This window comes from Hyalella azteca, unplaced genomic scaffold (genome assembly GCF_000764305.2).
Source record: "Hyalella azteca isolate HAZT.00-mixed unplaced genomic scaffold, Hazt_2.0.2 contig7978, whole genome shotgun sequence".
Classification (NCBI taxonomy): domain Eukaryota; kingdom Metazoa; phylum Arthropoda; class Malacostraca; order Amphipoda; family Hyalellidae; genus Hyalella; species Hyalella azteca.
In genome coordinates, this window is record NW_025938085.1 from 317,651 (window position 1) to 461,829 (window position 144,179).

The 144,179-nt window shown below is 39.4% G+C and overlaps 6 protein-coding genes across 7 annotated transcripts in view; 3 read left to right on the plus strand and 3 right to left on the minus strand.

Moving 5' to 3' along the window:
- Positions 1-40,697: 40,697 nt before the first annotated feature.
- Positions 40,698-59,324, minus strand: LOC108665544. Its single transcript, XM_018152309.2, has 17 exons — positions 59,148-59,324; positions 55,644-56,468; positions 55,127-55,360; positions 54,652-54,762; positions 54,189-54,278; positions 50,321-50,586; positions 47,259-47,562; positions 46,988-47,095; positions 46,341-46,429; positions 45,665-45,836; positions 45,310-45,424; positions 44,886-44,992; positions 44,124-44,339; positions 43,496-43,661; positions 43,012-43,161; positions 42,351-42,457; positions 40,698-42,091 (listed from the first exon to the last, which is right to left on the minus strand). The coding sequence occupies exons 2-17, from the start codon at positions 56,466-56,468 to the stop codon at positions 41,960-41,962; spliced, it is 3,192 nt and encodes a 1,063-aa protein (XP_018007798.2). The 5' UTR covers positions 59,148-59,324; the 3' UTR covers positions 40,698-41,959.
- A 9,000-nt stretch (positions 59,325-68,324) lies between these two features.
- LOC108665531 (neurotrimin-like) lies at positions 68,325-77,389 on the plus strand. Its single transcript, XM_018152295.2, has 10 exons — positions 68,325-68,370; positions 68,903-69,087; positions 70,055-70,259; positions 71,007-71,057; positions 72,134-72,241; positions 72,754-72,882; positions 74,007-74,141; positions 76,234-76,404; positions 76,704-76,772; positions 77,047-77,389. Exons 1-10 carry the CDS (start codon positions 68,325-68,327, stop codon positions 77,319-77,321), a joined length of 1,374 nt encoding a protein of 457 aa, XP_018007784.1. The 3' UTR covers positions 77,322-77,389.
- Positions 77,390-78,443: 1,054 nt separating this feature from the next.
- LOC108665545 (splicing factor YJU2-like) lies at positions 78,444-79,923 on the minus strand. Its single transcript, XM_018152310.2, has one exon. It carries the CDS (start codon positions 79,860-79,862, stop codon positions 78,702-78,704), a length of 1,161 nt encoding a protein of 386 aa, XP_018007799.1. The 5' UTR covers positions 79,863-79,923; the 3' UTR covers positions 78,444-78,701.
- A 14,720-nt stretch (positions 79,924-94,643) lies between these two features.
- LOC108665528 (probable palmitoyltransferase ZDHHC24) lies at positions 94,644-100,507 on the plus strand. The gene is made up of 5 exons (XM_018152292.2): positions 94,644-94,908; positions 95,200-95,349; positions 96,341-96,572; positions 98,023-98,261; positions 98,979-100,507. The coding sequence occupies exons 1-5, from the start codon at positions 94,792-94,794 to the stop codon at positions 99,102-99,104; spliced, it is 864 nt and encodes a 287-aa protein (XP_018007781.1). The 5' UTR covers positions 94,644-94,791; the 3' UTR covers positions 99,105-100,507.
- Positions 100,508-105,826: 5,319 nt separating this feature from the next.
- Positions 105,827-111,903, plus strand: LOC108665536. Of its 2 annotated transcripts, none has more exons than XM_018152300.2 (5): positions 105,827-106,230; positions 110,242-110,404; positions 110,602-110,729; positions 111,299-111,371; positions 111,631-111,903. In XM_018152300.2, the coding sequence occupies exons 1-5, from the start codon at positions 106,124-106,126 to the stop codon at positions 111,808-111,810; spliced, it is 651 nt and encodes a 216-aa protein (XP_018007789.1). In that variant the 5' UTR covers positions 105,827-106,123; the 3' UTR covers positions 111,811-111,903. The 2 variants fall into 2 exon arrangements, with proteins under 2 accessions (XP_018007789.1, XP_018007787.1); XM_018152298.2 differs by having other exon boundaries at positions 105,830-106,230; positions 110,239-110,404.
- Positions 111,363-144,179, minus strand: part of LOC108665534 (transformation/transcription domain-associated protein) — a 33,571-nt gene continuing 754 nt past the window's right edge. Inside the window, exons 2-31 of the mRNA XM_047881443.1 lie at positions 144,015-144,125; positions 142,548-142,736; positions 141,919-142,125; positions 141,150-141,310; positions 140,657-140,892; positions 139,548-139,671; positions 134,463-139,069; positions 133,856-134,076; positions 132,792-133,575; positions 131,199-132,484; positions 130,890-130,991; positions 129,887-130,467; positions 129,144-129,302; positions 127,091-127,274; positions 125,594-125,809; positions 124,993-125,220; positions 124,669-124,765; positions 122,697-122,865; positions 122,202-122,385; positions 118,899-119,013; positions 118,316-118,494; positions 117,783-117,957; positions 116,993-117,257; positions 116,559-116,652; positions 115,606-115,821; positions 115,006-115,221; positions 113,876-114,134; positions 113,198-113,391; positions 112,812-112,988; positions 111,363-112,576 (exon numbers count right to left, since the gene is read on the minus strand). Coding sequence (XP_047737399.1) covers positions 112,499-112,576; positions 112,812-112,988; positions 113,198-113,391; positions 113,876-114,134; positions 115,006-115,221; positions 115,606-115,821; positions 116,559-116,652; positions 116,993-117,257; positions 117,783-117,957; positions 118,316-118,494; positions 118,899-119,013; positions 122,202-122,385; positions 122,697-122,865; positions 124,669-124,765; positions 124,993-125,220; positions 125,594-125,809; positions 127,091-127,274; positions 129,144-129,302; positions 129,887-130,467; positions 130,890-130,991; positions 131,199-132,484; positions 132,792-133,575; positions 133,856-134,076; positions 134,463-139,069; positions 139,548-139,671; positions 140,657-140,892; positions 141,150-141,310; positions 141,919-142,125; positions 142,548-142,736; positions 144,015-144,125 — 11,814 coding nt within the window. The 3' untranslated portion in view covers positions 111,363-112,498. The remainder of the gene's footprint in view (positions 112,577-112,811; positions 112,989-113,197; positions 113,392-113,875; positions 114,135-115,005; positions 115,222-115,605; positions 115,822-116,558; positions 116,653-116,992; positions 117,258-117,782; positions 117,958-118,315; positions 118,495-118,898; positions 119,014-122,201; positions 122,386-122,696; positions 122,866-124,668; positions 124,766-124,992; positions 125,221-125,593; positions 125,810-127,090; positions 127,275-129,143; positions 129,303-129,886; positions 130,468-130,889; positions 130,992-131,198; positions 132,485-132,791; positions 133,576-133,855; positions 134,077-134,462; positions 139,070-139,547; positions 139,672-140,656; positions 140,893-141,149; positions 141,311-141,918; positions 142,126-142,547; positions 142,737-144,014; positions 144,126-144,179) is intronic.

A 144,179-nucleotide genomic window follows, 5' to 3' on the forward strand; every position in this document is an offset into this window, starting at 1 on the left:
CACTTGACCTAACTCCGCTTATTACTACAAATATTAGCAGCTCAGAACCACATTTGTTCGCATAAAAAACAACCAGAAATACAATCGATATCACAAAATTTACATGTGCTCAGATGTCTCACAAACCACTTCGTGTAAAATATCTTAACTGGCACTTGCTCCTAAGTTCTCCGAATTGAATCATTCTCAAGAGAGTAATTACTATTTATCGTCCTAAGAATATCTCTTGACAAGGCTTCTCCCAACCTACAACTGAAGCTTGCCTCCATCTTTCGATAAGTCTCTAGAGCCGAGAGAGCGTCGCTAAGTTCGCTCATTACAAAGGCAAGCCATGCCCCCGAAATGTAATGTTGCTCCTGAGAGTTCGTCGAGCTTGGTCGGTACGAGGCACAATTGTAGAGCCGCAATGGACTAGCATTGTCTTTCCTCTGCTCTCTGCATCTAGGACCTTATGTTTATCATTGATAAATTTCTAGTATAAATGGCAAGATTACGATCGATTTCCATTTTCATTTATTATAGGCCCTGATTATTGCCAGATGAATTAACTACGTGGAAAAAAATTTACAAAACGACGGCTAATATCTGAAATGAAGCGCACGACAGGGATTGGACGAGATAATTTTCTTATTTCTGATACAGGCGTTCACAGGCATTATATCAAAAATATTTTACAGTTTCACATCTTCGTTAGCTGATCTATAAAATTCAACATGTACAAAAAATTCTGCTCGGAAGTATCCTACCAACTACCAAGAATTATTCTACCACCTAACAATACAATGCGAACATTAAATCAATAACAGTGGTCACCAGTGGATATTTCCTCTAGTCCAGCATCGGTGAAGTGACCTTCATTCTTCGCAGACCACTTCAAGGGCTCTGCGAGCTTCGCAAACGGCCCTCTATGAGATTTTCCCGCGCTCGTTCTGGCGGCCTAAATTTACTACCTCATCTTCAAATGGATACAAATGGCCTCTGAGGGATTAGTTTTTGCCTAAATTCCCCCAAAAGAAAGTGGAAGGAAATTATCGTAGAGGCTCTTGAACGCCTCGCTCAGTGGCAGAGACGACGATTTGTCGTTCTTTGGAAAGGTGGCAGTTTCTGATGTAAAGTGTTATTTAATTCCGGTTTGTTTAGTATAGAAAATATGTTTTGACAAGAGGGCCAAATGCTGAATTAGAAAAAAAATTTTTTTGATTACGAATTTAAAGGATATTGAAAATTTATCCATCCAATATCGTGCGTCATATGAAGGCAGTGATTCAGTTTCTCAGAAGAGTGTGTTTTAGGGAATGTTTTCATGTCTAACCGATTTATCTCTATAATGTGCGCCAGTTAAGCAATTTAAGCTCCAAAAATTATCCCTGGTGTGGCTGTATATAGTGTTAAAATTAACTGCATGCAGGCTGAAATGCGGTGGTTCAATATGAAAAAAAATATCAAAGGTGATGTAGTTAGTATTCAAAGAGAATTGTTATTGGCAGAGCGTAAAACGTGTCTAATAAAATGCTCAGAAGCCAGTTTTATAGTTTTACAAATTCCGCGACTATATTTGAAACCTTCATCTTCGGAGCTGTCGAGTGCAACTTCTGTATTATTTCGGTGGGCTGGAACTCTGTGTTATTCTCGAGGGCCTTTCGATGGCAGCGTATAGATCTGAGCTAATCTATTTAGCGGCTCTCTTTTGCGCTACGAACTTAGAAACGTGTGCTGAACACGTGATTATATGAACTAAATAAGAGCAAATCTGACGGCCCCCTCGGCTCTGAATGGTCTTCAAATTGCTTTGTTTACGAGGCGGCTGACAGTGCCAACGCTCTTATGAAGAGAAGCGGTGGCCTCTCCCGGCCAGATTCTTCGATGCGGTCCTCGTGAGAAAGAGGACAAGAGGCCATGGCCTGCCATGACTAATGGCACTCAAGTGCTGGCTCGTGTCGTACTTGTTTAAAAGAATAGCTTGCTTGACGGATGATTATGAGGGATGACTCATGCTTATAAATATGCTTGCCCTGCCATGAGAGCTCCCTCCATTTGAACTCAGTGCCCTCTATACGAACTTATATCAATGCGGCGTAGCTCCTTGATAACGGTTATGTAGGTTTCATTTTAATTTATAGGTTCATGACATTGAATCATATATTAAATTTGAATATTCGGGTAGCATGAATTGATAAGCGAAGATTTTACGATGGGGATTATGATACCGGTTGTTGGGGCACCATCTGGAATTTAGGAATTCACCATTATTTAGGAATTCATTTCATCCTATCATTTACAATTGTGCAGCTTAACTATTAAACATGACATACTAATTAATATGCGAGTCATATACATTGTATCCAAAACAAAAGTGACGAAGTTATAAAGATTAACGACATTCACGGTCAAATTTTTGAAAGTTTCTCGAATGCGTGCTTGAATATGACTACATTTGTCACGAAAATCCCATTCGGCATGGTTTTTATTATTTGATAATTGTTTCTTTTGTTTAAACCACCGCTTTCATGAACTTTTTAAACCATAGCATGGCAGTGTTAGATTCCCCGATGATCGCAAAAACCATGAATAACAGAGTTAATTTAAGATCACATGTAGTTGAAATTCTCTGATTAGTAATCTAAAAAGTCTACATATAATTAGTTGATAGGTTCATTAATATTAACCTTTTTTCATTTCTCTCAAAAGAATACCAGCCAATTGGAAATGAATGGAGAGATTTACCTCACTGGCGACTGTGTTATAAAAGAAGATGATTGTCAAATCGATATTTTCCATATTTTCTTACAATTGGATCTTGGGGCTTATAGCCTTGTTTATAATTGCCGTTCAGAGTCATTTTATTTGTGATCGGGCTGAAAATTGCGAATCGCATGCGTTTGCGGTTTCATCGAACTGATATCGTTACGCCGTTGTAAACCATTCGTGAGCTTCCAAATTGAGCTCCCAGAAATCCATTAGCTATTTCAAACTATCGTCAGTCATGAAAAGATCCGGTCAAATGACACGATTTTAGATCTTCTGTGAACAAGGCACGAAAAAGAATAGAATCGGCGACAGTACCCATCAGGCCTACACTTCAGCGCTGACATCACTATATTATGTTATGTAATGCGCATGAAGAAAATCATTCAGCAATAATTAATGTAAGCTAATGCAGCGGTTGCACGGCTATGGGCGATGCAATGCTTCGATGCAAGGCTTGCCCGCTTATGTCTCGATAGACCGCAAAGTCGGGGTAAGCCTGCTTGAGCTTCCCGTTTTCTTCACTCGATAAAAACCGGCGAAAGTTTAAACCCGTGGAGATTCTGGGTTATCCTGAGTGCTTTTAGAGCCTCGCGCGTCCGGCATAAACAATGGAGTATGGTAGACTCACTTAAATTGCTATCCGCTTGAAGGATTTTCTTTTGTATCTTTGAAATGGCAAATAAAAACTGCTTGTATGCAAATGTTTCATGTTGAGTTCTTATGTATTGGTTGATTTTCAGTTTTTAACTTTTTTACGTATAGGTCGACATTACGAGAACTGTTGGTTAGAAGCTGCATTGGGCTCCATTTAGCAACCAACTGCAAATTTTTTCCAACTAATATCTCAGTAAATTGTGTTCCTATAAAAATGTAAAAACTATACTGTAAAATTTACTATAAAATTGCCATTAAATTATCCCTTTTCAGAGCGTTAACAAGAAAGAACTTTTTATTTGCCCATAGATTTCATCGATGAATATCTTTCCCCTCACCATTGATATAAATTCAGAATATGATTTTGACCAATATTTAAAAATTGAAACCGAATCACGTTGATTTATTTGTTCCTTAGATTTCTTTCGGTAATGAAACACGGAAAGATGCTCCCAGTCACTATAGTGAAAGACGGGTTGTGATTTCTTAAATTGGATGTAACTGCAAGCATAAGCCTCTTTATTGGCCGATCGTCCATCAAAGTCTCGTCCACGCATCATTTGGGCGGTGACTTGGAGAGCTCGTAACGTTTTTCCAATATTATGGTTCATTTAAGTGTCCTTGCTTGAGAACGACTGCTTCTTAAGACTCCAGTACTTGGCCAACGATGGCAAACCTCTTCAGTAAGCGTTTGAGTCTTGAAAAAAAAAAAGAATTTCTTGTGATCCGGGACTGTTTTTATGGCTTTCAAATGGTCGTCTTGAACTTAATGCGGACTTGAAGAGGAGAATTCGACATGTGAATTGGCATGTCTGTCATTCAGAGCTGTTACGAGACCACTTTGGTCGAGGAAATGAAACCTGCTCACTCGATGAAGACAATGCAAGAGGAGGTATAAAATGCTCACGAAAAGTTAGGTTTTACCAGAGAAGCATAAAACTTAGCGTCATATCGTTAAGATCTTAAGAAAGTGATCCTAATTTTAAACTACGGATAGCGTGTATTGATGTAGCATTTGAATTCGTGAAATAATGTCTAAACTATTTCCGGACTATGCAATTTTTGCTTTAACTTTCGTCTTATATTATAGCCATTATTATCTTTACTCTTTCTACTTACTTCTGCTCTTCCGTTTCTTGTTTGTTGTGCTTAGAATAATAACGTAAAAGTGTTCAAATTTTTGCAGATAGTAAATTTAAATTGGAACAAATTGTTCGAAATAAACAAATAATGCACTTTCGCAAATAAAATTCAACTTATTTCTCTCGGTTATTTATTGTGCACAGTCCGAAATTAATCCACGGATTTTTTTAAATACAGAATTTTCCAGTGATGAGATGCACCTTAAAAATTCTCTCTTTAACCTAGCAAAACCTCGGCAGACTCGCATTCTCGTTGTGAACAAAAAGGCCGGAGGAAATTACCGCCCATGTCTTCGGTTTCTTCGGGTGTGCGACGTATTGGCCTGTTCGGGGCCCTGTTGGGCGGAAATGAGGTTTCAAAACAAAAACTTTTGTTTTCGAAAACACTATTTGGGCCATTTCTTTTTTCACGATTTTAGAATAAGATTTTTCGTTTGATTAAAATGTTGACTTGCCATTTGGGCGCATAGTATGAAACAGTAGTTATTGTTGGAATATAGAGTGGAAAATGTAAAGCTGTAAAAAAATTTGTATTATTTTGAGTTATAAAGTTGCTAGATTAGCAACATGATTACGTTAAAGGACAATAAATTACAAAATATTTTAGAACCAAGTATGAATTTCACTTTTGAATTTCATTTGATCAAGAAAGAGAAAAATTACAAAAGGTATTCCCGACAGCGCATGCACTCTAAATAATATCTGAGTAGCTTTGGCAACATCGACAAAAGGAATTTTGTATTATGAGACTAAAGGAAAATGTGTTATTCATTAGTTTGAATAATTATTTGTCAGGCTGCCACTAAGATAACTGAGTAACGTTTGTACTGAGGTCAATGTAGAACGACTCGCGAAACATAAATAAACGTCGATGGAATATTATTATTGGACTTGGATAAATACTGGATCACACGAATAGACAAAATTGGCTGAACGAGCTACTCGCCCAACGGAGGGGTAGCATCTCCTTCAATTTATAGGTTAGGCAACAATTTATTCTCCTTCAATTCTCCTTCAATTTATAGATGCCAACAAGGCATCTCCTTCAATTTATAGGTTTTTTTGTACATAGCGACGAATGCGGAGTCATACTTTGTGCTGGTCCGAGGGTGACCAAGAGTCGAGCCTGGCTGCAGAGTTAGTGGCTGCAAGTCATTGACATGCTTGCAGTGAGCGAGTGGCGGCAGAACGCGCGTTTTGGAGCAGAGTATGCGTTGCTCGGTTGGAGCAGAGTATGCGTTGCTCGGTTGGAGCAGAGTATGCGTTGCTCGGCAGGTTCAGTGGCTGACTTCAGAACCTCTGAATATCCCTTCAAAGTCAAACGCAAAGTATGGTAATATGTAGTGCATCATTTTTCTAAAAATCGTCCTCGCGAACAATTGAAGGAGGTCACTTTGACATGATCTTTTAAAAAATTACCCCCACATTCAAAAACAAACACCATGGCAAGAAAAATGAAGCTAATTTTCTAGCGTATCAGTAAATTAATTCCTGGAAAGAATATATTAATTAATTAATTAATTAATTAATTATATATTGATTCATTCCTGGAAAGATACGTGGCGTATCTTTCCAAGAAAATTTTGGTATTAATTCTTTAATAAGAATTATTATATTTTTTGGGTCTAAAAATTTATTCTTGAAGGGATAACAGTAAGACATCGCAAAACTGGTAGGAAATGATAGCATACAGATGAAATTTGGGAGTTCGATGTTAGAAGTAAAATGAAGGTTCAGACGGACCGTTCTTCAATAAATTTACATTAATAATATTATTTGGGGGGATTCAGTATGACGGGATTCAATTAACGTTGGCTCTTTCAACAACAGTCACATCATTGGGGCTCTAACAAGTAAATCATTAGAAGGATGGTTCCTACCCCTGCGAACCATCATTTAAGTCAGCTATCAGACATCGTTACTTTGTCTGTGTCATGCTTGCATTACGCTCAAAACTTTACATTTGTGGTTCAGTGGAGATAAATTATTCACACTGTCATCATGGTTTACACAAAGGTCTAGTGTCATTCAATTTCCCGAGCAACATACTCACGTGCAATGGAATTATTGTTAACGAAAAACAGTCACTTCTCTAGCAAAAAAAACATAGGTATAAATAAATATATATTACGTTTTGATATGTTGTATCAAGAATGTATAATATGTGATACACACCATACATATGTACATATGTTGAAATGTTTGCGATTGATCTGGTGATTGACAAACACTTTGATGCAAATTACATTTATTACTCACGTGTCGATCACCATTATTACTTTTTAGCTTAATGAAATTTCCTGACAACACTAAATTAATTCACCAATTGTACTTACCAATTAGAAAGATAGTTTTTTATTATGAGCTTAATTCTAGTTCGCATGTTCTGCACGAGTATCTACGATTATCTGCAACCGTATTTTAGGTTCTGACATTTTAATCTTATTTCGTTACAATTTACATTAAAAATGAGATGACAAGATAAAATACCTGCAAACTAAAACTCGCAAGTCATTGTTGTAAGATATGCATAACAATTAAAATACGATGAGAACGCTGACTTTCTTTCTATACAATCCAAAACTATTCTTTTTTATTATATAAAAAACTAAGTAATTTTATTCTCATTAATCGCACTGTGTTCATGGCAATCCTTTGACAAAATGCTAAATCACACTCTTTTCATAAATCACTTCTATAAAAGTGTCCAACAAGAACAATTTAGATTTAATAAACCTCCCATATGTTTATTGATTGAATCAAAAGCTCTATCTCAGGCTTTCCATCTTGCTCGGTTTTCCCTATAAGCGTTCCCAACTTATCGAATTAATGTTTTTCTACAATTTTTTATTCCCCCTTTCCTATCCTTAACTTCACCTTCTCCTCCTTCAAGAAGGATTACAGTGTTTTATACGGAACAATTTCTTTGGCGGGGCTATGCGCTAGGCGTCGTGTGACACGCAAACTCGTTGTGTGCCTTGCAAACACAGCGAGACTACTTCGGCTCCTCTTCTCCGCGGAATTGGAGCCTCCATTCAGTTGCTCCTCTTCGCAGCCCTTGAGCTTCCTTTCAGCTGCTCTTCTCTTCAGCCCTTGGGCCTCCCTTCAGCCGCTCTTCTTCGCAGCCTTTGAGCCTCCCATCAGCCGCTCCTCTCTGCACTCCTGGAGCTTTTCTTCAGTTACTCATCTACGCGGCCCTTGAGCCTCCCTTCAGTCACTCTCCGTAGCCGTAGAGCCTACCTTACGCAGCTCCTCTCCACAGCCCTTGAGCCCCACTTCAGGCGCTCTTCTTCACAGCCTTTGAATCTCCCATCAGCCGCTTCTCTCCGCACTCCTTGAGCTTCCCTTCAGTTACTTATCTTCGCGGCCCTTGAGCCTCCCTTCAGTCACTCCCCGTAGCCATAGAGCCTCCCTTCAGCCACCCCTTTCCACAGCCCTTGAGCCGCTCTTCTTCACAGCCTTTGAGTCTCCCGTCAGCCGCTCCTCTCTGCACTCCTTGAGCTTTTCTTCAGTTACTCATCTTCGCGGCCCTTGAGCCTCCCTTCAGTCACTCTCCGTAGCCATAGAGCCTTCCTTACGCAGCTCCTTTCCACAGCCCTTGAGTCTCCCTTCAGCCGCTTCTCACCGCAGTTCTAATGGCCGCTTGAGAACCTCCACTTACAGTAGTGCCACGCGCGCATTCACTGCGCCAGCGCTCCAGACGACATTCATGCACAGATATTGGAACAAATTTTTTGGCGCATTTCTGATGAGGCGACGATCAATTTTTCAAATTTTCCCGAGATTTATTATTTGTTTGCATGAAAAAGTGACACAGCATGAAGCGCATTTGATGTTTTTTTCCAAATTCTCTACTGGTAGTTCAGACGTAAATTGTACAGAAATTGAACATTAAAAATTTTAATTTTTCATCTCACGACATATTTTTAAGCAAAAATAATTTGATGCGCCATTGACCTTTTGCATTGAATGAGATTCAATTTCATAGCCGAAAATTGTGGTGAGGCCGTCATTCTATACAGGAACTCTTATCGATCTGAAATTTATCCTCTGTATGTAAGAAAAAATGAGTTCCCGCATATAAAAAGTTCGATCTCATGACATCGCGAAACATCGATTCAGGATTCTTGATAAACTATGACGTATTTTTCGAGATGTATACACAATGGTTCATAATAAAGAGTCCTGTCTGGACTAAAACAAGATTATATTGGTCATAAATGACATACTGTGCAAACTTAAGGTTAAAATCGACTTATTATAATGACATGATTAATTTTGACATACAATCACGCCCCAATTAGGCGCATGGATGGCAACGACTGCATCAGGGCAGCAGCTGGGAAACATGACCAACCAAATATTCTTTGATCCGTTTCCCCTTCTCTCACGAATAAGCAAAATGATGCGTCGGAAATTACTGCTTGACTTCCAAGTCTCAACAAACGCTTCGGAGGAAAAAATTCTCCTCTCATCTCCTGTGTTTTGTCCGTATAAGCCAAGTTATTTGAATTTCTCGCCGACGATGCAAGGCTTCGAAAGCGCAAAATTCAGTGCAGCTGCCCTAAATGAGATTCTGCAAATCGTTTCGTGAAAATTTGAAGACAGATTCAACCATGATATAGGATTGTATTCATTCAAATAGTTTCCTGCGAAAGTTTGAGGTCCAAGAATTCCCAAGCAATTTATTACTTGTTACGACAATGATATTCATTTCTGTATTATTATCTTTAAGATTTGCCAATAAGTCTTGATGAACTGCAATATTGTTCATAGTTTTTAGGATTCACAAGAGTTTTGGTTGCAGGTATCTATTTCGAGTTCTGTACAGTATACCAAAATCCCTGGATATTGTCATTCTGTCTTGTAATACAGATTAAAATTTTGCTCAAATATCGAGGCTTATTTTCCCAATTTGCCAACATTTAGCTTGGAATGAAACAATGGATGTAAATTAATTGTAGGCATTACCGTCAAATAGAATTAAGTGACAAGAAATTAAATGGAGTATTGAACACACAACAACAATTAAACATATTGCTGCTATTTTTATTCGAGATAATGTCATAAAGCACATCGCTTCGGGCGCAGTTGTTCACGCATTTCCCCGCACAAGTCAAGCAGCTTGGATTGCGGTGTCGCTCCAGATCTCATTTTTTCGATCATAAACAACTTCAAAGAAGCTCTATTGCGAGTGACGCTTTCTTTGTCGGTCAAACTTACCGAGAGAGTAAAAATGAACTCGAGCAAATATGAAGAACTATCAACGGTAAAAAATGTTATTTATTTCAATACCAAACAAGTCTGCGAAAAATTTGCTTCAGAGTTTGAAAGGGAAGCCCAAGCCAGCCCATGCATCAAAAATAGCGCGGTTGTTACTTAAAACTGAACGTATTTAGTTAGGTAGGCTGTAACTTCGCGAGATGGATGGCTATAGAGTATCACTGAAGCAAAACTAATTTGGAAACCGATATCAGTGGCAACAGAGTAACATTTTATGCAAGAAATAGTTGAACATTACAATATTTTTTAAAAGTTAGTGAATAATCTACTTCAATTTTTATCATAAAAATATTGCTTTCATCATATTAAAATAATATACGTTTAAAAATTGCATTTTAAAGACAACACTTCTAAAGAATCCAGTGTCTCCACTGTTAAAGGCGTACAATGAATTTCTCATTTTATTTACGAAGATCGAAAAAATTCATTTTTAATTTTTTTGATATATAATTTTTTTTCAAAATTATTTATTCTGTCAATTGATTCATGCATTGCCTGCGATTTCACACAAGTGTGTAAAATTTCAGATCAATTGGACAGGTAAAAGTGTGTCAAGTATGTTATAAGATTTGTAGCTGACAAAATTATTTTTTAAAATTTTTAATATCGAAAAAACAAATTATTTTTAAAATCATTTATTTTGTCAATTGATTCTTGCATTGTCTCTAACTTTGCACAAGTGTGTAAAATTTCAGATCGATAGGATAAGTAGAAGTGTGTTAAATTTCGATTATAAGATTTATAGCAGACAGACAGATAGACAGACAGACAAACAAACAAGAAGTGAAGTTAAAGAGAAGTCTTATAAGTGGGTTACTGAGCTTATTACTATAATCTTAAACTGAACACAAACGATTTCTTCTAGTTAACGCGATCAAACGATAGGAAACTTAATTATATTATACCATAGAATAAATAAAAAATTACTGGGCATATTACTATAGTATTGAACTGAATATGAGCAATTACTGCTTGTGAACACGAGCAAACGTGAGGAGACTTAAATGCATTATAGCTTAAAATATAAAATAAGTTACTGAGCTTACTACTATAATCTCATACTGAACACAAGCGATATCTTCTACTTAACGCGATCAAACGATAGGAGACTTAAATAGAATATATCCTGGAATAAAATAAATTCTGGGCATATTGCTAAAGTCTTGAACTGAACACAAGCGGTTTCTGCTTGCGAACACGATCAAACCATAGGAGACTTAAATATATTATGCCTTATAATTTAAAAAAAGCTACTGGGCTTATTACTATAATATTAAACTGAACACAAGCGATATCTTCTACTTAACGCGATCAAACGATAGGAGACTTAAATATATTATACCTTAGAATATAAAATAATTGCGTTTAAAAATTACTTTTCAAAGACAACACTTCTGAATAATCCAGTGTCTTGGATGTTACACATGTACAACGAATTTCTAATTTTATTTTCAAATATTGAAAAAAAAAATTATTTTTCAAAAAATTTTTAAGATATCAAAATTTTGTAACTTTTCAAAATTATTTATTCGGTCAATTGATTCATGCATTGTCTCTGACTTTATGCAATTGTGCAAAATTTCTGATCAATTGGACAGGTCAAATTGTGTCGTATATGGATTATTAGATTTGTAGCAGATAAAATTATTTTTTAATTTTTTTATTAATGAAAAAAATTTTTAATTTATAAAATTATTTATTCTGTAAATTGATTCATGCATTGTCTCCAACTTTACGCGAGTGTGCAAAATTTCAGATCGATTGGACAGGTAGAAGTGTGTTAAATATCGATTATAAGATTTGTAACAGACAGACAGACAAACAGACAAACAAACAAAAAGTGAAGTTAAAGAGAAGTCTTGTAATGAACTCGTTTATGAATGATGATGTAATAGGAATAAATGATCTTGTGCGACCACACTCAATCTCAGCGGGGTTAAGGGAAGAACGGTGTACATAAAACTTTTTAGTAAGAAATAACAGAAGACATTTATAACTACACGAGGAGAGTGAAAATATCGTAAAAACACAACAAAATACATGTTGGCAGTTAACTTGATCCATACAGTCTCTGAGGTCCGCAGTAAGATTTAAATTAACATACTGAATTCGAGAATTTCAAGGATCAGCTGTATGGCTATTGTTAATACAATCTCATAGTTTTTGAAAAGAAATGTCATTGCTACTTTTTTCTTCTTTGCGAATTGACAGCAGAAGGCTTTGAAACGTGAGATTCCGCAGATCTTGCGGATCCTTAATAATTGTCATTATTATATTATTTTATTATATTTTTCCAAAACATCAGTACCACCGAAGATAGTGGTCACTTTTTTGAAGAAAAGAATGAGATCGTTTGCCAACGATGTTACGCGCGTACTGAAAGTCTCATGCTGTTCTAGTTTTCAATTAAGATTCTGAACCGGTTGATTTTTTTATAATAAAGATATTCGTTTTCTTTTGTAGAATCTCCGGCGTTTGGATCTTTGGATAGCCATTTTGTTCAGTTCAGTAGTCATTAGCTTGTTTTGCAGAGCCTAAATCTTGCATAAAGGATAACTTATTCCAATTGTCTTTCGCTTACACCGGGAATGGATGACCTCACTACAGCATCAAAGTTCAGTCGTAGCTTACTAAGGCCATAGTTCGACAATGTTCTTTTTTTATCGACGATGATAATTTTGCCATTTGATCGTAGTTGAATAAAATCTCGTTTGGATATAAGAAGCTATTGCAGGGAATGTAGAAACTCATCAACTTCAGGCCATGATCAAACAAATAACTTGAACAAATTAACACAGCAAATTTATTCATATCATTTAGAAATTTAAGAAATTTTGCACAAATCATAGAGGGGCATACATATATTGAACATATATTGAAGGCAAAAAAACATGTGAGAACAAAATGTGTTATTATGACCAACTTTATATATTACAAGTGGCAAAATTATTACTAACATACTTGCCTGCCAGAGCTATACATTTTGATATAATCGAAATGATTACAGTAGCCAAGAAGTTCACGTACGAAGTTCGGTAAGTTCTCTGAAATATTAAAACTTGTATAAAATTGCATGAGAATTTAAAAAATAAAACATTTTTAATCCATCACGACTCAAGCCCAAAGTAAGTGACTGGGTATATATGATATTTTCCTGGATGGACCAAAAGAAAAATATAATTTACGAGGTCCACAGCTATAAAAAAAATTCTACTATTTAGTTGCAACGAATTATTTTCCTTTACGAATGCATCATAAACCGAACAATTAATCGTCTCATCTTAAGTCTCGATGTAGGGAAAATGGCTATTCGACTGAAGCAATGTTCTCCGACTAAAATTCGGGATGCATTGGATGTCAAGACGCGGTATTTACCTGCGCAGTTCATGTCAGCGCCTTTCGATTGCCTCTCGATCAAGTTAGCTCACAAATTGTTTATTGGCTTTGCCGAAATAACATCTTCTCAGCCGTGGCCCAGGTAAGCTCTTGATTGCACCCAGGCAATCTCGAGATTGCTTTGATTTCATGTACTCAATTCCATCCAACACGAACACCAGACGTGTAGATATTAATGCAAGGCCAATCAATAGGTGTATGCTCATAGCTTATCCGTAGCCACAGACTACGGGGTTTCCTAAAATCCCAAGAGTGTTATTTTACGAACAACCATAGACAATAATGTAGCGCGCAGCAGCTTTATGTTCTTTACATTAGATTAGCAGACCGAACAAGGGATAGCCTGGGATACGCTACAACTATTTGGCATAAATAATGTCATGTGTACGCTTTATTTTGAATAGCGTTGTGGCTTAAGCGACTTTGAAACGGTATCAGAATAGGAATCATATAATATCATTGAACAATCTAAAAAAAGTGCTTCAAAAAAATTGCACAGATCTTTTTTTTTATTTGTATTCACTTTAGAAGGGAAAATTGAAAAAAATTATAGAGTAAATTTACATAATAACTTCAGTATATTATAGCAACAGTAATTCGAAAATTCATTGAGAAGTAATTAATTACATCAGATAGTTTTCTTCTAGTTTACGTTTTTTATTACAAAAACTGGCACAAGTAACGGATCAAAAATAATATTTAGAATATTTAATCCTTCTATACATCAAGTACAAATGAAGACATTAATTTATTCGCTTTCGTGGTGGGAACGCTTCACTAATTAAAATATTTAAAAAAATTATTAAATCTTTTAAAAATTATTTTACCAATTGCACAATTTTCAGATATCGCAGCCTTTGTATTTCATTTTTCCGACAATTGCTCGCCGTTATTCATTAATGAGAAGGACTGATTCAACACTACAATACCTGCTCCCACAATGCACTGGAATCATTGATGTAACACATTAATAATATCCTGTTTCAAGTTAATATTATACCAAAGCTGTAAATGACCAAATGCTCATTTTCAACGTCGAGGCGTCGACACAAGCTTGCGCTTTTTCATCAATGGAGACTTCCGATAACTTTTGCCCTGCCCTCATTTTCATTTGGAATACTTACCAGAAAAAGTTATCTAATTTTAAACTCCTTTCTCATTCACGCTAGAAAAACTTTCCTCAAAGTAAATTTGAGAAACTAATTTGTAAGTTGGACGAAAATGTGAGAGGCTCGTGTCGTGAATCTGTAAACAAATTACCGACTCTTGTGTCGTGGCTTCAGCCGGCAAGCATGCGTGGTCAAGATCCATAAATATTTTTCATGTCGAATGCAATAGTTAAATTTTTTTTTCTACGAGACAAAAATGAGAATAAATCACATTTCTGTGACTTCCCCGACGTTGTTAAAATTATTTGCGCTGCAATATTATCTTACCAGCTTCTGCCAGAATATATTCGCTAACTGAAAAATTATCAATAAAGCTACTACTTGTTGAAGAAATGAACTTTTGTTTCCTACGTCATGAATTATAATTTAAAAACATTCAATTGCTCAAATATAATTTATCCGCGTAACAGGTAATTCGTTTTTTTCATTGCTATTGGTGAGTTATTCCAGTTCAGTAGCTTATTTAATATTTATTTTTTTCTTTTGTAGAATAAAGTGCAGTGCATCGAGTGTTCGAAATTTTGATATCTCGCATGTCCACAAAGCTGTGTCTTTGATATCATCGCACTTTATGGGGACAAAATTATTATTCAATGTTATAGTTATTGTAATCAGAGTAAGTCCATGGTTGCAATAGATAAGGCAAAGTATTAATTGTTCTTGGTGACAGAAGATTCGTTCATATAGCCTGTGAAAGTTCGTTATGGATCCCATCAAGTCAAGTCGTAGGCGCGAAACAACATTGCCATTTCCTCACTAACTGCGTTTCGTCTGCCCATTTACATACACCACAAATCGCCCAAGGTCTTGGCTCACAGCTAAAGCGTTGTTTGATCACATGCGATTGACAAATGAAATTGAAACGTATTCACAAATCTACAATAGAGAAAAATTACTGATATTCTCGGTGTAAGTTTTTCTGAGTTATTAGGTCTAAGAAATTTGCTCTGGTCAGATTTTCGCACCAATATCGATTGAGATGGCAGGTTGCTTGAAGTAAATATTGCTTTTCCTCCAGAAATTAATAATTCAGTAAATAATTGCATATCTCCGTTAATCGAGTTGTATGTTCAGTTTAAATTCACTTCAAAGAGTTAGGGCAATGATGAGGTTACTCGAATTATGCATACGTTTTTGCGGCAACGCTTGAAATTAATGTCGTGAATTATTCATATTAGAACAAACTAGGAAGTGGTCCCATTTAAAAATATTATTGAACAGAAGATATTTACAGGGAATAACTTTCACTCGTTTCATTGTTGGCTGTCATTGAGAAACCCATGCAGACATCCTGCGCCGATGATTTTTACAGCAAAGAACCCGCAGCAGCGCAGTTAATTTTTTACAATTGACATCATCTCTTAATTGAAAGGAAATCCTGGCAGCTTTCAAAGACTCGAGTTTCCTCTGAAGGCATCCGACGCGAAGCTCGCTAAAGAAAGCGGACACCACAAATAAGACAAATTTTTACTAACGGGCGGGAAGCAAATTTTTATTTCGTCCCTTAATTCATTAGACGATAAAATACAAGCACCAGTCGTTGCGTATCCTCTGCGAAGACGCAATTAAGGAATTTTCTTGTGGCTTCTTTCCATTTTCTCAGGCAGCTCTGAGCCCACAATCTCCCCGTTAAGATAAAGTTATTTATTTTTAGGTGAAATCTACCCGAATTGAGCGTTTGATGCTACACGACTGGAGAAACATACGCGAAAAATACATTTGTTTCATCAATTCACGAAGTCATCATGTAACACAAAAATTATCTTTTCGATGATACAAGCATCTCTGTAGCTGCATGAGTCAGAACTTATTCGCGTATCAAGTTTTAATTGGATCTCTCGTAGTTGCTGTTATACCTTTTTGTTGAATCTAAATAACTAAGAAACAAATACAAATCACATTTCTGTATGAGAAACACGGATAAAGAATATAACATAAAAAATAAAAATAAAAAACTTACAATATTGACAACAGAAAAAGTTTTGCTCAACGTCAAAAATGAATGAACAAGTTCTATTTAGACATAATTATACATCAAGTTTTACAGGAAATTTTCCATAATAAGTTGCATTGCAATAATGGTCGTTGCAGAATAAATCATACATTTTAAATAAATACCCGTTAAGAAAGGAACAAGTTTCCTCTCTTCATGATATGCAACTAATTATCATGATATTTACTCTCAATCCAACGCACTTATGTAATTACTCGCTAATTAAGTTTCTTTTTATGAATTCCGGCGCTCACCGCTGCTCTGCTTGATCATGGCGAGCACAATCAGCGAGTGCTTCTATACACTATAAATTATCAAAATCCTCGTGAAAGTGTGGTTCAGAGGTGGCAAGTATGACATCTTTCAACTGATTTAAATCTCTCGTCCACATGATGTTACAGATTCGTGAACAAACTGCAGAATATTAGCCCTTAGTAAAAGTAAAATGTCATGCGCTACAGAGAACGGGGCGGGTATTAATCTAAGTGCGACATTTTAAAGTAGGACCAATACTTTAGGGTTTTCATGATATTAGTTTGAGTTTATTCGTAAGATGTTTAATCTGCTTGAATTTAGATGTCACAAATTATTGTTAATTTTTTGAGCGTCTCAGTCACGAACCATTTGTGCAATCTGTGTCAGTAATAGGTTTCATCTCCTACGCAGCGAGACCTTCGAAGTCTGAACATGAGACTTCAACTCGATATTATTTTTGTTCTTGAATGACGTCATGGACGTTCGATTGTCTCATAATCTCTCGTCCGTGTCGAGTGGCAGAAAGTGTAATCAACCTAGTGGCTTATTGTATATTATATATAAGTTAAGAGTTGCCTTACGCCCAAACTTATTGACGGCAAAACACCTTAATCGCTGCTCTTATGTATTATATTATATACGACAAATCAAATAGTGCTAACGGCCGTCATATTGTCACAACCCTGGGCACTGCTTTGCTTGATTATAGCGAGCACAAGCAGCGGTTGCTTGCGTCCGCGAAATTATCACAGGAATGAATTGTGTGGCAGCGCTTGAGTAATTTGGTGTCAGGTCCACTCATTAGCATCCCGCCGGTCAACACAAGTAAAGCAGGAGGCGGCAGCTTCTCTCATTAGAAATAGAAGTATAATTGGTTAGCATACTAACGGAAGTAGCAGGAATTGAAGTGATTTTGTAAAATATTTACGAGCCTAAATATGTCAGAAAATATCAATTAGTCATATAAATAATTCACGTCGTATGATTATAAACGATGTTAAAAAATCTCTCGTAAATGTAGAAATCAGCATGAATAGTTAGTACGTATGCCTGCTAGTTAACATTGAAGAAGTTTGATACTTTTTCAGGAGTTTCTATTCCGGTTGTTTCTTCAGCTACACATGCACTGATGGAAGGTGTTACAAAAATTTGCCATAATATTTTATAACTACTTCTAACATGATAATTTTCCCAATTCATGAACGTGAAATCCCAAATTTTGCATTCCGCTATATCTGGATGAATTTAAAATATCCCGATTCGATACGCGCTGTGGTTACAGTAACATACGACACGATAGGCAATGTGTAAACGGTCACATCCAGATTTGTTATACTCTCGATACGGTACTGAACTTACGGATAAGGTAACTTTTCTAGGTCAATGCAGGAAAATGACCTTAAATTTTTAAATTGATACTGTGAATCCTGTTCAGATTTTTTAAAATCTAAATTACATTTTTACATTTCCATTTTTGAACAAAGTATATATGAGTATTTGTGACATAATTTTCAAATGCCATATTCTTTAAATAATTCTTTACAGAAGAGGAAGGGAGAAATCGAGCTGTTCATTGCCAAGCAGAAGAATATAAGCATTACAATTTATCGTCTCTATAATTGCCCATTTCAATATTTCCTGGGCTAATTGACGTTATTTTTACAATAATTTTCTTCTGGTGTTTTTAGCTTTATTGTAAAAGTTATAATACGCATTATGATTAATTAATTATGAAAGTTGTAAGTTGTTATACGTTCAGCAGGTTACTGAATCATCATGGAACAAATGGTAGGCAAGAAATTGATTAACATCTTTCACAGCTGTAATTTTTGCAATCATTAAAGAACCAATGCCAGTTATTTACGATCCGTTTTCGCTGCAATTTCTTAAGTCATTAAAGAACAAATGACAATTGATTAAGATCCGTTGTAGCTGAAATTTCTTCAGAGATCGTGGATGAGCTCAAAATATCTCGAGCCCATTTCCGGGGCGAAGTTTTTTCGAGACCTCGTTTCTATTTTTCCCCAATCCTTGACCCGAAGACATTAAACTTAGCGAGCCACTCATTAAAGGATTTAATTTGATAAAAGATTAGGGAGCTTTCTATGTACCCTTATTTATTGAGGAGCTCATTGTTGATTAGTATTTTCATTAAGAACTGCACATCAGGTAATTCTTAAAAGTCGTCTCTTTGCAATAAATCATTAAATAAAATTTTAGAAAGCTTAAAGGCATATATGAAACGAAATTTTAAATTTTGAGCTGTACTAAAGATTCTTATCTTCTTTAATTATGACTATTCAAATCTGCAAATCGAGAGCTCATTGATACGCAAATTATCTCAGTAATGTCATGCTTACAAAGATATTGTGGAGACTCTTTTGAACTTTCCTCATATATTTCCACTAACGTGTTCTGTAAGACATACATCATGTCATTGTAACACACCATTGATTTGCTCAACGTTGCTCCGGATGAATAATCTTTTTGATTTAAGATCGATCTTATCGAATTGTCATCCGGCATAAATTAAAAATTTAAGGAATGTTTATTAAAAAATGGCCTATTCAGACCTATATCTAGCTAGCATTGAACTCTAATTTAATTTGGACTGGAAAATTTGAATTTACGTATATGTTCTACATAAAATTTTTATGCTGTAACTTTAAAATGGACCAAAAAGCTTTTCATCCATCTGCCTCCCCACAGTTAAACGATACTCATGATCAATGCGCGTATTACAGGCTTTCTGCTTAAGGTTATAAGCCGACGTTATGGAGATTTTATACACGCGCTAAAATAACCCCTGTGAATAAATATTGTCTGGCTTCAGACAAATGCGCCAACGACCTTTCGATGTTGTAGACAACATGGGTTCGATGCTGCTGCATTATGATTAAAATCAACCAACTTAGATATTCTGATTTACAGAGTAATTTAGCCTCAGGGTCTGAAGTATAGACACCTCCATATTGATGACGGTAATCAACTCGATTGTAGGATCTAAAGCTGAATGTTAATGATCTCAAAAAGCATTCAAAACAAAAATTTAAAATTCAGAAAAAAATACTAGAAAAAAGTGGTAGACTAGAGTCTATAATGCAGCGAAATAAGGAAAATTGTAGAATTCCATGTTCAGTACTCTATGACATGATGAGAAATGATAAGAGATGTCTAATTCTTGTACACTTGATTAGAAATCTTTGTTTAAATGACAAGTAAATGATCTCAATGCATAAGTGATTGGATGGAATGAAGATAACCGTTAAGATAAATAAGAGACCGAATGTTGTCCGCAACATTCGTTATCGTGGAAATAGCTTCAAATAAATGTAAAAATAAGGGACGAGTCACGATTTCTACGACCACAGAAGCCATTGGACCTCCACAGTCTTCTGACGTAGGTGCAGGTGAGATGGCATCTCTTAGATGCGGCGACTGGAGCGACTTTGATGCACCAGAGGGGAGACGAATTGAAGTGACGCTCAATTTTCTGGCTTTGATTGCCTTTGTAACAAGTGAAGCAAAAACAAAAGTTCCCCTAATGCATATATTTCCTAGAAGTTTGCGAACCTACCGCGCAAAATATGCATGAGATTCTCAGTGGGATGAGACTTAAAAATTCCATGCATGAGTTCGAAAGAAAGTTGAAGGTGTCAGGGCGCTGGAATCTGGTCAGGAAAAAAGTTCACACCGTTCATGGAGTGGAAGAGTATATTTTTCCTGAATAAATATCAGGGTAATTGGTTAAATATGCTGAATAATTTTATAAGCACTTAGAAATATTGATATAAAGACAGATTTCATAATATCTGTTGAGTAATTCATTTAGTTTACAATCGTCGATGGTAATTAAATGATGATTATAAGCTTTTAAACAAATTACAATTCGTAACGTTACAATTACGTTACGCAATCCGTGATTCTACAATACAATTAGTTGAGGGTTTTCCTCGAAGCATCCTTGAAGAATGAAGATTTATCCTCCTTGAACTCATTACATTTTAAAAATTTTAATTGAGCCAATCAATATTGCTAGAGTATCGTCGTGTGTTCAATAGCAACCTGATTTTTATATTAATCATGCGAAATTAACTAAAAATGCAAGATTATTTCAATATTATGTATTGACTTAATTTTTTACCAATAGATATCGTGCTTTGAAAGAATGACGGGAGGTGAACTTCAGTCATGATTCATTTCACTAGATCGACATGCAATGAACTTATAATAAAAACACGGGTTGCACAATACAAGACATATCTTGCCTGGAATGAATCACATAATGAATACTGTCAAGCAATCATGCACAACTAGAGATATTAATGGATCATCAATAACGTATCCCAACTACTGCAAGATATACTTTCTCACCAGTACGCCACTCAAGACAAAAAACACTCGAATATGAAAGGAGACGCCAGGGAGAACAAGATCTAATGCAGTCAAACATCAATAATACACGGGATACGTCAGTGCAGAAATGAGATCTCTTAATGCTAAGTATGTATTGTAGATGGACATTACTCAGCGTATTGCAGAGGCACGCGTCCCGTAGAGGCGTCTTGAAGGATGTAGCGAGTCTGAAGCAGCAGAAGTTAGCGGTGCTGGTGCTGGAGGGTCTACAAGTTATGGCATCAATAGCTCGCAAGTTTAGTTTCGGAAACACAGCATGCATACCTCATCCTCTTCGCTAGGGCTGTTCTCTCGAGAACTTACGCAATCCGTGAAAACTCTTCGTTTGAGTGATATTGAAATGCTACCAAGCAAGCAAAGGTTAATGTCGGAAAACTAATAATATATATTTCCTCGCTGAAAAATGATATTATACACTCCGCTTAATGACGGAAATATAAGCCAATATGCATAAAATTGTTATAAGAAATTTTTACAAATTATTCATGGATAATTAGTTTGAACTGATCATAGGAAATCTAACTGAGAGCAGGTTCTATTTTCCATGCAGGTTCCGAATTTTCGGCACTAACTCTAAATTAACGGACTTCTTACTGGGAGCTGACATTTTTTAAATCATCAGGTTCCTCTGAAATTGATTTTTATACATGGCGTTTCATCATATTCATGATGAGAGCAAGAAGATTTAATCATATTAAAATATAACTTATAAAGAAACTACTTTCGTATCGAGCAAAAAATTATTTCGTGGCAAAAACCTGCTTCATTATCCCGGTCATTTTAAACGCAAACGTGCGCGGAGACAACACAAGTCGTTTTCGGCACACCCGCCCAAAACCTGTAATTATGACGAAGCATTTTGCTGGCGCGGCTAAGCCGATTCCCGCCGGCGAGAGAAAATTTACGCCCACTTCGTCTCTTATGGAACAGAAAACCTTGAGCGCACCACACGGATAACGAGCTCCCGAAACTCCTCTCGCTTTTTTCTCCTGGAGTCTTGCTAGTCGAAATAGTTCCGTGCACCAGCCTCGTGGGAGGTCGAGTAAGAATCGACCGTAAATTTGATAAATTTCGACAAATGACCCGCGTTAAATGAGCTTGCCAGATTGTCTCAGCAACTTGGATGCTCTCTCTGCGCACAAATGGCCTTCTTGCACAAAGTTATCCTCTCTATTTTTTATCTTGTACAGGCTTTAAATTTGCTGTTATAATTTATGATGCGTTAATTGAATCTGTCTTCGTTATTTATAAGCATTGACTTTAAAAATATTTCAAACCTAAAGTTATTTATTTGTTCTTCTTGGCCAATTGAGAGTGGACTATGAGTTCGGACAATGATATGTCGAGTACTCCGTTCTTCGGCGTACTCAACATTGTCATGGATGAAAAAATAGTACTCGTTTCATTGTTGCAAACATTAATACTAGTCTGACTTAATCAACTACGAAACTGTGAATTCCTCAACTAGCTTCAGTTATGCAATACCATTTATCTATGTGATTTACATTTTACACCACAGTAATTGAAGATTATTAATGATTAAATCATTTTTAAAAACCTTCAGGGCTCTAATTCAGCTATTATAGTGTTAACAGCATTTACTATTAGGCCATGGCCAACATGCATCTAATAGAAAGTCTATTGGTTTACAAAGAAAAAAAACACAAGGAGAGTTGCGAAAAAGAAAACTGTCAGACCCAACATTTCAAGGACGAAATATATGTATGCGATAATTTATTCAATAAATTTCTATTTATTTTAAAGATCTTCACAGTTAGCACGTGTTTCTAGATCATTTTATTTATTGGTTTTTGTTTCCCAATACCTGCAAACGTGAAAGAAGTTCGCATCATGTCGATTGGAGCAGAAGTCAATCTGTGGACGGGCAGTGAGAGGAGCGTTTCATCAAGAAAAAAGTGTCGTCTCTCCTCCTGCCTCGGAGTTACAGTAGTTTTAAGAGAGTTCTTTTTTGTTGTTCGCGACCAAAGTTTGCCCCAACGTCAGTAAAGTGTACGGGAGCTTCAAAAATTGGGTGACAGGTGCGCCGCGCTGTCAGGACAGGGGAGAGAAACATAGTCAGATGAAATACTTATACAGCTACCATGAATAACCGGACGCGAGTCTTCCCCTGGTCCAAGGTGGGTATTTTTGGCGCATGTCTCGTAACTTTAACAGATGTTTTGTTTCCGAACTTTGAGCAGCGGCCCCATGACTGCCATCTGCACGGACCAAACTTATGAGATGGGCGACAGGCTGCATTTGCTATCCTGGAGCGCAATTAGGAAACGTTTTAAAGTTTTCAAGAACAAGTTCTTGTTACACAGTTCATCGAAGAACTTCAAACATTTAACCAACAGCTCAAAGTTCTGAGAGGGTGCAGCATGAAGTGATGCCATTAATGTGACTGATTACTCAACGAGTGACTTCAGTTGTTATGTTCAGTGATGAAATTCATCTGAAATTGATGCAGTGTTGAGTAAAAGCTTACGACTCTAAATGTTATCTCAGTTGAGTACAATGTATAACAGATGAATCATCAAAACCAATTGTATAATCGACATTTCAGCTTCTACATACTCAATGTGTTTATTCAGCATATTCAATATGTATATTTAACATATTCAATATATACATATTTTCGGCATAGTGGAATAAAAAAAGTCCATTCAACATTTTAATTCTGGTCCTATAAATTACATCATGCATGGCGTAAATTTAGTGATATAGTGCCTGTAAGCATAATATTTAAATCCCAAGGTAGAAGGGCCCAAATGCTTTCAGAAATCCAAGTATGCCACCGGATAGAATAAACTGCTCAAATGGACATCGAAAACGTCTTTTCTACCAGCCTGGTCTTTAGTCTGTAGGTTTATGTATTGTCCATTGAATTTCTAAGCGTGACCAAAACTTTTTCTCCAGTATCCTTCGCAAGACTTGCGATAATTTTCACAACTATTATTATGAAATTAAAAGTCTAATTGATTATGAGTTGATGAGGATGGTCTCTAGGAATTTGATGAGGATGGTAAAAATATGACCCATCTATTATTTCTATTTGAATGGGTGGTTTAGGACGTTGTCTACTTGACTGAACCGAAACAGAACTGAACGTAAAATGTTATTAGTTCGCAATGATTTCCAAATACCGTTTCCTCTAATCTTTTGCAATTTAAAACGGTGGGAGTGTAGGGAATGGAAATAAAGTTTTAGAAATTGAGAAATTATGGCAGAAAACTGTATCTTTTTTTTAATCAGCATAGGAATCACCTTGTTAAATAGTGAGAAAAATCCAATTCTGTCTGAACTGGATCGTATGAACTCGAGTCGCTGCTATTAACAAATAGCGAGCATCGTTGTAGACTTGACATCGATGCAGTTTACTGGGATTCTGAAACACGATGTTTACGTAAAAAAAAATAAATAAAACAAGATGCTCCGGAAATCTCGTGTCTCGTTGATTGGGAACGATTTTCGAGTAAATGAATTCATTGATTTCTGTCGTGGCTATTTGCTGGAGTTGTTGTTTCATCTAACAAGCTTTCGTCGTTCTCAGATAGAAGTAACATTTCACTTGTCCGCTATTCTCTGTCGTCGAAGTGAAAGGAAAGTCGACCACAAGGTAAGCCAAACAAATAGAAAGATTAAGGGGGATTGCAGTTTCAATTTCGTCCAAGTCTAGTGGCGCTCGCATTAGGAGAAATTTTACAAAATAACAGATGCCATATGAACCGCTATCAAAATTAAAATACAGAAAGAACTTCTTCAGTAAGCATGTTAACTCAGTCGTGTATTTTCAAAGTTATTCATCGTTTTCTAGGTAAACGTAATAAATAAAAAACAAAAATAAATAAACGCAAAAAATAAAAATAAATATAAATAAATAAAGCACGTTAGCTCAGTCATGTATTTTCAAGATTTTTCATCATCTTCGAGGCATACGTCAACTGGTAAAGTTATGTCGATGGTTGCTATTAATTTTGCTGCATAGCTTGTAAGTAGGTACAGTAACAGTCAATTAATAATTCGTTTCTTATGTGTTGAATTTACAAATATGAGAATTTCTTATGATTTCACGCACAAGATTTCTCACGTCCTCACTTAGTCCCGCCCGTCAAGAACGCGCTCAGAGCTCCATTACCTTGGATTATCTACAGCAAAATTTAGATCTGTCTCATCAATCTCTGTCTTTTCTAACAAGGGCACTCAAAACCACACTCGAAAAGGCGTTCTTCTTGGCGCACCATGAAACGAAGGGCTTTCTAGAAACGCTTGCCATCAAAAGCAAATTTGAAGCTCTTACTACGTGATACGGTAAACATGAATCTGACGCGTTAGTCACAATATATTCTTCTAACCTATCACCTATGTTTAAAATTATTGGTCATGGACTGAACCTTCCGTTTAATTTTAGAACAACTCTCAGATTCTTTTATTTATCCATTTTTCAGGATAGATGTGTCAGGGTTTATAAAAAGTTTTATTTTAGAGGTTAGTTTCAGTCTTCACGAAGTTATTCAGCGGCATTTCCAGAACTTTTTATCCATTTAGGCCACAGCTTATATTTAGTTAGCATTTCGTTTTTTAAATTAATTTAGGCTGCGATCCTCAGATTTAGTAAGAATTTCGTGTTAAAAAGGAAAATAATCGTGTCACATTCCTTTTAAATTTTGGCCCATTGTACCACAATTCCCCCTACATAATAAAACGAATCTTTATGCGTACAAAACATTTCCTTCTCATCATAACAAAATTTAGAGGAAGTTGCGATTCTACATTAGGTGCCTTCCAGAAATCGAGGAGCACGTTAATCAGCCGCTCTATATGTCCTCTTTGGCTCAGGGTTGAAATTGCAGCCTCTGCACACCAGCTTGCAAGCTCGGTACGGTCTGGCTCGGCCAACCCTTCTCATACTCTAAGGCGACTATAAAGTCGGAAGGGAGATTCTGACCAGAAACTGATTTCGGTCGGGTGGGCAAGCAGACCCAGAATAACTTTGCGCCGAATTCAGTGAGTATTTGACCGTAGCTATAGGTTGTCCCGAATTTTCTTAGGGTTCACTGTACTGCAGAGCCAGCACCGAACTAAAAGTTAAGATGCATACTTTAAGACCAAAATCGACAATATATATGTAGTCTGCGCATGACATGCGTGCCCCGGGCGAACTGAGTGTATAAAAAGTGTATTTGACAGGAAATAATCAAATAATAGCCTAATTCGAGATAATCATTATTTTTTCATAATCAATTTTTTTTTTATCTCTGTTCTCTAAATCTGGTTGTCGGTGACCGTGGCAATAATTATAACTTGAAATTATGTTAATGGATGAAGATCATAGCACAATAGTTACCATAAAACTTCTATTTAACTTTGAGATTTGTATCAAATTTTAGTTTTGCGTTGCATTTAAAAAAAAAAAAAAACGAAATAAAAATCGTGCTGAAAATTTTTAATATAAATACCCCTCCCTGCACCCACAGTTTCTGTCAAATGCACGATTCCACCAGTAAAATAAAATGTCTGAGTTAGTAACATCGTGGGTAGACAGGTACGGTGGATTTGCCCTCGAGCTGCTCCTATCTCCTAACAGCGTCAGGCTTCAACCAAATAAATTTTAACGAATGTAAAATTTTCGAGCCTTCTGGGACTAATTTGATGACAGCCTTTCGTTATCTCATGGTGCAGCGCGAAGAAAACAAGTTAATTTATGAGGTACAATGGTTCGATTGAGGTACAAAACTTTCAATAAATAAAAAAAATTTAAATACGTTAGTCATTATGTATCATCAAATCAACACATGAATAACTTTCAGCGATGTACTCAGTATATGAGAACCAAAAGACGCCTGGACAGCAATGAGGCAAACTTGAACAGTTCTGAGCGGAAAGAGCCCTCAAAACAACGCCTAGTTTCAACTTACATCGATGGGTTGCTTATCAGCAGCACCGGCTTATGGCGAACATTGCAACGCTTAGTATCCAACAGGCTTGGCTAGAGACCAATAGCATGAGTTTTACTGTAGCCTAATTTGGTCCATTAGGAATGTTTACAGGCGCAACAGCCAGAATATCCGATCCAATTAAATGCTGTTAGCTGGGGCTGCGGGCTAGTATTCATCTACAATATTGCGTCAACTTCTCTGGACAATCAAGGAAGTTTGCCAGATAAGAATGTCCGAAGATAAAGTTAGAGCAGCTTCATTTGAGAAGTGAATAACATTCCTTAAAGACTTCCTTAAAGACATAAGACTTAGTTCGTCCTTTCGAGTGAAACGATCGTAAAAGATTCCAAGGACGAAATAGAAACTATTGGCGTGACATTATTGTACATACCGGGAATGTGCTCTTAATTCATGATGTTTATAGTTGGATACGTCAATATTATATATACTATTAATTGCCAAGGTTAAATATGCCTAAAACCTTACATTAATTGAAAAAAATACATGCAATATTATCATTGACAGTAAAAATTTATGTTAATTATCTGTTTAGACATGTCCGAAAACTTTTCATCCCTCTACGGGAGAATATTGACTGCAGAAGATAGATAGAAAGCTTTTCCCTATAATTCAACATCAAACAGCGTTTCCAATGGTGATTTTGCAACTTCGTAATTACCCGCAATAAACAATTAAAACAATTACAGTGCTCAGAATGCAATTTACTAAATAATAACCCCAATTCCATTTATATACAAGTTTCCTACCGCTCTTCTATCCCCTGTATAAAACGGTTCTATAGTTATTTCTATAACGAGGGGTTTTATATGCACGACCTTCATTCGGTTCTCCGTGCCGCTCCGGGTTTTTCTTGTGAGGCTTGGAGAAGAAATTGAAACTTGACTGCGGAGCGGGCACCACGGCGCTAGTTTTAGGTCTTGTTTAACCAGCGGAGACTGGTGGCGCAGCCTCGTGCGTGACTTGACTGCCAAGAAAGTTTTCCAATGACTTAGGAAGATCACAGCGCTTGCATTCCCCTCAATGAATGGTGAAAAAACGTGCGTTTACTGTATAAACTTGGAACATTAAATAGATGATAATCGAGCCATTGGCTCTGAGCATTGATATAATTTTTCAAGCGTAATCCGTTGAAAAAATTTTCGTGAGCACTGCTTCTTTATTGGAGGCTGTTCTGAATGGGGGCGATCAAGTCGTCGCAATAAAAGTTTAAAATGTGAATAACAAAATAATGGCTGATTTTCTTTCCCTCTCAATTCATTTTGCAATAATAATTCTCAAAAAAATAATGTTTTAAAACCTTGCAAGGACTTGAGATTTAGTTCAAAAGAACTGAACTAAATACATTTTTAATTTTTTTGTGAATGCCGAGAACGGATGGCGAAAATCAAGCCTCATCAATTTTTATCTCCTTTGAACAGAGTTTGATTCAATGATTATGATGAAACTTGAAAAAATGACAATACATATTCGACATCAGAAGCTTGAACCATTCGTTTCAGGTGCATTTACCGTTTTCAATGCCATTTGTACCTAGCGTTTTGGGACCGAGAAGTCCCGTCAGACACGAAAAAGTTGAAAAAAAAATTCCGCAGAAGAAAAGTATTTTTACATTAATGCACTGAAGTACGGTCAAGAAAAAGCTAACGTAATTCAATAAAATAACCGAGTGACCGACAGACGCGTTCCTAAGTTTCTGGCCCGCTAGCAACTCGCTGGTATTATTGAGAAAAGCTTCCCCAGAGAAGTTCAGAGTTTCTGTCTCGCAGCGCTTCTCAATAAATCGCCGAGGTCTCGACACTTGTCGAATGCTTCGACGCCTCGAGAAGTGGCATCCTGACGAGCCGAATGCTCGCAGTTTTCATTTAGTTCTTTCAAAATTTGAGAGATTGCTAACTTATTTATAGAATTGAAGCCACTACGACATCCTACGACATTGAAGCAAGCTCGTACATCATGTCAAGTCTCTTTACACGTGCTCGAAGCGATCTAATCGAAATATTATGCATAGAAAATTATACTGAATGGTTTCTCAAAATTTACCATAAATTTAATTTTATTAATCAAAAGAATGTACCAAATATTTTTAATTTTGAAGTGGTAAATATAAGAATTTAAATTAGCATACACAGTGATTCAAAGTGAGAAAAGAATTCAACAAATGAAGGCACTCCTCCATGAAATAAATCGAAACACTCCTGGCCAGTCTTGTACAGAATTGTCGATGTCGATATCATGCAAATCGATTTCATTAGATGGCCCTCAAAAGACGGGCAAATTTACAGACGGATTAATAGAGAGCCGAAACCTATGCGTGATCATACATAATGGAGCATCATAAGTAGAAGCAATTGCGTCAGAAACCTCGGAGCAATTTGGTGAACTCGCTTTTGTTGAGGCGCGGCCGACATTCGGCGCTGCATTCTGATGACGCGCGCCAGCCCTGCGGACGTAGCTACGGGCCGCTGGGGGGACAAGCTCTAGGAATAATTACGTCCAGATTAGCTCAGTCGGCGCTGAACAGCAGATGCCGGACGACTGCAGTCGAGTGATGGATTGAGTTAGGGAGTCGTTCGCTGTCGAGTTTCTGACGAGTTTTTCACGAGCAGGTCTGCGAATTGTACAGCCATTTCGATCAGCTCACATTGAAATCGGGTACGAATGCTTCACGAACATGTCTTTGGAATTTGAATTACCAAAAGGGAGAAAGGGATTCCAAATTTTTAACGATGGAAAACTTGAACTAACAATCTATGCTGACTGGCAGATATGGCCTTTCATTGCAATGGGTAAAAACAACAGCCGACAGAATGACTTGTTGCCAGTTTGATTGAAAATGCTTCGAATTATTTGAAAAAAAAATCAAGAGAAACTCCCTGTTTAAATGCGTGGATGGAGGTAGGGAAATGCTTAAAACTTGAATGGTGAAATTTACTTTTTTTAAATGAGATCTGGGTCAAAAATCAGAAAATTTGGCTTTTTTTGTTTTTGAGCTCATGATCAAATTACCCATTTTTTCGTTTAATAGATAAGATTTTTCGTTTTAGCTGCGGAAAAAAATGCGTCGAACGAAACTAACTGCATGTATGTGGGTGCTATAGTTTTTTCGTGAGGCAGTCCCAAATCTCTGCAAAATGAACACTTTTAACAATCTGTAAGAAATATTTAAATATGTAGATTGTCAGTCACGTTAGTTAAGTTGGTCTTGAGCTAATTTTTTAGTTACGGAGAAGGCGCGTCAATAATTCGCACTAAATCGTATGTGTAGCGTGCTTTGGTTTTTGCGTGAGGACGTTTCAAATTTATATGAAATGAAAATATTTCTACAAAATTTACAAAGATTTTTCTAAAAAATTGTATGTATGGGTTATTATTCCCGTTATTTGAACTTGTCTCTTTTTGTAGCTGCGGAAAAGGTGCGTCGAACTCAGCGCACCATATGTATGTGCGTGCTTTAGTTTTTGTTTGAGGCAGTAGTAATTAAATGTATACAGAATAATCATGTATACCATTTTTTGGGGAGATTTATGCAAGAAAAATGTTATTGTGGATTATTTTTCGAGTTAACCTGGACAACAAAAAGTCATGCTGCGCATGATGGAACCCTCAATTCGAGAAATGGGCGGTAGGAAAGCTGGGCATACATTATCACGCTACTTTTTTAGCCTTTACTTTTTTGATCCATTACACGTATTCGGCTGTTCTGAACAATTGAAATCGCCATTTTTTGCCTAATTTAAAATCTGTCTTCACCTTTATAATTTCCAAGCTACAACATTAGGAGACACGTCATTCGATTTGTAAAACAAATATCTAGCGGCTCTATAAGCCTTTTTTTATGTTTCCATTGTTTTTAATATATATTGTAAAAGCTAGAGGAGAGGAGCTGGTGGAAGATTGGAACGGGTCATCTAAAAATAAATGGAAGGAATGGTTGCTAGAGACGCTAGATATTCTCACTGAGTATCTAAGTAGGGTAACATGGGGCAGCGAGCCCACTGCGGGTCACGGGCCCATAGCGGGTTTCTCGCTAAGTATGGCAGATATTGGTCCGTGTTCTCTACCGCCGGTCGACAGTTTCACTGGGATGAAGTGTACGGATTTACGTTTTGCTAAGTGTTTGCGTTATTAAGTTCTTTGCGAATAACTGTTTTAGTCCAGATAAAAATTTATGATTTTTGAGTTGGTAATAAATGAATGAATGTCATTTTTTTATTACATTTTTCTTATTTTTAACTGTAAAGTGTTGTTTTATCATTTTTAAACGAAAAATATGCAATTGTGGTAAAGGGACCAAGGGTGGGCGCCTTGCCCCAAGCCCATGGGCCCATTGCCCCAGGGGTGGGGCAATGGGCCCATTTTGACACTTTTTACAAATAGTGTTTCATTAAAAATTGAATAACTCTACAGGCGTCTAATTCACATCATACATTCCTCATTAGTTGCACCTTTAAACAAAACAAAGAACCACCTCGTATCAATTAAAACTTCATCAAAAATTTAGTTTAAAAAAAGTGGGGGGCGCGCTGCCCCACGTTGCCCTATATGTCTCCCGATGTCATAGTTCATAAATTAAAAAAAATATAAATTTATTAAAGTCTATCTTTCCTGTTTCCTTTGCATTTCAGGTATTCTTTCATTTCATTTTTTAAAATTATACGCCCACAATTTTCTTGTATTAGTGCTTTACACACGTGTGCGAAGTTTCAGAAAGATCGGTCAGTTAATTAGTAATGTTTTAGTAGGGTACGCATTCTCTTTATGCTTTCAATTCCTGATTTGTGTCTTTCACATATGATAAGCAAGTGTTTGATTATGATAACACTCGAAAGAAACTTAAATATAAATATTAGCGTGGAAAACAAAGCACGCTAGTGTGATTCTTCTATGAATACTAAAGTAAATTTTTGTGCCGTTTTCTCTCCTTTTAAATTCCTGGCCATCAAAAGTATCATTGAAATAGTGCCTCCGTTATGAAGAGCTGTAGTTGAACCCAATAAAAGATCAAAACTACGTTCAATGATTGAGGCGGACGTTTCGGTAACATCAGGGTCCGTTAAAGTTACTGTGTGGTCAACCTCTCAACCTATAATATTTCGTCTCTATTTGAGCTAATACGAGCAAAATTAATGAAGTTATGACAACAAAATATTAACATTTTCAACTAGGACTTTTAACATCGCGAACATTCATAACTTGCTGCGGTCTCGAACACGTAACTCACTGCTCCAATCCTATATAGTACTCTGAACTGTAACGACTGGACCATCCCTCCTGTGGTCTAGAACCTGGCTCAGCTGGTACTCTGAGCAAGGTTGGAAACTGTGCACATCACCAAGGTAAAGTTGAGCTACAATTTGAGACAGACATCTGCTATACTAAGTTGGGGAATTAATGTACCTAAGATAATGCTCAAATTATCTAGGATTAAATAATATAAAACAGAATAAAATAATGCACTAGACTCAAAATAATGATGAAAATGCCTTCGATTAACGATCAGTTTTCAAGATTTCGAACAAAATTTGTTAAAAAAAAGAAAATCACACAAAATCAGAATTTTAAAATCCCACTCAAAAGGTTAAAAAATTAAAAATTCTCCGATAACCTCCCAAGTTCAGCGACAATTAGGGGATTTAAATCAACAAGTGGTTCAAATAATTTCCACTAGCTCATGCAAACGCACGGAAAACGTCCATAAAAATACCAGGAAGAGATGGCGTTGTTACGCCGCTATGTTCAGTGAGGGAGTGTGGCCGCCGTTAAACGTCCTCACTCTAGATCAGGGGTCTCCAAACTTTTCACAGTGCGGGCCACATTATATATTTCCAATATTTATGCGGGCCAAATGAATAAAAAAAATCAGTTCCAGTAATTTTATTTACCTAAATATTAAGGTATAACCATGGAAAATTTAAAACATATATTTTGTAAAAAATCAGGGTAAACTAAATAGATGCCTGTCTTAAGTTTTATTTAGCTAAATTAGAGTGACGAATGATGCTGGCGTTTTGACTTCAAAATTTAATTAAAATCCGGTTTCAGATTAGATGAGCCAATTGTAAGAATTGATTTCAAGTGATCATCAGACAAATTTGCTTGATAGTTAGATTTCACATACTTCATTTTGCAAAATGTTTGTTCACACAAGTATGATGAACCAAAAATGGACACAAAACTACATGCAAACTCTTTCAAATTTGGAAACTGATCTGGCTGCAGGCATTTATAGAACTCAACCAGATTTCCTTCTCGATACTTATCCTTCTGTCTGTCATCTGCCTGAAGATCAATAATTTCCATTTGAAATTGAGTTGAAAGATTTTCAGCATTGCAGTCAAATAGATTACGAAAGAGCTGTGCTAGACTCCTGCGTCTCGAAATAATTTTCTCGAAATGAACCGGGACAGACTAAACGAGACGAGAAAATTCCGGGAAAAAAATAACGGGACAGAGGGTAAAATTTGTCCCGGAATAAACGCATGAACCGAGACAAGAATTCTGTCCCGGACTTTAAAACTTGTGTCCCGGTAAATTATGAACCGGGACGAGACAGACAGATTTGAAACGAGACATAACGAGACGAGAAGAGATTTGTCTTAATTATTTAAGACAAAACAAGTTTTTCGATTACGATACGAATCATTTCGAAAACATGGGTTGAAGAATGACAAGTTAGCCCTTTATTGCCAATAGGGACATAGACAGTTACAAGTTAAATTGAGTTAATTGCAGATTTAACATAAAATAACATAACATAGTGAGTGATCTCGGTGCTGAAGCGTAGGCCTGATGTGGTCTGTAGCCGATTCTTTTCCTTTTCGTGCCTTGTTCGCAGAAGATCTAAAATCGTGTCATTTGACCGGATCTTTTCATGACTGACGATAGTTTGAAGAAGCTACTAGACTTCCACCGGGTTCGATAAGGAGCAAGGCGTTTGAAATCTGAATATATATTTTCCATTACTTTATCTAGTCTTGTTCTTGAACGCGTTCATACTTGGAGCGCCAACGATGTCATCGGGGAGGCTGTTCCACATGTCGGTGATTCGAAGCGAGAAGAAATTTTGTCGCATGGAGAAGTTGCAGCGCAGTTTTTTTAGCTTATAGCCGTGGCCCCTGGTGTTGGTTCTTGTTTCAAATTCTAGTAATCCTTCGGGAACCTTGTACAGACCATGAGTATACTTGTATACTTCAATGAGGTCCCCACGCAGACGTCGATAACTGAGGCTTGGAAGCTTCATAATCTTCAATCTTTCTTCATAGGACTTGCCTTTCAAGCCTGGAATTATCCTTGTTGCACGTCTTTATCAAAATTTGTCTGACTAACTGACATGGCAGTTAATTAGTGGTCCGACAAACACCGCAAACCTGTTGATGTATGCATGGCTGAGTATTGAGTCAAAAATGTAACTGTTAAGTCTTAACTAAGGCATCGATGGCACTTATGGGAACCGTGCGAATTTGAGTCGAGTTTATTACGCGTTCGGAACGAGTTCAGGCGCCGTGGCGCGCAAAGGGAGTAGGGACTAGGGACGCAGTGTCTAGATTAGTCGGCCAATTTGTAGACAGTGGAGTGGAGTCCTGGTAAGATATTCCTAATAATACTAAAGCTAGTATTAGATTATCTCTGCCTTTAGTAAAATTTTGTGCTACGCCTCCAGGAAATCTTCACAATTGCGCAGTTTCCTGAATTGTTATCAAACACTTGGGTTTGTTTTACGTTATTTAGAAAGGATACACATGGATATTTCGATTTTTTTGAAGATCAAACTATTATATTTTTTCCAACTTAAATTTTGTTGTATTTTTAAATGTTGTTGATATATCTTTCCAAACTTTTTGTTGAAGGAGATTGCTTAAGGCAAGATCGATGAATCTGATTCTGTGATTGAGCTGGAGGCAAATCAAAGTCTGTCCAGTCAGCCGATGTCACCAGCTACAGCTAGTATGGCCTCCTCCAAACCATCATGGAACACAATTTTTGAAAAAAACGTGTTTTTCCATTTTATTTGCCTGTCAAGATTAAGTACCATATTAAACCACAACATGTAATCGTAGCAAAAATCATTTCAATTGCCGAGCTCCAATCAGAATAGTAAAAGGATACGTCTCAAGTTATTATATAAATGCAGAGGTGGGCAGTGGCGCGCTACATGTAGCGGCCGCTACATTTTCTGTAGCGGTAGCGGCGCAACATTTTCAGTAGCGGTAGCGGAAGCGGCGCTACATTTAAGCAATTTAGCGGTAGCGGTAGCGCCCGCTACATATTTAAGTAGCGATACGAGGTTTTGCCGCTACAGCCCTACCGCTACATTTATAGATAAAGCCTTTAGATTTTACTTAATAGTATTAAATATAATTTAAAAATCAGCATGATACATACATAATATAAATTACAGAATAAACTGTACCGTTGCAAAGATTTCGGTGTAATGTTGTCAACCTCAGCCTGTTAATAGTGTTAACATGTTTGTTGTTACCAGAAATGGGCAGTAGCGCGCTACATGTAGCGGCCGCTACAATGTCGGTAGCGGTAGCGGCACTACATTTAAGCCATTGTAGCGGTAGCGATAGCGCCCGCTACATTTAGAGCATGTAGCGGAAGCGGCCGCTACATTTCAAGGTAGCGCTGCCCAGCTCTGTATAAATGTATGACGGTAAGCCATAGTTCACACCACATCAATAATTGATTAGTCTCGTTATGTCTCGTTAAAATGGCTGTAAATTCCGGGAAATTTTAAGGTACCTATTTCAACCGGGATGTCTCGTCTCGTCTCGGTATCGTCCCGGAATTCCTACGGAGGGCTGAAAATTGTCCCGGTATTTATTGCGAACCGGGACAGAGCCTGTTATCTCGTCTCGTCTCGGATTAAAAAAAAATACCAAACGCAGGAGTGTAAGCTGTGCTCCCTGAAACGGAAGCAGTGAAGCCCCACTCGGCCGCCATCCCCACAACATAGCTATACACAACCGATTGGTTGTAATGAACAACACATACCTACCAGGATTAGTATCTGTACGTCACACTATCGAGAGAAAGGAAAACTGACTCGGGCTGAGCGCCACTAGTCAGCAGGCCCCAGCTTTGAATGATTTTGCGATGCCATTCGTACAATATAATTATTCATTCATTTCACGATTTCATCCGGCGGGCCGCGGGCCGGATGAAATTGTGTGGCGGGCCGGATGTGGCCCGCGGGCCATAGTTTGGAGACCCCTGCTCTAGATTATGGGCAATAAATTACTTGCCGTCAAATTTATTGCCAGACTCTGCTGCTTTATTGGATGACAATATTTGCTGGAGGCAATGAACCCGAGGGCTGTGAGGGCTTGCAAGCGCGCCCAGATGCCTTCTCAATGACTGCTGGAGGCGTCCAGAGACCACGACCCATCTCTGCACATCTCCTGCTTAAAATTCAATACAAATAGTAGGAGAAAACTGACATGATTATATAAGGAAATGTTTCCATAATATTTATAAATAATCGTGCGATATTTTATTCATGAGTTATGTCTAGAATTTGAAAAATCTAAAAATTTTAACATGGTGAGGGAAAATATTTGATTTGAAACTAGATTTTATAGAAATTTAGTCCTAATATTTTTTTATGATTCATGGGGTAATGCATGGAGGATATATTGATATATTTTTTAAGAGTACATATAAATTGTGGCACAAAGGTGGAACGTAACCCAAGTTCATATATATTGATATTTGTGAAAGTGTGGCGTTTCACTTACAAAGTGGAGGTCATATCAAAACAGTTTTAATTGATAAACATTCTTATTTATTAGAGATTTTTCTAGCAACAAAAAGCTGGAGGATTTTTGTTCCCGTCTGTTTTGAACTCATCCACTTTAATTGGAAATTTATCTGATTGGCTCTACCGTAAATGATCAAACTTTCAATAATCTGATAAATCCACAAACTGTTTTTGATCTAGGCTAAGCCTGAGCTCAAAATCCAAAATTGCTACTGAAATTCTTTCACAGACTCTGCTCGACCATTACAACTTCAAACCATTTTGAATCAATTTTTGACTACCATGAATATTCAGAATAGTTAAAATCAAAATTGGAAAGTTTCACCACAACTCACTCAGAGGACGTGTAATAATTTCGCAAAATAAATTTCAATGCGAAAAAAGTAAAAGAAAAATATTTCTTCCTACAAATGGCGTTAAGGATGTGAGATTTTTAGGGAGATCTCGTGCCAAACAAGTTTCCAATTTGTGACTATTTCACAAGCTCTTGTCCTGAACGAATGACTGCTTGCTGTATCGAATAATTTAATTGCGCTCTCAAGGCCCGCTGTGGTGTCCCTGAATCCCTCTACTGAATAGATGCGCGATAATCTTGACAAGCACTGAAGTTAGTTTCCAAAAGGCAGGTAATAAAATATTGAGCGTCAGTAAATAAATCATCAATACTGAATAGTTTGTGGAAGAAATAGATGATTTTCAGTTTTTAGCGCATTTTTTCATCTATGGAAAAAAGGCGCTATTGTGCTCGTCATGTCCGTCCGTCTGTCTGTCCGGGATTTCACGGTCGAACGGACGAGAAAATGCGCTATCTGTCACTCACTTCAGTGAGTACTGATTTAATTTTTTCCTAATCTGAACGACGAGACTTTAAATTCATTTTTTAATTAGCGTGCCTTTTGGGTTAGAATTTACACTATTAGCGAGTCCAATTTTCTCAAAGCAAATTTTAATCGATTGCTTCAAATTGCACGTCGATTGCCCGTTCAATTAGAGGAATGCGTGCGCAAAACAGTTCGCTTTTAAAGAGGGTAACTTGGGAACAAAATCAGCCGAGTTATTGCAATTAAGCTCTCAGTGGGAGCTCAGCGCAGTCCTACACGCAAAAGCTTTTAATGGACGATACGTGGCATTAATTTGACGCCGACCAACCGCTCTCTAAAATTTTTTGACAGCTGAAATACGATTGCTATGCAGAGAGATTAGGTTATTACTAAATTAAACAGATTCGCTTATGAAATGAGTACAACTCTTATAAATCGAGTTGATGTCCAACCATAATATTGATAAACATTATGCTTCTTTAAATTATTCATTAATTGTACCCTTTATTTCGAACGTGGTTCCCGTTCGTTATAGACTTAATGACGCCAAAAATCAGAGTTCATTTTAAATGACTTTTGAAATGTTAATAAATACTGTTTTTAGTGCATTTTCTCATTCATGGAAAAAAGACGCTATTGTGATCGCCATGTCCGTCCGTCTGTCTGTCTGTCTGTCCGTCCGTGACTTCACGTTTTCGTCGACGAGAAAATGCGCTTTCTGTCACTCAGTGCAGTGAGTACTGAGTTATATTTTTTCTTTCGAATGAACACGTATAATTTAGAAGGGTCATCCTGAGGTCCTGAAGGAGGAAAACGCACCGCCTGGAACAGGAATAAATTTACGGCATTTGAGGGCCCCACTGAAACATTTCCGACTCAATGGAGACACAAACGAGGCCAGAGAGAAGACGGCGATGCTCGGTGACGGTTCTCTCGGCTCCACATTAAAGATGAGATTCGGAAGCAATTCGTCGGAGGCGAGAGACCCACTGACCCTAAAAATACCATCAACAGAAATGTCCAAGATGTTTTCTTACGAAATGCACTCACGAAATGAGGGACAAGAAAAATTTCATGTTCAGGAATGGTCGTCGAAATCCGACATTAAGATGCCCAAATACCTGTGTAGATGGTTCGCTTTAATAAATTAGGTGATTTATTTAACATTCGTTTTGGAACTATTTCAACGAATAACCCTCGATTCATTAGTTATGAGTTATTAGCACCAATTATTGATATAAATGAAAAAGACTCCTGTCAAATATATTGCTGCTACAGGAAAATAGACTGGCTTTATTCCTAAAGCTCAGAAAGAAATGACGCAGAAGTTGTCGGAACAAGCAACAATTTCCTCTCGCGCCGTAAAGTCTTTCAATTTAGGACGCTCATCCATCGACGATGTGTTGCTCGGCAACTCAGGCAGTTAGGATACCTTGTAGACTGCTGTACTGTTCCTGAAAATGAGTCTGCTGAGACTGATTGGCCTAACTTGCCCCTAATGTTCTCAGGCCTGATTGATGGCCAAAAATTAACAAGTCTCACTAAGAAAACATGAGTCATCTCGGTAAGAATGTTGCGACTGATGTTCCTTCGTTAACTCGAGTCGGCAAGATTAGCGAACCTTACTCCGGAGATTATTTCCGAAATATGAACAATGCGTGATAAATAATCTTTTAACCTTATAAAACGGTCACAATAGCACGCATATAATTGATGGTAACACATTTCTAAAACCAGCAATTAATTCTTTCTAAGTATGGAGAATAGGACATTCAGTTATGGCTACAAGTTGAAGTCGATCAGAAATACGAAGCAGTCGTAGATATAACGTTCTTGATTACATAACTCCATTCTAGCCCAAACGATACAGTATCATAGCACATAACATATTCTTGAGTGCCAAACGTTTCTTGCTACCAAGAAAAGAAAGAATCGAGCGCATCCCGGAAAAATTAGGTTTGATATAACTATTCTTCAGTGGCAAAGTAACGATTGCGATCGAAATTCGAGCATTGTACGTACGATGGCTCCGTCCAAATTTGTCTCGCATTGAAACTCCTTTGTACAATACGCGGCAGAGGGTCTAAAATGGCCAGCGCGTTGAAACTGGCTAGAGAAAAGCAGCGTTAGCATCTCAGATACGAAGCCTGGATAAGTGTCCAGCACGCAGCAGCGTTAGCATCTCAGATACGAAGCCTGGATAAGTGACCAGCACGCAGCAGCGTTAGCATCTCAGATACGAAGCCTGGATAAGTGACCAGCACGCAGCAGCGTTAGCATCTCAGATACGAAGCCTAGATAAGTGACCCACACAGCAGCGTTAGCATCTCAGATACGAAGCCTGGATAAGTGACCAGCATGCAGCAGCGGACGCGTATTCAGGTTCGTCATCCGTCCGCGTGAGAAGACGAGAATCGCAAGGATTGATGCCTTTAATCCTAGTGTTGATAATCCTGATTTATTACTATGTTACAGTATTACTACACAATGTTCACTATTTTACGGAGTCGTATCAATTTAAAACAGGTCCCAATAGAAATTTCTCCATTTTCATTTTAGAGACTCCTGCATTTTATTTTTTCATTATATCCGGGCTGATTCATTCTATTTTAAATGCTATCTGGCGAGGACTTTAAGTGAACACAACGCAATTGTTTGGTTGTTTTGGTGCGTGTTAATACTCGGTGTGTTTAAATGGCCTGAACCCCAGCCTAACGGTGCTCGCGTCACGTGTCAGGAAGTCGCAGTCCACCAGCAACTATGTAGGTGAGAAAGTGTGTCAGTAATTGGACAATATGACCAGTTCATTTATCAGGGTGTGCTTGCAACCTATGCCTACCCCCGAGACCCGCCGTGAGGTGCCACAAGCTACGTGGAGGAGCGCTCGAGGACAATAGCAACACGTGCACCATCTTGGCAGCTGAAAGCTTCATGAAGCAAAAAATGTAAAATAAAAATAATGAACGATTGTTTTCTGCGAGGTCATGAAAACGGAAAATTTCATTTATCTCGTGGTTGTTTGAGAATGAAAAATGAAATAACCTCCAGAAGCGTTTAATTCACTTAAAAACAAACACGTGAAAATATTACACAGAAGCTTCCGAAGGCCGGCATCTAGCGGAATGCTCGTAGCCTACGCATTGCACGACAAAAATTAATCATTACTGTAGATCACAATAGGGACGTGAAGCCATGAGAGGAACCTGTTGAACACTCAAGTCCATGTTGATGAATTTCTAAAAAATAATCAACCTTAGTAAATCCAATGAATTGCATTTACGTCGCACAGGCCACACGCTTTAATGCCCAAATGGTAGCAACGTTTCACGCTGAGCGTACAACACAATTCTTTTTCGTCTCAATAACAAAGTAAAATTCCAATACGCCAATTCCAAAATGGAATTAATAGTTTTGAAATTCCAACATAAACAGAAATCTCTTGAAAAAGAAAAAAAAACGTAAAAAAGAAAATTTGTCCTCGAAAAATTATTATTTCCAAATAAATGTATGAATAGAATGGACCTTCGTGGCTTTGATGAAACGTAAAGATTTCTACTGAGAATGATCAGGAAATACCACAGTCAATTTGTGAACACATATTTTCTATTCATAGGAATGAGAAAATTGATCACAACATTCAAAGCTGCACCAAACATTAGCAATTATTCATCATAACCTGATAACAGGAAGTAATGTCATCGTAATCGGACAGGCAAAGTACCTCGTAATAAATCTGCTCTGAATGCCAAGTTTGCTCAGCTTGCAGTGGAACAATTTTTGATATAAGAAATTCAATCTAACCGATTCAATAACTGTAAATTTTTTAAAAATATTCAACAAACTGCAATTCATCCGGTCAAACGAATATAATTTCCCTTTTCATTTTTAAGTTAGCTCAAAATTCGCTTTCACAACACTACAAACTTACATAGTAAATAAAAAAAATTAGTCAAAGAAGGAAACATTTCAAGGGAGCACCTATTAGTTACGCTAGGTATGGCACAACACACTCGGCTTCATCGGTCGCACCTAGGCGTCATGACAACAAAATTTGTACTGAACAACTTGTCACAAAATCAATCTAGGTACTAGCAACTTTTTTTTGTAACAGTGAGACACTTGTATTAATGAGACACTTGTATTGTAACAAAGAACAGTGAAGCCTTATTTACTTATTGCCGGTCAGAAATAGACCATTAATTATTACGTGCATTTAGTCATTTCATCAGATTTCATCCTCAACACGTTTCACTTCAATTTAACATAATGTATAAAATACTTTCTCTAAAGACAATAACCTAACAAACAGCCATAATTGGTATAATTTATGAGATGAAGGAACTACGAGATGAATTATAATTATGAAGGGCCGAGACTGACGGCAGCAGAAGACGTGCCTTCAAGCACCTGTCTGCCCGCCACGTACACGCGCTGGATGTTGCGGTCATCGCCGTTGAAAACAAACTTGTCAACTTTCATCTCCATCGTGTCCTGTAAACATTAAATTCAATATTTCAATTTTGAATTAGGAATTTATATTCCAAGCTAAACATTATAGGCACTTATTTTCTTCGCCATGGTCCTCTGCAAGCTTAAAGTTTTAAATAAATTTTATTTTAATAATTCTTGCCTTTAAAAAGGTGTGAGACACTGAAATCAATCTCTTATTGTTCAACTTATTTGGGCACAATTTCAATCAATCGAAATGAATTTATTTATTCCTAGACCAAAGTGAAGAAGCAGGACCTACTTGTGCAAAAATATCGATCGCCGACCCTGGAGCTTGAACATCTATGAGCAGCGCGTCGAAATCTTTGTCGATCTCGAAGTTTCCAATCTTGTCATCCATGTTCAGTGCTGTGAACACAAGAAATGTGTAAACGAAAAGAACTTGTTTCTACAGACTGAGTTAGACAATTTGCAGTGAAATTAATCCTTCTACTTCAGAATGTGATTAGCCTTTACTACCTGTGGTCCAGAGAAGACGTACACGGACTTTCCTCGATATTTACAGATCTACACAGCCTCCGTTCACAATGATCTTTAACACAACTGATTTCAAAGCATAACAGCTTCAAGAAAATTGTGTACATACTATTATGCATAGCCATTCGATACTGGAAGCGATAAATTCGTATAATAGGACATATATACCGTACAGTACACGTTTTAGATACATGATCGCAAAATTCACTAGGAATGTGATTCTAGAATTAGGTATATAATTTAGCAACATTTTTAAAACGTTATTACAACTATATTACTGGTTTACGTCAACATCCAAATAATTGTTTCGCATCCATACTGAGATGAAAAAGAAATGGCACCCAATCAAGTGAATTCCGTTTTCTTTACTTCAAATCCGGTATAACTGAAACATTCCATGAATATTTGAACAGGAAAAAAATAACCTCTAGCGCCACCAAGCGTGGCCATCTTGAAGGCCTCCTTGTGAGTGACAGGGCAGTAGTCGCTGCCGCGGTCCAGGGACAGCGCGTTGCTGACGTGCACACAGCGCCTCACAGCGTCCAGTATCATGGGGGAGTATCCTCCACTGCAGTCTGGGAGCGACACCAAGCTCAGTACATTGAATAGAGTACATGTAACATGGGGGAGTATCCTCCGCTGCAGTCTGGGGGCGACACCAAGCTCAGTACATTGAATAGAGTACATGTAACATGGGGGAGTATCCTCCACTGCAGTCTGACGATACAAAGCAGTTCTCAGTACATGAAATAAAATACATATAAAAAGTTCCTACAAACGGATCATTAATGGAAAGGGACACAATTTCAACGGCAATAAAATGTCCAGGGAATATACCAGGCCATGCAGGATTAGAGTTCCAGGTTTATAATTCAATAAAGCATTATTATTCAGTAATACTCCTCTGACCAGTTCCAAGTCCGACTTTGATGCCAGCGTTGAGGAGAGCGCGCACGTCACAGAGGCCCGAGCAGAGGGACAGGTTGCTGTTGGGGCAGTGAGCGACGCCCGTGCCCCGCTCTGCTAAGATGCCCACCTCCTCAGCACTCACCCAGATGCTGTGCGCCACCACGGTCTGCACGTGACACCAAATATTAGCTTGATGTGCACAAATATGTTTAAAAAAGATTTTAAAACAAATATGAGATGAATCAGCAGAAAATGTGGTAGGTACACTTACTGATGATTTGTTTGGATTTTGTGGCCAAAACATTATACCGTGCAATATTTCAATACTGTGCAATATTCAATACAATTAAATCCAAATAAAATTCAATTACAATTCAAATATAATACGCAGCACGATTAACATTTTCTATGAAAATTAGAACAACTGGAAAAAAATATGGGTACAACAGAGTTAAAATCGTAGCGACTTTTTTTCTTTAATAAAAACTTGTTAGCAAGTACAAAGACAATAATAGTCAGCTCGCTTGATAATTTTCATACTAAGTATAATAATGTTTTATTCCTAGCTCATAGTCCATAATAAAATGACTTTGGAATCAATATTGTAACTGAGAGTAATAAGAATGACCTTCTCGCCGAGCAGACGCATGCTGTCATAGACCTGCGTGTAGGACTTGGCCCAAGGGAAGAGCTCCATGACCCAGTTACCCTCAGGCTTGGTCTCGCAGAGGTGGGTCTGGATGTGGCAATCGAACTTGGCAGCGAGCTGCGCCAGCGCCGCCAGCTGCTCCTCGGGACACGTGGGCGCGAACCGCGGCGTCACGGCCGGCATCACCAGCGACGACTGCGTCGTGACGGCAACAGAAAATAACGTGAATATTTACCTCAAATAAACTACTGTGAAGTAAAATTAAGGCCGGCATCACCAGCGGCAATAATAACTTAACCCCACAACTGAGACCTACAGTCAGACACCGCGAGCTCAGCGGTGGGGCGCTCAGGAACAATCCCCCTAGGAACGCGAAATCCCATAGGACTTCTGACGAGCACAGACACACGTCAGAAGTCCCTCCTGAGGGGATAGGTATCGTGAATATTTTCCTCAAATAAACTATTGTAAACTAAAATTCATCTCTTTTTCTTGGCATTGAGGAAACTGTTAAAATATGGGAACGGAATGGACATCTGATTGGCGTAGGAATAAACTTAGATAACATTCAATATTATCCGATTTAATTTTGTATTGAAGATAGTATTGAAATTTGGGAGCGAAATATGTTTCATACTCTGCATGAAAACAACTAGGGGGGCCACAATACATTTGATAGTATTGAAATTTGGGAGCGAAATACCTTTCATACACTGCATGAAAGTGCCTCATGCTCTTTACCTGCAAGTTACGGACGTGTTTGATGAACTCTTCAGTCTCGGCGAGCGAGGACTGAAGCGAGGTCTCCCTGTAGTACTCGGGGCAGTTGCGCAGCATGTTTACTTTACCTTGAACAAAATCAGCAATAATGATCATTCAATTCATCAACTAGAACTTGACTGGATTACATCAATTCATGTAAATGATAAATTGAATACAATCATCATATTATGACTTGGATCAGTTGACTCATAACGTGGTCTAGTTTTGAACTTTGATGCAATAAGAAACTTAAACAAGAGAGCATTTAATAATCCTTACACAGATCTTGAAACAGTGCATCTTTTCATTCATAAAATTGAACAATGGATCAGAAATTAAAATCAAGGCTGGGATAATTTCCAAGATAATTTCAAACACCAAATAAACGAATCAAATATCTCACCAACAAGAGCACGTTGCCCTCGACTGTGAACGATATCGGCTAAAATCTTGGTGGCTTCGAGGTGTATTGAGGCGTAGTAAGCGACCGTGGTGGTGCCGTTCCGCAGCAGACGATCCTGCGGGCACGAGGAGAGTTGTGATGTTAGGTGTGGTTAGATATGCATGAGCATCTAGCACACATGGTGTACATGAGCATCAACAATGTAAACCAATCGGCATATGGGTAAATTTCAAAACGGAAGTATATCAAAGATCATTGTGTCACTCAAGCGAACGGAAAGAGAACAATATTATAGGAAACCACGACTGTGGCCGAAGGTTAAGTTCATATCACAAGCGGAATCATAAGGACTAACCACGACTCTGCTGTAGACGTTCCTGGCAAATGCGGTGTCTGAAAAGTTCGCCTCAGTAGGGAAAGTGTAGGTCTGGAGCCACTCTAGGAGCGGCAGGTCTAGAGCTAGACCGTTGTTAGGAAACTGCGGCGCGTGCATGTGAGTGTCTACGAACCCCGGCATCAAGAATTGACTGAAATGCAGGAGAACTCTTAAGATATTAGTCGCGTGGTTTATTAGATACCTACCTGTATAATTTATAGGACTGGTACTAATACATTTATTTCCGCAACTACAAAACGTAACTGTATTGACCACAATTATTTTTTGAAGCTTGGTTTAACAATTCAGAGGCGTAACAGTACACTTGAGCGTTTGAAATTGAATTGGGGTCTACGTGAGTATGATACAAGACATCTTCAGATACTTCAATTAACAGAGAATAATAAGAGATGATTGCTACAAATATTAATGAATTTAATAATAAAGTTGCCTCAACGTGTATAGACATGGAAATATTCAAACGAATAAAATTTAATCTTAGCGACACTAAATAAACGAGTTCTTGACTGAACTTTATACAGAGGCGCTGGTCTGCTCAAGTTTCCACAGCAGTTAACTCCCTAAGCGAATCACATTAGTGGAATAATCAGGAGTGAGGCACATACTTGTATAATTGACTGATGTGTGGACGTACTTGCTGTTGAGGAAGAGAATGTTGCCCTCCGTGAAGCCATACTCGGCCTTCAACTGCTCCAGCTCTTCCACGTTCTCCATGAATTCGATCTGGAAACAAGAAACGGAATATAAACAAAACCAAGATTTTACCATCAATAAAAATATTTAATTTTATTGTTGAGTTTAGAAAACTACCAAATAAGATTCCTCAAAAGTAACATACAAAATAAAACTGGACATTCAAAATGCTCGGCGGAACTGCGAACACATACCAGACGTTTTTGTCATAAATGTTCTTGCGAAGCACCGAGTTGCGCGCTGTAATTTATTGTAAGAATATATGCTTGCAGTTTGAAAGAAAACATAAGAATTGCAGCCATTATGAAGAGTGAGTTGCATCACATAATACTTCATTACAACTTACACGTGGTTTGACGTAACAAAACATTCACGGAGTCTAACAGCAACGGTTTTATTAACAAAATACGGTTACTAGATTTCTGCTGGCCTCCCGCTCAATTACCAAGGTACTCTCCTATAGTAACAATATTTCAGAGACCTTAATAAATAAACAATAAATAAACAACAGAGACCTTTTATTGAAAATTTTAGCTGTTATTCACAAATGAAGGGAAAGGTTGAACACTGAGGGCTAGCAGTTACAACCTTGCCGTTGATGACGCCGAGCACGGAGTTGTGCAGCACCAGCAGCGGGTCGGCGTCCGTAGAGTGCACCAGCGTGCCTACGAACACCTCCATGTCGGGACGGGCTTTCTGTCGTGAAGATTAAAGACTAGTGTCAATAGAAAATTATAAACGAAAGGATGAAGAAAACATGCGATAACTCCGTATAATAAGATAAGATATAAGGAACAGATCCAAATTGATACATACTATATTTCGTATCTATTATTCAACACATGAAGATTACACCAACCATTTTATTTTGGCAGTTCTCCATGATGCGATAGATGGTACTTTTGCTGATATTCGGCACTTCAGGATTAAGAAGCAAGAATTTACTACGAGTTTCTTCAATGGTCATATCCTCCTTCTCGGAGAGAATGTCCATTATCCGCTGCTCGTGGACATCGGAAAGTTTTTTCTTCCTGCCCGTGGATGTCTTTCTTTGGATGCGATGTTCCTTACGAAAAACTTGCACTACCGACGATACTGTCGACTTGGCCAAGTGCATAAAATCTGCGACTTCTCTTATGGTGCGTTGCTCGTTGAAGAACAAACTGAAATGCGGAGAAAAATATGACTAGCTAAATACTCAGAAGCTTAAGCCTTCAAAGGAAAAAATATATAACTCAGTACTCACTGCAGTGAGTGACAGAGAGCGCATTTTTTCGTCGACGAAAACGTGAAGTCACGGACGGACGGACGGACAGACAGACGGACGGTCATGACGAGCACAATAGTGCATTTTTTCCATAAATGAAAAAATGCGCTAAAAATATCTCTTAAATAGTTTAAGGTTTAACCATTTAAAGCACCCAAACTTATAAGCACGTTCTTGCGTCCAAGTATTCGCAAATCGTTTAAAAAAATATAAAAAATGAGAAGACGTTGATGATGAGTTCATGATCAGACCAAATTCAAGTCATATTCTGCATGCCTAAATACAAATTTTTTCGATGTTCAAACTAAAATCTAATTCGTCTATTCACCATTTTCAAGTAATAAGGATATTGTGCCGTAATACTAGCGTTTTGGTGAATCAAGCATCCTTGCTTTACCAACCGCCGGCAAGTTCACAAATATTCTTAGCAAATAAGTGCCTCCATTAGTATGTATAAGTCAGCAGCTGCTCATGCTCATAATAATAATGCTAATAATGCTCAACTAATTACCTAACCCAATAATAGAGCAACTATGGCACCACTGAACTGGTTAAGGGCAGAAGATACTAAACTTAAATGCATACCAGAGTGAACACAAACATCAGCCACAGCCACGCCATAAACGCATAACATGAGCATTATATAGAGATATCACCATTAGAGGTGACACGAGTAGTGGTAGCATGAGCAGTGGTAGAAGTTGTGGTAGCACGCGAGAGCACAATTAGTGGTGGCACAAGTATATATGCATAAATGGAGCTGGAACAATTAGTGGTAGTGAAAGTAGTGGTACCAGTGAAAGTAGTGGTACCAGTGCAAGATAGTGATATAACGAGTAGTGGTATATATCACTAGCTAGTATCACAAGTAGTGTTATCACTAGCAAGTAGTGTTAGCAAATCAAAGTAATTACTAAAACATGAATATTTTATTGAAAAATTAAGTGGCCAATGCAGTAAGTACAGGATAAAACTAGGGCATTTTTAAGCCTACTGTCACCGGACGATCACCGCTACACTACAGCCCGTCAGAAGGCGCGAGCTCAATGGCCGAACGTCGGCAGCTATATTTTGATCAAAAGATACTTCTATAAAAAGAGTTTATAATTACCACATAAGCTTCTATTGCGTTTGGTTACTCTTCATTAAAATTTGAATTCACATGGACGAAACGTAGTTTTTATTTCACAAAAATCACCAGATGAAGAAAACGTTAATAAGATAAATGTTACGATTTATTATAGTATCAATGAAAGTTTCAAGGTGCAGCTACTTAATCCACCACTGGGGGCGGAAGATCACTGCGAACTAGTGAGGGGAGTCAGCTTAGGTAGAGCCTCACTGTAGGACTGACTAGGACATGACTGACTCTCTGACGCCTAATGAATTCAATTAATGAATACTGGTAATAAAATAACTGATAATAGTGAAAGATCTGTCGTTCACAATTTGATCACAGATCAATCGTCCATATGATACGTTGAACGCAAAATACACCTTCAAATATATTACAAACACTGATACATAGATATGAAGATGTTTGCAACGCAGGTCAAATATCTAGCTCTCAACTCCCCACGATTGTGACTGTGCTACACTGAATTTTACTGTCTCGGTTTAAACGACAAAACTGCGGAACTTGGCCTCAATTATCAACTCGCTTGATCATAGTCTTTCTTTTCAACATATAAAACGAAACTACAGAAAAGTATAATCCTTTACAAATCCCAACCAAATTTTCAACTGAAAATAAACTAAAAAACTGCAGTTCAATATGAGAAATAGAGTTAATCTGAAGAGCGAGGAGCCCACAAAATTGATCACCAGCCCAAGTAAGCTCTGCTCGGACAGTGCAGGAACGCAGCTGTCGCAACATCCCGCCTCCTGCTCAGGGCCGACGGGTTTTTTCTCACGCGCGACCTTGTGCTTGTCTGGCGTGCGCTTATCGAATGCTACTCCTTGTGGTGGAGTTCACACGCACTTCAGTGTATATCATTGTGACGTACATACAAACGAGGCCTTCAATGTTGCAGGTGTACATGTGAGGTTTAACTTGCGTAATAAATTTGCAGAATACTTACGATGATTAGGCGAGAAAATTGAAATTTCGATATATAAAAAATAATCGTACACGAGAATGATGTAGAAGCGTGACGTTATAGCACTAAAGCTTGAAACTGCGATATTTTCAGCACGACCACGTGCGTGCATAAAAACTCCAATGCGGCGCAAATGGCAACTTCCTTGCACTTCCATTTGCAATGTCGTATGAATGCAGGCCAGACTTGTATTATTGAAAGAGAATTAGCTCGGTTCTCACAAAACTATTTTACGTAAGAATAGATAATAGAGAAGGAACATGCAATAAGCATACGCAGCATACAATAAAGGAGCGCATGCTGGGAGACAAACTTTACACCAGGACATGACTTTTATCATTATTATTGGCGAATAAAAGTAATTAATCATTAATTAACATTAATATATTCGTTTCCGTTAAATATTCGTGGAAAGAAGCTAGTAATAATGCCCAAGAATATGTCCGACAATGCCACGGCGAATTTAATTAATAAATTAAAATGGCAAATCACAAAAGTAGACATAATTACGCCAAATAAAAAACAAACTGCCAACAATTATTCAGAAGTACTAACCTGATGATCATTTCACGCTCTGCAATGGACAGCGAACGCCTCTGTCTGGTGGCCTCCTTGCCTGCCAGCGGCATGGGGTCTTCCAAAATCCCCACAGTTGCCTCTATCAGCTCCTGAGCCTCGACGCCGTTAGAGGCTGTGCTGCTCAGGATGACTTCGCTGCCGCCGTTCGCGGTGCTGGCGCCGTTACAGAGGCCGCCCGGCAGCGTAAGAGTTGCTGTATTCAGCGCCGCGCCCGCGCTGTCGTCGCTAGTACCGTCATTGGCCTGGTGGAGGAATCGGGACGAAACTTAAACGCCATGGATCGCAATCCCATCAACTCGTAGGATTTGCTTAGTTCTTTTCTGAAAGCTTGTTATGTAGACCTCAACACATAGGTTTCCGAAATTTGCTAGCGTTAATTATCAATTGATTAAAGAAATACTCCATGTAAGCTTTTAGCCATTCAAGCTGTAGCTGGATTGGACGAGAGAAGGAAATGTGGTAGAGCAGCAAGACGACACATGGCGTATAGATTGACAAGAAAATCAACACATTCCGCCTCTCAAAAATCATTGAAGCAAACAGAGAGAAAGACGGGAATAAGTAGACACTTTAATGAATGAGCGGTTCAATCGAAAGAAATGAATTTTCTGCACAGGAAAGTCTCAGATCAAAATCATATCAGTACTTCATATATCAATGACACAGCATTTTTCAGTAAACCCAATTTTTCGAAACGACCATGAACGCATAGAATCACTATGAATAATTTTTTTTACCACTGTTGATCTTGAATTTCTACGCTTATTCTGAGTATCGACGAATCATGCGTACAAATATGCGTGAATGACAATCCAGAAACCTGTTGATGCAAACGTCTTCCACTACACAATTAATGAGCTTTGCTTCAACACGAAAAGTAATCAGGCGGGACGTTTTCATATCGCAACAACTGATTATATAACTAACCTTGAACATTCACTTCTCTTGTTGACTCTGAGTCCATTTGAAGAAATTTATTATTCCGATTGAAACACCTGTGGCCTGCCAGATTGAACACTTGTAACGTCCAGACGCAATCGATGTTTGTCAGCACAAAGCGCCTTTGTTCGGGAGAACATAAAGACGGGAAACTTAAGTACTAGTCGAAATCTCTATCAACCTAGAGGTAGTAACGATGTCTTTTTTATTATTTATACCAGGGATTCGTTTGTTGGAATTGAATAATGTTTAAGTAGCCTTCGGCATAAATTTGATATTTGCAACTATAATAAAAAATGAATAAATTGGGTATAACCTTTAATTGGGTATGATGTCTAAGTAGCCTTGATTTAAATGCTGATCATAAATACAGTTATAGAGATTAATTTCTGCAACAAAAAGCAAAGAAGCCAAGGGCGTTAGTTACAACAACGGAGTTGGGATAGCTACCGCAGAATTTTTATGACTTCTTCTTTTCAATTACAATTTTTCTTATGATAACTTCCTGTCCGTATAGCGAGATCAAATCAACGACACTTCCATTAACTTTTTCTTTATTTATAAATTCTTCTGATGAATGAAATTTCCAAAGAATTAACTTCAAATTACACACGATAATAATTATTTGCTAGGTTTTAAACGCAGCACACGATATTCCATCTAATTGCTGAATTCAATGACAAGTATTTCGAGTACAATCAGTCACTGTAGCCACACATCTCACTTATAAGAGCCTGAGGCTCTAATGGACCACACATCTCACTTATAAGAGCCTGAGGCTCTAATGGACCACACATCTCACTCATAAGAGCCTGAGGCACTAATGGACCACACATCTCACTCATAAGAGCCAGGAGCCATACTTTCAAAACTCGCTAACTTAACGTAGGTAAGTACTTACGCTCTATTCTCTTATCTATGATTGGTGGATTTTGCTGGAAAGGCCGTCAATAATTGGCTTATGAACTTCCGATCTCTTAATTTTTTTTAAAGTATAGGCCCCGGGTCGTCTGTGATCCTCGTCAGGACTCTTGTCCGCGAATGACGATATTGCCAAAAAATAACATAGCCAAAATCACCACCGCTTGTTTTGCAGTTCTGCGACAAATACGTAGCGTCAGCCGCTGTCTCTCGAGGCCCTCGTGGACACTCTATGGGCTTCCGACCACGGCACTTACTGAATCGCAATCCGTGATGAGCGCTGCTGCGTGACTCGTGCGCAATAAGCGAAAATTCGACCATGTGACACCAATATTGCGCAATCTTCAATAGCTGTGTGTGCAGCAACGTACGCACTTCAAGGTCGCTGTTCCGACGTTCTGATGACTCCACGGTCTCTCGCCTCCTTATCTCACGGAATGCCTGCAGCGCGTGTCGGATCTGCCTTCTAAAAGACGAATGCGTTCGTCATCTACCGTCGGCTACAGAGCATCCTCGTTCACCGCTGCCATAACCAAAAACAGTCTGATGGCTTCCGTAACATCGGCTCCTTCAATCAATAATGATTATATTGATGAGTGGGTAAGTTCCAAGTCGATGTCGGCGATGTGGATGAAGAAGAGGATCTGACCAAACACCGAACAGTGCGGCACTCCGTTTTTCTCGATTTCGAGTTTCCAATTGTAATAGCCTGTACTCCTTCCGTAAGGAAGTATGCATGCTAACAGGCTTCTTCCTACCTCCAGTCGCCTTAGATTTTTGATGAGCACACCATGATCAACTTTGTCAAAAGCTTTCGTAAAGACCACGGATGCACGTCAATGCCAGCTCCCTCCTCCAGAACTACAAGACGGTGGTGGTGCTCCAATAACTGTGACAAATAGGAGCGATTTCGTCGAAAACCGTACTGTACAGTTCCGCATCTTCTATACCTATATTGAACTATATTGAACAAGCTTTCTGGCCGCTACTTTCTCAAACATCTCGATAACCTGTGAGGCCAAGGTTAGGTTAGGTCTGTTGCCTTTGGTGAATTGTCGTTATCAGTCCCACTTAAAGGCCCACAGGAATAATTCCCTCCATCAACGTGGCCTTCCAGAGCACTGTGAGGAGAGCTATAAGTGTTCCAACGCACTTCTTCAGCAGCATTGCCGGAACTCCTCGGCAGCTTGTTCCACCGTCTTCTGCGAATCCAGTAACCTGCGTTGTTTTCTTGAAGAGCCCTACGAGTCTCTGTCTCCTCAGATCACCAGTGGATTGCGCGCGTTTTCTCATGTGGATTCGTCGGTCTCACGGCACGCTGTGAACTTCAGGGCCCGTACTTCTCGGGGTTAAGACGTATACAAACCTGCACTAGTTTCTAGCAAAGTTTTGTGTAAATTTCAGCAGCATTTCATTCACAAAACTTCGACCTCAAATTGACTTCGGCGATTTCGTTTTTAACTTCCTTCCACTCCGTTCTTCGATGGTGGAAGTTGAGTCCAGCCAGTTCCTCTTAGGGTATAGTCCTGGGCTGACTCTTGGACACAATACCCCAAGAGTCCATGGGCTGACTTTTGGGGTATAGTCCTGGGCTGACTCTTGGGGTAAAGTCCTGGGCTGACTCTTGGGGTATAGTCCTGGGCTGACTCTTGGGGTATAGTCCTGGGCTATGGGCTGACTCTTGGGGTATACGTAGTCCTGGGCTGACTCTTGGAGTATAGTCCTGGGCTGACTCTTGGGGTATAGTCCATGGGCTGACTCTTGGGGTATAGTCCTGGGCTGATTTCAATTCCAACTGTCAGATCCACCATCACAACGGCCAACAACACATCTCACCCATTCGAGCTTGAGGAACTAACGGACCACATACGTACCTCACGCATTCGAGCCTGAGGCACTATTGGACCACACATTTCACACTAATGGGCCACACATCTCACACTAATGAACCACACATCTCACACTAATGGACCACAAATCTTACCTTGGTCTTGATCTTCTTCTTGGGCGCGAGGTATCGGTCGATGGGCTCAAGGAAGCGATTGGTTGGAGCCTTCATGCCAATAAGCCCCTTCTGTTAGTGGTAAAATACAACATCAACTTTCAAGAATTTTGCCACTGCAGCAAATTTTTTTCAAGTCAAAAAACTTGGACTGTGTAGGTACATCACATTTGACTTTGAGGAAGGTCTCTTCACACCACCATCAACAATGGCAAAAATTGTACCTTTAGTAATCATGCCTGAAACTTTTGCCCAAGAATGCCAGATTCACATACATGACGTCATTGAAGAAGATTCTTGCTAATTGTAAATCAAGTAATGGCAGCAAAATCAACAGATTATTGCAACAGAATTAAAATTCTTTGAACTGTACGTCATAAAAGTAAAAACTAAATGAAATTTTGACTTCGAAGTTAGAACGAAGGAGAAGTTGAAAATCTCTTACCTTTCCTCTCTCCAGTGTCCTGTAGATCGTGGTTTTGGAAATGTGTTCAAAATGAGGATGCATTTGAAGGAAACGGCTGCGAATTTCGTCCACCGACACATTATCGCGTTCCTGAGATACAAAATTCGATTCAAAAGGTATCATGGGGCATATTATGATTAACTTTTTAATGAGGGATCGAATAAACGATCCCTATTTAACAATACATCGTGAGTCACCGAACCCATAGTAGTCTTCTCACAGATATTACGCACCCTTCAGAGAAATAGGTGCTTGTAAACAACTTCAAGATTACAATTTTCAATGTGTTATTAATTAATTTGCATCAAAAATCAAATAGCTTCCATTATATGAATTTCTCGTCTCAAGTCACTTAATAATATGAAAAATACAATTCCTTATTTCGCCAGCACATCTATCATTTCATAACTATGAACTTTAGAAGAGAAGAACCACACGGCAATATGATGATCACCTGGGACATTTCAAAGAGCTGGTATTCCTGCTGTGTGGTTAGCCTTCGCTTGCGTCCTGTGGCGGTTTTCTTGTGTATCCTTCGTTCCTTTTTGAAGACTTGCACCACAGACATGACCGTGGACTGAGGCAGTCCCATGTAACGCGCCACCTCGCGGGACGTTTTCTTCTCATTAAAAACTAAATCTATGATCATCTCGCGGTGTGATGCTGACAGACGTCGGCGTTGAGCGACCTGTATAAACAACACATGCACATGTAATTAATGAAACTCATGTAAAAAATTCGTCACAATTGAAAAAAATGGCCTGAAGATGGTTTTCTCATAAGCTAACAACTTTGCATTCCATCCATCAATATCTGGCGTTATAATTACCCCAGGGAAAAATTCGGTAGCATGTAAGAAGTTTTATTGTTCAAGTTTTATCGTTCAAGTTTTTTATCGTTCAAGTTTTATCATTCAATGGGTATCACATTCAGGTCTCCAACCAGAGCAGGATGTTTTGACCATATCCCACCTTTACATTTTTGCTGTCGTTTTTAGTTTTCTTCTTAACAGCAGGAGCAGGAGTAGCAGAAGGTGAAGCAATGCTTGAAGGCACAACAGTGGCAGTGAAGAGAATTGACTGCTCTCCTAAGATCTCAGTCTTATTTACAATGGGGAAAAATTTGTGATCGACTGCTTGTGTTTCCGGACCGCTTGGCTGCTGCTGTTGAGGCTGAATGTGTCTCTGTTGATCATGCTGTTGGGCTTGCTGTTGCTGTTGTTGTTGTTGGGTAGTGTGATGAAGTTGAATATGCGTTTGCTGTTGCTGTTGTTGTTGCTGGTGCTGCTGTTGTTGTTGTTGAGGTTGTTGAAGATGTTGTTGCTGCTGATGATGTAGATGTTGATGGTGGTGATGTTGGGCAGGCTGGTGGCGTAGATGAAGGTGTTCATCGGGTAATCTTACATGTATTTGTTGTGTATGATGCCCTACTGAGAGCAGGGAATCTTTGGAGTCCACTACAGTGACCAGGGTCTGGCCAGAGATGGCACCTGCATGGCCATCAGAGATATCTGCCTCTGTCACGAGTGTAGTTGCAGAGGCTAGTGAAGACCCTGTGAGCCCTGATGCAGCACCAAATTCATCGTGAGGTACAGCATTGGCCATGGTAGTGAGGTCGCTCTGTTGGATACTGGTTGAAGCAGAAACCAAACCAGCGCTGAGAGCCACAAGATCGGAGCCTGTCACCGGGTTGGCCACGGGGTTGCCCACAATGGGTGTGGCTGGTGAGCCTGGCCCAGCCATCCAGAATGCAGTGAATGACTGCGAGGTAGACACTGATTCATCTCCTCCAGACATCTGTAATATAATAGATTGATTAGAAAAAACTGTTTTGAAGGTGAAAAAATCTTCTAGAGGATTCAAAAATTATAATTCTCATAACAATTATCATTTAATCTATGATTGTTTAAAACATTTGTTGAATTAAACAAATTGTACATACCAATATCAAATAAAATGCTTGATGGTTACGGTATGAGGCCTTTGATTGAACTAAGAGGTTTAAAATAACAGAAATTCAAGCATAATTATAGATTGAGGTTTTAATGTCCCCTCCAGTAAACATGGTCATTATTTAAATTAATAACGAGGCATGTGATAGCCTCATTATTAATCAAGATAGCTGTATATTTGTAGCTGTATATTTGCCTGTATAGAATTTGGAAATCCTTAGCGGACTTCAAATACCAATGACCTGGCAGTGAGTGTGAGTGCAGTCTGCACAGTGGTAAAGGAGAGAAATGTTTATTTACCATCCCAATGAATGGGTAGGCCCCCAGTTTTAATGTCCATAGGATGTTAAATGAAATTTGAGCTAGATATAGCAATTAGCTATAAATGAACTGAGTCTAAAAAATTCCTCATTTGCCAGTTGCCACTATGTGACCATAATAATTAGAGTTTAAAATGGCCAAATCATTCATATAAATACAGAGCATTGCACAAAATGATTGCACAATGAACAATTTTTTGTGCATATCATGGCTCAGGTCACAATGTGTGAGGCTAGAATTAATATTACCAGTCTAGTGCCAATGTGCCATGGCACTAGACAGACTACCTAGTACTAGTACGGTAGTACCTACTAAGCACAGGGCATGGCTTTCAATGTTCAGATATCATCATATTTTCAGGTGACTTACTGATAGTGACTGGCATCTTTGCAAAATTTATTATGCATCACAATCTTGAATTGCAATTGGAAACCACTATTGGTTCCAACTTCCATGTTGATGGTAAATAACTGCCATGCAATTCAATCCTAATATGCTGGCTTTGCATTGAGTTCCTAATCATATGATGTGGCTGGCAGTCTGGCACTAAATTTTGTGTCATCTACATTATATAGGTACCACATCTTTTGCAGTCATAAATTTTGAAGTAAACTTATAGTTCATGCATAGTGGCAGAGCAGAGAGTTTTTTAGACTCTTCCTCAAGTTCATTTTTGAGTCATATAAGTAGACCAGTAAAGTATCTTGGATACCAGAATTATCATACATAAGAAATCTGTTGAAATCTTGAGTAAATGAGGAAGTTAAAAATGAACTGATTCTAAAAACTCACTGGTTTGCCACTATGAGTTCATGACGGAGATATTAACTGCTAATAAATTAATGCACTTCCTCAATTGTGACATCAACATTGCACTTTTTGCCACACTTCACAGACTCACAGTAAGTAAGGAAGTGTATGTAAGTGGGGTCTTGAGGAATGGAGGGTTGAGAAAGAGGACTCAGACTCAGAGGAGGGTGGGAAGACGTGTGAACGTGCCGAATTGTTTTAGTACGTGGTTTTAATTTTTTGCGATTGTCAAATTTTTATATTTTTTCTTAGGACAGCTGTGAATATGGTATATTTGAACTTTTTTGTTAACATAAGAGTGTGAACTTTTAATTTTTTGATGCTAGTAAAAGTTTTTTAGGCAGCGTGTATGACCGATTTAAAGGTCGTGACCGTAGGTCACCAGGCACCCCAATTCCAATTCCATGTAAATAAGCTTTAATGTTTAAAGTTCAATTAGGCTCATCATAGGCCTACATGCTTGTAAGTTGTAAGACAATGATTTTCAGCCTAACATAACAATTGAAATAGCCTCAATTCTCATGTAAATGAAATGTTTGAAAAACAAACTATTGAAATGCAAAAATAAAGTTTGCCTCAAAGCTTGATTGCTTGAACATTATTATACATAAAACATTCAAAGTTTCAAACAGCTAATAGGTACAAACAATTCTAGATTTGATATTTTTCTGTATTTTTATTTATAAAGAGTTGTACTATTACTACTTTTCAACTAGAAAAATGAAAAATTTTACATTCTAGGTAATCTGTAAAATCATTCTAATACCTAACAAAATAAACAAATAAGAAGCCTAGAAGGTCAGAACAAATTTGTCTGTAACTGTGTAAAGTGTAAAGATTTTAGATACAGTTCATATTTAGTTTCTGCTGAAGCTTAGTCCCCATCGGCATCGTATAATTTTTTTCGCTGCAAAAGCAAAAGTGCCTGAGCAAGTTAGCAACCAATTTCATAGCATGCTGAGATTGTAGCCTAAGCAGCCGATGTTCCCATTTATCAAAGAATTTCCATCATCACTCATCCGTTCATCGTAAAGACTTAAACATGATTTTATACAAGATTATGTGAAAAAAACCTTAAGCAGTTTCAAAATCGTATCTGTAGTGATTTACTCTATGGACCCCATTCAATTTCCCGTGATTAACTTGTCAAAAAATCTACCAACATTAAAACAAAACAATATTCCAACGGCAACAGACAAGCCATGCTCTATTGTGATCGAAGAACTAACAAACGTTTGTTGAAGAACAAAATAGAGAGAGAATGGAACGATATTTACTGAAACGTTCAGCTAACGTTTCATATTGAACTCGACAACATAACTATCTAAGGAGAAAATGTTCAAGTCAACAGTGATCATTTCGGAAAGATCGAAACAAAGAGAAATTATCTTACCTTTTTCTTATATATATCGATAAATTGTACTCCAATTGAGTCACCAATTATATTCAGTCAATCTTTAAGCATTTAAATAAATAAAACTGGTGTTTTGAACCTTTCTAGTGAACTACAAATCACATTTATTTGCTGAACGATGCAATGCACTTCACTCGGTAGCCATATTGGATCGACCAGACGCTGCTGTGTGAAACGCGGCACGAAAACAGATGAAATTCGGACAATTCAATTTTTTGTGCCGTTTTTGAATCTTGATATCATGGATGTTGAAAAAAATTATGTCCTCACAAATTGTTTTCCTAAAATAAATTGCATGTATTCCGTAGATGTTCTCTAATTTTTGTTTAGAAAATAGTTCAACGAGGCACTACGGTATTTCAATTCATTATCCCATGTTGCCCATGCACAAGATTGTACATTGCATATTCCTTTATACTTCAGTATTCGTTGACGTGTTGAACATCAGAAGCAAAACAAATTCACTGCAATTACCGATATTCAAAGCTCGATATGGTGTGAAATAAAACTCCCATTCCCATGCAATTAAAAAGTAATTTATATAACTTCAATAATTCAATGGTTTCAGATACAAAAGAATAGTTGCTACTGGGCGGATGTAAAAAGATTTGTTTAAAAAATGACGTTTTTCAGTTTTTGGTTAATTAATTGTTTGGTTACGGTTAATTATACTAATTTGGCATGATATCTATCTAATTGTGAGTGACAGAAAAATTTATTCTCTGGGATGCCAATTTGAGGCTTACGTGTAGAGAATGTTTAACTTATGAAACGTTTAAAAATTCCATAATATTGACGTTGCCGCAATGTACAGGGGTGCGCCACAGAAACTTACTTATTTGAAAAGTCAATAAAAACAAAAGTACTTCAGTTATTGTTTTAAATTTTTTTTTATTCGAGAAAACAGTATCACAAATTTTTTTTCATACAGTTTTGAAAATTAAATCTCATGAATGACGGCCTCCATTGTGCATAGCAACAAAATCGCGTTCAGTTAATTCTTGCACTACAGCAAATTTATTTGAGAAACTTTGAGAAACAAACTTGGGAACTTTCCCCTTCAGATGCACCCCCTCTCGCCCCTCTACCCGACCAACTAACCGCACAGGAATTTTTTCAAATAAGTAAGTTTCTGTGGCGCACCCTGTATTATTAACAAAAATCAATTGACGTGCGCACACGCTATCCACAATAATCATGCCATGCTCATGAGTTATTACAGATATAAATTTATACTATCACTATTTTTATCTAATTTTTTGCGAGATTATATGTAATCTCGCAGAAATTAAATGCCATTACAAAAAAAAAAATTATCGTGAAAGAGCGTATACAGACAGCTGCGTATAGAAAGCGCTAAAAAAGTTAGTGGAGTAACGGGAATAAAAAATAAGATACTATTGAACACATTTTTCGGTGATTAAAGACAACCCCAAATAACTTGATCCTAACAGGAACTCGAAAACACATTTTGATAGGCAAATAAAACTTTGAAATGCATTTTATTGTGTAGGAAGAACTCTAAAATTTAGCCAGCACTTGGCTAGCGTAACGACTCAGCCGTTATGGATAGTCTCCATGTAGTTGACTGCTGCCGTCATGAGGCGACCGCTCGTTTAGCTAATACCCGTCACTTTGACACCGGCTTTAGTTTATGAAGTACTTCTCTTTTCCGTAAAGTATGCATAATTGATTTATGGAATAGTATTTTGATAGAAGACTTGTATACGTTTTTGGCATATTATTCAATCACTAAAGGTCAAATTTCATCCGGGATAACACTCATTCTTATCTTAGTAATTTAAGAGCATCGACTCTTTTAATGAAAATCTAGAAAATTTATTCAGAAGACCTTGTATAAAATCATTTTTATATGATTTCCCAAGAATCTGATCTGCTATCGAACTTTCAGGGAGGTGCGGCCGCTAGGCGTTCGCTCCGGCCGCACCTTGAGAAATAGAGTTTAGTCCCTCAGGCCGCGCGGCCCGGAATACAAACAAAATCAAAAGAGCTTCCTTTGAGGTCTACGAGCCAAGTTTAGCTGCGTTACGGTCCACATGACGAATCAGTCCGAGGGCTGCCGTAAATTTGAATCGTCTCTTCCATTCCTGGCTAGGCAGGGCCTTGCCAAGAAAGAAAAGCCACTTGCCAAGAAGTTCTTCGTACGTCTACGAAGTAATTAAAATTCTAGTGGAAATAGGGCAAATTGAACAAATCATAACATGAAATTTACCTGCAGAACCCAAATTTAATACAAGATTCGAGGCGAACTATTCACTTTCAAATGGTTGTTCATTAGATTGACCAAAATTTAGGAACGAGAGAGACAAAGAAAAAGAGAGACATACAAATTTCATAATCACCTCTGGATATGTTTTACAACATGAAATTATTTTCCTAATCATCCCGCATATTATTCACTAATATTTCTCTATATTATATTATATATTCTGTATATTATATATTTTTAAGAAAAGACGAGTGTGCTGACCTAACTTAGGTGGCCCATAATTCTCGCTTTCGAGTAAGCTTCCATATCACCGTGGATGGAGCGGAGACTGCGACAGAACGACAGCCGTCCTCACCTGCATCACAACGAGACAAGATGCCGGGCCGCACACGCGCTTGTTCACGGGTAGAACATGTACTGCCGTGCAACTGTGGCCGACAATATCCTTGTCTGTTCCCGTGTTGAACATGTTCCACGAGAGAACCGTGGCCGACAATACACCTGTTTTTTTAACGCGTTGAACATGTTCCACGAGAGAACCGTGGCCAACAATACACCTGTTTTTTTTTAACGCGTTGAACATGTTCCACGAGAGAAAAGTGGCCGACAATACACCTGTTTTTTAACGCGTTGAACATGTTCCACGAGAGAACCGTGGACGACAATACACCTGTTTTTTAACGCGTTGAACATGTTCCACGAGAGAACCGTGGACGACAATAAACCTGTCGGTTCCCGTGTTGAACATGTCCTACGAGAGAACAGTGGCTGACAATAAGAGTGAGTGTTCCCGTGTTGAACATGTTCTGCGAGAGAACCAAGCCGACAATACACCTGTTTTTTTACGTTCTGAACATGCTTCGAGGGAAAATCATGGCCGAAAACTTGCTTTTGATCACGAGTTACCTATAGGCGCGAAGATGAATGTATGTTTGAAACAATTTGCGTTCGTTTATAGGTCTAATAACTATAGCAGATACTGTTGGTTAAGAGAGCATTAATGTCTGATTAACACGTGATGTTAACATTGTTTAACGTTATTTATACAACATTCTCCTGCTTTTGTATTTAACACACGTGGCATGGCCTGCACACGCAAATATGCGTGTACTAGATATACACTCGAAGATCAACTTGAGAACGCAAACGGTTTTTGTTTTGCACTTTTCTTATAATACAATATGATCGCTCGTATGTGACCATCATACATTTTAAAGAGAAATTTCTTCAAATGACATTTATAGAACTCTTTAATTTCACGAATATACCACCAGTTTGTCAAACAACGTTTTTATTTTTGTTCCGTTTAACATATTGTTCGGTACTGATACTCTGCATGCTGTAAATATTTCTGTTTCCCCTGCCTGGCCTGGCCGGTGGCTGAGGGTCGAAGCTGCCTGCCGTCCTCGGGGACATCAGTTGACCTGCAGCGGCTGGAGGGTTAGCACGTCTTGCCGTCACCAACGACCGCTCTGGAGCTCCGAGTAGATACAGGCACTGTTATCATTACTTTTCTAGAAGAAGATAAGTTTTATTATTGCTGAATAACTAAGAAATTACTTCTATAAATAATATGTTAGGAAAATGGCGCTGTATTCACGGTTAATTAGCTGTATGAACGCTTCATTATTATTTAGCAAGAATATCGTTGATATTTTAGGGATCACTAGGCTAGTAAATTAGTACTTTTTCTTACTAATATCCGTTTAGAAGATTAATTTTGTAACAAATATTCGTCCATTGGAGCACATTTATGGCCAATAATTGACTAATGGAGTACTTTTGTCTTTAAAATCACGCGTGAGAAGCTCTTGTATCGCGAATTTCAACATAGGTTATTTCTCACTGATATTTGACTTCATGAGTACTACTATCACTTATAGCCGTCTAAAAATATATTTTATCATTATTATTCTACACATGTGGCCCTTCATCACGAATATAAGGCTAATGAAGCCTAGTCATCATTCAATATTCGGCTATATCAACGTCGAGGGCGCTGTACCTATGAGGAACTTCAGTACAAATTCCTCTGCCATTTTTTCAATTTTATGACCGAATAATTGATTTTCCAATGGTATGGAAAAAATGCATCCTACATTATTTTCTTACAGCGTTTGCGTATAAAATTTATGGGATATAATTAATTCAGGCCGGTAGACATTAGTTTTGATTGAACAGATCGATGTGCATCTTTCACTGCTGTTGGTGCTTCGTTGCTGTTGGTGGTGTGCTGGTGTTGGTGATGCGCTGCTGTTGGTGATGCGCTGCTGTTGGTGATGCGCTGCTGTTGGTGATGAGCTGCTGTTGGTGATGCGCTGCTGTTGGTGCTCCGTTGCTGTTGGTGATGCGCTGCTGTTGGTGGTGCGCTGTTGTTGGTGATGCGCTGCTGTTGGTGATGTTCTGCTGTTGGTGACGCATCGTTGTTAATGATGTCGGCGACAACAACACCCGAGTTCGTTTCATCTTCGCTCTCGTCTCTCGCTCTTCACATCGAGTCGGTGTCGAAATTTCCGCCTTACGAGCATGGCCTAAATCAATAGGCTCAAAATAATTAATTTTCCAGCAAACTTTTAAATTTTGTCCATAGTTGATACTCATTTTTTTTATCTTTGGTTCATTGGGATACTCATTAGATTAATAAATGTTTAAATGATTCACTTTTTGAACATTGCTAGCGATGAAAATAAACGAAGATTTTTGAATACTAAAAAGCTTTTTGTTCGACACAAGAGTTGGATTGAAAGTTAACAATGCGGGGGGAGTTTTCCAAAAAATTGTATTTATTATCATATCGTATTAGAAAAATACATAGAGTGTTTTGATAATATGCCTTTATTTGTTGTGGTGCTAATGTGCTTAGGTTTAGGCTAGTGATGGAGATGAAATAGCGAGTTCTCTTAATAAATATTTTCCCCATCTCTTGCTTTTTAAAAGATACTGCTGTTTATCTAGAAGCCATTTTTAACGTCTTTTACTGAATTTTCAGTTCTTTTACTTTTCTAGAAGCAATTCTTGACGTATTGACTTCATTGATTAAAAACTTTACAACCGAGGATCTTAACACATGTTTCAGCCAGCATGAACGACCTACAAATGGCCGCTCTCTTCTCCATGCTGACTCTGCTTGCAAGCGCAAGTTTTTCAGGTAGGCCTCATGTTTTTTATTTTATGAGTGTGTCCCAATAATATAAACATGAAAAAAATATGAGCTTAGTGTATGCAGAGTGCATGACTGCAGTAAACCTTTACTGCTCATTTGGATGAATTCCTATTGACATCAACAAAAGCATTTGTCTCCACTTTATTCAATGCAAATTATTGACCCATTTTTAATTAATTAGGATATATTTTTATTGATACGCGTTATTTGATTATTCCATGTAATTTCTAATACTGTGAGCAGTTTCCATGCTTGCGTTGATACGAATCGTTGATACGAATGTAAAAATCCTTGCACTATGCGAGTATGAACTACAAATTCCTTCTGAGATCGACGCTTTTATATAAATCCTTCCGTGTACAACACATATATAGATGTACACTGCTGTTTGTGCACGACAAATTATATGCAGTATTGTAATACGGTTCGCTGAGTCCCTGATATTGCTCCTCCGAATCACTTTGTTCCCGGATATTGGTATCGAACTTGAAGGCTTTGACATACATGGATGTCGGCTTAGAGGACATTAATGAAACCAAGTTCTACTGAATAGATCGTTACTCGTGTTAAATATTCATTTAAATGTAAATGCATATAGCGCATATCGATGACATTTTCATTGCTTAATACATTTGTAAACTAAATTGGCTACTAGTAGAAAATTTGCGCACACGCTGATATTAAATGAGAAGTAGAAATTTAATCGACGATGATTGGTTCGCTCAGGCATTTAATTTGTGTTGTAAGGTGGTTCAAATGCCACGGATACAAGAATATTGCCACGCAATTAATTAATATCCTGTAAATTTATTCATAAATCAATGATCATCCATAGGTTAAATAAACGCTGAAAAATATTCCAAGGCATATGCAATATCAGGAAGTGCACAATCGATTGATTTTGATATCTGCCATTTTCACTTACGAAAATCTTGTTGAAACCGTTGCCAAATATTAAAATAATATGTGTTTAAAAATTACTTTTTAAAGACAACACTTCTGAACAATCCAGTCTCTTGGATGTTACACATGTACGATGAATTTCTAATTTTATTTTCAAATATTGAAAAGAAAAATTATTTCTAAATTTTTTTTAAGATAGCAAAATTTTGTAAATTTTCAAAATTATTTATTCTGTCAATTGATTCATGCATTGTCTCTGACTTTGCAATTGTGCAAAATTTCAGATCAATTGGACAGGTCAAATTGTGTCATATATGGATTATGATTTGTAGCAGACGAAATTATTTTTTAATTTTTTTTATTAATGAAATTTTTTTTAATTTATAAAATTATTTATTCTGTCAATTGAATCATGCATTGTTTCCAACTTTACGCAAGTGTGCCAAAATTAAGATCGATTGGACAGGTAGAAGTGTGTTAAATATCGATTATAAGATTTGTAGCAGACAGACAGACAAACAAACAAGAAGTGAAGTTGAAGAGAAGTCTTGTAAGAAAGTTACTGAGCTTATTACTATAATCTTAAACTGAACACAAACCATTTCCTCTAGTTAATGCGATCAAACGATAGGAGACTTAAATGTATTATACCCTGGAATAAATAAAAAAATTGCATGGCATTTTACTACAGTCTTTGTCTGAACACAAGCAATTTCTACTTGTGAACACTATCAAACTTTAGGAGACTTATATATATTATACCTTTGAATATAAAAAAGTTACTGAGCTTATTACTATAATCTTAAACTGAACACAAGCGATATCTTCTAGCTAACGCGATCAAACGATAGGAGACTTAAATATATTATTCTCTAGAATAAATTAAAATCTACCGGGCATATTACTATAGTCTTGAACTGAACACAAGCAATTTCTACTTGTGAACACGATCAAACGATAGGAGATTTAGATATATTATACCTTAGAATATAAAAAAGTTACTGAGCTTATTACTATAATCTTGAACTGAACACAAACGAATCCTTCTTATTAACGCGATCAAACGATAGGAGACTTAAATATATTATACCCTAAAATAACTAAAAATTTACTGGGCATATTACTATAGTCTTTGACTGAACACAAGCAATTTCTGCTTTTGAACACGATCAAATGTTAGGAGACTTAAATAAATTATGCATTACAATATAAAAAAGTTACTGAGCTTATTACTATAATCTTAAACTGAACACAAGCGATATCTTCTAGTTAACGCGATCCATTGATAGCAGACTTAAATATTTATACCCTAGAATAAATAAAAAATTACTGGGCATATCTCTATAGTCTTGAACTGAACACAAGCAATTTCTGCTTGTGAACACGATCAAACGATAGCAGACTTGAATATATTATACCTTAGAATACAAAATAATATGCGTTAAATATTTACTTTTTAACGACAACACTTCTAAACAATCCAGTGTCTTGTATGTTAGTGTTACACATGTCCAATGAATTTCTAATTTTATTTTCGAATATTGAAAAAAAATTATTTTCAAATTTTTTTAAGGCATCAAAAGTTTGTAAATTTCAAAATTATTTATTCTGTCAATTGATTCATGCATTGTCTCTGACTTTATGCAATTATGCAAAATTTCAGATCAATTGGACAGGTCAAATGGTGTCATATATGGATTATAAGATTTGTAGCAGACGAAATTATTTTTTAATTTATACAATTATCAATTTACAGAATAAATTGATTCATGTATTGTCTCCAACTTTACGCAAGTGTGCAAAATTTCAGATCGATGGGACAGGTAGAAGTGTGTTAAATATCGATTATAAGATTTGTAGCATACAGACAGACAGACAAACAAACAAGAAGTGAAGTTAAAGAGAAGTCTTGTAAAAATAGATAGAATTCCCAATGACTTAAAGGAAATTTTGAGCATATTTTCACATATTCACAGACGTAACATTCCATGCGTTTGTTGTGCGCAGAAATAATTTCGTATTCGTCGCAGTGGCGGCACGAATGGCGTCCAAAACTTTTTTGTCGACTCAGCGGCACAATTTCTGTTTTCGACGGAAGGAACTTGGCTACGGGAAGTTCGGTTCTATCTTTGGTCATAAGAAAGCGATGCGGTTTCAATCCACAATCTAACGGCCAACGGTGACTGGATTCATCATGTGCCGGCACTTTGCCTTTGCTTTGTCCATGCCTATAGCATCCCACGATGCGCTTAACATTATTATTTTGGTACACATTACCAAATCTAACACTATTTTTTCGTGATATAATCATCAAGAAGAAACTGCAAAGTCGGGCGGAAAATTTCGTTGTCTATGGCACTTTGTCACCCACAATACAAAGTGCGAGTTACGAAACAATGCCTACCTCGACTCTACTAACATAACATATTGATCTCGGCGCTGAAGTGTAGGCCTGATGTGGCCTGTCGCCGATTGCTAATATCATATACGACGTCCTTGAGACTATGAATTATTCAGATGCTAGTCAGAACGTATTCGTGAAAAATACGACTGGTTAATTATGGGAGTACGTTATCAGTACTTGTGATAGGTTGCGAATTTAGAAGAGACGGACCTCGTTGAACGTCGAAAATGCACACAATTGTTTGAAGCTCACGTTCAAAGTTTCCGAGGTCCACGCCCATTATAAGTTATCCACCCACTTCATCATCGTGTCAAACTACGAAACACGACAATGACGGCCAATATTGGAATGGGTTGCGTAAACATCCTTGTATAATAACGGCAACACGGTTAAATAACCAAGTTGTATTCACAAAATACACTATGCTCCAATGACCGCGTCTCCTTGGCTGCTGTAATGGCGTCTCTTGACCAGCAGAATCTATCAATCTTTACACCCCAAGGTTATATCTCCGTGACCTGGTGAACCCTTCAAATAATCCATAGTTCCATTCCATAACTTGTATCTAATTGAAGACAACCGTACATTCTAACGCTGAATTTGGCTTGATTCTGTTGAAGCAGTGAATTTTATTGAAGCCGGCATTGCAAATGATGTTAAGCGGGCAAAACAAACTAAACTGTCACGTTATCCATTTGACACTTTTCGAATACATTTTAGTTATCAAACTGAGTATAGCTTTCAAGAGTTTGACTTACGTATACTAAAGCTTAATCTATATTTTCCTACAAAAATCAACGCCATAGCCGACTTTTTAGCGCATTTTCTCATTTATGGAAAAAATGCACTATTGTGCTCGCCATGTCCGTCTGTCTGTCCGTCCGTCCGTCCGTCCGTCCGTCTGTCTGTCCATCCGTCCATCCGTCCGTCTGTCTCTCCGTCCGTGACTTCAAGTTTTCGTCGACGAGAAAATGCGCTCTCTGTCACTCACTGCAGTGAGTACTGAGTTATATTTTTTTTACTTCTCTTGCTAGAAACTCGCCCTGATGAAATCCCGGACCGACCCCACGCCCCCTCCGCGCCCGTGAGCCCCGACGTAACCACGGGACGCCCGCTCCCCCCGACGCCGAGCTTCTCCCACCCGCCCCACAACCTGACGGTGGGGGAGGGGGACGAGGCCACCCTCCTCTGTGGGGTGTCGGCGCTGCAGGGCCACAAGGTGCACCAGCGCAGCTTGTGTTCCCCAAATCCGCATTTTATTTATTATATACAAATCCGCGTTTTATTTTATATATAAGATATTACGCCAAGTTGCATTTCCATTCAAGAAATATAATATCGTTAATATCGTTAAAGCGCTTAGGACTGTTTCAAATAAAATAAAAATTAGGACAACAAATCAGATACCAACACAGAAAAGTTTAATAATTAAGTTTGCTGCTTTTGGTTAATACGGTAAATGAGGAAAGAACCATAATATTAAAATCAACAAAATTTTTTTTTATAATTTTGGTTCAATTTGAACTAGGCCTGTTATTGAACTGGATTCGATCAGACTTGAAATATTACCCCTTCAAAATTTGTCAAGCGAATGACGAAAGCCTCGAGAAAGTAATATTCATCTTAATTTACATATAACTTAGCACGACGATATCTGCTTAAACTATAATCATAGATATGGTAATATCATATCGTATGATGATGAATTCAACTTTAAATTAACACGACTCTTCTTGCTTCTGTCATAATCATAAATATGGTAATATCATATCGTATGACGATAAAATTATCCTCTAAATTAACATGACTATACTTGCTTCCTTCATAATTATAAATATGGTAACATCATATCGTACTACGATAAAATTATCCTCTGAATTAACATGACTTTACCTGTTTCCAACATAATCAGAAATATCGTAATATCAAATAGTTTGTTAATAAAATTATCCCCTAAATTAACCTGACCACACCTCTTTCCGTCATTATCACATATATGGTACTATGTTATCGACTTATCGTATCACGATAAAATTCCCCTCTAAATAAACACGATTATCCATGCTTCCATCATAATGATAAATATGGTAATATCTCATCGTATGACGATAAAACTCCCCGTTAAATTATGAATATATATGCATCCGTCATAATCATAAACATGTTGAATATTCGCCTGGATGAAGATGGCGTGGGTACATGAAGACTCGCAAAGTATCCTGACGGTGGGGAGCCTCGTGTACACGCAGAGCCCGCGCCTCTCGCTGGTCACGGACCTGGAGCGGTCCGCCCTCACCCTGGACCCCGTGACGGCTGCTGACCGCGGCTGGTACATGTGTCAGGTCAACACCGACCCTATGATCTCTGCCAGGGCCTTCCTGCAGGTCCTCGGTCAGTAATGTTGTTATAATTAGCAATGTTGCTGTATATTATGTGGTTACTTGGTACTGTTACTGTACGCAAGTGTATATGGCAACTTGGGACGGTTACTGACTTACTGTACGCAAGTGTATATGGCAACTTGGTACGGTTACTGACTTACTGTACAGAAGTGTACATGGTGACTTGGTACTGTTACTGTACACAAGTGTGTATGGTGACGGTACTGTTACTGTACACAAGTGTGTTTGGTGACGGTACTGTTACTGTACACAAGTGCGTATGGTAACTTGGTACTGTTAATGTACACAAGTGTGTATGGTGACGGTACTGTTACTGTACACAAGTGCGTATGGTAACTTGGTACTGTTACTGTACAGAAGTGTGTATGGTAACTTGGTACTGTTAATGTACACAAGTGTGTATGGTGACGGTATTGTTACTGTACACAAGTGCGTATGGTAACTTGGTACTGTTACTGTACAGAAGTGTGTATGGTAACTTGGTACGTTACTGTACAGAAGGGTACATGGTAATTTGGTATTATTAGTATACATAGTGACAATTTGTTGTGACTCTATACAGTGGCCTGGCTGGTATTATCTGATGAAACATTTTAGTTATTATCGGAGCATGGATACGGGAAATTAGTTCATGTACCGCCGAAAGTCACCAGGAAAGTTTAATTTTTTTTGGATATACACTCTCATCGTAGCCTTCACATGTTTTATGAATAATGCGCTCTGTGTTGCTGTGCAGTGCAGCCAACGATCGTGAACTGGTCGGGGCCTGCGGTCGACGCACGGGAAGGTGAGGGAAAAATAATTGATTCTTCAGCTATCCGGTTTAATGTAACCAAACTCGGCCAGAATACATGAAAAACAGTTAAGTAGTCGTTCTCCAATTAGTTCTTAAAAACATTTTGTGTCTTTGTACGAATACAATAAGTTTAAGTGAATCCATATCAATGCAGAGGTTATCATTAGAACATTTAAAATAGTTTAAGGTTGACCTTCTCCATAACCCAGATCGAAACTGGCATTAATTTTCCAATTGTCCGATAACCACAATGATTGCGCATTGTCAATTCCCTCAGTCCGCGTATTAAGATAATCACTTTTATGTAAAAAATCGTCGATTCCTTCAATTATACCTGGCATGCATCAGACGCGGAGTAATTTACTAGAAAATGAATGGGAAAATTTTCCAAATGGCGACCCACTTTTTTATCCACTGCAGGACAAGAGCGCGGATGTTGAACTGATGCAGGCCAGACTGGGTCAGTGTGACCCACATTAGAAACATGAGGAATGATCCACATAATGTGGAGTTTGAATTCTTGAACATTACCTGCCGTCTGCTAGCGTGTATGCAATTAGACACTTAAATTCATAAAATTTTTAATTTTCGTAGAAAATTTCGGAACTGCCCGAGATTGGCTGAGGTTGCAATGAATGCTGCACAGAGTAGCGGTGGATTACTGTAAGTCATTCACTAGTACTGGGCCCTTTATTCTGGGAAAGTATAAGTTTCTTCCAGATATGCCTCAGCTTAGATACAATTAGAAATGTAACACACCAAAAATTAATTTGTTTAAAAATTGCACCAAAACTTCACGCTTTAGTAGCAGCTATATTTAAATCGCAGTATCACATCAGGTTTTTTTATCGCACCAAACGTGCCTTGGAACAGCCATGACTATGATTGCATTTTGTCTCATATCATAATTAATTAAAGTACATAACAATTACCTGCAGTTTTGATAATCCATAATTGTAGATTCAAATACTCTGCATTCTCTTTCACCCCTTAACTCTTTGAACGCAATACGAATTTGATTTTTACAATTTTTAAATTATCCTTTCTCTTGCTTCATGCTGCCGCAGGGACGGCCGTGAACTTGACGTGCGAGGTGAGGTCCCATCCTCCGGCCACCGTCACGTGGACGCGTCCCGACCTCCTGCCCATCGTCCCCGCGTCCCTGGGTGGACCAGGTGCACTAACTTCCCTTTTGTTTTGAGTTTTACTGTGCAGTATATGGCACCTCCCGTCCTTATTGGGAATAGGTGCACTAACTTCCCTTTTGTTTTGAGTTTTAATATAATGGCATCTACAGCCCAACGTCCTCCTGTCCCTATTGGGACCCGGGGTACTAACCTCCCTTTTGGTTCTCTGTATTCAAGCATATTGAATATTTACTGAATGTGTTTTGATGCAAAGGGCATTCTTCCCATGATTAGGATTTACTAAGTTTGAAATACATTTGACGCTATTTCCTCTGTATTTTAATAAATCTGAGTTGCATATTATTTGACTTTTTTAATAACTTTTTGATCATGATTACAATTTATTGTAAAGCTCCAACTGACGAAATTAGTCTGTGATAAAAAGAATAAAGAACATGCGATGTAACGGATTTGAATTTCAACTCAGTTTCAACCAAAAATATTATTCACAAATACATTGCCTTTCTCGTATAATTTTTTATAAAATATATCTTGCGCAGTTTGGTCAGTGGAAGGCGCCCAGTTGGAGCTGCCCTCCGTAGGGCGCGAGCAGGCAGGGCCTTACCGCTGCTCCATCGACAACGGCATCACACAGCCTGTCGAACGCACCACCAATCTTAGCGTTAATTGTGAGATTTATATTAACTTTCTTCTATATAGTCACTGTCGATCTTGATTTTGAGTTTGATTCCAAAGACGTTTGATTTCAAAGACGTGCAACAAGGATAATTCTAGGCTTGAAGGGCAAGTCCTATGAAGAAAGATTGATGATTATGAAGCTTCCAAGCCTCAGTTATCGACGTCTGTGTGGGGACCTCATTGAAGTATACAAGTATACTCATGGTCTATACAAGGTCCCTGAAGGGTTACTAGAATTTGAAACAAGAACCAACACCAGGGGCCACGGCTATAAGCTAAAAAAATTGCGCTGCAACTTCTCCACGCGACAAAATTTCTTCTCGCTTCGAATCACCGACATGTGGAACAGCCTCCCCGATGACATCGTTGGCGCTCCAAGTATGAACGCGTTCAAGAACAGACTAGATAAAGCTATGGAAAAATATATGTTCAGATTTGAAATGCCTAGCTCCTTATCGAACCCGGTGGAAGTCTAGTAGCTACTTCAAACTATCGCCAGTCATGAAAAGATCCGGTCAAATGACACGAGTTTAGATCTATGAACAAGGCACGAAAAGGAAAAGAATCGGCGACAGGCCACATCAGGCCTACACTTCAGCGCCGACATCACTATGTTATGTTATGTTATAAAAATTTTCAGGATTCCTGTTCATAGAATTATTGTCCCTTTTGTGCAATTATTTATACAGAACTTAATTCACAGAATGCAGCGAAATTGAAGTAAAACGGCTTTGTGAGCTTGTTACTTACGCATGAATCATTATTAGTTATCCACGAATCATTAATCACTAAGATTTTAGATGATAATCACATTAATTTCTGAAATAAATCATTAAGTGTTGCGATTATAATTACGGGTATATTTAATATAAATCAGTACAAGTTGAGACGATAATCACAATAACCCCTGAAATGAATCATTAAGTGTTGAGATTATAATTATAGTTATTTTTAATATAAATCAGTACAAGTTGAGACGATAATCACATTAATCTCTGGAATGAATCACCAAGTGTTGAGATGATATCACATGTATCTCTAACATTAATCACCAAAGAGTGGAGATGCTAATCACATTTATATTGTGGCCAATTTTTAACCCCGACTGCCCAAGACTCGCCGATGCTGTGGCTGGAGCGCGAGATGGTGGGCGGCGCAGCGGGCGACGACGCGACGCTCGAGTGCACAGTCGAGGCGCACCCGCTCCCTGACGTGGTCTGGAAGAGCGGCAGTCACTCCCTCCCCCATGGTGACTACTATAATCAGGATAATTCTATCCAATGTGATAATCAGGATAATTCTGTCCAATGATAATCAGGATAGTCAGGATAATTCTGCCCAATGATAACCAGGGTAATTCTCTTCAATGATAATCAGGATAGCCTGGATAATTCTCTCCAATGATAATCAGGATAGCCAGGATAATTCTCTCCAATGATAATCAGGATAGTCAGGATAACTTTCTCCAACTTACTACAATGGCAAGCAGGATAGTCAGGATCATCCTCTTCCACGGTAATCAGGATTGTAAGGATAACTCTTTTCAATGATTACCGCTATAGTCAGGATAACAGTCCCCCAACGTAACCCGAATAGTCAGAAAACAGTTTACAGTGGATTCCGGGATAGTCACAATTATTGTAAGTACTGGTAACCAGGATCCCTCCACCCCACCCCTACAGACTTGAAGAGCACTTAACTGCCGAGCGCGTGTCAATCATTTGCCAATCACCGTCCGCTGCCAATCACGGTCCGCTGCCAATCACGGTCCGTTGCCAATCACGGTCCGCAGCCAATCACGGTCCGCTGCCAATCACGGTCCGCTGCCAATCACGGCCCGTTGCCAATCACGGTCCGCTGCCAATCACGGTCCGCTGCCAATCACGGTCCGTTGCCAATCACGGTCCGCTGCCAATCACGGTCCGCTGCCAATCACGGCCCGTTGTCGATCACGGCCCATTGCCAATCACGGCATGTTCATTCTCATCTTCATTCCGTTCACGGAACATCTTCACTCCAGTTCATTTTGTATCACTAGCCATGCCAGACACACTATCACGTCTCGGTCAAAATATCTTTTGCCTCGAGTGTGGCTGGACATTGCCTAGCATGTCAGTTGCATTGCACGTATGGTGTGAATGATTCCATATAAATAAATTGAAGAATATTATGAAGAAAGATTAAAGATTATAAAGCTTCCAAACCTCTGTTATCGACGTCTGCGTGGGGACCTCATTGAAGTATGCAAGTACAGTATACTCATGGCTTATACAAGGTCCCCGAAGGATTACTAGAATTTGAAACAAGAACCAACGCCATGGGACCACGTCTATAAACTAAAAATATAACTCAGTACTCACTGCAGTGAGTGACAAAGAGCTCATTTTCTCGTCGACGAAAACTCGAGGTCACGGACGGACGGACAGACAGACAGACGGACATGGCGAGCACAATAGTGCATTTTTTCCATAAATGAGAAAATGCGCTAAAAATGCGTTGTAACACTTCCAAGCGACAACATTTCTTCTCGCTTCGATTCACCGACGTGTGGAACAGCCTCCTTGTCATTGACGCTTCGAGTATGAACGCATTCAAGAGCAGAGTAGAGGAAGCGATGCAGGAGCATATGTTCAGTCTTAAAATGCCTAGCACCTTACGAGCCTTGCAATAAGTCTAGCAGCTATCTCAATCAATCGTCAGTTATGGAAAGATCGGGTTCAATAGGCCAGATCCCTTGTAGAATCAAGTCACGAAAAGTACAAGAATCGGTAACAGGCCATGGGCCTATTTCTTCAGTGCCGACACTTCTATTCTATACACTCTACTGTTGCGTTCTAGCAAAGATCAACGCCACAGAAAACATGCGAGCTGCACCTTTTTCCCACTTCAAAGAATGAGTAGTTCATGTTTTCAAGGGCGCACAGTCAAATTCCTGCCCAAAGTGCCGCAAAAGAATACGAGAACGTTTCTCAGCCTCATTAGTATTATCGGTAAGGTTTACGGAAATGTTAAGAAACGATTTTCTTTTGTTACTGGTGATTCGGGTGCATAGAAACGCAGTTCAATCTTCCTCCTAAAAAACATCGCAAACGTCTATGCGGTGCCCATTTAAGTAATCATTGTGATATTTTAAGTGCCTTGGATCGATTCGGTGCTAAGGTTCCAATGATAAATTCCATGTTAGCCACCACCATCTTTTTTCGACACACATTCGTTCTCGTTGACGCAGGACTGAAACAAAATTAATATACATTGCAAACAAGACCACCTAATCACTTCTGTGATCGTACGTGACAATTCAATAAGAACGTCAATCGTTAAAAGATCATTTCCCATTCCAGATGGAGCCAAGTATTTAATCAGGAACGTGACAGTGACGACGGGGAAGCAATACAGCCATCGGCAGCGTCTGACACTTACAATATTGAGGCTGGCCCCGCTAGATTTCGGCCTCTACAGCTGCATAGCGGAGAACAGCCTCGGTAGAGCCGAAGCCACCATTGCACTCTACGGTCAGTTGTGGATTCTTTGAACTGATTTCTATTGCAAGGAAATTACAAATTGTAATCAGTCATTTTCGTTATTCCTCGAGGTCACTCTGTGTAAATGTCAAGTGTTGAACTGGGCACAAACTTCTTCGACAACATATATTTTCATGGCATCGAAATACACAGTGAAGAGGCCAAAATAATATAAAGCTTACTTATTCTTTCACAGGAACATATGAAATAAGTACCGGCAATCATTAAAACGGTTATTGATTTCGATTACGCTGTTGATGAAATTACCGTGTTCTGTTGATACTTTTCAGAGATGCGGGAACAAATTATCAAAGGAGCTCCTCATCTACAAGACAGGAAAAGTAGCAACCCTGATTTAGGTAACTACCTTCTCTTAAAGATGAATTGTAGTATTCAAAGATGAATGTAGTATAAAGATGAATTGTAGTATTCAAATTTGAAAAAAAAGACATGATAGAATTATCTAGCAAGACTCGCGTTTCTCGGAGCGCTTCTTGCTTGTCAATAAAAAGACGCAATTAAAATGAATTCAGATCTATTGTAAATGAAGTCACGAAAATCACAGGAATCGGTGACAGGCCGATTCTTCAGCGTCGACGCTAATATACTACACGACAAAACCTCCTCCCACAGCAAGGCCAAGAACGACTCCAGCACCCTCTGTAAGCGGCACAACGCGCAGCCTTAACAAGCACAGTTGGTTCGACTCAACCGACATCATTCAAAGGCCTCCAAAGGGAAGCTCTGTCGATGGCTCAGCTGACATTGCCACGGCTTTGTTCGACGTCTGGCTCGAGCAGGATCTGTCGGGCTCGAAGCATCAGCAGACCGGCTGGTGTCTTACTATCATCTTGTCACTAGCACTGCAGATCGTATTAGCCGGACGTTTCGAATACTACCTCACATAGATAACGTGTCTTGTACTTTATTTTATACCTCTTATTGATTTTTTATTTGCGATCCCTGACAATCCACGGTTTCGTATTTACCTCGATTCCGTTCTGCTTCACCATCTTAAAAGTGCTCGTTACGCTGTAACTCTTATCACTTGACCGACAGTGTTCTCCTCCATCTTTCAACGTGTTATGCTGTAACTATTATCACTTGATTTATCGTGTTCTTCATCTTAAACGTCTATAACGCTGAACTCTTTAGAACTTGATCCATTGTGCCCAACGTTATTCGCTAAAAATTGCCCCTTTCATATGTGTTAAAATAATCCAAAAATATAAAATAGTGATACTATTTATTGAATATTACAGCAAGTTTGGATTCATTACATTGCATTACAATCCGATCATTAAGATTGCGAAGTAAAATACTAAGGTCATTCAGAGCTCTATCTTTCCATTTGTTTCATATTCAGAACGCACGATCCATTTACTAGTATCCTGATTGTAACATTAGAACTTTATGTCGCGACTTTCTAAAACAGTTTAATCGTAACCCGAGTAGCATAGGTAGAGTGAGATATTATTATTATGTAGTTGAGGATTAATAATCAATATTATGAAACTTAAACTATACAAAACGTCCTAAACGAGACACAAAATGGAATTGCCATTTTTCTACATGATAAATCAAAATAATCACAAGTGAATTAAATTAAAGGATATTGTAATATAATGAACAGATATTAAATTACTAATTAACGTCATGGAAAATTTGATTATTGAAAACCACAGGAATTTCACAAAATATTCTGATATGACGTATCTAAGGTGACTTGAAAATCTGGATACAAAGAATATTCAAAATATGACAAACACGCTTACAATTTTCACGGTATAAAAATATTCAGAAAATTCTTGCCTGGACGCTGATGAGTATTTTCAGAAGGCGTTTATTCGCATACGCCTGCACATCCTAGTCCCTGAAGATCAATTCACATCTCCTATTGCTCAATAATTTTCTATTTAATCACTATGTAATTAATGAGCAATACAAATTCAAGAACCCGATTTTGTACTATAAATCCCAAAAGTTGTCAAGTAAAACGCAGTCAAATGTGAGCCTAGATTCATTGGACGTCTCACATCGTCACCGACAAATATTTCATTCTTAAACATGTCAGACTCGTGCCATTTAATAGCGTTTGATTCATGACCGCACTAGTTAGCGCAAAGAAAATTAACGATTATTTCAATAAAAATTCTCCTCATAGCCATGAGGATTTAAAATCATTTATCCCCATTCACCAATAGATTTGAAGAGGGAATCATCAAATTCATTAATTAAATATCAAATTAGATCAACTACGCCAGGATAAGCATCATAACTGAATGTCATCAGTCATCGTCTGAGCCTGAGCTGGAGTCAGAATATTGACCTAACAATGTGAGGCTGCTGCACTTGTTCTTATTAGAACTATCAGTAGCTAAACCAACGCCAGTATCTTGTTCTATTGAAACACCAGAGCTTGATGTCGGAAAATTATTAGAGTCTATTACAATGCCGCTGTCGTCAGGTCCATCAATATGTGCTGAATTGTCTGAAGATGAACTCGATTCCGCGGTAACGTTACTTTGCACAATGCGACGAAAGTGAGATGGGGGAGGCATTTTTAGTCTGTCGTTATCAGGAATATCGACTGATTTATTCCTTGACAAAAAGCCTCGGTTTTGTCCAATGTTTTGACTAGGCGGTTTTGTTGATGGAGTTTTCTTCTTGACCAAACCGCTCAATTTAGTTTTGAGTGAATTTTGTGACTTTTTCACATCCGAAGGGTTCCCGTTAGTAAGATAATCTGATCCTAAAGATCCTTCGGCCTTCATTTTCTTCGATGGTAATTCGTCTTTTAAGTCTTCCTCTTTGAGTCTCTTCACTAGTTTTCCTTCAATCATTTCGTATCCAAGTGCACTGAAGGCTTCCATTCGTTCCTGCTCGTCGATCTGTTCAGCCGTAAGTTCTCTTTCTTTCTGATACTTTCCAGCAACTGCACCCAAGTCAATACTGGCGTGCCTGTCGTTCTGATCTCTCAGGTCTTCCAATGTCTCCAAGAGATCCATTTCATACTGCGACTGTTGCGTTCTGTTCTCGAGAAGCAACATTGGGTTAGACTCTATTTCCTCCTGAGCCTCTTGTGCTTCTCTAGCGGCCTGCTCTTCTGCTAATTTCAGAGCCTGGAAATTTCTATGAGCTCCAGCCTCCAGCACATAATCCGTCGACTCGGGATCTGTCCTGAAGGAAATTTCTGATATGCATCCAGGACACCTGATATAGAACCTGTAAATTCTGATGCCTAAAAAATTCATGTTGTCAACGTCTTCTTTCCGAGCATTGAACTTTTTTCCTTTTGCAATATATTCGCCACACGTATAACATTTCATGTTGCAAGGGGCCATGAGACGGACAGTGAACTGGCGATTCTTCGATCCCTTTACTCTAGGGATCTTTGAAGGATCGAAGTCGGGTGGGTAATACTTATTCAGAACTTTTCTTTCAGACATTTTTCAAAGCTTCAAGATGAACTAATCTGTAACAAAAATACAACAATGTTAATTTTACATGAACAATAAGAACTAGCAATGATTTTCGCCAATAATAAATAATTGAATCACATCATCATCAGAATATGTTTGCTTCTTGAGAGGTCTCTTAAATTTATAGAACTATTGTTAGTTTATTCGAAGAGTATAATAATTAATGCATTCCTAACAAACTGTAGAAAACTTAACGAACTGCCAGGCAATTGGAGGCATTCAAATTGAAAACTTAACAGTGTGTTTGTTAATAAGAAGTTTTTCCAAGCTCAGCCACTGGATGCATGACAATCTGTCGGCTATACAGATTGTTCTTCTATTACTATTCTTTCATCAAAATCTGTCTGGAATATCTGGTACCTGACTAGAAAGTGATCAACATGCAAAGAAATTTTCTAGTTCAAACATTGTCAGAAATAGTAATCATGATCTGTTCAACTGACTTTCATGAGACATAAGAATTAATTTGAAATACATCTGCCAGTAAAATTCAGTAAGTTTGCACCAAGAGCAAGATGACTAAAGATATGATTTCATTGAAAGTTACACTAACTTATTTTCTGAAGAATTAAAAAAAATAATTTGCATGAAATTATAATTTTTCAACAAATTTCTTTGATGAATTAGGTAAACCAATTAGGTAAATTTTTGCATGATGGAAGTAGGTATAGATAACATCAAACAGGGTAATAAGGGACCGTTTTGTGAGATTTTGTTTATAACTTCTCACTATGAAACATTTCATAAACGAGTTTGGGCTCATTTCAAAGATCTTTGCAAGGGCTATAATCTATTCAGAGTAAATTCATAGATGAAATATTAACTCATCATATCTATGCTGGTGTAAGAAGTGTCATACAATTTTTCATATTCTGCAAAATGAAACATAAATGCAAAGTGAAATATAAATAAATAAAATGAAATAAAGTAAAGCTAATTTTATTAGCTAATTTGTTTCACAATTTGAAAGATTGAACAAACAATTATTGTCAGGAAAGACAATAATAATCTTAATTATTTTTCCCAGGAAAGAAGTAAAGGCCGTCAGCTAACAAAGCAACTATTGATTTAATTATTACAAGTTATTTACCGTAAACTGGGGTAGCTTTGACCACTTTTGGTTTTTTTAACAAAAACCCCCAAAACTCAAAAACCATTTGACATAGAAAAATTTTGTCAATGGGCATTAAAGACCTAATACTGAGGCTATGTAACACAATAGAAAGATTTAAAAAGTTTGCATATCTAATAGGTTAAAAAAATTAAAATGTGACCCACAAAAAAAAGCTATTTTTTAAAGCCTGTCAGAGTACCCCCTCCGATTTTTTTATTTTTTGGTAAAATAACTCCAGGTTTTGATGCATTGTAGTAGAACTCTTCTAGTTACATATGCAAAAGACAAATTTTAGTAAAGTGTCATAGTTTGCAAATGGGGGGTGCCACCCCCCAATGGGGTAACCTTGACCACCTAATGGCAGCTGTGATGGGGTAACATTGACCGGCTTGGAAATTATGTTAAAATTACCATAGGTACCTATATAACATATTTTATGTTTGATACACCTATTAATGTTTTTTTAAGCAATTTATGGTGAGTAAAGCTAGAGTATAGACCTGTATTTTGCACGTTTCAATTTAAGTTTAACTTATCTAGTAAAAAAATGGCATCATTTTGGAAAAAAATAAGTGGTCAAAGTTACCCCATTTTACGGTACATAATAGAAATATTGACACTTTTTTTCAAATAAATTTCACTAGGAAGCAGAGGCGTTGACCAATGAGTGAAATTATTATTATAAGGCCCTGATTGAGAACCGAGAGGCTTCAAACAGGCTCAGCTCTTCCCTATGCATTTCTTCCCAAATTAAAATAGACTACCTACTCCATTCATAAATGAGATGGCGATATGGATTTTCCCATGCTTACCCAGCTATTTATTTATAAACGCTGGACAGGAACAAAAAATATGTAAACTTTGTATGAAAAGAGTTTTAATGAGAGGAAATTTCAAGAAACTTTGAATATTATTGTTCATCAAGTCTGCAAATTTACCGTCAACCGGGGTAACTCGGGACTGGCGGGGTAATTCGGGACAGTCCTCCTATACGGCATAAAACTGTTATAGTAGCAAAACTAATTGGAATATTGCAAAACTAAAATCGACGGGGCAATTCGGGACACTCTTTTTTTGCTTCTGGCACCTTAGGAATAGCATATGGAATTTTTTTGACAATGCCATTCGATAGCCCTCGCAAAGAGCTATAAAATGAGCCTAAACTTGTTTATGAAATGTTTCATCGTAAGAAGTTATTAACAAAAAACGCTCAAAATTGTCCCGAATTACCCCGGTTGACGGTATACTTTTTTTCGAGATGTAAACAGGTTGTAATTTTTATTCCCCATTAAATGGTATACTCAGCATTCCTTGATCAGTCTCCTTGTTGTAAATATTATTTCTAAAAAAATAGTTATGATCAAGCCTACTGATACATGGAGGGAAAATCCTGCATACTAGCTGCTCAAATGGAGGCGTGGAAGGTATGAGGAAAAAGAGGCGTTCTAAATTACTCGACTGTCAGTTCACGACGGGCGGCATGGTGATGGCGAAATTGATGAGGGGCAAAGAATAATACGTGGCCAGTGGTCGGCCTAGTCCAATTAGTTATAGCCAACCCTTGGCCATTCCTCGGCCACCTGAAAGCGACCAGTTGCCGCGAGAAAGGGGCCGGCTAGGACATCACATTACAAAGAGTACAAGCTCGAGCGTAGCGACTGGCCGAGCTTTGGGCAGATCAAGGATTTTACATGATGGTCACGAAAATCTCGCTCTCAGACTTTGCTGCACTGTGCACTCTGACTACAAGTAAATTAGTAAGATTTGGTAAATTTAGTTCATGCTACCATTATCATGAAGTTGTACTTCCAAGTCAACACATAGCAATACACTCCAACTACAGAGCCAACTGAGTTGTATTATGGCACCAATAATGATGGTAATAACTAACTTGATGAGAAACATTCAGGAACAGAAAAAATTTACTTTCCTTTGCATTTCTTTATAATAAGGCAACCAAAATTTAAAATATTTTGCTGTAAGCCAAACTCTCTAGTATTAATGAGCAAAATTATACTTTGTGCCAAATCATTGCTTATATTTTGCCAAGAAGAAACAAATAAATGGAAGTTTCTCTGACAGCAAACTAATGTATCATCTATTCCATCAGAGAGCCACACCTATGTGACTATCACTGTCCTTATTTAATAAAAAATTGCAATTTAAAGTAGTAAAACTAGTTAAAAATACACCTCATTGGCATAGCTTGATCAAATTTCTGGAGGAAATATTAGGGTTTCTCATTAAAATCTAAGATGCATCAGCAAAATCACATTGCCAAAGAGATGCAAATCATGAATTATGTTTGGGTATGTTTATACTTTGTACCCAGGCATAGCAAGTGTTGAAAAGGAAAATTGCCAGAAAAAGCATGTCAGAGCAAACGTGATCAATTTATTTAGTAGAATAAAACTTAACTTATTAGCAACTTTAAAAACTTAAGAGTGTTGCTTCAAACATTGTGAAAATAACAGTTATCATCAAATGGGGGTAATAAGGGAAGGGCAGGGTAATAAGGGACAGTCCTTTGACATTTCATAGTAATGTTGTAGCAGCTAAACTAATAAAAATATTGCAAAACAAAAAATAGTGGCATAAAGTTCAAAAACTTTCCTATCTAAGTAGCATAAAGCAAGTTAAGAAATCATAAATTTACTACCTCTAAAAAAAGTGTGAAAAGTGAGATTTTGGAAAAGTACCTCTGCTAAGGTCTGTAGCAAAAAAATATATTCACCATATTAAAAATTTTTACGAACATAAAAGTTGCACACAGTCGTTGGCTTAAAAATGTGATCAACAGAATTAGCATATCTCATTCCAGAAAAATGGCGGCCATTTCCGCACGACAGGGTTATAAGGGACACCCCCTGGGGTAATAAGAGACACCCTTAAAAATGCATTCACAGTAGAGCCTTGGTTAGCAAAGGCTCCAGTTAACAAAAAAAATCAATTAACAACAAAGAATTTTGATTAAATTTACCTTGTTCAGCAAAAAAATTTCACGTGACAAAAAATTTGTGCATCATCGGTCATCGCCAAACTGTGCAGAGAATGTCATAGATAGAATTGTTCACCAGGCAACATATAATGAAGAGTAATTATCCTAAACTATGATTTTTTTTGAAAAATATGATGGTTGTCATTAAAATATTCCTTTGTGTTTCAGGCATGTTTTTTTTACAATTTTTTTTCTTTTTGTTATAGTGACTTGATTAAAATGGTGCAAAATTACAAGCCATCCTGTAAGCGTACCTACAGAAGAAATGCTACATGGCTGCTGATATGAAGCTTGCAGTGGACAAGGTTGTTGTCAATGCTCAATGACATGTCCATGGATTAGGTAATATCACAATAATACAGTAATGTATGGATAAGGTAGTATCATATCAATAAAAGAACAACAAGTAAAAATCACAGAAAATGTCAATTACTCTACATTTACATCATCTAAAAAGGAAATGGAGGACTTCAGAGCACTGCTAGTAATGGCCAAGCACACTCTGCATGCTTCAAACATTTTAAAATTTAGTTTTATTTCAAGTGTCCCTTATTACCCCATTCACAGAATTGGTTCAGGAGGCTTTTATTTTGCATCTGGCCTCTTACAAATAGCATATGGAATTTGTTCAGAGATGCCATATGATTTTTTTAGATGCCCTTGCAAATACATATAAAATGAGCTCAAACTTGTTTATGAAATGTTTAATGGTAAGAAGTTATTGAGGAAAAATGCTCAAAACTGTCCCTTATTACCCCATTTGACGGTAGAGCATGCACTACATGCAGCCACACAAACAGTCATAAAGAAAGGCAACCACACACTAGTCACCTGATAGATTTAAGTTTGTGTGTGATAAAGCTGCCATGTCATATTTTTACCATGAAAAGCACAGCTGCTTATCAACGCATTGGTTGCATCAATTTAAGATTTGTTTCTCAAATACTACAATAAACATGAACATCATGCTAGGTCTAGTGGCTGCTGCACCAGCTGTGGTTTGTAAATCTGGTATTCAGCTGATGCTTGTCACTCATTCAGTCATTGCTTCCTGCTCAAAACTTTCTGTGGATTTCATTTCCCAGATCACGCAATGGAGTTCAGTTAGAATTATATTATTGTTTTAAGCTTCCTGCAGAATTAGTGGCAATTTTTAGCAGCCTAAACATCCTGTGGGTTTGTTAACAGGCCTACTAGTTTGTCTGATATCTCATTTTTTTCCAATCGGGCCTATGAGAAGACTTGTAAGCATCTTGGATACTAGCAATCTCATTCAGGAGAAATTCAGTAAGGACTAAGAGGTGCATCTGGTGATAAATTGCAAATTTTCCTGTTTTTATGCCCATCTTAAAGCTGCAATTCTGACTTATCCAATGGTACCAAAACCATCTCTATACGTTGATTTATGTGTTCATGACAGATTGCAAAAGAGTTATGGTATGGCCAGCTTTTAACGAATGGCTACAGGCTAAAATTAGTGGCCAGCACATACAAGTGTGCTCTGTGGATGTTGCATTTCAGTCACCCACAAGCAATCATGTGGGAATGAGCTCACGCAGTCATTCTCTGTGTCTCTGACTGATTAATCTTGTAAGAGAAATCAGTCAGAGATGCAGAGAACGATCTTGGTGCCGAGACTACCAAGATCTGACTGATTTCCAAGTGAAATAATGCATAACTTTGGTACGTATCATAGCTGTGGGAAATGCCTCTATATAGCGCGCAGCAATCGGTCCTGAGTTTAAAGGAAATTGGGTTTATAATTACTCCTTGGTCCTTGCTTCTGCCCACTGTGCAGAGAGTGGATGAATATTGCAAGATCTTTGGCGACACTTCAGTAGCAAAATTCATGCCTTCAGAAGATCTTGCCGACACATTTAGATAGAAATTCTTTCATTTAATATATTTGTCAGTCTTCGGCCAACTATTAAAAAAAAGTAAGGTTTCCGGTATGTTGGATTGATCAGGATGCAGTGAAGCTTGTCTGGAAATCAGTTACGATGAGTTCCCACCAAAAATATGTAAACATCAAGTTTACGATTACGTAGTTGCGGTCACATTAGAGTGGTCAGACTGCATTATCACATGTTCAGTTGACACTTGCTGTACAATTGGACTGTTTTTAGGGTAAAATTAGTTATTTGGGGTAACACGTGCATGCAACCTTGTAAATAAGTTTGTGGCTTGTAAATAGTTTTTCATTACTCAGCGTCAATCCTTGGTCAGGAAGATGTGCCAGGTGCGCGGGAATTTATATTGTTATTTTAACGACCTGCGCGGTGCGCCGTACTATGCCGGTAAAAAAATGTGCCGTGCGCCATACTTTTAGAAAGCTAAAATAGTTTAAATATGGACGCTCGGCAACGCAAATTATGTAGCTAATCACACTGACCGTACACACAAACGTGTATCCGCATTGTGTTGTGGTTGGATATGAGTTGCCTAGATTGCTAACGCGTCAACTCAGGACTCAGGCTCTAAGAGTCAGCACAGTAATGAATATTCATTCATAGATCACAATTCAATTGGACATGAATTACAGAACTAAAGAAGGCAACATGGCTTTATATGTGCCATCGGTGCCTTCTAATGAATGACTGGACTGGTTGTGGCTTGCCAGGGTATGAACCTGTACGTCAACAGTACGAACCTGCATGACAATGGGGGGACTACATTACCGACATCCTCCCGGCCGGCAAAATCGACACGATCAATACCTAATAACAATGCGCGTAAATGGACTATACAAATTAGGTCAATATGGCATAATTACAGAGCGTAATTATGCTATGTGATACAAAATATGAATATATATATTTGCAAGATAAGTCAATGGTCTGTTGTTTATTTTTTCTTCATTTGAGCAATTACGGTTTCCAAATCTGGGTGCGTTATGTTATGTCAGGCCACACCAGGCCTGAAAGGCCACACCAGGCCTACACTGCAGCGCCGAGATCACTATGATATGATATGTCATGCGTACTTTGAATGTGCAAAAATTATAACTATCGTATGAAAATTGTTCCGTAGGTTATCATAGCACGAATCGCAATAGAGTATCAAGATTGCAGTTCTGCCACCACCCTTCATTGCATTATCCCGCCTTTTTTCTAAAATTCAATAATCTCTCTTCCTGCAAAGTTTGCGAAATTCATTAGCTGCATAAAATACTCTCTGCTGTGGTGTTCGAGATCAGGTTGACATGACATCCGTTTGCTTGTTTGACACTAATTTTGTAAAGGTTGCTTCAGATAAATTAATCATTGCCATTCCCATGTTCCACCCTCAATTTAATGTAGCTAACAATATTAAATGGCATTATTCATACAAATCTGTATCTATTAAACTTCTACATTTTAAGATCTGATGGAAGCGGCGAGCGTCCCTAACAATATGAGGATGTATATAAAAGCATTAATGATCTAGGAGCATGGAGATAATTTCTTCCACAATAAAGTTCTAGATTTCTCATTAACCAAATTTCCGTATCAAGAAAAATCATATATTATTGAAGGATAATTAAAGGCATACTGTACTGAGTATTGCGTCTGTTCCTCCACAAACTGCTCTTGTGCGGCGTAGAATTGATGGCCGGGATTGCGCAAACTGCAGAAGTCAAGATTTCTTAACTATAAATTTTCATTTTTATTGCAACGATCATAATGATGAAGGTTAATTATAGAGGCAAACAACAAACATTAATAAAAATGAGAATAGCTTCAGAGGGACACATCACACTCGAAGTCGAAGATCGTTCAGCGTTACTTGAAAAGTTGAAATCTACAGACGATGTTGCCATTCCATTTAGATGAAAACTGTGTCTAAATCAGAACTGTGTCGGTCCTGTCGGACGACTCCGCGGCCCGCGCTGAGTGCTGCGCCATGTGGAATCAATTACCGTGATTTGCACAAACGCGTGCGCGAAGAAAATATAAAAAACTATATATGTGCGGGAAATTTCAACATTTATATACATCTTCCTGAGTGTGGGCGTAAATGGCTTTTCATTAAAAATTACCCGGCGAAGCATCTTAAAATTACCCGGCAACGCTTAGGGCGTAAAAACCCATATATTGGCGACGCTGCATCCACCCTCTGCACCATGGGCTTCTGCTTCTGATGGATTTTATTTCTGTGATAGTGATGACACAACAGAGTTAGATTATATTTAAATTATTCAGAGCATGCTGCAGAATTAGTCACATTTAGTGGCATTTTTTACTCAAAAAGGATAAAACAGAGTTTTTACGCTGTACAATGGTACAAGCATACTAATATATGATTATAGACCTATCTAGTACCACATTTTAATGATTTCTTCTGGTTAGGCCAGCCTGGCCAGGCATGGAATATAACTAGTTAGCAAGCCGCGACTGAATTTTTCGAGCCGTGGTTTTATGGATTTGCCAGCCGTGATTCCATTTCTTCGAGCCGTGATTCCATTTCACCGAGCCGTGAATTTGATATCTTGGCCATGAAAAGCCACTTACAAGGTGCAAATTTATTTATAAAGTCCATGCACCTCTCATCCCAAATCTCTCATTTTACCCTAAAACAGTCAAACGGCAACAATAAAATTTGTCTTTACTCTAAGTTGAACACGTGTTAATGCAGTCTGACCGCTTTGACATGACTGCAACTATGCGCGATCCTCAACAAAACGTTAGTTGTTTTGTTTACATTACGATGTTTACGTTTTTTTCTGCCGGATATTTTGGTGGGAACGGTAAAGCAATGCAGATTGCAGAAGTTGAAAATTTTATGAAGTGACATGTTTGCAAAGTGCAAACCACAATTTTTCAAGCAAACAAAAATTTATAACATTTGAGCTGCGAGATTTCATACCTACTGAAATTATATGATATTAGAGCCACAATATTTCAGACAAAAATAGGACTTTTCCACCCCTGAGCCTGGCCAGCCACATAGCTAAGTAGGGTAAACGCGGTATATTCCGACACATTAAGGACGCATCGAGAAATGAAAAACTATAAAAAAAAACCGTATGCGTTACGTAAGTTCTGTTGCCTTCACATGACTCTCAAAACACTTCACTACGCATCAGCAACAATGAAACGTCACAAAATGTTGCCATATTTATTAAAAAGCCTTCAGAATGGAAACCTACCAAATCCCTATATTCCGTCACTTTGTGTGGCAACATCCGAATCTCAATATTTTCCCACTAGATGGCCAAGACCTAGTGTTTTTGCAGTATTTCGATACGCAAATGTATGACGTCATCATTTCAACCATCAATGAACGCATGGAACTAAAACAAAGCTTAATATAAAGGAAAAGCTGAAGAGGTGACGGAATTACCTACGATGTTGGAATATACCGCGTTTACCCTAGTTGGCCAAAGACTGAGAAATATATTAAATGCAAGAATTTCAATCTAAATGTGTCGGCAAGATCTTCTGAAGGCAAAAATTTGGCTACTGAAGCGTCGCCAAAGATCTTGAAATATTCATCCACTCTCTGCACAGTGGCAACTTTCAAGCTCCAAGTCCAATAGGCTAAAGCCTAAAGGGGCAATAGTGAATAGGCAAATTTTGAAATTCCCAACTGGCCTGCTCAATTGCTGTCTGCTGATAGATCTTCAGAAGTTCAGAGCCAGGGCACAGAGGGTGGATGCAGCATCGCCAATATATAGGTTTTTAAGGCCTAAGCGTCGCCGGGTAATTTTAAGATGCGTCGCCAGGTAATTTTTAATGAAAAGCCATTTACGCTGAGTAATTAAAAACTATTTACAAGCCACGAACTTATTTACAAGGTTGCATCCACATGTTACCCCAAATAATTAATTTTACCCTAAAAACAGTCCGATTGTACAGCAAGTGTCAACTGAACATGTGATAATGAAGTCTGACTGCTCTAATGTGACCGCAACTACCGTCAACCGGGGTAACTCGGGACTGGCGGGGTAATTCGGGACAGTCCTCCGACACGGCGTAAAACTGTTATAGTAGCAAAACTAATTGGAATATTGCAAAACTAAAAATAGTGGCGTAAATGTCAACATTTTTCCTATCTATGTAGTATAAAGGGAGTCGAAAAATACGACATTTACTAGCTTTCAAAAATTCCTGAAAAAAATGGTGAAAAGCGCTATTTTGAAAGGTTACTTCTGCTAAGGTCTGGAGCAAAAAAAATATTCGCTGTATTAAAAAATTTTACTTACATAAAAGTTGCACCCATGTGTCGTCTTGAAAACGTAATTGACAGATTTTGCCTATCTCATTCAAAAAAAAAATGGCAGCCATTTCCGCGCGGTGGGGCTATTCGGGCCACCCCCCCGGGGCTATTCGGGACACCCCCAAAAACGCATTTACAGTAAAACCTCAGTTAGCATAGGCTCCAGTTAAGAAAAAAATGGATTAAAAACAAAGAATATTGATTACATTTACCTCGTTTGGCAAAAAAATTTCACTTATCGAAAAATTAGTGCATCATCGGTCATCACAAAATTGTGCATAGCATGTCATGTATAGAATTGTGCACCAGGCATCATAGAATGAAAAGTAATTGACCTAAACTATGATTTATCTCTCCAAAAGATAGGCTGGTTGTCACTAAAACATTCCTTTCAGGAAGTTAATGATCACGCGAAGTTAATGATCACGCGAAGTTAAATACCATGTGAAGTTAATGATCACGCAAAGTTAATGATCACGTGAAGTTAATGATCATGCGAAGTTAATGATCACGGGAAGTTAATGATCACACGACGTTAATGATCACGCGAAGTTAATGATCACGTGAAGGTAATGATCATGCTAAGTTAATGGTCACGTGAAGTTAATGATCACGGGAAGTTAATGATCACGCGAAGTTAATGATCACGGGAAGTTAATGATCACGCGACGTTAATGATCACGCGAAGTTAATGATCACGAGACGTTAATGATCACGGGAAGTTAATGATCACGTGAAGTTAATGATCACGCAAAGTTAATGACCACGCGAAGTTAATGATCACGTGAAGTTAATGATCACGTGAAGTTAATGACCACGGGAAGTTAATGATCACGTGAAGTTAATGACCATGCGAAGTTAATGATTACGGGAAGTCCCAATTAAAATGATGTGAAATTATGAGCCTTCCTGTAAGCTTACAGATACGAAAAAAATGTTATAAGGCTGCTGATATGAAGCTTGCAATGGACAAGGTTGTTGTAAATGCTCAATGGCATGTTCATGGATACGGTAATATCACATCAATAATAAGATAATGTCACATCACTAATACGGTAATTAATGTATATGGCAATATCATATCAATAAAGGAAAAACAAGTAAAAATCACAGAAAATGTCATTTATTCTACCTCTACATCATCTACAATGAAAGAGGAGGACTTCAGAGTACTGTTAGTAATAGATGAGTACGCTCTGCATGCTTCAAGTGTTTTAAAATGAAGTTTTATTGCCAGTGTCCCGAATTGCCCCGTTCGACGGGGCAATTCGGGACACTATTTTTTTGCTTCTGGCACCTTAGGAATAGCATATGGAATTTTTTTGACAATGCCATTCGATAGCCCTCGCAAAGAGCTATAAAATGAGCCTAAACTTGTTTATGAAATGTTTCATCGTAAGAAGTTATTAACAAAAAACGCTCAAAATCGTCCCAAATTACCCCGGTTGACGGTATGTAATTGTAAGCTTGATGTTTACATTTTTTTTTTTGCGGGAACTCATTGCAACTGATTTCCGGACAAGCTTCACTGCATCCTGATCCATCCTACATATCGGAAACCTTACTTTTTTTAAATAGTTGGCCGAAGACTGACAAATATATTAAATGCAAGAATTTCAATCAAGGCGTAAATTTTGCTACTGAAGCGTCGCCAAAGATCTTGCAATATTCATCCATTCTCTGCACAGTGAGTTCAGAGCCTGTACCTATTTCACTTTTAGGTCAAAATCATAATGTCACAGCAGACTAAACAGAGAGTTTTTTAAACTTGTCCTCAAGTTAATTTTTACAACACTTCTTTTTAACTTCACTTCTTGTTTGTTTGTCTGTCTGCTACAAAAGTAACAAAACAAAATTACAAATCTTATCAATATCTAACACACTTCTACCTGTAGTTCTACCTGTCCAATTGATCTGAAATTTTGCACACTTGCATTAAGTTGGAGACAATGCATGAAGCAATTGACACTCTGACAGAATAAATAATTTTGGATAAGTAAAAAAATTTTGTTAAATTTATTTTCAAGATTAAAAAAATTAAAAATAATTTTTGTCTGCTAAAAATCATATACAGCAATCCCTTGAGTAGCACAGTTTTGAATACCGCGGTTTTGATTAAGGCGGAAAAAAAATTTGTGACCTACCCATAATCTATGCGGTGCGGCCGGTGCCAGTTTTGATTAGTGTGACTTTTTTTTCACAACGCATCATTTTCCCGCCTCTAGCCAGAGGTGTTACGTTCGTAACAAAAGTGTTACTTTTTGCTTATTAGATCTTATGTTGTTACTTTTGTTACAACTTTTGGAAAAATTTGCCAAATGTTGTTACTTTATGAATTTCAGCCAATAATTCTTTAAATAAGGTCATGTTCCGTAGGCACTCGTGCTGACTACAGAGTCGGTTTAACTGCGCCTTGTCTCGTTCATAACTCAAATGGTCGAGTTCGGCAACGTTCGCCTGTAAGTGCGCCATTCCGGTGCTCTAGTTGCTTGTTAGCCTTCAACTGGTCAAGATCGCTGCCATATCTACTGCTCATTTTTATCAAACTACATAATTTTCCTTGATAAATTACCATCATAATTATGGACAAAAAGGGAACTCTTAAACGTAAAAATATCATTTTGGAGACTAAGCTTGAAATTTAGAAAAAAAAATTATTATTTAGAAAAAAATATGATGTATTTTAGTGAAAAAAAAATTATTATGTAACTTTGGTATTTTTGAGGATTCATTATAATTATTCCCATATATTCTTAAGTTTGATTAGCGCGGTTTTGCTTATCACGTTAAAACTCGGGGATTTATTAACTGCGTCAATCAAGGGATTGCTGTAATCCATATTTGACACACTTCTACCATCTACCTGTCCAATCGATCTGAAATTTTGCACACTTGCATAAAGTCAGAGACTCAGAGGCAATGTTTGCAGCTTGAATCAGTTGACAGAATAAATAATTTTGAAAATTTACAAAATTTTTAGATATTAAAAAAATGAAAATTAAATTTTTTTTAATATTTGAAAATAAAATTAGAAATTCATTGTACATGTGTAACATCATATACACTGGATTCTTTAGATGTCTTGTGTTTAAAAAGTATTTTTTTAACTTATATTATTGAGTCCTATAAGAAGAGTTAGTAGACCAGTAAAGTATCATGGATACCAGCATTATCTGATTATCATACCTAGATAATTTGTTTAAATCTTGAGTAATGAATAAAAGAAAAATTAACTGAATCTAAAAAATCTCTGGTTTGTCTCTATGTTTTACAGTTTTAGGTCATTCTGCAACCAACTCTAATCATACCAAGTCTGAGGGATTTGAGAGCTCATGCCCCAATCAGCCCTAGGCAGGCATGAAATATATCAACTTGGCAAGCCACAACTGGATTTTTCAAGCTGTGGTTTTATGGGTTTGCCAGCTGTGATTCCATTTCTTCCAGCCATGACTTCCATATTTCAGCCATGAAAAGCCATTTACAAGCCGCAAACCTATTTTCAAAGTCCCGTGCATGTGGTACCCTAAATCTATACTTTTACCCTAAAAACAGTCATCAAACGGCATCAATAACATTTGTCTTCTCTTAAGTGGTAACTGAACGCATGATATTGCAATCTGACCACTCTCATGTAACCGCAACTACATTATCTTCAAGGAAACATTTTGATGTTGAAACGACATGTTTGCAAATTGCAAACCGCTATTTTTTTCAATCAAACAAAAATACATGATGTTAGAGCCACGAAATTTCACACCTACTGAAATTATACGATATTAGAGTGTGATATTTCAGAAAAAATAGGACTTTTCCAGCTTTGGCACTAGGCTATGGTGACTATTCTGACTTGGACTCTTTACAGTCTGTTAATGTGTTATTACCACATGTCAATCAGTCAATGAAATAGTGCTGATAATGATGATATTGATGAATACCCTAATAAAACCTATGTCAATGAAGAATCTTATAAATCGCATCAAACCAGTTCTACAACAATTTACCTTCTTACCAATTACCTTTGAACCTAGAGCTTTCTTTCATTATCCTTCTTTCATTATCAGAGCCCCAATATTCCTGCTGGATGACTTACGGTACCTCTTCTCTAATTGTTTCTAAAAGTAAAAGATCAGGCCGCAAGATTCCAAATGTACTGGAAATTTGTCACTTTGAAGGTGAGGAATTTCATTTTTATAAGGAAAATTCCAATCCTGGTTTGACACAATTACCAAACTCTGCATGGTGGCAGTTTATATGATTTTCTCCATGCTGTACCTATGTAATGAAGTAACAGAACAATGGACTTATCATGAGATTCATGCTCTCTAAAACATCAATAACTTTATATATTCTACTTATTTCTGCATATTAGTTTCTGATCTTCCTGAATAGCCATTCATCACCTGAACCTGCTTACATTTGATGTGTAGTGAATAATAACTGAATATATGTATGTATAAAAATTTGAATCTGTATTTCAATTATTTCTCTATTTTGCAGTGGTGTGAGTATTCCAATTCTGTTCTCAATACTAGTAGGTATACAATTAAATCCTTCATTCAAGTCAATAAGCACAACATCAACTCCTAATGCCGTTGTTAGGTTTACGTTGGCGCAGCCTGCGCCTCATTGTCCCTCGTACATTCACAGATGCTGCTGCCTGCACTTTACTCTCTGTTGCCATCCCAATTGTTTATTGGTTTGAGGTGAGTTCTCAAGTATTGGTAAAAAAATTATAGGGAAATATTAATGACTTTCCTGCAATGATCAATGTCTAATAATGTTGTCCTCTCTATTGTTAAAAAATTTGCTTTTAAAATTTTTCTGATATTTTTTCTGTTCATGGAAGAACAGAACTGTCCTCTGAATAACTGTCCTCAATTAAAGCTTTGTTAGTGAATATCTTGTCAAACAAAATGGAAGATTAATGATCCTTAATTCCTTATTCTTTGACACTAGCCCTGTTAACCAAAAATTAACCTTCTTGTAATTGACAGGTATTTGTTGTGATGCCACGAGTGTTCAACAGCTTTTTCCACAAGTTCCATATCTGCTTGGGCACATTTGTGCTGCTCAATATCATCACTAATTTTGTGGTGATCATGTTGATTGACACCTCAACCAAAGGACACATCATGCCAGCCACAGTATGTGATGAAATTAGTTATCTATTTCATGTCATTATTCCAATGTGTAGTGAATTTATTGATATTTTTCTTAAAATTTTAAAGTACTTGTTGTCTAACAATTCATTGTTTCCTTAATAATAATAAATATTTTATGAATTTTATGTTTGGAATAAGGAATTGCAGGACAGTACGGTATGCAGACCAAAAATGTAATGTTGATAAAAGCTGGTCACTTCAGGCTCATTTCATTAGATGATTAGAGCAATACTCATAGCAAGAATCAGGCAATCTTGATGCCAGTTCTCATGACCAGGTTTTGGTGTGATGCAAGAAAAACTAGCATCCAAATGTTTACTCTAATACAGGATTGTATGACATTAAACTCATTAAGATTGCAAAATGGCAACCTTTATGAGTGTGAATCTCTTGATTGTATCTAACAAGCATAATAAAGCATTTTTATTCATTTCAATGGGAAATTGTTTCTTCAATTAGTAATTTTAACTCTGGAGGAACTTGAAATTGAGAAGGCAACCACCATGCTGCTCACTGTTCTAACTCATTAAATATCTTACCATGGCCAACTGCCTTACAGCTCTCTGTTCTCTCTCACTTATGAATATAAGCATTAGGTACGTTTTAATTGCACATCTTTATAACTTAAACTTCAGTTGAGATCTTAATTCTCCTGCTTTAACCCCTTACTAAATGAATCAGTTTTGCAGTGAAGTGATAGGCAATAATATTTAGATTTTATACAAAAAATATTAGTTTCTTCCTAATGTTATTTTTGTTATAAACAATTATTTTATCATATACCTATATACCGGTACACTGTAATTAAAAATTTTCTATGTTCAGATATTTTGCTTGTCTATTTATTTGTAAACTTTGAATAATTTATTTTTCTAAATGATCAAGATACAATTATTTGTAGATTAAATTTCTATAATTAACTTAGCATAGTAGAGTGCAATCAAATAATTATGTATAATTGTTGGTGTGGCAGGTGCCTAAAGGCTGGCATGTGTGCGCTCCTTGTGAGAACGTGGCGCCTCCAAGAGCCCGTCACTGTGGGTCCTGTGGCTGCTGTATCCTCAAGCGCGAGCATCACTGCATCTTCACTGGCTGCTGCATCGGCCTCTACAACCACCGATACTTCTTCTGCTTCCTCGTCTACATGTGGCTCTCCACGCTATATTGCTCTGTAGTCAATGCCTTCTTCATATCGCCCTACATAGGTCAGTAAGATGGAAGGAGCTGGTCAATATAGCTTCAAATTGGAATAATTCCATTTTTATTCATTTTTATTTGTCTCTTCATTAGGAATTCCTTGCTCGTCATCAAATTAATTATTGAATTACGTAGTGTTTGCTTGGCCGAGATGCTCGAGTGAAGCGCGTTATACAAAAGGTTCTTTAAAAAGTTACGTACTAGTTCTGTAACTAGAATAAAAGAGGTTTAGAGTGAAACTCTTTTACATTTGAAATTGCACTGGCGGGAAAAATCACGGCACATCCAAAACCGAACATAATTACTGATTCAAAACACAAGGACTCGCAAATTAATTTCCAATTTTACATTCTTGGTAAAGTTGTCTGATCCCTGTGCAAACTTTCCTTCTTTACTGTATGACGTTATTTCATAGATCAGTACGGGGGCCGTAGCTATCACGGCTGTAGCTGTCACGAAAGCCCTCTGCCGTATTGTTCCAAGTGGCCTTATAGCGACCATAGCATCGTGTCATCGCAGCCGGCGCCCGAAATAGATCGGTCATCTTCTCCACGGTTGTAGTTCTATCTCGCCGCTTCTAATTTTGCTTCTCAGTTGTCTTGGCTCTTGATTTAATAACGGCCATCCTTTGCAATAGCGGTTTTAGGTATTGACCTGCACTTGTATATTTTTCTCGGCCCTGTGCCGTACCCCTGTTGCTGATAACACAGATTTTGCTGTTTTAGTCATTAGTCATAGTTTTATATACGACCTAAAATTTCTTCCGGCCATTGCACCTCCTTTGCTAATTCCATTATTTACGGAATAGCAATTCACGCCTACAAAATTCCACATTGTGATAGCGTGATATTGACTTCAGGTGGACAACACCCGGTGCAAATTTCGGATACTTACATACGCAGCCGCCGCGCGCTGCTTACCCTGCGCCCTACGCAGCCGCCGCGCGCTGCTTACCCTGTGTCATACGCAGCCGCCGCGCGCTGCTTACCCATACCCTGCGCCCTACGCAGCCGCCGCGCGCTGCTTACCCTGCGCCCTACGCAGCCGCCGCTGACCTCTCAATAAGTTTGCCGCTGTTGGATGTAAACAAATTCGTCATGTTCGCTAACCAATTTCTCCTGTACACAGCTCGCTTTATCCGCGCTCCGAACTTTAATTGCAATTCACAATGTAAATGCTGTCAATACAACCTAAAATTACGCTTCACACAGTATTATAAATATTCGAGTCTTGTGCGCTAGTTCCTTACTTTTTATACAAAATACATGGGAAATTTGAAGATTTTTGTCTGTTCATCTTTATAGTTTTGTCGGCCTCGACATGGAAAGAAATATTACTTTGAACAAAATCGCGCATGATTTCGAACTAGACTTTGTTTCAAAGCTTTGCCGCAACATGTTATGTTTATTCGTCAAAATTTGTGGCCTTGTAGAGCTGTAAAAATTTCTTGTCTGGTAGAGGAGGACAGCATCGCGTGGACGAGCGTGCGCGTGGTGCTGCCTGGCCTGTGGCTCATAGTGAACCCTTCAGTGGAGACGCTCTACGGCTTCCTCTTCTCCCTGAACGTCATAGGCTGCTTGTTCTTGTCCGTGCTGCTCTACTACTACACACGTCAGCTCCTCACCAACACCACCACACGCGAGCGCTCAGAGAACAGTGCCATCTCGTACGACAAGGGCACGCTCCACAACATCCAGGTGCATGTCTGCTCTCATCTTTTAGTTACGTCTTCTATCTTCTTTATTCCATTTCTGGGTCATGAAATTAATAATTTCCGAAGTCTAGTTGTCGTGGCCATTTTTGAATAAATTACGGTTTAGATGGTTTAAGTTAGGAAATAATGATCCAAAAGATTGACAGCTATCCGACTTTCTTTCTTACTACTGTATGTTCGGGATTTCATCCCGCTAGAAGGATTTTTGTGATTTTAAGTTACGTTAATCACTTTTGAAGTTTTGATTGAGTGTACATTTTTAGTATTAATCTCTGCTGTCAATGATGAGATGAAGGATGTGCATTAAGCAAGCCAATGATCCGTTACGTCATTCAGAACGCTTTCCAATTACGTACTATTTCTTAAATACCTCACAGATTCTGATACTGCGGTTGGTCCAATGAAGAAATGTATATAATATATTCAGACCGTTTGCCTGTCATCACATTCTGTGATAAATTTTTATTTGCCACGAATCTGCGTACCCTTGATGCAGCGTCAAAAAACGAGTCCTTATTCTCACATATTTTTCAAGCGTGCTTGTAATTAATATCCTTCGATACTTTTGAAGTCTATCCACCAATGCCATGTGCCTATGTGCACCGACTGTTGCTTTTGTACTTTTTTTCAATACATTGTAGGAATATTCAGGCAATTTCTCCGGCCTTATTTGTAGTCAAGACTTCGCTCTCTATTTCAGGTGGTACTTGGGAGGCGCTGGTACCTGACGTGGTTGTTCCCTCTGGTTCCCTCAACCATACCCTACGATGGTCTGGACTGGTCCAAGCAGCTCTTCAAGCCAACGTTTGAAGATAAATCCAAGTGAAGAAGAGGCAGTTTTTCTCGATTCTGTCTTTTATTCTTCTTTATGAATAAAGTTTTTAAACTAAGTATTACACAGGAGAGTGAAGCGTTGAGCAAACATGTAGTGCAGCTTCTGATTGATCGCTCATATCTTTAATAAATGGTTAGTAATACGTTCCTGACTTGATGTGACCTCGTTTATATGTTTACCTCAGTCTTTGCATTTGAAGCTGCTTTTCAAGACAATATTCGTAACATTCGTGTCTCGGCTTGTAAAATACCACCGTCGTATTCGTGTTTCTGTTACCTGTAGCTCGAAATACTTCGTAATTCTATTCCAGATTAGAAATAATGTAAGTTTGTAGCTACTTAATACTCATTTTGAACCTACCAAAGGATCTTTTATGTATAGCTTTAAGGCCACTGCCAAACTCGTGTAAGAATATTTTGAATTTATTGGTAAGTTTACACTAAAGACATAAGATCTCATTGTTTAGTCATTACTCATGTCTAGTCTTGGTTCATGTGATTTTTACCAGATTGTCCTCTCTATTTTAATTATGTTCAAAGTAATTTAAGATTTGATTGTGATTAAGGTAAGTCATCTTAAGCGTTCTCGTTTAGTGGCGAAAGTTTATCCTGGACTCGGGACTGGACTCTTCGTGGGAACATCTGCTACCACCTTTGGGTGCATTTGTAATGCGTATTTGGATGCCCGCTGTGTGTCATGATGTTGATCGTTGCTCTTTCTTGTATAATTCAATCAAATGTGTCAAATCACTTGAATATTTCCATTTAATATATCATAGTCATTTAATAGCAAAGGATGAATATTTGAAATTTTTCGTAATTTCTGAAATATTGATCGGGTTCTCTCTACCATGTCCACTGACAACATTCTATTCCGAAACAAATGATAATAATTGTCTGGTAATATATATATTTTTATTACTTATGCATGGATTAGGTTAAAATGATTGAATATCTGGAAGAATTTTTGTACCGCTGTGTGTGATTATAGGTTGCTTATTTTCGAATAGCGATTAACGGACAAAGGATGCCAACGCAGAAAGTAGGCTGATGAAGAATAACCTGTTTTATTAAGAGTTTTTTACTTCACTTAAGTGCTGATTAATTGAGTTATCCAATTGCCTGCTTTTGGAGAATTGTTGTGAATGCTTAGCTTTAGTGTTTTGATTGTCTTTTCTGGTTCTAATGTTCTCGGTCAGTAAAAATTTCTTTGTTTCCCGGTTAATAACCATTTCATTTTGCCGCCATTAATTGTAATTCAATTGATTTCCTTGCTGGGAAATGCGAAAGCGTTGCAGAATTTTCCACTTTGACTGATGCTTCCAATTGCGTTTATAGCTTTTTGTATTTCCATTGTGGACTACGAAAGTTCTAAATACATTGCTCGTAAACAGTGTTCTGTATTTTTTTTATGCTATCGGCTGTCACCTGTCAGAAAAGCAAGTTTCGAAGTTTTAATTTGTCTAACAGAACTTATTAACCTATTTATAATTGAGTCAAATTTATTGGAATTATGTTTATGTTAGTATAATAAGTTTGGGAGCGGTGAACTGTGATTCATAAATTGTATAATTGGCAGCAGGTGTATATTGAATAAAAAAGTAAATCTAGGAGGGGGTGTAGTTAATATTCTCAGTAAAAAGGACTCTACTGCTTACATAACGGCCTATTAGGTTATATTATAAACGCTAACAGCGTTTATTAGGCCCACGGCCTAATAAACGCTGAAACCGCTATTATTATATTATTATTATTATAACACCTTACGGCTTACGGTAAGCAAAGAAATTGTTGAAATGCAGAAAATCTTACCAGTACCACCTTTTGTGTAGTGGTTTTGCAGTAAACCCGACACCCGTTTGACTTGTGTAATCCGCTAGCACGGATCGAGTAGGTGAGCCGGTTTGTGCCCATGACGGGTGCCTATGGGTCGTGATGCACATGTGACATGCCCCTGGAGTCTGGGGCCTGGCGCCACGCTACTACTTCCAGACGTTCCAGTTTTGGGGCTGCATGGACCGATGCATGCATCTTCACTATTCTTCAGAGCTCCCATTAAACTCCAATTTGAAGTAAAAGAAAGGCTATGTGTAAACAGTGTTAGCCTGTGTAGGTAATGGAAACGCAATATCCGCTTTTATTATCTGGTTGTTGAAACGGAGGGACAACTGAAATAGCCCAGCATTGCCCAATACCAGCATAATTTTCATACTTCACTCCGTGCGCAAGCATGCTGCAGAGCAAATTAACCAACATGATTACTTGCTGAAAGCTGCAGGGACTAAATCCCTTCATGGATAAAAATCAGCAAGCCAATGAGCTGCAAGCCGCCAAAACAATGGTCGTAACCCACACGCTAAACCCCAAAATATTTCTATTCCATGCACCCTAGCCCATAGTGACAAACCAGAGATTTTTTAGAATCAGTTCAATTTTAATTTCCTCATTTACCCAAGATTTAAACCTATTTCTTATGTATGATGATGCTGGTATCCAGGATACTTTACTGGTCAACTTATAGGACTCAAAAATGGGTATTATTGCAGATTAACTACATCCAAAAAAAAGGGTGTTTTTTTTAATTATATGTTTTTTGGGGGGTAAATTACGAATCTGAAATCCATTTTTGGCGGTCGGCATCGGAAAACCGATTTTTTATAAGTTACGTAACCCCCATGTTAGTAAATAAAGGTGAGTGGGTAACGTAAGTTACGTAACCCCCATGTTAGTAAGTCGCGAAAAAAATTGGTTTTCCGATGCCGACCGCCAAAAATGGATTTCAGATTCGTAATCTACATCCCAAAAAACATATAATTAAAAAAAAAAACACCCTTTTTTTTGGATGTAGTTAATCTGCAATAATACCCAAAAATGAACTTGAGGGAGAGTCTAAAAAACTCTCTGCTTTGCCACTATGCCCTAGCCCCTTGGCCCCCTTCCCCACTTTCGATAAAGAGCGCCCTGCGCCACAGTGCTATCAGTACACTGCTACAGTGCTACCGTTCCAGCCTGTCCGTTCTTCTGGAGGCTAAACCTCCACGCTTACCCCATGCTCCCCCCTCCTTTCGGTACCAGCTTGCGGAAGAATTCTAACCTAACCTAACCAAACCTAACCCTTTCGTGGAAAGGTGGAGACTGGAGAGAAGGGGGTAAGTGTGGAGGAAGAAGATGCTGGTGACTGGTGAGCGTCAGGGCTGGGCTTACGCCTGCGAAGTGGGTAAGGTGATGTGACAGTCAGGTGCGGGGCCGTTGCCATTTACGGCAGTCTGGTGCGGTCTGCGGATCTTGTGGCTTACGGCCTTTGTAAGAAGTGATGGTATGGGCTTAAATCATTGGTGTAGGAGCTATTGGCATTGGGCGTAATCTGTTTGGAGTATCAGCTTGTGGGCTGAGGCATTGCTTGTTGCAAGCTAGTGTGGTGAGATGAGGCAAGTAAGAACAGCTGCATATGTGTGAGGCTGACTATTTCTATTGCATGTAGAGGGTTGCCATTGGCTCTTCACCATGGTCAGGAAGATGTGCCAGGTGCGCGGGAATTTATTTTGTCATTTTAACGACCTGCGCGGTGCGCCGTACTACGTTGGTAAAAAATGCGCCGTGCGCCATACTTTAGAAAGCTAAAATAGTTCTACTATTTTAGTCGACAATATATGCGAGTATATTGACTACGCAAGTCGAACTGACAATAATAAAATGTAAGACATGTCCGGGTTACTTCTGACTCTTCCGGTTGTCTGCCTTGTCTGATACGGAACGTACGGTAATCGTAAACTGCGGCTGTTATACATACGAAATGTAAACAGACAGTGTTCAGTGTTGCCATATGACTTTGGAGAAAATTTCTTCTAAAATAAAGATGGCCAAGATTGCGCGAACACGTGCGCGAAGATGATCAATTTTCATTACATTGCGCCAACTGTGCACAGCAATAGCTTAAAAAAAAGTGGAAATGCGCGGGAAAATTCACCGAAAACATACATCATCCTGAGTGTGGGCTCTTCACTCTTGGGCTGATTTAAGAGTCAAATTTTTGGGCTACGGCAGCGCTCCCAAAACGGAATGAAACCTGTTATGTGTTGGATACTTCACACTTGCCTGACTTGGTCTGCTGTCAACTTGTCCTGTAGCAAGTTTATGACTACAAGTCTCCAGACTTGTAGGTGAATTGACCTATACATCCCTGAAGAGCTTTGATAATGTTTTTGCTTACTACTTGTATTATAGTCAGATGGGGTAAGACAGGACCAAAATCACTAACAAGCATTTCGTATCTATACCGTGAATAACTAAAAAACCCTTAACCTATCACAAGGTGTATTTATGCAATGGGCTTCTAAGCTACAACTTGTATGTTTTGCATCTAACATATTTTTCTGTACAGTACAGATTAAAAAAAGTGAGTTGGTCCCATCTTAGGGTAAACGCGGTATATTCCGTCATCGTGGGTAATTCCGTCACCTCTCTAGCTTTTCCTTTATATTAAGCTTTGTTTTAGTTCCATGCGTTTGTTGATGGTTGAAATGATGACCTCATACATTTGTGCGTCAAACTACTGCCAAAACACTAGGTCTTGGCCATCTAGTGGGAAAATATTGAGATCCAAAGAGAGACAATGCACGCTACCGGCTACCCAGTGACATCATCGAAAAATGTGTCAAATTTGACAGTTGACTTTGCTGTACCAAATAGTGAATAACTGTTTTTATAGGAAGAATATTATGGTTTGAGACTTTTAAATACGTCTGTGAATATATTAGGAATCCTTTAAGTATACTTGTATTCGCTGATTTCAAGTGGTAAATAAATTAATAGATGATTAAGTTGAGAAATGGATTTAGACACATGAAAACTAATTCCGTCACAATATGAATTGGACACACACAGATCGTTCCAAGCTTTGTACAAAAATTAAAATTTGCTTAATTAAAAGCTTAATAGTTGTTAATTAAAAGCATAATTAAGTAGTGTTCAATATTCATTAGTGTTCTAATTCAAAGCCGTGTTGTATTCCGATACAGCTCACACAGCAAACGGAATTCGAACACGTGGATGACGGCATTACGTATCAGTAGAATTTGAAGCGCGGACGGAATACGCCTCACCACGTGCCTAATATTGCCACACACAGTGACAGAATATAGGGATTTGGTAGGTTTGCATTTTAAAGGCTTTTACATAAATATGGCAACATTTTGTGACGTTTCATCATTGCCGACGCGTAGTACGGTGTTTTGAGAGTCACCTAAAGCAAACAGAACTTGAGTAATGCATACGGTTATTTTTTTATAGTTTTTCATTTCTTGATGCGTCCTTAATGTGAGGGAATATACCGCATTTACCCTACTCCATTGGGGTAAGACAGGACCAACTGGTAATTCTTATGTTACAAGGTTTTTAGTAAAATTACAAACCCGATATTCAATATTAATATATTATGATGATCCATTTAGAAACACATTATTTGATTAAACAACGACTTGTTACTGTTTTGTGTTGCAGGAAGGCAACTCTAATATGTCACATTAGTTTTTGCCACGAGAAAACTTTGTTAACTTTTTAACAATCACATTTTTTTAAGCTCTTACAACAAATTTTTCTTATAATTTCTTGTGATTATGGTCACTAAGTAGTATATAGATGAGTATGTAACATTGAAAATTATATATTGAAAAAATGTAAGGCAACATTTCAGTCCACATGGTCATACAAGATCCTAACATTAAACGTGACTGTATGATCCATTTAATCTTTTGAGTGTAAAATATGGATCATATTATATAGCTGGCATTGTTAATCATTTTATAAATTACTTTTGCTAGAAACAACAAGAAGTTGGAGAAACTTGCAAGAAACTCTAGTATTTTACCAAAAATGCCTTATTTGAGAATTGAGATTGAATTTTTCAAAGGAATTTTTGTGTTTTTCCAACATCCTTGATGTTGGGAAAACAATCACTCTTGCACGTAGTTCTGCAGCTCACTAATGGCAAAAGACATCCCTATTTTGTCCATCCCCTTAATGCAATTTACAATACCTAGTATGCTAAATTTTTCTAATTAAAAAAGCTAACAAGTTAGCAGGTTATTTGAGCCAAGATAAAAATTTTGATCAAAATACTCCATGTATACTTATGCACAATAATATATTCATTTAAAAGCTATTTTTGATAAACTATGGGGTAAGATAGGAGACCATTTGTGGGGTAAGACAGGACCATTTGTAGGGTAAGATAGGACCACTTGTGTCTAAAGATAGGACCACTTGTGAGTAAAACAGGATCATTTAGTGGACCCATCTTACCCCATGTCCAGCCCTTTTTTACCCCATTTTAGAATAGGTGTCAGGCAGTGATGGTAACAGGTAGGAATGTCTAGTATGTCTCAAAAGTTGCATGTTACTTGAGGTTACATGCCTACATCCACAAATATGGCCAACACATTTTTTGTAATCAGACAGAGCTTTTTTCCCAAATAGGGTTAACTATTTTGTGACCCTTCTTTACATAGGTTTTCTTCAAAAAGTAACCAAAAATGCATCATTGGCAGAACAGGGTTGAAACAAACACTGAAATGACATGCAATGATTGCTCTAACATATTCTTCCATCAAATTAAATTCAGTGCAATTCGAATGCATGCCATGGGCCGGTCCTTTGGTTTACCCATGAAGGCTGTGATCCTGTCTTACCCATTAATGAGTTTTGTATTTCTGGTGATTTTTTAACTGAATCAAGAAGAGGGAGGAATATTTACCAATGAAAATATTCTTTGGCTACATTATTAGTGCTTGTGCAAAGTGGTGAGAGCAGCACAATTTATTGGTAAAATTTTCAATATTGATTTCCCCGTGGATATAAATATAAGTACTACACTACTAGTGATAGGAGTGTCTCTTAATTGTGTTGAGTATAAAAGTTACTGGACTGATGTGTGCAGGTCTGCAGGAAAATATCAAATAAAGCATCACAGGATTTTTTGTGTGACCATCTAGTTCCTGCATCAATCAACTCACAATGGCTACTCGTACAGTTCTCTATTATTGCAATTCTAAACTAGTAAGAGCAACTTCATTATTCCATAATTGTACAGATGTCAAGTTTTTTGGCTGCCTATCATCAAGGTAAGAATTAATACATAGGATGGAATTTAATCCATCTATTTACATTGAAGATGAATCATATCATTAATATGTTCCCATTTTTGTTAGTGAATTGATCAGTGGAGAAATTTAATTTTTATTTTATCAAAAATTTATACTTGGATAAAATCTTTTTTTGCTACAAAATGCTGTAACACCATATGGAGGAAAACAAATTATTATACAGGGTGATGCAAAAAAGTTGGTAAAAGTAAAGGCTTATAACTCAAAAAGTGTTAAATGTAGAAAGATGAAATAAAAAACACATGAAAGAGTATAACTTTGAGTTTTATTCAGATTACAATAAATGTTCAAAATGACCTCTGTGCTGTTGAATACACAGCTCAATACGTTTTTCAAAATTTGCGGTTACTGCAGACAAGGTATCCTGGTCAATAAGTGCAAGACCAATAAGGTAATCGTGGTTAATAATGCTTGCACCGTCACCACTGAAACTTATCTTGGAGTGCTAGAAACTGTAATGGATGTTGATATCACTCCAGATATCTGGTTCCAGCAAGACGGCGCCACTGCACATACTTTGGTAATTGCTAGAGATTGGTTAAAATCCTGATTTGGAAATGAGGTTATATCGCATCTTACAGACTTTCCATGGCCGTCTAGGTCCCCTGACAGTTTGCCTTTGGATTTCTTCCTATGAAGTTACGTGAAAGAAAAAGTATTCAGTACAAAACCAAGCAGCATTGACAATCTGAAGATGGCAATTCATGAAGCTTTCACACTTATTGACCAGGATACCTTGTCTGCAGTAACCACAAATTTTGAAAAGCATATTGAGCTGTGTGTTCAACAGCAAGGAGGTCATTTTGAACATGTATTGTAATCTGAATAAAACTTGAAGTTATACTTTTTCATGTGGTTTTTATTTCATCTTTCTACATTTAATACTTTTCGAGTTATAAGCCTTTACTTTTACCAACTTTTTTTTGGGTCACCCTCTCACCCTGTATTATGCCTAAAAAGTGAATAGGTAGTAGTAATCAATTAACTATAATAATTAACTTAGAGGGCTGTTAGTTTGCTTGGATTGCTCCATATCTTCTCAGTTCGGTTGACTATTGGCAATTCATTACAACTTGCAATTTCTGTGATTAGCAAACTTCTTGTTTCCCTGTTTTTTTATAAGAAACCTGGAACCACAATTGTTATTAGTTTTTGACATTTTTGTTTCTTTAACAATGTTTCAAGTGCATCAATAATTAATTTTCCAATTACAGGACGCATTGAGCGATGAAATTTGGATCGACATAAGTGCAAAATCATGTAAGTTGGATACTACTGACAAATCAATTTGGTTAGAAATAATTGCCAAGAATCGAAAATATTCAGATAATAGAGAAGCACCAAAAAATTACTCCAAAACAGTCTGGAGGCTCTGACAAATCCAGTAGTTTGTAGGTTGATAGCTGGAGTCCCATCCTTAATGATGAGGACCTCAGCTATAGCGAGCAGTTGGGGTTGGGGCATCGCAAGACGACGCTGGTGCAATCCTTCAGCACCGTACGGTTGATGGTCTCTTTGTGGGCCTCCATCATGTGGTTCCTTGGTCCTCGAGACTGGAGGTGGCACGTGAGACGTCTGTTTTATGTCGTAGTTGTGAGCCCAATGTACAAGTCCATATTAGTGAGAAGTCTACATTCTACAACCTTCTCTATTGCATTATAATTTATATACTACATTGGTATCTTGGAACACCCCAATTTTTTGCAGGGGTTACAAGATTCTGTATTTTCTTCTTTTGATAATTGATAAGTAGTTTAATTTTATTATTATTTACGCTTACGATGTTGTGAATGATGGATTGAAGCATCCGTTCATATGCTTTATATATATAACCGCTGGTCATTTGATTCTCGTAGAAGATGGTTGTGACGTTTGTGTTAGTCTCTGGTTCGTTGTTGATTCTCTTTTGGTTCAATTGAAGTTTTGAGATTTCTGTGTCGATCATTCTATTGGCAAACCCATTATTGACAAAGATTCTTTTGCAATTTTTCAGCTCCGTATCTAAGTCATTTTCAGATGAGCAGGTTTTGAGAACTCGCTGCATAAGAACACGTATTGTGCTTCTTTTGAAGGGCTCTATAGTCGCTCGCGGCGTTCAGGACTAGCCGGACATCTGTTAGTTTCCGCAATAGTTTGGTGACGGACGAATTATTTTTCACTTGCACGAATATGTCTAAAAAGGCTAAGTACAATTTTATCCGAGTTCGTGTGTAAACTTCAATTCAGAAATAATTTCAAAGGGCATTTGTAGATTTATCTGTTCTTCATTTGGAATGATAACGACGATATCATCTCATCGACATACCTGCAGTACAATTCAGATTCGATTTGTTCGTCGGAGAGTAGGTACTCGATTTTCAATTTCGCACATATAGTACTCAGCGAAAGTAGGACCAAGGGGACTGCCCATGGCTACGCTTTTGGTTTGTCTGTAAATTTTGTTGTCGGGAGTCCGATAAGGTGATTCGTAAGTGCAAATTCGATGGATATCGAGAAGAATTTTCTTAGGTATTTGTGAGAACGGCTAAGTTGGATGAGAATATAGTGCTTCGCAATGATTTCTAATGTTTCTTCTGCTGGGACGTTGGTGAATAGGCTGGTGACATCAAGTGACGCAAGAAGGCCAGATAGGCGTGTAGCATGGAAGATCTTCAAAAAGTCATCTCTAGATTTCACAGAGAATTGCTTTGAAATATATGATTTTATTATGTTATCCAGTTCTTTGGCTGTTTAGTGGCTAGGAGACGCGCCTTGAGAAATAATGGGTCTGAGCGGATTGCCTTCCTTGTAGCTTTTAACGTTTCCGTAGAGGTAACCCGGAGAGTAACTCCCGACGATAGGCGTAAGCTTTATAGACCCAGTACTATATTGCGGTAAGCAGATATAACCTCTGTAGAGGCGATGTTTTCCGAGTAATTTTTGGTGCTTTTATTCTTGATCATCTTCATATTTTCGTGATTTGGCAATCATTTTTAACCAAATTGATTGAGTATTATCCTATTTACATTTTGTGCTTATGTCGATCCAAATTTCATCACTCTGTGCGTCTTATAACTTAATAATGAATGATTTATACAGTGTTAGAAAAATTACCGTTAACGGTATTACCGGCGTTTCAGTTGCCGGTCGGCACGTGAAAAGAAACACCGTGTCGCCGTTTTTATTATAATTTGACACTAGAAATCCGTAAAACGTCTGATAAAAACGGCGAAACAGTTTATTTTCACTGGGCGACCGGCCACTAGAACGCCAGTGGGACCGTTTTTTCTAACAGTGTACATTCACAAAGTTAAAAAAATAAAAATGTCCACAAAGCTAAAAAAATAAAAATGTACCTGATTTTCAATTCATCATTGAAAATGAAAATAAGTGTTCGATATATTAAAAAAAACTAACAATAAAATTATCAATAAAACGAATTCTCTGGTCTTCAATGAAATTGGTGTATAAATAATATTCCTTAGAATATTTTTGACACAGTTAATATCCATTATATCAAAGTGTTGATCATCATGTCTTGGCGCCCGACGACAGACAGATCACACATCAACCTGCACCCAAGTCAGCAGGGCTTACATTCCTCACGATGACAGACAGATAACATCACCCTACTTCAGTCTGTAGGGTTCACATTCTTCACGATGACAGACAGATCACATCACCCTACTGCAGTCTGTAGGGCTCACATTCCTCACGATGACAGACAGATCACATCACCCTACTGCAGTCTGTAGGGCTCACATTCCTCACGATGACAGACAGATCACTTCACTCTGCACTACAGTCTGTAGAGCTTACATAAACGGCTGCTCAATTTTATTTCAGTCATAAATATACACCTGATATAAAATAAGGCTAACTAGTATATCAGCTTCTGAATAAGATAAAGTTGTATAGAATACATTTTGCAATTTCTATAGCGCTGAACTTAGTCGTGGAGCACTACTATTATGATCTGTACTATAGCAGGTGCAGCTCATCAAAACGTCAAACGACGCCTTTCATAAGCGAATGGGCAACTCAACCATCAGTCTCTTCCTTGATGCTCACTCTGAACAGAGCTCCTGGGATTTGCTGGGCAGCGCTGCGGCACAAATCGTCAAAGCGCACCACTACAGACGACCTAGATATTGTGAGCTCAAATATGTTAAGCTGAAGATGTACCAATTGAGTGGTGTTATGTTTTTGCTCTCATTTACTACGACAATATTGCATCAATGTCAATTTTCTGCCCTTTTAATTTGACCATCGTTCCATAAACTTTTTGCAAAATCTACTTTGAAGACCATATAACGAGTTTGAATGTTTGCACGTATGCTTTTTGAACAGGATTCCGATGACAACGAAGAAGATGGAATTGTCTTAGAGAAGGGCCTAGATTTTGCAGACCGCCGCTACAGAGTGCCATCATTGAGAATTGATGCTTGCATCAAAGCAGCTTTCAAGATATCGCGCAGGTACGAGTGTGCACTACAGCATACAAGCTTGTAAATTTCACCCCCATTGTCGTCAGAGACATAGCAGAGCACCTGGACATGTGTGGTCTGATTGTTTTTCAGAATTATATCGCATGTTGTTGGCGGCTATCGACGTCGGATATGTCGTTTGCTTTAGACGCCTATCTTACATTGGGCGAGTTAACTATCAGTCTATAATTGATCATGTCACGCAAGTTCGTCTCATGCTAGGCTGTGCCCACTTCATGAGGGGTGAGAGTTTCTGAGCGCATTGCAGCCTTCACATGATCTCTCATTTTGTACAACCATATTTGAGGCCACATTAAGTTGAAGCAACATCAAAATAAGCGTTCTCTATATGTGATGCCAATTTGCGCCGCGTTGTACCCGCAACGTGGTGTATACGTCTCTTAAAATTTTCCCCTAACATTATTATCGCTTTCGTCGCGAGTTCTTTCCATATTTTGATTTTAGGACCATGATTCAGTCTGTGAAGTGGTCTCAGTTTTCTCGAGTACACTCACCGAGAGAAGTGACCATCTGGTAAATATGTTACTTGTATGTTTCAGTCAGTCGGAGAAGGAGATATATGCCAACAAAATCCGCCTCAATGGGGAAAAATTAGAAAAGCGAAGTCATATGGTGAGTTTTCGGAGCAAAACATAATAGTATTACGAATTTCTTCGATGTTATGCATCAATAATTGAGAGAAACTTAGAAGTTGACTCAAATGCAGCAAGTATAGCACGAATAATTAATTACGTTACTATGTGTGCAAGCAGCAAGAGCCCAATAGTGTTCCAGTGAAACGTACAGCACTTGTAATAAGATTATTTGTAGGCACTCTAATAATGAATTGTTCCTAGAATCAAACGAGTTTTAACGCAATTTCTTGTTACAGTTGAGGATAGACGACGTGCTGGAATACGTGAAGCAGAACCCAAGCAAAACCAATCCTTCTCTTATTGAAATATCACGCGCTGAGGTGCGGCACATCGGAGGCTTCGAAGAAGCCGGCACGCACTACAACGTCGTCATGAGAGTTTACCCTAGACTCATCGTCCCCAAATGGGAACCCTGAAGCCACTCAATTGCGGTCAGAAAGACCTGAAAACTCTATGATTGTTTCTTCTTATTGATCGCCAAGTTCACTTGAATAAACTTGAAATTAATACTTTGATAGTTTTAACATTCATAAATTGAGTCTCTTAGACCAAACATACACCTCCGCTATGTTCCAGTACATTATTACTTAGCAATCACTATCGCAACATGCAAGTATTAAAGGCACATCTAAATCAAAATTCGACCATGATTCGCATAAGTAAGGTTGTTCAAAAGCCTACGAGAAAAGTCTTTCTCCATCAACGCCACGTGTTGCTGCGAAGTAAATAGAAACGCATATTTTGGGATTCCTTAGTTTCATTTTTGGAAATCACACGAGATACAATTAGCAATACGAATTATAGCAGCCACCCAACTGTACAAAGAGCCAATATATACATCGTACTTTTCTAAGATGAAAATAGAAGGTATTCGTAGTTTCATTTAGCCCCTCTTACTTCATAAATGATTTACATCATCGGGCTGATTAAAAAAAATAACTTCAATGTCAATATAGAGATCACAAGTGAGAATACCATGAAGTACCTACTATCTATAAATAATGCACTCTGGCAAAAATATTAAAATAACTTGGTATCCGGCTTGCGTTGGTACGTATAAAAGTTATGCACAAAGGAGCCGTTGGCTGGAGATGATCGATCCACTTAGAGCCATGGATGCCAGGCTGGGTCCATACGGCACAGGTTGTCCACGCACAGAACAGCGCGCACCATCTGCGTGGCCTGAAAGAAATACACGCATTAGGGGACAGAAGATATTGTACGTTGTCAATTCCTGTCAGTTAAACACGAAATAAGTTTAAAGTACAAAGCTTTTTTTTCTATGTATAATGTAAGAAATAGACGTGTCAATCAGTAAAACAAAAATAAGTTATAAAAACATTTCTGGAAATGAAGACTTGTGTTAATTCCTGAATGTCAATTATTAAAAGAAAATGGTGATGTGAAAGTAAGTTACCTTGCTCTCGGATTGGTCAAGCATGGCGAGCGCCTGCACGCGGGCCAGGATGCTGGTCACGGCTTTGTTTACGCGCGAAACGAGCGCTTCCGAGTCGATGGGCCCTCCGCGCGCTGCGCCGCCCGCAACAACGCTGCCGCTCGGGTTATTCATCGCCTCCACGCTCGCCTCTTGTCGCTGTAATGAAAAGGTAATTGGTTGAAAATTTCCCTAAAAAAAAAAATTCCCGAACTTCAGTGGCTTAATCTTCTGGAATCATTCAGGATATAAGCTTCGAAGCTAATTTTGTACAACATAATTCCGTCAAAAATAAAATGATACGGAGGCCCTCCCGACATCAATGCTGGCAGGGAGAACAAAATCAGTACAAAATGAGAGCATCAAACCTTGTGCCACGTGATGATCTCATCCCTGAGGATGGCCCTAAGCAGCGCCTGCAGTTTGAAGGAGGGCGTGGAGAGGCAGCGCGCCGCCACCACCATGGACGCCGACAGCGGCCCCGTGACGCCCACACTCGTGCATAGCGTCGCCAGGTTGGGGGTCAGGCGGAAGGGCACAGCTCTGCTGCCGTCCAGCTCGCCTTTTGCATACAAACGCAGTTAACATACAACACCTTCATCTTATGATATTAAATTAACATCCTTATTCTGTTAATAATGTGATGAAAATGGATTGAGTTATTAATCTTAATATAATGTTATATCATAGAGCACTGAAAGTAATTCATCTTCTATTTCAAAAGAATCGAAACACGTAGTAAAACTAGTATTTCATAAAAACGATTTCTTGGAAACTTTTGTAGCATGAGGTTAACATGGCACTCGTGAGGAATGATTTTTCATTAGAAAAGATGGGAACTTAAAACATAAATGATCGCATTGGAGAAAACATTGAATTCTCTTTGGGTGGCATATTATCTGATTCCTCTACCATGCAATGGGATCATGATTGTGAATAAAATAATTACACCGGGCACTTAGAGCAACGACATGATGGCTGTCAGTATCTGTAACCAAAGAAAAATACCAGAACAATTAAAGTGTTAGAGTGACAGAAATGATTACCTTTGGAATCATCCACGTTGAACTTGAAGTAAGCAACATTGATAAGGCCTGAGTCCCTGTGGAGGTAAAGCATGTCCGGGTAGAGGCGTGTCAAGTGCAGCACGTATTCCATGAGACCCAGCACCCCAAGCTGCACCGTCACCATCTTCCGGAAGGTCCAGTAGTCGGTGGCGTTAGGGAACGCCGCGATGGCCCACTCAGTGAGCATCGTACGCGGCACCATCCCGCTCTGTACCTCCTTTACGATGTCGCGTAGTACCTGCGATGCGGCAGTAAGCGTGAAGCTAAGTATACCCCGCGCAATAAAGACTTACAGAGTTTATATCAAGTTAAGTGTCTCATCGCGGTAGAGCGTGCGTCCAGGTAGCGTGACTGTGGCATATCTCGTGCAATGCGCTAGCTTTCAAGTTCATTTAGGTTTATTCTAGGGCAGCAGTTATGACAATGTTTCAGTTAGTGCGCTTAATGCACTTTAGAAAAATCATAATTTAATAATTAATCGGAACTAAACATGGAACATACTGTCATTTATAGAAGACGAAAGACGAATATACACAAACACTCTAGAGGAATTAATGCATAAACATTCACTCGCACCTAATTAATCTTTACAGCTTGTAAGATAAGAATCACAAAATTACACATGCAATTCATTTACTAAACTTAAAATTTGAACATTAGAAAATTGACCCAGACGTAATCGTTCTGTTTTTCTTCGTCAACATTTATTAATTTTGCCGCACAAATAAGAATAGCGTTAGAATTAAAACTCCTCAAAATTCATCTAGAGTAAATTTCTGAAAAAAAATCCTTCAATCGTGTTTTCGGGATTTAGAAATTATGCAATCATAGCACTTTACCAGTTACTCTAAAGTATGAAACTCGAGTCTCACTTACATTCAATGCACAAATTCCACATTAAAAAAATAATATTCTCGGCAATTGCCAATGATGCTCTGGTTTAACAAAAAAATTATAAACTCGCGCGTTTGCCGAATAGTCTTGACCAGGGGAGGTTCTATACATGGAAATTTTTTTGATGCTTTATGGGTAGTTTATTCTATTGGCAAAGAATATTGAGAAATGACATTGTAAAAAAAAAAGTTCTTCACTAAAAAAGTGTGGTATACCTGGTGTGAAGCTTGCACGCCTTTGGCTTGCACGCCCTCGAGTCGCTGGTAATAGCGCGTGATGGGAGTGTCAGGCTCGAGGTGTTTGGCTTGACATCGCTCCCTGTAGATGTCCATGAGACTCAGGGAGCTGGGGTTGTCTTCCACCAGGCGATTCTGGGGCGAGAAAGCCACCACCCGGCTCACGTACAGGTGAATGAAGCGGCGACTTGGCTCCTGCAATCAGAGGGAGAATGACGAAATGCAAACTTTAGAATTTATGATTCAAACTAAATTTATGCGAGAGTAATTAATTTTGGAAAATATTTCATGCTTGTTGAAACAAGATGATTATATGTAGCGCAAAGAAGTAGAAGACTATGCACAAAGATGAAACTAAGAAACAGGCGCTACAATACATGAAAATATTGAGTAAATTTGTAGAAGAATTTATCTCTTACAAAATATAAAATAATTATTGAGCTTTGAATTTTTAATGATTTTGTCAATATAATGCAAGGAGAATGAATTTTGTTGCAGCGATTTGTAACTTCTAACGAATTTCTCTAAATTTTATGAAAACTTATTCTAGAGTTAAAATTTGAAGTGTTGTAAGGTAACCTTTTGTTTAGTGTAGAAGACATTGAGCATCCTGAGGAGCTGCTGGATGCGTTCCTCTCGGCGGGACTCGCTGAGGCTGGAGTCGCTGACGACGAGGTAGGGATAGACGCGCCCATTGTGGCCTCTGATGTGCAGGCGACGGGGCGCTGACTGGTGCTTGTGCACGATGTCAACCCTCGGCAGGAAGCGCGCGATGCGGATGTAGTAGCGCGAGTTCTGAGCAGAAACAACAGCAACGCAAGGTCAAAGAACTGGTTTAGAGGTCACGCAGATGTACACGTGACTCTAAGATCTTACTGCGAAAATTGAAGCAACCAGAGTTTCCGGGACGACTCTTAAACTGAACGGTAAACTTCTGGACTTCCCCGAAATGTCACGAATTAATTAATGTCAAGAATATTCATACACAGCAATTAAGCTACAAGAAAAATGCAAGGTTATATTTCATGTCTAATGATCTCATTCATTTCCCTCGCTGAAGAACAAGAATGATGTTAATTCTTTTTTGATGGGATTAATAGTTTTCAAGCAGCTTCAGAAATATTTATGAACCTATTAATTAATAAAGTATAAACAAGAATGACAAAACATTTGCTGGATCCCAAATTTTCGAAATAAAACACATTTATATACTTTTTATACACAATACCATAGGCGATAATAGCAATGAAGGTTTGTAAATCACTTCAAAAATTTCCCCATAAACTTTATTTAAAATAGGTGAAAACTAAATATGCTTGAAAACGCTAATGTATTGAGTTACTTTTGTTATTAAATACATGAGCAGCCAGGGGCCGAGTCCAAAAACTTGCTATACAATGTTACAGATAAATCAGTTCCATCAAAGTCAGCCATACATTATCCCAGGTCTTGAATTGAAAATTCCATAATTTCTATCAGCATCTCATTACCAGAAGCACGTAGAAGGAATTATAGAGCCTAACCGAACGAACCTTGGGCAAAAGGCACTCGCCAGGCAGCTCCACCTCTGCAGTCTGCACGCTGAAGTTGCTCAAGAACCTACACTTGTCTTCGATCAAGAACCATCTGTAAGGGACATAACTTTCTTAGAACTGAAGGAGTGAATGCTGTTGCTCCTTCAGATATTTCTTCGCAAAAAGTATAGTTACAACTTCGTGACTACGGTAAAATACGGTGGGAATAGTTACAAGGATTTTTCAAGATGATAAATTATGCAAAGTTTTATAAGATAAAAATATAAACGTAATCAGAAAGTACACACTTCTTAAAAATCAGGCACATATTTATAACTAATTACTAACGTAAAAATTGGATAATCTCATAAAATTAATAAAGTTAAAACAAAGCAAAACAAGGGCAAATATGAACCATTGTATCTAAAGCAATGTAGATACAGGAGCCTTACTTAGGTAGAAGCTTCACACGAGCCTCGAGGATCTTAATCCACTTTTTGAGCTTGTGGATGAGAGGATGAAGCTTCACAGAGCCAGGCTGGGCGAAGTCGAAATCAGCAGTAAACTGCCCTTTGAGTTTATGGAAGACAGGGTCTTGTACGGTTGCCTGGGCTCGCCTAGCCAGAGACTCTGAGCCTGTGCTGGTGTGGTGGGTAGCGGCGCTGCTGTTGTTGCTCGCACCGCTGGCCACACCCACGCCTGAGCTGTTCAGATTCTCTGCACCATAGACGATACCATGAATTTTATATTCGTCAAGCTTGCTTACATTTACATGAAAACATTCTGTTACAGGCTTAAATGACAAGAATTGTGTCATTGTTGCGAATGAGTTAATATAAATATTAAAATATAATATTAGTTAATAAATATATTAAAATATTATACTAAATAATATTAGTTAATAATGTTGATCGCATTAAAGAATTCCTGACACAACTTCCAGCACATCAGTTTCTACTCTTCAGTTCACTCTCATCATTATCAATCAATTCATTATTCACAATGGGATAATGGTAGGTTTTATCGGAAGGAAACGCACAAAAAACACATTTTGCATTTAATTTTTATTTTGAGCATCTAACCTTGAGAAAGATTGTCTGAGAGGATTACTAACCGGCCACATACATGCATAAAGAATCACATCAGTGTGTTTCACTTGCTTGGCCAAAATCACAGGGCCCTATTGTTACACCAAGGACATGCAAGCATAAGACTTTACATTAAAGACGAATAAAAACTGACCAATGCCCAAGCCGAAGGTGGCCACGAGTTTCTTGACGAAAGATTGTGTGTGAGGAGTGATGACAGCTTCTGACACGGCTGCCGAGTTCTCAAAAGCCACTGAGTAGCACTTGGCAAGAGCCTGACGCAACTGGCGCAGCACTTCTTCATACCAGTTTTCTCGGAACCAAGTCATCTGCAACACATACAAAATTACGGTTGGAACGATAGGTCTGAAATCAAGAGCCAATAGGCTGAACAACTGAAAGATGCGCAAAAAAGATTTTTAGTGTAGAGGATGATAATTAGAATGCGAAGGGCTAAGGTTGAACACATCCTATTAGCATGGAAAGATGCCGGTCGGAGAGGAAGATAGGCCCCCAATTTGCGTTGTTCTCGAAACACGAGGATTGAACAATTTAGATTTCACGAGTTTCAATTGACAATTCCCCTGCTAGAATAACAATCCAATCAGAGCACGTTTAAACATACATAGATATGTATACAGTATAATCACCTACCAAGCAAATGACGACTGCCATGCTCCATCTTACCTGATCAACGATGCCCTCAAGAGACACCAGTACCGTAGGGTGATAGTCTCGCTGTATCTGCAGGATGCGAGAACAATGACGCATGGGCTCAGTAGCACGAATGGTTTCGCCAGACTGCTGCAGTTGATTGCCCTGCTGCTGCCCTGGCGGCTGTTGTGGTGGGGCCACACCGAGCGGATCTAATTTCAGACAGGAACAAAAAGTCAGAAACAGACGTGGAAGCCATTTTAGGCATAAATTTCTGTCTATAGTGAGTTTGAATATTGCTTTTAGTTCACCAGAGTTTCGCTTTAAAATGTTAATTTAAACTAACAATTCATTCACGATTTTAGACAATAAACAAATGATATGATCATACAGTGAAGCTTAAACAGATTTTTCAGTCATGCTATTGCAATGAGTAAGTAAAAGAAGCAATTGAGTGAATCATTATTGTTTGTGCTTACACTCTCTATCATCAATTTATTGGAGAAAATTTAGAATTAATACAGATATGATTGAAAAAGAGACCAGCTCTCGCAATAAGTAATTCAGACATAAAAGGGTTCTATAAGGACCAAGTATCAGATATGGTTTCTATTACCTCTCTTGTAACGGCCCCGCTGCTCAATGCGCAGAGTGAGGTAGAGTGTGCGTACGGGCAGGTATACGGCCTGGGGGTACAGCTTGCCCACGTTGTTCAGTAGGTTCAAGATAACCTGTCGTCAGAGAGAGCAGTGATTACTCTTGCGCCGGCTGTGGCTGCAGGCGGACGTGTGCTGATGCGGCCCGTTTACAACTTACGCTCGTGTACAAATTTGATAACCTCGTTTTTGATAACTACGTCGCAAATGTTCATAAGCAAGTTCTTTTGACTAAGAGGACTACGCTTTGAGGATCTACCGACGTTGAATGAACGACGTTGAACAAACTGTGCCAAATATTACTGCAGGTATGCGTGCGTCACACGCCGGAAAAGGCGACCCCCAAACGCCACATAATTCCGAGGGACAGACGGATCCCTGTCTCTTATACACATCTAGATGTGTATAAGAGACAGTTATATCCCTGGCAGAAATGCGCCAAGTCTGGATCCGGACTATTAGAACTCGTTCCGTTTATACCCCGTAGCATATACCCTTCTCCTCCCCATATTGGCCACCCTTACTCCCCTTATCCTGGCAGTGCAAGGACCTGTACTCCCCTTGTCCTGGCAGTGCAAGGACCTGTACTCCCCTTATCCTGGCAGTGCAAGGACCTGTACTCCCCTTGTCCTGGCAGTGCAAGGACCTGTACTCCCCTTATCCTGGCAGTGCAAGGACCTGTACTCCCCTTATCCTGGCAGTGCAAGGACCTGTACTACTGCATCAAGGAGGCCATGGAGCGGGCCGCCCGTCGGGGAGTGGGGGCGCTGCCGGGGCTGGAGCTCGGGGGAGAGTTCCCCGTACAGGACATGCGCACTGGGGAGGGGCTGTCTCTTATACACATCTAGATGTGTATAAGAGACAGCAACAGCATCGTGCATCAGGTGGCCCAAATGAGGGCGGATGAACGATAATCAGAGGCGGCGATCCATCGTGGCCTGGGACTGCTGTGTCCCAAACAAATACTAAGGATAAGGAATGCCATGGCTGGAGCGGGCGTGTCGCCACACCGGGTTTTTATTGCTACTCACGAGCTTGCTTGACGTAAACTACGTCGACGCAAGTGTGTTTTTGACTAGGAGGACTATATAGCGAGTATTCGTTTTCTCGCTACATTCAGCTTTGAGCTGACAGTAGACGTGCATCACTGTTATTAGACCCAAGCTGAATCTGGTTGCTACTGACGGCGCCGTTAGCTTACTCGGCGAAGCGACTGCTCGGCCTGTGGTCATTCGTTGCAGCCCTTGATCCATCCGTCTATGAGAGAGTAGATTTACTCATCGTGACGTCCCCCACGCCTCGCATGTCTTGTCTTGGATGCCGTGCTGGCCGAAATAAGCGTCCTGCTGCCGCCTATCAAGCAGTGCTCGACAACGGTGAGTTCGTCATCACTGGCAATAGGCCGTTGCTACGGCGGCAATCATTTGCGCTGAACTCTACGTACCGTTACCTGTCGTCCGTTATGTCTTACGCGATAAGCCGCAGTCGTCCCGACTATGTCGACCTGACTATGTCGGCCTGACTCATGGTTGGCACTATCAGTCAACAATCTCGTGCAACTCTACAATAACAAGCTGACCCGTGCTCTCGATGACCTCATTCCTAAGGTCATCAGCTCAATGCATCAAAAACCGACTTTATTTGATTTGCGACTGCTCGGCGCCAGCATCAGCTTCTAGGAAACCCTGTTCGCGTAGGCAACGAGTTCGTCTTGCCTGCGTCTTCGGTTTGCAACCTCGGCATTCTGCTGGACTTGGAACTTTCTATGAACACAATCACACTGCCAAAGTCACCACCGCTTGTTTCGGCACTCAGCAACTAATACGTAGCGTCAGCCGCTGTGTCTCGAGGCCCTCGTTGTGGCACTCGTTCTGACCAGATTGGACTATGGTAAAGCAACACTGTATGGACTTCCGACCACGGCACTAAATAAACTGCAATCCGTAATGAACGCTGCTGCGCGACTCGTGTGCAATAAGCGAAAATTCGACCACGCGACGCCGATATTTCAGGATCTTCACTGGCTGAGCATGCAGCAGCGCACGCAGTTCAAGGTCGCTGTTCTGACGTTCTGATTCCTTCCCGGTCAGGCGCCTCCTTTTCTCACGGAATGTCTGCAGCGCGTGTCGGATCAGTCTTCTAGAAGACGACCACGTTCGTCATCAGCAGTGAACCTCGTCGTTCCATCTACACGTCTAACTACCGTCGGCGACAGAGCGTTTCTGGTGGCCGCCGCCAGAACCCTAAAAACAACCATGGAACAGTCTGCATCGTTCCATAACATCGGCTCCTTCGTTGCAGGTGTTTCGTCGACGCCTAAAGTCGGAACTATTTCGTAGAGCCTATGAATCAAGTGCTTAGTCATTTTTATCCATTCTCATCTTTAACTTCCATTCCATTCCATTTTTTATCGATTCTCAGTCAATTTATTTCTCGCTTGCTATTAAACTTATGTGTAACGTCCCCACGAAGTACGTTTGAGCCTGACGCCACGATAAGTGTTTCGTAGAATAATAATAATAAACTGGGCAACTCCGTCAATCTTAGAGAAAGTCCGATAAATGTATCATAATGTCCCGATTAAGCCATCATGTGGCCCTCCTCCTATGAAAGTATACGCCGGTTTGTACGGACGGGCGAAGAGGACTCTCAGCATAGAGATTTTGGCCCGAGCCTCCATGACCACCAAGATGAGCAGGGTCCTGCCTAGTTCCTCACATCCGATCGGCTACAGGGAAATCCCTACACGCTTACGGCGAGGCGCTCAGCAATCGCCAACTGCTGTCATGCCGGAGACCCTTTACAATTAACTTTTCGCCTGCCCTGCCCTACCCTCCCCTCCACCCTCAGGCGGTGAGGGCGCCCCTTAATGTCATTGCTCTTCTCTCAACTCCTCCTCTTCTCTCAACTCCCACCTGATCCACTACCTGAGCCATACCCTACGTGCGCATGGGACAACAGCCTGACACAAAATTACAATATAAAAAATTTTCTTGTTTACCTTCACTTTGCATAGAATGCAGTGGAAGTTCAACTAAAACCATGAGCATTTTAAGTTTAAGGTAGTATTCTTGATTTCTCTAGGCCACTGGAAGAGCCATGTATTATTAAGGTAATCAACCCAAACCCACTTGCCTTCCTTCCTGACCCACTTTGTTCTGCTTCCTGACTCACCTTATCATCCTCTCATGAACTACCTTACCATCTATCCTGATCATTTCTTACTGCTCCCTGGCCCCACTTTGTCCTGCCCTGCAACCCACCTTGCCCTCCCTCCTGACGAGGCAGGTCAGCAGCTGCGGTATCCAGGCGAGCCACTGCAGCGCAGGCACGGCGTTGCCGTACTTGTCGATCGCGTCGGTGAGTTGCGTGCCGCTCACGGGCTCGAAACTCAGCAGCCAGAACACCTTCGCTATGTACTTGCGAGCCTTCAATTCATTGTCGCATCTGCGGGACACGTCACACGGTCAGTAACCCTATTAACCTCAAATATTGATTGCGTTGAATCTGCAAGTTTAGCTGTTAGAAAATATTAGTGAAATATCCCCAGCAGAATATCAGTTTAAAAATGCAATGATAATAACCCTATGATCATGAGAAAAAAATTATCAAAACCCTAATTTACATAAAAATGCATGCAAGCTTCATAATTCTAGCCGCACATAGGCGTGCGCACCAGACAGCGTGTAGCAACAGCTTGGGCCCAGGTTCGATTACCGCGTGGAAAATTATTAAAAGACAGCGCATCAGCGACTCACCGAGCAGCATGCAGGAAGCAGATGATTGCCTGAGCGGCGGCGTTCAGGTTGCTGGTGTCCCTCGAGAAGCCGACTTCTATGAAGTCGCCCCAAAGCGACCAACCTTTGAGTAACAAGTCGTGGAACTGTACGCTCGAACTGAAGGCTTTGTTGGCCTCATCCGCACGACCTGCAAACCAATTAACACATTTAACAATAGCTGCAGGTATTGCTCGCTCGAATGAGATACCTTCCTAGTTAATTACTCGCCAGAATGACACACGATGTAATTGGACGATGAAACTTCTAAATCATCAGACTAAGGAGCTATAATATTTAAGGATTAGAGTTACTCTATTATATTACACCATCAAGTGAAGTGGTAATTAGGATGGTGAGCAAGAGAATTGCTTCGTAATTTCGTTTGCAAAATCAACGCCATTTTTCCACCCTAAATCAGAACGGCTGCATTAGTAGGAGAGGTTTCCTATAGCTTTTGTCGCAAGTCAATCCTGCTGTGACATGGCATTAGTTCAGCGTCCCTGCTTACTAATGCTTAGCCAACGCACTTCAATTGTTTCATGATGGCCATACAAGGGAATATGGCAAAATGACCACAGCGCATTTGGATGAAGATACTCATAGCTACTAAATTCATCACAGAGGAACTAGTTTTAGTACTAGTTTACCACAGATTTATCAACATAATAACACCACAAATATTTCTCATGCTCATGAAAAACTGGCACATTTGCATTGAACTATAAAATATAATTGTATAGATCACCCCATTTCTCATGCAACAATAGAGGCATTTTACATCCAAAAATAAAATACGGATGGAGCAAAGCAAGTAAGGAAACCATAGAGGCTCGTTGCAACCTGATTTAATCATGGGTAATTCTGACTTTAGTTTATATTTTAATAATAAACATTGCTTACGTAAAGTTTCGATGAAGGGCTGAGGGGTGTCAAGCAATTGTAAGCAGGATGAGAACATGACCTCAAAGTTGGGGTAGAAAACCGTGAGGGCCAGTTTGTTTATGGTTTGGAATGCTGAGGGTATGGAAAGGACTGACTCTTGTGGAACTTGAAACTGTCGCGGCGTCCCTTGGTATAGGCTTATGTGTGCGTGACATCTGCCTATATCAAGACCCTAAAATTTGCGCCTAAGAGTTGTCCTATACTGCGGTGACCGTCACTCCAGTACGGTCTGGATCCGGCCGTCGGACGGCCGCAACGGCTCCGGCCGCTGGACGGCGGTTCGCAAAATAACGGCTGCGCGAAACGTCGAGTCATTCATACCACTACGACTCCGATATAACGTCAAAAATCTACGTGTAACGGCCATAATTTCGCCATATTTGTACGGTCATCAAGACAATACGATCACAGTCATCATCAGTAGCAGTACGGTCACGATCACCAACAGCAGAAGTGCGGCAATGAGCTTGGTGTAACACCAAGGCCTATGAAGACTACACCAATAGTCGGAAGTACGGTTGTTATTTAAATTCTACGGTTGTGACCGGTCGTGAGACATCAATCTAAGCGCGGAGATTATGGCTAAGAAGACAACGTGACTGTGAAAGGCAACAGCGAGGAGGCGAGGCTACAGCTGCGGTACGGCCGCACACTCGTGCAAGAAGTACGGTCGTTTACGACAGTCGTATACTCAACGGAACTGCAACGAGTCAACGCTTCTGGTAAAAGTAGATTTCACTGATGATTGTGTTCGGATCACCCTTTTTCTGTGCTAGAGATTTTTGTTAGCGTAGGATGTGACTTAAATTTTCCAATTTAATATTAAATGCGCCAGCGTTTCATTGCAATCTTCTCTCTGTAGGATTTTTGCCGTAATTTTTTTAGATGAGAACTTATAAATGCGAATACTCCAAGTAAAGCCCAAGACGCTAGGGCCGTAGCCTGCCTAAATTAAAGCAATTGCAATTAATGACTAATTAAAGCAATTCCAATGACCAATTAAACTTACCGAGGTGCGACAGGAAGAGGCCCTTCAGCGCGTAGAACTCTGACGTCATTTCCTTGGTGAAGAATTTCAAGTTTGTGGACTCGATGACCTCCAGACCCTGCAACTCCAACACGAGCAAACAGTTCATCAGCAACCACCAGTGACGTAACAATAACTTCAAAATCACCAAACAAAATAAAGTATAGCACTGAATTAGGAACGATTTTTTTTGCGTTCAATCCTACTCTTCATGCAAGTCGGACGTTATCAAGTAATTTTGTGATGAGTATCTATTGTTATATATCAATATGCAGCGCACAAGCTTAATCAAGTTAAAAAAAGTACCTCTTGCAGTTCGGTTTTGCCCATGTTGTTGGCAACAGCCATGTGCAGATAACACTTGACTTGCTGCCGGATCTTCTGGAAGCAGTCGACGATGGGGACGGAAGGTATGGAATGGATACGTGAGAGGGATTCAAGGCAGACGTTCGTCGAGTTGTGCTTGCGGGCGATTTTGCCGAAGTGAATGATCGCCTGAGCGGAGGCGTGCACCCCTAGCATGCTGTTGTTCTGCTGCAAACCAACACTCGGTTAGACCTACACGACAATAAAGAGTCAATTCGTAATCTTTATTACAAAATTGAAACAATTTTTCCAAGAGAAGTTCAAGAGGAACCATTTAAAATTGTATCCTAACAATTCAACATTGCTATAGCATCTGCATGAAATTACTTTCAAAACTTGCCGTTTTGACGAGGTTGCTATTATATATCTATGTGTTCTATATTACAATGATCAAAACATGCTACTTACCCGTAATAACTACTCTTAATTAACCTGTTTTATAAATTTCCCAGTGGCACAGGATAAACGCCAACAACGCTAAAGGATTAATTATAGCTGAGGAATATGATTGCGTTGCGCAAGTACGATAAAATTGATGCACCTGTCCAGTCTCGCCGGCGTCGGTATAGTGGGTGACGATGAACTGGTAGTGCTGCTGTCGCCACGTGAAAATGTCCGACCAGTGACTGAGGTCGTCGGCAATGACAGGCAGGCGATTGCGCCACGTCTTTACAATTGCCTTCATGTCTTGTAAACTGCTTGACCGTCCTTGTAGTAGACCCTGATGAATCTGCCATGCTTCCTGTAGCTCCATTACCTACAACAAACATCAACAGAGCTTCTCACCACGAAAGATAATTTCCGACAAGAATCCGAGCGGTCTCGGTCCAGATGTTGAAACCGTCCAATACGCACTCGAAATTATGATTTCCAAAATATACACCACTATATTTTTGTACATTACGCTTGTCCTTACCATTGAATTCATTACTATTTCCGTAACTGAACAGCTATAAATAGCAGTTGCCAACTCCTCAGGAGCTACAGCGATGCATATACATGACAATCAAGTAACGTACGAGTAAAGAAGAGATCAGTGGAAAAGTTTTATATGACGTCGCGCAGTTCGAACGTCGACATTACTCAAGGAGCGCACTGCATTGCATTTCTTTGCTTAGAAATTGTAAAGCTCACTCCTAAACAAGTCGTAAATCCTCAGGTGAAATGATGGATGAACAAATTTGAATAAGCATGGAAGAGCATGATTATTGATAGCTCCGATAATCGAGCATTGATAGCTCCGATTATTGAGAATTATTGTTGATGCTTCAGATTGAATAGTAATAATAGAGCAATATTGTGAATAGCTTTGGAAATTATAAACACTTCTTCAAAGACCAGCTCACCATAGCAGGCCGTACACACGCCCTGCTACATCCAGTCAATGCACTCAATATCTCACAGAAGATAAATGTATTTATGCAGAGGTAGTCAGGCAATGACTTAATGCAAGATGTTCGCAATGTATTCCTGTATATGCACTATAATAATGAAGAATATCCAACTATATTTGCAGTCGTTTCTAGAGAATCTTTTCTAGAAAAAGTTATGTCTAACGTTACCTGCTTCGCATTTCTTGAAAAATTAAAAAGAAATCTTTATTGCGCACGATATTTAAGACTTGAATGTTCAGACTTGAAACGCCTAGCATCATATCGAACCCGGTGCAAGTCTAGTAGCTATTTCAAACTATCGTCAGTTGATAAAAGATCCGGTCGAAGGACCTGTTTTTAGATCTCCTGTGGACAAGTCACGAAAAGTAGTACAAGAATCGGTGACAGGCCACATCATGCCTACTCTTCAGCGCCAACATCACTTTTTAGCGCATTTTCTCATTTATTGAAAAAATGCACTATTGTGCTCGCCATATCCGTCCGTCCCTCCGTCTGTCTGTCCGACTGTCCGTCCGTCTGTCCGTGACCTCAAGTTTTCGTCGACGAGAAAATGCGCTCTCTGTCAGCACTGCAGTGAGTACTGAGTTATATTTTTTATGTTATGTTAAGTGTACAAAAGTAACATTCGGCATTAGAGTTGCCACCTGTTGCGCCGCCTGCAGGAAGGGTAAGTGGATGTGGGACACGATGGGCGGCAGGCGCTTCCACTCTCGTATGCAGAGCGCCGAGGTCACGTCCACGATCTTGTCTACGGTCGCAGGAGTCTGCTCCTCGCCGTAGCATATTGCCAGATATCCTTTGTACAGGTTCACTTTCCATTGGTATTCTCTGCAATAAAAATAGTACAAAGCATTTTAGTATTTGTACAGGTTCACTTTCCATTGGTATACTCTGCAATAAAAATAGTAAAAAGCGTTTTAGTATTATGACAGGTTCACTTTCCATTGGTATTCTCTGCAATAAAAATAGTACAAAGCATTATAGTATTTGTACAGGTTCACTTTCCATTGGTATTCTCTGCAATAAAAATAGTAAAAAGCGTTTTAGTATAAGTACAAGTTCATCTTCCATTGATATACTCTGTCATCGAAATAGTTCAGCGCATTATGTCGTGTGTAGAGGAGGTTCACCCTCCATTGTTTTTCTCTAAATTGGAATAGTGTAATCATTAGGGTATATGCTTTGAACATACGGTTCAGCTTCCATTGATATTCTGTGAAATTAACATAGCGTGAGGATATTTTAATTACTGGGTATCATTTATATAAACATAGAAGCGTCACGTTATACGACGAAAACGAATTAAAACGTTCAAATGTCTAATGGAAAATGCGTTGTCTATGCAGAATAATCAATACCTTCAAATGTCTTTAGGAAATATCTAATTTGAGCCAAACTTTTCGGAAGCCTTAACTTCAGAAGCAAGTGTGATGCATGCCAGTGAGTCAAACCTCGCTGTAATACAGGGCGATTCATTGAAACTTTCTGATTTGAAAGCTCAATAAAAAAATGAACTAGTGAAGATATCATTTAAATATTAATAATTAATTTTATTGAAAAAGGCATTACCAGAATTTTTATATTACTAACTTTTAAAGATTACATCGGACAACTGACGGCCTCCATTGCCAATGCATTCAGTTAGTCGACTTTTGAAGTTGCATTCAACTCGCTGAAGCATATTGACGGGTCTGGACAGCCATTGTAAACAATTGATAATTGTTAATGATTGATAGTAAACGGCATAATTGGCCCTTATTGCTTTGAGGAAAACGAACGCGCAGTAACGGTGACTGCTGTTCTGTACACGCAAACGATTAACGCCGTTTTTTGCCGTTTGATTCCAATAGGATGGAGCCATCGCCCACATAGCGCGATGTTCAACGTATTTTAGGAGAAAACTCTTCAGAGTGCCTTATCTTCATGAGAGGTGACCTTCTTTGGTCTGCACGATCCCCCGGTTTGGCACCACGTGATTTTATTTATGGGTTATCTACAATTACTTGAATTGTTTACAATGACTGTTCACGAACCCTACCTCATTTGAAGAACAACATACGCCAAGCCATCGCCAACATACCCGTCAATTTGCTTCTGCGAGTTGAACGGAACTTCAAAAATCTGCTAACTGAATGCATTGACAATGGGGCCGTCATTTGTCCGATGTCATCTTTAAAACTGAGTGATAGAAAAATGATATTTTATGTAATATTATGATATGTAATGATATTTTTACTACTTATTTTTTAATGAGCTTTCAGATCATGCAGTTTGCGAATTATCCCACGGAGGGAGATTTCTCATCACATAAAAATTCAATGAAACTTGAGGGACGAGGTGCAGGTAACGCGCCACGCAGCACAGGACGTACCTCTGGAAGAGGCGAGGGCCCTTCTTCAGAGCAGCACAGGACGTACCTCGGGCAGGAGGGGAGAGCCCTTCTTCAAGGCATCACAGGACGTACCTCGGGCAGGAGGGGAAGGCCTTCTTCAGAGCAGCACAGGACGTACCTCGGGCAGGAGGGGAAGGCCTTCTTCAGAGCAGCACAGGACGTACCTCGGGCAGGAGGGGAAAGCCCTTCTTCAGAGCAGCACAAGACGTACCTCGGGCAGGAGGGGAGAGCCCTTCTTCAGAGCAGCACAGGACGTACCTCGGGCAGGAGGCGAGGGCCCTTCTTCAAGGCATCACAGGACGTACCTCGGGTAGGAGGCGCGCTCCATGGAAGCGAGGGCGTCCTTCATGGCAGGCCAGTCGGGCACTCGCCATGCGGTGTCCAGCACCAACTGCGGCAAGCCGTTGGCAGGGTCGGAGCCGAACTCCCGCACGATGTCCCACTGGTTGAGCTCCTTCGTGCACCTGCAGACCCAGAGGGGTGATCACGGCGGGCCAGCATTTGCGACGAGTATTCGACGTAATGTCATATTAATAATAAACGTAATAATAAAAAAACTAACATCACTATAAACTAACTGACTTCACAATAAACGGATTACCGTTGCAATAAATGAACCAACGTCATAGTGAACGAACTAACGCAACTATAAAGGACATAAATCGTTAGCTACCCGTCCGGGCAATATTGTCAGTTAAGCAATGACCGTCATTTCGAGGAGAAGACTTCTTAGTTTCACCTAGTGTATAATATAATTGAAGTTAGCACTGCTGCAAAAAAGTCAAAACTCTGCTTAATAATGGTGATTAATTTGCTAAACAACATTGAAAAGAGTGAATAGAAATAAATTTTTAGAGGCCTAAGGACCTGAAATGAAATTTTTTTATTTAGACTTGCAGATGAGAGACGAATAGTTGAAATTCAAATTGTCAGCCCAGCACTTGGCTATGGAAAGCTTACGCCACGAGACAGGAATAAGCTCGTAAGTCAGCAACACACTCCTAGCGTGGTGCAGCCGCTTTAAGCCGAGCCAGCTCGAAGCTCTGACCTGAGCCAGCACGAAGCTCTGACCTGAGCCAGCATGAAGCTCTGACCTGAGCCAACATGAAGCTCTGACCTGAGCCAGCACGAAGCTCTGACCTGAGCCAGCACGAAGCTCTGACCTGAGCCAGCACGAAGCTCTGACCTGAGCCAGCACGAAGCTCTGACCTGAGCCAGCACGAAGCTCTGACCTGAGCCAGCACGAAGCTCTGACCTGAGCCAGCACGAAGCTCTGACCTGAGCCAGCACGAAGCTCTGACCTGAGCCAGCACGAAGCTCTGACCTGAGCCAGCACGAAGCTCTGACCTGAGCCAGCACGAAGCTCTGACCTGAGCCAGCACGAAGCTCTGACCTGAGCCAGCACGAAGCTCTGACCTGAGCCAGCACGAAGCTCTGACCTGAGCCAGCACGAAGCTCTGACCTGAGCCAGCACGAAGCTCTGACCTGAGCCAGCACGAAGCTCTGACCTGAGCCAGCACGAAGCTCTGACCTGAGCCAGCACGAAGCTCTGACCTGAGCCAGCACGAAGCTCTGACCTGAGCCAGCACGAAGCTCTGACCTGAGCCAGCNCGTAAACATCTTAAGGGCCTGCAACACATAAACATTTTAAGGGCCTGCAACACGTAAACATTCTAAGGGCCTGCAACACGTAAACATCTTAAGGGCCTGCAACACGTAAAAGCTTCAACATCAGCTTTACGCACGCTCTAACCCATTCACTTTACATCCAATGGCCATCCACAGCAGAAATTTTCCAGTCATACCGACTTCTAGATACAAAAACCGACTGAAACATAGAAACATTAACAAGGAAAAACAGGAAAAGTGCGAAAATAAATAATTATAAATAATCGAAGAAAACCAACTGAATCTTGTGCAACAACTTCTAAGTATTTTCCCTAAAAAATTTCAATGTTAAACTCCTTTCCATGCCTGTTAATGCCTGGACGAGATCTGAAAAGAGAATTTTCTGACCCCTGATCCCAGCATAAAGCTGATGTCGAACTCACCAGTTTGGTCTCTGGGTAATGGGCGTGCGTCTGCCACAGCCCCGCCCAGAGGTCCTCCTCCTTCATCAGCGAGTACAGGTCGTGCAGTCCAAACAGGGCTTCCTGCTCGCGTTTAGGGCAGCGCATTATTCCACATGCAGAAATGGCTTGCATGTGAGCTAATTTAACATGGATATTATCGGGACAGGTTGACACCGACGCACATTTCAAAAGGATTCTGATAAAAAATATTGATTTATTTAAATGCCTGGATTAATATTAATAGGCTTGTAAAATGCGCTTAGAACGGATCATAATTCTATTACAAACCTGCTGCAGGGAGAGGATGGGGTCCAAATACTCGGAGTCGCGCTTGATGGCAGAGAAGGGCACCTGTCCTGCCTGCATCAGGGCCTCGAGCTGCAGGCACATGCGGTGCCACAGGTTGTGGCCCTTACCGAGGTACTGCAGGAGGAAGGGACGCATTGGCACGCTCGGCTGGCACAGACAAAGAGCTTCTACGAACGTTTGAATGGCAGACGGATGGCATTCTTTCTGAACGATGTGGGTACCGGACGAAACGAACGGAGGAATTTCCTTGCTTAACGACTGCTGCTGTTTCTCACTAAGAATCTTCCAAATACGCGGGAATAATTGCTTCCAAACCCACTCAGCCAGACTTGTGTCCATATGACAGAGCTGAGCGGTTCCTGCTAAGAAGTGGCTTGTGTAAACTTCATTGGCACTTTGATAGAACTTCCATTGTGTGGAGATGAGGTTTTGCAGTTTAGCTCGCGAGTTTGGAGAAGAATTTCGTCCACCCGAGAGTGAACCCTCACCGGGAACCGTGGAAGATAATTCCATGTCAATATCTTCTTGATTATTTTCCGTCGACGTGCTCACAGATGACGAATCCACGTCTTCTTCTTTGACGTTGGCGAGCATGGAGAAGAGGGCGCGGTCGCTGGCCTCGGCCCAGCCCACGACGGACGTGACGCTGGGCAACATAATGTCACTGCGCGACACTTGTATGGGGATTTTATCGTGTGCTGTACTGAGCAATATTTGGATACACTGCTTGATCCAGTAGTGAGGACCGATGTTCTCCCAGTTCTGCGAGCAGACGATGTAGAGCAGGCGACTGTAAAGCCTACAAGGCATGCTATCCTGAAACACTTGCAGAAAACTAGCGCGTATTTGTGGTTGAGTGCATCTGAGACCGGCCAGAAATGCAGTCTCAAGCTTGCTCACAAGCTCAGTGTTCCTCAAATGTTCGTCACGGTACACGAAGAGAACAAGGTTCAGGAATTGCGCCATCATTTCGTCATCCTGAGCAAAGCGCTTCTCAACGTACTGCATTAACTTGACCAGTAGGATGCTCTTCTCACGCAGACTTGGCGCCTGGTTTGACGCCGTTGGGGCGGTTGGCTTAGCACGCACCCACTCACCCACCACCTTCGTGATGGCCTTCATCACCTTCACGTCCGGGGTCTTCTCGACGAGACCCACCAGGATGTTGCCGATGAAGATCTTCCTCATGTCGACGCCCATGACACTCACTCTGTTCTTAACGAGCTCCAGCAGCACGATGAGCGCCTCTACACGATTTGCTTCCCCTAAAAACAGTTGATTTTAATTGCACACATACAGATGAAATTAAAATTTATTATTCAAAATAAGTCTTCAAAAATATGTGTCATGGAGGTATAAAGCACAGCACAACAGAAAACTATAGTAAAGCAATCCACAAATTAATACTTATCGATTGATTTTGGACATTTATGCAGAAGTAGGTATCATTCACAAAGTATAACCAGTAGCTTAGACGTACATTATTTCCAAATAAAATATAAATACACGAATTTACTAAATAACCCATGAAGTATGTTACCGGACACCCGAAGATTGTTTAAAGATCCTCACCTGCTGCGTCAGGGCCGATCTGAGCTGGTGTGATGTGGTCCCTGGTAATTTTCTGCAGGACCTTCATGATGGCCGTCATAAGACGGTCCAGATGCTGCGTCGAGTGTTGAGCCAGCGCCCTCATGACCATAAGGGCGGGGTACAGGGTACCCACGGCGCCTGTTGTGCCACGGTCGTGGTTGGCCAGTGCCTCCTGCACCAGCTTGGCTGCACGGGTGACAAACTCGTCCAGTTCATCAACACCGAAAGTCGTGAGCAGAGTTGACAAAAGAGGATGAAGAAGACGGATGACGCGTGGATTGGAGCAGGAGCAACATGATAGGAGTCCGCGGTAAAGACTCTTTACGGCTGCAAGCATTTGTTCCTTCTTGAGCTTCCCTACGAGGTAAGTTAGAAGCTCAAGACCGGAACAAACATTACCTAGACTGTATTGGGGAGTTTCTAGGCCCTGGAAGAGCTTATCCAGCCAAGCAAGCTTGGGATCAGCATTGGGCCACACGACCAGGGCTCTTTTGAGCAGAAGTGAGCACCTTCTGGACAGAAGCTCGCTGGCTGTAGCTGCAGGCAGGGGCGGGGAAGCGTTGGGCAGAAGCACTGATGTGGCGCTACTAGTCTCGTGAACTTGGCACGGTAAACGAACCAGAAAGTAGACGACCGTGTCTGCATGCACGGCAGGTCGGTACTGGTCCAGCAACGTGCGTCCCTTCATGCGGGTCTCTACTGCCGGCGCCACGACGCCTGCTTTCTCGTCCGCTACTCGACGTTCTTCCCACTTGATGCACACCTGCTCACAGACCTTCAAGTAAATCTTACGTGGATGTTTAAACCTGAAATTTAATGGCATTAACTAAGTAAATAATAACATTTTTAAAACTAATGAATACACCAACTATTGCCGGCATATAAGAATCATAGTTTCACATGTTGGGTCGTGATCAAAAAGTTTATAAGCTCTGGAACTACTTAATGTTCAAGTAGTTAACCTGGAACAAAATTCCTTTCGAACAAAAACGAGATAAAATACAATTATGAGATGCAATGAATGCGCTGGTTAGAAGCATCACCTCTGCGAGGTCAACAGCCAGCCTCTTCTGGTCCATATTGGCAGTGATGGAGAAGCCAAGCTTGTGCATGGCGCTGGTGATGTGGTGGACGAGGTGTTGGCGCACCGGCTGGTACACGTCCACATGGCGCACCACCAGCTGAAGGATGTGCACCAGTTGGCCGATGCTGTGGCCTTCTTCTACCAAGATCTTACGAGTCCAGTGGGTCAGCATTGTGTTGCCTGCAATAGCAAACATTGCATGAAATCACGTGTCCACTGCGTCAACGAACATTGTTTAGCCAGCATTAGCAAACGCCTGTATGCTTTTAAAAGGTCAAATGAGCAAGCAGTTCGTAGCTTGCACATTGCTCTTAACATAACGTTTCTCTGACAGAGATAAAAATAAACGACGAAACAATGTTGGCGACATTAAAAATCAGACGACACACAAGCAACTGGACATTAAATATCAAATAATTATTGATATTATTAAATATTATTTAAATATATTTAAATTTTTATTTATATATTATTTAATAATGTTAAATTTTAAACAGAATTTACGAAAAATAATTAGGCAAATTCATAATTCCTAAAGCAGTGATCAATAGACACAGAATGCATACCGTCTTCCATTCTAGCAGGCATGGCGGGAGTAAGTATCTCCAAGGCTTGTCTGACGACAGTTCTGGCCTCCATGGCGTGCGCCTTGAGGAGGCTGTGGAAAACTTGCAAGACGATGCGTCTGTTGATGGCGAACTTGGCGATGATATGCGAGAGCAGCAAATGCCCGTGATACTTGGTGGCTGGGTCGACGCAGTTCTTCGCTAGCAAGCACGGCCATGTGAAGGTCATGAGACGACGTAACTTGTCTCCTTGTCTCATCTTCTCACCCTGACGGTGGCTGCTGTCATCGTGGAAATAGTTAGAAGCTTTCTCCACCAAAAGACATGACAACTGTAATAACAGGATGCGTAGCGCGTCGATGAAGTGCCCGTTGTTGTCTGGGTTCATGATTTGGTTGATGAAGACCGATACGATGTTATCGGGGGAATCAATGCAGGGAGTTTCGCTATTGCTGATCAGCAGATCGCGTTCGCCACGCTCCAAGCTCACAGAGAAGCTGGGGATGATGATGTACTGCAGAACGCAGGCCTTGAGTTCTTGAACAACTGAGCCATCCACAAACAGTTGCACAAACTCAAAGAACGCTCGACGCTTCCACTCGACAGCATAAGTTTTCGCCACAGTTTCCTCAAGGAACTCACGGAGGAATTGAAATTCGGGAATGTAGCGTCCAATGAACGCTTTGACCAATTGGAACAAAAGGGGAATATCGTCACTGTGGTTTTTGTAGTAGATCAGCAAGATAGAGACGACCATTCGAGGAATCTTCCAGTGGCTGAATTCAACGGTATCGCACATTATGTGCTTCTCGTGGAAGTCTTCAGAGTTCCAGAGGTCACGGATACTCTGCAGGAGTGCGGGCTGCGTGTCAAGCCAGGCGTTGTTGTGGCGAGCGGCCAGCAGGGTCATTCTGATGGCCAGGAAATGTTTCTGAGCGCTGAACGCCGGTGTCACGTCAGTTTCTGACATCAAAGAGAGCAGCCTATCACCCAATAGCTCCATCTGACTCCGCAGTGGAGCGGAAATCGAGTGCCGAATAATGTATTCCAAGTAGCGCCCACACTGTTCATTGCCAGCATGAGCTGGGGAGAGGAAGAGTTCGAGAGTTTCGACGGGATGGAGGACGAGGAAATTGACGAGTGGCTCACGTAGTGGGCTTCCAGCCTCAATGAGAAGTGCACGCTCAGCCGCCATCACTTTAGTAGCCATGCGCTCAATGGAGCGCGGTGAAGTTTGCGGCATGCGGTGGAACAGGTCTAGGATGCTGGCCGCAAGTTGCAGCTCGGCGGTAGATCGGGGATTGAGGGCGGCACTGTCGAGAAGATTGCAGCAGTACTGCAAGAGTTCGTTACACACGAATTCTGTGAAGAGATTAGGGAACAGACGTGAGATGTATGAAATCTTGGAAACCATTTGAGGAGAAAGACGAGTCATGCTGTTGCAGATCTGGGACACTAGAGGGCGGACCACAGCTGTGATGGAGTCGGAGGGCGCTCGGCCGTCCAAAAACTTCTGGAGGCCCTCGAAAGCAGCTTCTTGAATTTCCGTGTTGTTGCTTGTAATTAGCGCTTTGTAGATGGAAGTGAAGATCTTGTCTTGTGAGACATGAATGTAGTGACATGTAGAAAGCGCGCGGAGAGCAGATTTTTTAAGCGGTATCAAGCTGCTCACGTTTTTGTAGCAAGAATACTTTCTGAGATGCACATCGTCAAAATCAACGAGATACAATAGCTCATTGAGGAAGACTTTGTGCTCTTGAACATTAGTATCGAGTGTGAACAGCCTGGGCTCGAGAGTCGTGCAGAAAGTATTACCTTCCATGAGACCAATCTGGACATTGGCAGGCTGATGACGCAGGAGGTGTTTCTTCGGAGGGATCATGTCAGCCAAGACTTTCTTGTGAGGCAACATGACCTCCGTTACGCCGCGACCAGTAAGTCTCCCTAAAAGGTGAAGAGATTGCATAGTCTGTTCCCTAACGATAGTGTTCGATGAGGTAACTTGAAGGACAAGTTCTTGAGTGACCTCGTGCAGAGACTTCTCTTGCATGACCAGCATCTCTTGAGTGTCATGTGGAGGTTGAAGAGGAGAAGCGCACTGCAGTAGTATTTTCTCTAAGTTTGTCTTGGCCATGTCGACTGCGCCAGTGGAAACTTCACCAGACAAGTCCATCATGACGTACATGAGCGCCCTCAAGAAGGCAAACTGGTGCTGCAAGACCCACTTGAGTGGCATGTTCTCACACAGGATTTTTATGGCGAGACAACCGCCGTGTTTAGCATACCAAGCTCGTTCGTAGCACAGCTGGCACATCTTCACGGCAAGATACTCCATCAGTGGCAGTCGAGAGGCTCGTTCTTTGCTTCCAAGGATGTCACTAGCGGCGCTGATGATCAACATCAGAGTCACATGACCAGGTTTGCAAAGTTCCTTTTCTTCATGTCCCATAACGACAGCGAGAGCGTCAATCAGCACGTACGGATCCATGCCCTGAATCTTGTTCTGGACATTGAATGGTGCCGCCTGCTGGACGACGGCGACCATCGTATAGTGTCGTACCACGGACACGACAGTTCGCAGCACCTGCTTACTCAGTTCCTTGATGGCTGCCGTGACGAGCATCGCAGTCAACGCCATCTGGTGAACTCGGCGAGCTGCCTCGTCACGGCACTTGTATGGTTCAGAAGCTGTGATCTCTCCATCTTTGAAGCTTGGGTGGTTAATTAGCTTCAATAAAAGGCCTCGATCTTGGTCCTTGAGCATAGATCCTATGAGGAAGCAGCGCACAACTTCCCAGCATTGCTGTCGGTACCAGGGTTCCGTCGTGGACGTTTTCAATGCATTGAACGCGACTTCAATGATCCTTTCAACAGGAAGTAATATAGGCATTTTGTGTTCAGCGAACTGGACATTGATGCATGTACTCGGGATTTCTTGTTCTTCGTAGGTCAGTTTTTGCGGCTCAATCATCATTTTTCTGTTTCCGCCTCCAAACTTGCCGAGAACGCGGAAGGCAATTTGTGCAGTGTTGTCGTTGGGGTTGCGCAGGGTTTTCCACAAAGCCTGCATGAGCTCAGCTCTAACGGGCTGGATGTGTTCGTACAAGAAATCAGGTTGAAGATTGTCGACACAAAGTTCGAGTGTTCGCAGGCCCTGGGAGATAAGCATGTGGGAGCCGTTGAGAGCAGACACAAGCGGATCCATTAACATGGGCAGATATGGCAGCAAGGAAGAGAGACGGACGGGTACAGTCAGGCACAGCTCCACGAAAAGATCCTTCATGTGCTGTTTGTGCAGACCGCTCTGCAGGCTATTGAGGCCTTGCAATAATGTAGGCAATAGAGGAAGAAACTCTTGGTATAGCAAATCGTGACTACCTCCCCCAATAGACCGAAAGAGCGCTCGCAGAAGCAGGAAGTAATTGTACGGTTCTTTCGCACTCATAGCCAACTCCATGGATTTGTTGACAATCTGATGCAAATGAGGCTTGAGCATTTGTTCATTTGGAGTAGCGAAGAGCGATACACTTCCGAACACCAGCTTAAAGAGTTTTAAGTAGAGGCTTGACCGTTCCACGGGCTTCCCCATCTCTTCCATGTGCTTGAGGAGGTACTCCACCAGAATAGTCGCGAACACAGGCGATGGAACAGGATTGGCAAGAAACGTGTTCGCTACCCCTTGGAGAGCATTATTCAGGTGGATCCTGTCAACAACGTAGTCGATGGTGGTAGAGAATATTTCTCTAAAAGTCGCTGGATTAAGTAACGTAAAGACGCCCGCGAAATGTTCGAGAACATCTTTTTCTTCTTTGGATCGGCCAGCGGTCGTGACTGCCGCGCCCCGCTGGGGGGAGGGACCATGGGCGGCCCCCTGTGTGGTACCAGGGGTGTTGATGGCGTAAATGTCCAGAGCTTGCATCGCCCACTTAACAAACCTGATGAATATCAGGACCTCTTTCGGTTCAAAAATTTTCTCGCCATTAGAATGTTTCTCGGCGCAGAAACGCGAATTCGTATACCCCCATGTGATGGTCTTGACGCCTGAGACCAAAGTCTTGACGAGGGCTTTGCAATCAGGCACACTATAATTTTGAGTGACATTTGGAGGTGCGCCAAGCTTCTGGATTTGATCTTTTTCTTTAGCGTTCTCTGTATCTGAGGAAGTGCAAGAAGTGGCACCAGGTCCGGCTGAAGCACCCAAAGGAATCTTTGAGTCCTTAACATCTTCTTGTTTGATTTCCTGGCCAGCGTCCAAGCCATTGCTTGAGCTCGACCCTGGCGTGCTGCTGGGCGCAGAAGTAGCAGAGAAAGCTGACGGTGTCGCACCAACGGCTTCTTTTTCTGCGTGCTTCTGTTTCAAGTAAGGAACCTGCAGCTGAGCTATGGACTTGAACTTATCAACGAAAACCTGCAACATGCGGATGAGCAAGTCTTTAGGAAGCATCGGGTCGTGGCCATCATCATGGTTGTAGGTCCTGATGCCATCCACCAGGTTCAATAATAACTTGCAAGACATAGTCTGGATGCTCGTAGGTAGTGTCTCATCGTGGATGTTTTTCGAAAAAAGATGTACTGCGCGATTCAACGCTTGTAAATTCAGCTTCGTCCTAAAAAAAACCAGCACCATGTTATATTTGTGATTCGTACAGTAATGACAAAATATGGTTACATGAATGACACACGAATATCGTCATACCAAATAGACAAGAATTTTAAAGCAGTAAACAAACCAATCGTAAAATGAACGAAAGCAGAGAAAGCTCATCGATACTCATCTACATGTATATACCCTGGGACGTCACACACACATATACTCAACACTCCTTTCACGCCACTAAACTTCTGGTACGTAGAAATCGCGATCACAAGAAGTTCGCTAAGAAATATTCTACTTCTACATTTTCTCAATGATTTTCTTTTCTTCTCAATGATTTTCTTTTCTTCTCAATGATTTTCATTTCTTCTCAAGCAAATAGCATGAATGTCTTCTCAAGCAAATAGCATGAATTTATTCGTAAGCAAATAGCATGAATTTCTTTCTGCTCAAGCAAATAGCAAGAAGAATGAGCATGCAGACTGCCGCACCTGACGTGGTGAACCAGATCAGCTAGCGTAGAATATGCCAGCGGTCGCAGCGTCTCGTGAGCGGTCCACCCGCTTCCGAACAACAGCTTTTCATCGAACAAGCGATCGATGTGAGGCACGAACTCTGGCGGCAGGGTTAGAAACTTGGATCAGTATTACATATTATGCCTCACGGGTAGATGGAAAATGAAATGTTCATCAAAAACGTAATTAATATAAAGATGTGAAAGATTTTTTTACCTTTTAGACAAAACATTGAAAAAGTTTGCTTCATAGCTTGAAAACAATAATTTGGTTGGACGTATAGTAACTATTACAAAAAAAAAATACATGATAAGTGGCGATGAGCCGTTCAGATACTGGATATTGTACCAGAACCACTGTGACTTATCATAACCAAATTCGCATGCTTTAAATTATTTACTCCTTCGTAAGATTTCAATTGCTTCATTTTTTTGGATAACTACCTAATTCCATCTTTAATAAAATGTACTGGAAGCATCTAGACTCTGTATCCACGATACCCGTGCAATTCGAACTGCCATGCTTGATAATTTTTATTGACTTTGATACACTTTTAACATACGAAACTAGTCATAATAGTGTTTTACTATCGTATTACTGATACCATATTAATAAACGCCTCATCAGGTAAACTATTTCATTATTCTCAAAATTTTATCCTCCGCCATGACAGAGGACAGCAGAACACACAGAAGCGGCGCTTCTCTGACGTACTTCAGTGTGTGTAAGTGAGGCATGAAGCTGAATAGGAAAGGCGCGTCGTAGGGAAATATCAAATACGCTGTTTATGCAGCGAACGATTGTACCTAACAAGACCAGTTTATGGCAACATTTAAACTCAAAAGTGTGCGAGCGGCCATTTAATTTTAAATAAAAGTTTTACAGGTCTGGTGAAGAGACGACGGTGCACAAAGAGCAGTACTATTAAATCTTGCTGAAGTACATGGAGCGGCCTTAATAGACAAAGCGACCGACTCCTCGTCTGTGATTGGTCGGTTTAGCTTAGAAAAACCTTCAGTGATCGGCTGACGGAGTATTAAACTAGTATCCATTTTTTATAGTAAGGTCCCAGAATAGTAACTCACGGACACGGAGTTCGAGCGCAAGGATATGCTTGGTGGCGATAAGCAGCTCCCGACGCAGGTGAGCCACTTCGCTGGGGCAGAGGGTGAGCAGTTGCAGCATACCCTGCACCAGCTGGTCGCAGTGCTCCACCACGCGGTCCTGGAACGTCTTGATGATGTACGCCAGGAACGACAGGATCTTGATCTGCGCGGCGATCAGGTCGACGAACACCTCCTTGTTGAAGGGCTCGTTCTCCCTGCAAGTCCCGAGACCAAGGAATATTATATGTGTGATATGTGTGAGCAACAATGAGGACAAAGTCGCAGTTATGCCAAGTGGCCTGAACCTGCATTCCTTTATAGTGACGAAAAGGGGGTGAGACGGGGCATGAAAAGGGGTAAGACGGGGCGTGAAGAAGGGCATGACGGGGCGTGAAGAGAGGCAAGACGGGGCGTGAAGAGGGGCAAGACGGGACGTGAAGAGGGTTAAGACGAGGCATGAAAAGAGGCGCACCTGTGCACTGGCTGGAGGGTGATGGTGTCCATGATGAGGGGTATGAAGTCGACGACCTCCTGGTAGACCTGGTCCTTGTAGAGCTGCAGCATCAGCACCACGATGATCGGAAGCTCCGTGAGCACCTTGAGTGACAGCAGCGCCCGCGGGATCACGTTGTACTGCACACCACAAACCTCACTTTAATATACCTAATAATAACATCCTACGTCATGCTGCGAGAGTTCCTTGCATGTTTGGTCCAATGAGCACTGGGGAGAATTTCAAGCTGTTTGGCAGGGCGATATGTGCAAATACTTAGTTTTATGGATTGTCTCAATACTAACCTATACCTATAACAGCTACAAGTAGTAGTATAGTAATGTGGTTTACTAGCGCTTCAACTTGTAAGATATTTCGCCCGTTAGAGCTTCAAGGCAAGATATTTTATAGAGCTAGATAATTTTTCGATGTCTATAGCAATTTCGCTGCTATCAATCCCCAGAATTACTTGCTGGAATTACATGCCTAAGCAATTTGAGCAAAAATAACGATGAAATTTAAAACTAGGAATATTAATACTGATGTATATATCACCAAAGACAGGGAGAAGTGGAATTTGCTGAACTGCTCAACAGTATGTGTACATAAAGTGAAGCAAAACGTGCTGAACTGCTCAACAGTATGTGTACATAAAGTGAAGCAAAACGTGCTGAACTGCTCAACAGTATTTGTACATAAAGTTACAGGTCAAGTGTAACAGACAAGCAAGGCTAGCATTGCTGCTTACAGTGACAGGCGACTCATCGGCCTGCTTCTTCTCCGTCTGTATGGGCGTGATGGCGAAAGTTCCCGTCAGTAATCTGTCCAAGTCGAGCTCGGCGAGGTCTGTCACACGCAAGCTCTGCTTGGGCTCGAAGATCTTCGGCAGGTGGTTGGGCAGTTCGCTGTACATAGTCTTCACAAAAGCCAGGAATTCCTTTATTTGCTGCGCGCCCTGAAAATATTTACATTGTAATCAGCACATTTATAATGCTTTATGGGCAAGGTGTTTAGGATGAAGAATTCATATGGCTTGAGTGGTATCACTTTAAATGTACTTACGGCTTCTTACGAAAATTAATACAAATAAGAGAAAATTTGTGCTACAATGAATTAAGAAACGTGCATATTCATGTAATGTAATATAATGTTTTTTGGGCTAAAAATTAGTCAGAGTGAAGAAATTTGATGCTGTCATGGACTTCCGTTTTGTATTCTTTTGCATAAGATTTCCATTGGCTCAAAATCAAAGGACACACTGGCGTTCATATCACTCTATTCAAATACTTGGAGAATAATGTTGTTTGAGAATTAATAATAGAATGAGGCATTCCAATTTAATTGCATTGTGATACGTCCAAGAAGGATGTGACTTGCCTCAGTAGAAAACTGTGGTCTGTAAGTTTTGTGAAGTTCAATGATGATTCTAAGAGCCACCATGACGTTCTCTTCATTATCTTTTTGTAGGAGTTGGAAGCAAACGGTGAGGATCTGCCGTAGGTAGGGCTTCAGGAAGTCATTGCTAGGGAGCCTGTGGATCATCTCGAGCACCAGTTTTCGCAGTTGCTGCACAACAAAAACAACAACCATTTTTCAGTAATCAAAAATTGTATAACAAAAATAATATTTCACCTCGAGACAAAATTAACATGAACAAGTGCTCTTCTAAAGCAGTGGTTCCCAAAGTGGGTGATATTGCCCCCTTGGGGGCAATTGAAAGATCTGTGGGGGCAGTGAGGAAGAAAGGGGCAGTAGGGGGGCGGCAGTCCGCGAAGTCGAAGTCAGAAGTTTGTTTGTAGATTTGTACACAACACATGCAGAACATGACTCTGACTCAAATAAATTTTTACAAGCTAAAAATCACCATTTGGTTGCTAGGAATTTATATTCAAAATTTCGTTCGAATCTGTTCAGTAGTTTGGAAGAAACTCTTTGATCACTGGGAATTTCAGCCTGTATCACCATATAACTCGCGAATGACGGTGAAACTTAAAATTTTTTCACGAGTTAAACATCACCGATAGGTTCTAATGAATAAGTGTTCCAAGTTTTATCAAGCTGCGTTCATTAGTTTGGGAGATATTCCTTGGTCACTGAATTTGGAGATTGGCTGTGAGACCGGCCAGGAGTCCAGCCATAAATTTGTCCAAGCCACCTCAATTTCTAGCGCTGAAACAGTTAAAACTGTGAAAAAATAGAATGGTTTACTAAATGGGGTTCAATTTGTGAAATATACATTTGTGTTTAACATTTCTCTTTTAAAATTGCAGCATACTAAGTATCAAGAAAGAGGCATTTGTTTTTAAATGTGTCTGTTGGGGGCGAGGGGTGTGCTAGAGATTCACTGGGGAGCAAAAGGGGCACCAGCCTGAAAAAGTTTGGGAACCACTGGTCTACAGCTATGTGGAGTTATGCCTTTCATGTATAGAACTAAAGATGACACCCAAAAAATTCAGGGGCTGCAATGTCTGAAGACATTTCACGATTTCAAGCAGTAATTTTTTTCAAGGCACCTTTGAATTTTTTGAGCAGGAGTTTTATTTAAGAGAAATTGCCAATATATTTCATCATGGATTTAGTAAGTACTATAGACAAGATCTGTGATTAGATTGTGCAACATTGTTAGCAACAAGAAATACAGCCTATCAATACAGTATACAAGTTTATAATAGAATACATTATTCAAAGCAATCAAGAATACTACAGTATAAATACAGCACAGAAGAAAATCCTTTAGAGTGACAATTTAACAAATGAATTTAGCCTGTGATCTGAATTTAACAACCTACCCCAAGAGAGTAGAATTGAACAATCAAGAAAGAACCATTCACAAGATGATCTGACCTGCTGATGATGCTCAGAAATGAACTGAGGCTCGCCCTCGCTCAGTATCTTGAGGAAGGTGTTGATGGCATGCTCCAGGAATGAGGGGTACTGAGGAGACAGAGCAATGCCCTGCACAAAACAGGAGTGTTATGCTTCAATATTGTGACTAAACACAACTAAAAC

Bases quoted from the DNA above. Each gene is read 5' to 3' on its own strand.
- LOC108665544 (XM_018152309.2), bottom strand. From the start codon at position 56,468: ATGTCTGGAGGAGATGAATCAGTGTCTACCTCGCAGTCATTCACTGCA. The intron at 50,587-54,188 runs GTAAGATTTGTG...TTCCTCCACCAG, and splicing joins AGAAGAAGATCAAGACCAAG to GCCAATGACGGTACTAGCGA. The intron at 44,993-45,309 runs GTGAGATATTTG...ATTTTGTTCAAG, and splicing joins AGGGCAACGTGCTCTTGTTG to GTAAAGTAAACATGCTGCGC.
- LOC108665531 (XM_018152295.2), top strand. From the start codon at position 68,325: ATGGCGTCTCTTGACCAGCAGAATCTATCAATCTTTACACCCCAAG. The intron at 71,058-72,133 runs GTGAGGGAAAAA...ATGCTGCCGCAG, and splicing joins TGCGGTCGACGCACGGGAAG to GGACGGCCGTGAACTTGACG. The intron at 72,883-74,006 runs GTGAGATTTATA...CGACTGCCCAAG, and splicing joins CACCAATCTTAGCGTTAATT to ACTCGCCGATGCTGTGGCTG.
- LOC108665545 (XM_018152310.2), bottom strand. From the start codon at position 79,862: ATGTCTGAAAGAAAAGTTCTGAATAAGTATTACCCACCCGACTTCGAT.
- LOC108665528 (XM_018152292.2), top strand. From the start codon at position 94,792: ATGCCGTTGTTAGGTTTACGTTGGCGCAGCCTGCGCCTCATTGTCCCT. The intron at 94,909-95,199 runs GTGAGTTCTCAA...TGTAATTGACAG, and splicing joins CAATTGTTTATTGGTTTGAG to GTATTTGTTGTGATGCCACG. The intron at 98,262-98,978 runs GTGCATGTCTGC...TCTCTATTTCAG, and splicing joins GCACGCTCCACAACATCCAG to GTGGTACTTGGGAGGCGCTG.
- LOC108665536 (XM_018152298.2), top strand. From the start codon at position 106,124: ATGGCTACTCGTACAGTTCTCTATTATTGCAATTCTAAACTAGTAAGA. The intron at 106,231-110,238 runs GTAAGAATTAAT...TCTGTACTATAG, and splicing joins TTTGGCTGCCTATCATCAAG to CAGGTGCAGCTCATCAAAAC. The intron at 110,405-110,601 runs GTGAGCTCAAAT...CTTTTTGAACAG, and splicing joins CTACAGACGACCTAGATATT to GATTCCGATGACAACGAAGA.